This window comes from Xenopus tropicalis, chromosome 4 (assembly GCF_000004195.4).
Source record: "Xenopus tropicalis strain Nigerian chromosome 4, UCB_Xtro_10.0, whole genome shotgun sequence".
NCBI lineage: Eukaryota > Metazoa > Chordata > Amphibia > Anura > Pipidae > Xenopus > Xenopus tropicalis.
This window is the reverse complement of record NC_030680.2, coordinates 51,183,616-51,327,794: the sequence shown is the minus strand read 5'-3', so window position 1 is coordinate 51,327,794 and position 144,179 is coordinate 51,183,616. Positions and strand designations below refer to the sequence as shown.

Genomic DNA, 144,179 nt, shown 5'->3' with positions numbered 1-144,179 from the left:
TATTTATTTTATGTAGCTCAGCTATCTAAGTAATCTACCTCACCAACCCTCTTCCTAGCTCCCCCATATAACTCCATCTTTTTCTATATATATCCACTACTCTATATATTTTACCTATTGTATAATCTAATTTGTTAATATAATTGCTAGGGTCTCTGGGGAAATCCCAACCCTTGCCCTGTGGAAGGGGTAGGGTGCTCAATCTAAGGGGTTGGTGGTATAATTTAAATCCACTGCTATTTATACACTGCCCTAAGGCAGTCAGGTGTAATGGACCCCTTTTGGTTAAGCACCAAATACCCTTACATAGGACAGGGACACCAGCAATTAGTTCCTAGTTGATCCAGAGGAAGTAAAAAAACTCCACCTGAAGCCTCCCCTCAGATGGGGAAAAAAAAAATCCTTCCTAACTCCATAATGGCAATCGTACTTATCCCTGGATCAACATCTGTGTACTATGTTTATCTTATATTTATATATCCCAATCTCTCTCTATATTAATGTTTTTTTTACCTATCTACTCTACCTATATTTATCTAATAGTTTCTACCCTTTCCTCTATATCCATCCCTCTATTGCTCTATCTCCCTCCCTACCCTATGCCCTTCTATTTCTCTCTATATACATATAGCACCACTTTCTTTATGTGTATCTATATTATTAATCACATTTGTTTTATATATCTAAGAATCTATCCTCTCTCTCTCCCCCCCCCCCCATATAAATCTATCTATTTCTATGTCTATTACTCTATCTTCCCATATCTAAATCCATCTACAGGTATATGGTCTTAGCAGTTCTTCCCTTTTTTAAGATATGGAAGTGTTGAAAAGCCTTTGTGGGACTGGAGAAGATGGCCAGGTGTTAGCAGTAGATGGTGGTTATCTCCATGCAGATGGTCTATCTGTTCTAAAAACGCAGATGATCCCAGTGGATGATGCCGGATCTCAGCTCCACAGAAATGCATAATTCCTGCCAGGTGATACGCTGGAATGGAAAACCTTAAAAAGAGATGTTGTCGCCTGATGAGATGTTGCAGCTCAGGACTTTAGGAACGATAATGCGGATATATCCAAAGGATTGTAACGCTTCTTTGAAGGCTGAATTATTAAAAGAAAAATATTCTTTTACAGCTACTTTAAGTTCACTGCCTGCTTTCTTGTAATATAAATAAGAATCTGCTTATTTTGCCAACATCTGTTAAAGTTTGGCTCAATTACTATTAGAGGGTAATGCAAAAGCTGAATTTTAAGAGAGCATCAATATCCCTGTTTGTATACAGATTGGAGGAAAAAAACAAAGTTGTGTTATTACCCCACTACATGTTTCAGGCATGTACTTACTGTTTCAATCTGGAAAGGTGGTGCCACTCACTTATTTTCCAGCTCCACCCAGTTAACTGATGAAAAAGCAGGGTGCTGTCTGATGTTTCAATGAACACCCCGACGTTTGGCAGGATCCTTCTTTAGTAACTAAGGAGAAAAAATACAATTTTTATTACAATATATTAAAATAGCAGAATTATTCGTATTCTTTGGAGATGTTATAGTGACATTGTAGAGTACAGTAATAAAAAAGATAAATGCAGTTAGCATAAGTATTATGCTTTTGTGCAAACATAGAGTATGTGTGAATCTAACACAGTTCAGAGCAAATTGAATTTGCAAATTTACTGGTTGATAACGTAACTACATTACACAGTTGCTTTAAATTTTTTAATAGGTAATATATTCATTAGCTGGGAGCGACACACTACTGACCAACCTCCCAACATAGCATATTGCCAGCGGCGCAGTAAATTATTAAAATGTGTGTCCTCTGGCTCCACATGTGACATAATTCTTATACTTTCTCAAAAAAATGTTCACTACTTTTTATTCATTATGTTTCAAAATTGTCCTTATCTTAATAGTAATGTCAAGCCAAATACATTTCTAATAAGAGGTATTTTATCAAACTAAGTAAGCCATCAGATAGAGCAAGGGGGACTCAGTTACACAGCAGAGATTGGAGCTAAAGAGTTTCATTTTCTTTCAAGCTAAATTTGAAAACCATTTTGACTTGCTGCCAAGAGGTCTGCAGCGCATGTCCTGCCAGTGCTGTGGCCCAACTCCTGAGCTGCTATCAGGGCCAGAACTAGGGGTAGGCATGTGCCTAGGGTGCAATGCTGGGGGGGCGCTAGGCATGTACGTCTTTTACTCCCCTATCCCATGCCCTTGTCTCCCCACAGCCTGCTCCTTAGTGGTAATAACACAGGTGTTGTCCCTCTCCTTGCTGTCAGTGTGCTTGCCCATGCACAGGAACGAAACCCCCATTGACTGTAATCACTTACCTGATACCCCAGACTGGTTTTCTGATAACAGGAGCACTGGTCTGGGGTATCATTTAAGTGATTACAATCACTGGGTTGGTGCCTATCATTTTGGCACAACTCCAGTGATTAAACTTTTCCTTCTCCTTTAAAACGTGTCTACTACTCTGTCTTCACAAGATTAGTATGGCAGGCATATAGTATCCTATATGCCTGCCATACTAATCTATATAACAACTGCTTTATTTGCTAACCATTAAAAGGGTATCATTCACCACTAAATTGTGTAACACACTCTAGAGTGGGAAAACAATTTAACACACACAGGTCCTGCTGCCAGTAATACAGGAACATTTAATCAGTTAACAGTTCTGGTGTGAAGAATAAATTGAAATAAATTTTTTGAACATTTCTGTTGGCCGCTGTCCCAAATTAAACTTTTGTCTAAGATTTACATGCTAACAAACAAAATAAAAAAAAAAAACACCATTATTGCAGCTGTATTATATTTCTGTAATAAAAGCTTATGTAGTAGATGCTGGGCCTAAAGCTGCTTATACACACCCCAATATAATCACTACATCTTGTAGGATTTTCGCATGCGGACTCAGAAATATTGTCCCGGTAATTTTCATACCATGGTGATCAGTTGTTCAAGCAGGCTAGAACATTTTGGTTGGATAATAATAAAATCTGTGCATGTTTTGTATCTGATTATATCCTTAGGGGACCTACAATTTATTTACAGGATGTCACAATTGGTGTCTGCTAACTATTTCATGTACAGAGCATCCTCCAATTTGTTATTTTTAGGGCTTTATCCTGCAAATTCAGTCTCAAGGTGAGTTTTAGATTGTTGCAGTTAAACATATGATTGATATCCGAACATTCGTCGGAAGAAGACTAAAATTTTACAGTGTTTAGAACATTCTAACTGCTTTGTAGGCTAGTGAGTTTGATAGCACCATCAAGTGTCAAAAGGAAAACTGCAAACGTGGGCATAGAATGAGATACAGCTGGACCTGTCTGTAATAAAGAAAGTATTTCAACAAAGAAAAAATATATAGGAGCACTCACCAGTTGATTTCACACTGGCGTGCTACACATGCACTACCCCCGGATGGGCATCACCATTTAAATATCAATCCAAAGCAAAGAGCGTAGATTAAAAGTGGAAAAGTCTTTATTGTTGGAATAAAAACATCAGAGAAACATGGTTGGCTCTACCCCAAAGCATCACCCGCTTGGCTTGACACGTTTCGTGGCCCTCGTGGCATATTGCACCAAGCTACTACACCAGTGGTCGATCATCAAAGATGACAGGGTAGCAAGAAGGCCACTGCTCTCCCCCCAAAATAACTACATGTGGACAAACCAGGAGGATACTGGAAGAATGTTTTGTGGACAAATGAAGCCAAAAATATCACTTTTTGGCTTAAATGAGGAGTGTTACATTTGAAGAGAAAAAAACCCCACTGCATTCCAGTATGAGAACCTTATCTTATTCTGTGAAACACATTGGTGGGAGTGTTATGGTTTGGGCCTGGACAGCTTGCCATCATTGATCAATAGTTACCACAAATGTTTAGTTGCAGTTATTGCTGCACAAGGGGGGAGTCACACCGAATACTGAGAGCATGACTTGGTTATGTTTGTCCACGCAGATGTTATTGAATAATTTTTTTGACCAAATATAATAATTTTGGGTTCATTTGTTAACCAGGTTAACTTCATCTACTTTTAGGACTTGAAAATCAGATGATGTTTTAGGTCACATTCATATAAAAATATAGAACATTTTCAACTTTCAAGCACCACTATTTGTAGAACACAAAAGCTAGTCTTCTCTAGATGAGGCAAACCGCTAAAACTCAGGGAATATTTGCAAGCCTGGCCACACTCAATCCCCAGTAGGAAATGTAAAGCTTCTGCCTTCACCCACGGCACTCCAGAAATAATATAGAATGGGACTCTGGTATGATAAAAAACCATGGTTCCTTGTACATGCTGAATATAAAATTCTGGATTGTAAACAACTGAGCCTCTGATTGAACCATATGTCTTGTAACTTTCAATAAACCTTACCTGAACAAAAAATGTAAAAAAAATTACACAGAAGAAATATCTGAATAGATTTTCCATTTACTTGATGGATATTTGAAAAAGATCAGTAAATCATAAGCTCAAACCTAGTTGTTGTTTCTGTTTTTAAAAACCCTTTTCCATTGGTGACAGGCAGGGAACTAGCTTTCTAGAGATAATCATATTTATAAACAAATATTGAAGGCAAATTGAATTTTGGAGACATTTCTTTCATGTGCAAAGTTCCTTTTTATTGAAACAAAAAAAAACCTTAGGTCAAAGGTTCTCCACTTACCTACAGAACCAGTGTACAATTACAAGTACCACAGCCATCTCTGGGGGGGGGGCTTTCCTTATCTATACTTTAGAGCTGACAATTGCTTATAAATAACATGCTTGAGAAAGGAAAGATATACTGAAAAATTCTCTCAAAGAACTTGATAATTATGTGTTGAATTTATTATGTGAAAAAAAGACACACGTCCATCAAGTTCAACCTTTTATGCCTATATATAACCTGCCTAACTGCTATGTGATCCACATGAAAACAGAAAAAAAAAAAACCCTTCTGAAGCCTCTCCAATTTGGCGCAAAAGGGGAAAAATTCCTTTCTGACTCCAAGATGGCAATCCGACCAGTCCCTGGATCAACTTGTACTGTGAACTATCTTCCATAACATTCCATAATTTCCATTTTGGCAAGAAACAGAAGCCTAGTCCTGCTTTATAGCAAGTAGTAAAGATATGCTCTTAGGATTATAGAATGTGTTGTACAAGAAAAAGAGCAGGATCACAACTTTTACTACACTGTGTCTTAATGCTTATAGCAGACTGGAGTAGTTGGATGGGAATGCTTGGCATTAACATGAAAAGCACTGCAGTGTTAAATGAAAACACATATTGTGCCAGTAGCCTTAGCTATGAGAGTAAAAAGATATACAAGTTCTGGCTGAAATTGCAAAATGTATTAATATATGAAATCTATTTTAACTAACTATTTTTCTACTATTTTTTCAAATTTCCTTTAGATTCTGGCCAAACAGTGCATTTTGCTTACTACAAAACCTTACAATATTGCACATATCACATGGTGTTAGTAACTTTTTGTGTGTATAATTACACTGAGAATTTAATAAATCACAAAACATGTAATAACTTGCATCATTGTAATACTAGTCTTCTTACCTCTAATAAGGAAAGCAGTTTATATAAACAATTGTATAAGTATAGTTACATAAAATAAATACTAATTTTAGGTCTCCCTACAAACAAAAAGGACACTTTTTTCCTATTGTCCCAAGAATACTAGAAAATTTCCAATTTATTTGGGTTGAGCATACAATTGTTGATTTACTTTTCATAAGCTTGAAACATCAAAATCACACAGCCCAAAAAGTAGCTGGGCAAAGAGACAATGCTCTGCAGTCTCTGTACCAAAGAACTGTTCAAGTTTATTCTGAAAGTGGATATTTCTATATGTTGCATTCTGAATTCCTTCAGTCACTAGCTGCAATTTAAGGAGCATCAAGGTATGTGCCTGAGCGAAACACAGAAGAGACAATTTTCCCCACAGAATTTATTGTCGCCTCACTGTCAGAACTGGACTCAGAATCACTGCTCCCCGAGTAGGCTCCTAAGCCAGGCAAAATCCCGATGCAGACAGAAGCCGATGGACAATGCAGACCAGAGCTAGTCATGGTGCTGCCTCCAATGGAGCTAGAATGGCTCTCACCTAATCACACAAAAAGAAATGCATTAATATTTTTTGTCATATGTCTTTATACGTTTAGTTGAACCTAACGTGTATTTCTTCATAAGTGAATATGATTAAACTTTAAAAGTTATGTTAAGATTTCTAATTTAAATGGTTTACCAAAATATCGAATGCTAGAAAGGATAAGGATTGGCAGTTCAGAACAGGAACTGGCTGGGTAGCTACTTACTATTTCTCCTTGGGAAAGGGATCCTGAAACAATGGAAAGGATCTAAATCTTACAAAATGCTTTTAATTGTGAGTCATACTATGTTTCTACCCAGTGTCCACTACTGCAGAAAATAGCCAGATGGTATCATATAGCTTCTCCTAATCTTTATTCTTCACAGTAGAAACTGTGTGATATTGTACGGTGTACTAAAACACCAAAACACAGCTCTGTTCTGCAGTGAAGATTTGTGCCCCAAAAGATGCCCCCAGTAGCTCCCCATCTTCTTTTCTGCTATTTCACTGCACATGCTCTGTGCTGCAGTCAGTTACTGAGCTTATGGAATTACTCTCAACATATAGAGGCAGATTCATCAAAGTAAGAGTTCGAATCCCGAAATGGGTAAAATTCGGATTAGTACGATAATTTCTGATGATCTAAAAATGTCACAAAAATGCTTATGAAAAAATTGTAATAGTCACAATAATATCATATTGGTGATCCGAAAGTCATAAAATTTTCATATCCGAACTATCGTAAATGGCGGGAAAACCTTTCTGACTTTGATCCTTCTGTGCATGTTTTTGGAAGCCTCCCCATAGGACTCAATGGCACTCTGCAGCTCCAACTGAGCATGTAAGTGTTGCACACTTTCCAAGATGGGGAGCTACTGTGACAAGTTTGAAGTCCTGGAACTTTGCTGCTAATAAGATGCTGAAACTTTAGGCCGGTGCAGTAAATACAGTATATAAATATGGCATTTTTACCAATATTCATTTTTAGAGTTTAGTTCTCGTTTAAGTTACAGTATCACTCTAAGCACTAACCAATACAGTTGTACTTTTACTAGACAGTATAGCATTTGTATACATACCTTTTAACTTCTCATGGTCATGTTCTAACTTTGATTTCTTGGCACTAGAGCTTTCAGAATTACTGAAAATATAAAAAAGTTTAGGCTAATGGAACATAAATTATTTTATTCACTTTCGAACTGTAATATGCCTGTCCATGCAAAAATTAAAAGTGGGTGCTGTTGTCCATGCTCCATAAGCTCTTAAGCATGTTTGCCTTTCATGCAACCTATGGCCCTCCTACATTTCCTGCCTGCCCCCCAGGCATATCTGAAATACCCACAGAACACAATTTGACAAGTATACACATTCGTTACTTATTTATTATTTATTTTATAAGTATTTTTATATATTTTAACCACTGATTTTGAAACATTTGATCGCATTTATAGTTATGTATATACAGTGGCTTGAAAAGTATTCGCCCCCCTTGAACTTTTCCACATTTTGTCACATTACAGCCACAAACATGAATCAATTTTATTGGAATTCCACGTGAAAGACCAATACAAAGGGGTGTACATGTGAGAAGTGGAACGAAAATCAGACATGATTCCAAACATTTTTTACAAATAAATAACTGCAAAGTGGGGTGTGCGTAATTATTCAGCCCTCTTTGGTCTGAGTGCAGTCATTTGCCCATAGACATTGCCTGATGAGTGCTAATGATTAAATAGAGTGCACCTGTGTGTAATCTAATGTCAGTACAAATACAGCTGCTCTGTGACGGCCTCAGAGATTGTCTAAGAGAATATTGGGAGCAAAAACACCATGAAGTCCAAAGAACACACCACACAGGTCAGGGATAAAGTTATTGAGAAATTTAAAGCAGGCTTAGGCTACAAAAAGATTTCCAAAGCCTTGAACATCCCACGGAGCACTGTTCAAGCGATCATTCAGACATGGAAGGAGTATGGCACAACTGTAAACCTACCAAGACAAGGCCGTCCACCTAAACTCACAGGCCGAACAAGGAGAGCGCTGATCAGAAATGCAGCCAAGAGGCCCATGGTGACTCTGGACGAGCTGCAGAGATCTACAGCTCAGGTGGGGGAATCTGTCCATAGGACAACTATTAGTCGTGCACAAAGTTGGCCTTTATGGAAGAGTGGCAGGAAGAAAGCCATTGTTAACAGAAAACCATAAGTCCTGTTTGCAGTTTGCCACAAGCCATGTGGGGGACACAGCAAACATGTGGAAGAAGGTGCTCTGGTCAGATGAGACCAAAATGGAACTTTTTGGCCAAAATGCAAAACGCTATGAGTGGCGGAAAACTAACACTGCACATCACTCTGAACACACCATCCCCACTGTCAAATATGGTGGTGCCAGCATCATGCCCTGGGGGTACTTCTCTTCAGCAGGGACAGGGAAGCTGCTCAGAGTTGATGGGAAGATGGATGGAGCCAAATACAGGGCAATCTTGGAAGAAAACCTCTTGGAGTCTGCAAAAGACTTGAGACTGGGGCGGAGGTTCACTTTCCAGCAGGACAATGACCCTAAACATAAAGCCAGGGCAACAATGGAATGGTTTAAAACAAAACATATCCATGTGTTTGGCCCAGTCAAAGTCCAGATCTAAATCCAATCGAGAATCTGTGGCAAGATCTGAAAACTGCTGTTCACAAACACTGTCCATCTGACTGAGCTGGAGCTGTTTTGCAAAGAAGAATGGGCAAGGATTTCAGTCTCTAGATGTGCAAAGCTGGTAGAGACATACCTTAAAAGACTGGCAGCTGTAATTGCAGCAAAAGGTGGTTCTACAAAGTATTGACTCAGGGGGCTGAATAATTACACACACCCCACTTTGCAGTTATTTATTTGTAAAAAATGTTTGGAGTCATGTATGATTTTCGTTCCACTTCTCATGTGTACACCACTTTGTATTGGTCTTTCACGTGGAATTCCAATAAAATTGATTCATGTTTGTGGCTGTAATGTGACAAAATGTGGAAAAGTTCAAGGGGGCCGAATACTTTTGCAAGCCACTGTATTCTAGGGTCAACAGTCTTGGGAACATTTATCAAACACAAGCAGCTGAAAATGTGTTTTTTCGTAAAGCAGCTAAAACATCAGCCATAAACATTTGAATGCATAAGTTAAATTTTCTGCTTAGATAGGATATTTAATTGAAAACTGTTTTGAGGCCCCTCAGATTTGCAACAAATGCTGTAGAATGCAAAGTTTGTATAAAGTCCTGTATCTTGTTACAAATGAAATTACACTGAAAATTAAAAAGGGCAACCCCTTCAGAGCTGTAATGTATAATATTCATTCAGTCAATCCAACTTCAGGAAATTGTCTACATAAAATAGTACTGTATAAACCAACCTTCTGTGCCTGACTGCTCCCGCTAGTAGCTTTGACTGAGAAAACTTATTCTTGACATCAGCCACTTTTGGGATTGGCTTTTTATCGGCATCCTTCTTCTTGAGGTCTGAATTTGTAGCTGCTGTTGTAAGTGCATTGTACAATAAATGTTAAGGAGAAGAATTTAACAAAAAAAAAAAAAAAATCACAATAAAACTAAAAAATACCAAATAAGTAAAGGGGATTCCCAGAGTACCTCTGTATGGTTCATTTACAGATTACATAGAAAAAGACAGTGCTATAGCAGAAGGTAGTGCCCAATTTGCAAAACAGCAATATTCCATTTTGCTTGTCTAATACACATGTAACAGATCAGTTCTCATTCTTTTTTTTACAGTTAGCCAGAGCATAAGCATTAAAGATTTTGTGGATTTAAATCTCTCTTCCAGTTTACATGTTTTGACCTGTAAGTTCAATTGCACGTCTAGCTGTTGGTTTGTCCAACAGTCTCACTGTCTAAAAAATTGCAGAGACCTGTTATAGAGAGTTGCTACAGATAGCTTACCAAACAGAAATGCTCAAAATAAGCAAAAGCATAAAAGAACACATAGGGGCCTATTCATTAAAGCACAATTGACCACCATTGAGAAAAAATTGTATTTGTTCAAACTTATAGAACATATTGTAATATCCCTGATAATTTAGTTAAAATTTCACAACTTTTTCGTTCGTTCGTTATTCCACGAAAAAGTCATACTTTTTGCAACAACTACGAACATTTTGTTATTCATTCAAGCTTTAGTATCAAGACTATCTTTTCGCCAGGTTGGGTCTGTAGAGTGCCATTGAGTCCTATGAAAGGCTTCCAACATCATACAATTTGTTTCAAAGCCAGAAATGTTTTCGCAACTTTTACGATCATTTGGATTCAAAAGTTTCATGACTTTCGGTCGCAACCATGATTTTTTCGTACAACCAAGAAAAGAATTTTCGTAAATCAGAAATGATGGTGGTTACTTCAAATTTTTTTTCCAATTGTGCTTTTTAGTAGCGAAAATTCGTGCTTTAATGAATGGGTCCCATAATGTAAAAAAAATTGGATACTTTATATGTCCTGTGTGTAAATGTCCTCCAAAATTAGCTTTTTCTGCCCAGTGACCAGTGGAACATTTGCAAAGCATTGGTTTCTTCTCAAACAGAGCATAAGAAGCTGCTTTTATTACGGCCACCACACGGACACCAATAAGCCTGTTAATAGAGCCAGCACCAAGGTCTGGGAACCACTGTGAGAGATGGCAAAGGTAATAACTGGAGCCTAAGGATGCAAGTTAAATGCTCACCAGCATTAGGACTGGACCCTTTATAATCTGTTTTATATCTTTTTCAAGGGGTTTTAGAGTAACATTCTACTAAGCTCTAACTAAAATAAAGAAAGAGCAGAAAAAAAAACAAATCAGTAAGGATATTCTAAACTCATTCACTTCTTTCATATCTTCATCCCTCCTTTGTTTTTCTAACAATTCTTGCTTTCTTGAAACTTCATCCAGAAAGTTTGTCTCCTCCACATCCAGACCTCTCACCATATTCTCTGTATAGGAGAGAATGCTTCAAATATTTTTAGATGTACATAGATTATTTAGTTTCAGTAAAACACTAACATCTTTATATCAACATTATATTTTCTGCTTTGATTGTAATCCTTTCTAAAGTAAAAATAGGAACTGGTAATACTATTCCATAGCTAGAGAATAAAGGTCCAGTAAATGAAGCAACACAAGCTGGGAAAAGCTAGTTGCAAGGTAAATTTTGGTTAGATCATTTTTTTTTTACTAGACTGACAATAAAGGGTCATGGCATATTTATTGTCCTTGTTTTAAACGGGATGTGACCCGAGGCAACCATCAGCATTTTAATCAAAGCTATTTTCTAATAGGCAAGCTCTTATAAATCCTATACAAACTGTGGTGAACCGTCTGTTCAGCCTTTGATAAATATTGCCATGTGTGGTATGGACGCAAAGGCTGCAAGAACACAATCAAAAGGAATAGAGAATATCATCTTGCTTTTAAACCACTGGTTGGGGATCAGTGCTATAGAATAACAAATAACCTTATATATAATAATATATCAATGCAAATAATGAATCTTACTAAATTTAAACTGCTCTTCATACTCCTGTTGCTTCTTTTCCTTCTGTTCTTGAAGCCTTTCATATAGAGAACGTGGATCATAAACTTCTTCTGGGCACTCTGCAAAAGAGACATAATGTTCAGTACATAGTATATTTACCATAGTGATTTTTTTTTTATCTTAACAGTGCATTCGAAACTATCATAGCCAACTAAATTACTGAAAACTAAAAACCACACACATTTCATCAACACTAGAGTAAAACTAGAGGGTTGTTAATGCAGCCTTTAAGAAGTCCCCACAATTTATTCTAGCGGCAGAACATTGCATAAGATGAAAACTAGCACAATCTTGTTCTATAAAACTAGTCTATATAACAAAGGATGAAACAATAGTTTCTAAACAATATTCTGAGAACAGTCATGCAAAGCAAGTGAATTCTGTGTGGGAGTTTTCTGGAGAATTGTCTTTTCATCCATTTGATACAACTGAACCTATAGGCAGGGTTGTATCACCAATCTGTGCGACCCTAGGTACTGGACCCAGAAGCCAGAGCTCTGGAGTCAGAAGCAATTTTGGGTACCTGTTACATTGTCCTATTTCACAGATAATGTTCCCAATAAAGTACGTATCTGCTGTACGAATAAAGCCCAGTGTGTAGTGGTTTCACTAGTGTGAAGTCCTGTTGAGCTATTATTACTACTTATTGTTTTCATTATTTGCATGAACTTTAGGTTTAGGGAATGTTTGTTGCTTTAATAAATAAAAAACCACAATGACATAGGCTTAGTTATAGATTTAGACCAAACATGAACAGTCTCCTCATTCATTTTGGCAGCGACAGGCTTGGACGGCCTATAGGGTAGTGTGTCAGCTTCCTTGCCAGTGGCTCTTCGGTTTGTTCCCAAAATCAGACACCATCTTTATATAGAATTAAAATTGCCAAACTTTGGCAGTATTAAAATGTCTTGTATGTCGTGTTCTTTCCATAAACACAGAAAATACATTACTGTATTTAAACAGGTGTTGTCTGACAGGTGAGTCAGATGTATCGTAAACGGAGGAGTCAGGGTCGAAGAATTTATTCACCGACTTCACAGCCCAGCCAGAAGAGTTTCTTTACTGACTACAAGGTACAACCACAACCCCAAAGCTCCAACACTAAATTTGACAAAGATCTCTGGTGCTCTGGGAATGGGCCCTTAAGTGTCTATATATAAATACGGCCCTGCCTATAGGCCTCATTTGCCTTTGCCCTTGATGCAAGTGCTAGAATACTAAGGAACACAAAATTGTGCAATTAGGTGCAAGTGCGGAATATTAAAAAAAAAAAAATCAAGTGGAGGAAAGTACATTTTCCATGGACTTTACCTTCTGGATCCTCAGGTTTTCGCACTTTTTCCCATTCTTCCTGTCTTTTCTTTCTTCGCTCTTCTAATTCAGATTCTGTGACAAATCTTTTGTTTATTACCAGGTCCTCTGGGTGCCCATCCATGGTCAGATTCCTAAGTGAAAGAGAAATGGCACAACGGGGGAATAAGATCCGAATTCTCCTGTATTGTTTCTACTCATTACATAAACAAGAATACAAGTAGTTTTGTAAGGACTATGCAACAGTATAAACACAAGCACATATGGGAAATCATATCCTTTCCATTAAAATCTCCTATTAAAAGTTACAAAAGTGCAAAGATTCCAGGGGCTTCTCTTTTTCCTTCTTCTTGTGCAAATAATGAAGTAACCATCAATCAGGCTTTAATTTGCATTTCCTCTCATGTGGAAACATGCACCAGGCATTCAAAGGATCTGTGGCTTGCACCATGTCTGCAGCTTGTCCTGCTTCTTCCTGTCCCCCCCCCCCAGCGCCACCCACTTACTTCCTGCTGTGTAGTGCTCTGCCAAGACAACCCTTCCAGGACCCCCCAAGAGATCCCTGAATTCATCCTTCTATAGAAAAGGTAGGAGGCATTTATTTGCCCTATTACACTCACATACATACATATAAACATACAGCACACAATTTAGAACAGTTTGGGTTTTTTCTAAAAGCTAATTTTAAGAAAGCTTTGCAGATTTGTACTTTGGCATAGAAATACTTCTTTACCCATTTTGGATTTGTCAAAATGTGTACTTTCCAAAAATATATGGTTTTCTGGGTGTTTCTGTACAGTTACAGGATCATTACGACATAATACGCAGTCAGGGGGCTCTTTTTGCAGAAACTGCATTTCATTTGTGGTCTGTACATATCACATACTTTGGTATATCTATGCATATTAAGCATCAAACTGTTCAGTGGACCCCTGGCATTTATATTTAGGATGTTTTACTTGGTTACTTTATGACCTGTAGGAGATAAGAAGCTATAGAAATCTTTAAAGCGATTTGTTTAAAAATTCCAAAATTTTGATAAACAATAATTTTAGGAAAGCATTGCAACTTGGAAGTTTGAAGTAGACAGACAGTTTTACCTATTCTGGATTTCCCAAAATATATTCTATCCAAAAATGTATGATTTTCTGGGATAAACCTTCTTTTAGTGACATGTTTGCCTTTAAATATAAAGTATGCAATAAAAGTCCCGCCTTGACCAAATCAGCTGGCAGTGAAAAGGTTAAAAAAGTCATTATTATTATCATCACTATTACTACGATGGCACCAATGACCACTTTTTTACAGCTGGAAAGAAGCAGAAGTAAACAATTCAAAAACTTTAAGTCAAGACCATTTTAAATTTTCTAATAGTTCATCCTATAAGATACTTAAATTAAAGGCAAAATGCCCTCTTAAAAAGTAAATTTTTTGTTTACTCAAAGTTCTATATAAAATGCAGCTTTGTGCCTTTTTATGGTCACAGATCCCCTCAGTGTCTTTTAATACCCTTGGAATTTACAGTAGGGTACATTACCCCTTAGATTACAGGGTTCCCTGTATAACACAGCCTGCAGTCTCGTGCCTTTATATAGACACAGAATCCCACAGTACGGGGTACATTATCCCAAGCCTGGAAAAAAAAGCCAAACATGGCTGCCCCGTGGATCTGTCCTTGACTCTATAATAATGGTAAAGTAAATAAACTTATTGGCTGTCAGTATAGCTTTAAGATGGACAATTGAACCCCTTTTCAGCCACATCATCAGTTAACTCTTCATGTTCACATTTATGGCAAAGTTTGCCTGTTTTCCATTCATGGACACTGATCACACTGTAAAAAAAGAGACAACCATTTTCCATCAGTAGATCATTTTTTCATTCACATGTTGTTGCTGCCCACCAGAGATGGTTTTTGATTGGTGAAACCCACTGTGCAAGATCCCTACAGGCCTTCTTTTTGCTTGCAGTTGCCAATTTGTTCCCAACAGATTTTACAAAGTGCCACACTGTCATTTTGTCCATCACCGGATAAACACACTGGCTTGTTTCCCAATTCTTGAATTGTCTTTTCATTCGAATTCATAATCAATTGTGGTATCAGAGTATCCTCTTCTTCCTCTATTTCTAACTCTACTAAACTCTTATTTGATGGGTGGTATGATTCATCCAACTCTTCTTGAACAGGATCCACACCAGCCTCCAGAACTTGTGATGGATTCAGATGTAACAGCTAAAGATTGTCTCAAATGATTGTAGTGAATATTCTGGCTTTTTCGAAAATAGTAGTGGGGAATAATGAAGCAATGCTTTGTTCTGGAGGTAGAATTTTGCTAGGTGTTAAGTGCATCAAAAACCCATGGGATGATGAAGGTAATAAAGATGATTGTTCACTAGCAGTAATTAGTTCACACTGTATAAACATGGTACTTGTTATGACCTTTGACTGAATTTTTACAATTCTTGTTCCAAATTTTGGATTTGTCATAGATCCTTGATTTATACGGTTGACACAATGGTCTGGATTAATTCCAGTGTCAACAATTGGGAAATTCCTTGTTGTGTCAGTGGGCATTGACTGGACACTTGAAGTATGCAACCCAGAATCTGAAGCTTGTGCTGTAAATTATGTTCTTTGTGACCTTTTTTCTGACTCGGTTTAAAAAAAACAACATATTTTATAAGTTATTTGAAAGGAAATATTTTGTTTATAAATGGCTAAATAGAAAGGCTATCTAAAATAAGAAATGTTTTCAATATAGTCAGCAAAAAATGTAATCTATAAAACCTGGAGTGGAGTCTAAAGTTAAAGCCACATGGGACATAACTGTTCAGTTTGTTTGTTTTTCAATCTGACCTACGTTCTCACAATATAAATTAACAGTCATGTACCATGTGCCCCCACTTCAAGTCAAATTTGTGTTCTGGCTATTACATTAGAAATTGACTGACTCCAGCTATTCTATATCAAATTTTTTGGTAAATACATGTAAAACTTTTTATTTTTTACAGCCTATCTACTTACCCTCCATCAATGCTTCCTTTAACACTTAAAGATGATTAAAATGCTAATTTACCTGTACTGTGAAGATCTGAAATACTGGCAAATTATACACTAACTGATGACACCTCATTTGATTCCTGGTTGCTTTTATCCAATGACAATTCTCCTTCCTCTGTGACACTTTCTGTAGCTGTGGTCTTCTGTCGTTTTTGATTTTATTCTTGATCTTAAAACAAACTTGGTTGGTACTTGACTGGCTTGAGGACAAAAAAGTCTCAGGAAATATGAAAGGAACAGCATCCAGTTTAAGTACTCTTTTTGTTCCTAGGTAAACACAACAGTCTGGTGCAAATTGCTGAGCATATAGGATGGACATCTGTTTTTTTCCCCCCAGGAAGTATTTTTTGTGCCATCTCCAAAATCTTGTGGAATGTTCTGTATATATACAAACATATACATACAAACACACACATTCGGTATATATATATATATATATATATATATATATATATATATATATATATATATATAATTTACCAAATAAAACACAATCTTAGATTGTAAGCTCACTGCAGCAGGCACTGATGGGAATGTGATAGGGACCTTAGATTGTAAACTCACTGTAAGCTTACTGGGGCAATGGCACTTGAATCATGCACAATCTCTGCAAAGCACTATGCAGATATGTTGTTGCTATATAAATAGGAAATTGATATAAAAAAAAAATCATATTCAGTTGACAAAATTAAAATTTAGGAATTTAATTACACCATTATAAAATTTACATTAGGGAATGGGAGAAAGGAGGATGGAGCTTGTATCGGAATTTTTTTTTCACCGTAGGTATCAATTACAGCTTATCAAGTTCCTAGAAAATGTGCAAAGCCCCATGAAGAATGAAATATTGTGTAGAAATAGTAAAAAATACTGACTTCTTCTACAAATCTGCATTGTCCTGTCTAGCACTCCCTCGCTTCTTAAACAGGAACATTATAAGGAATAGGCATTCTAAAGTGCAGCAAGCATAAACTTCACTGTGAATGAATGTATGTATGTATGTGTGTGTGTGTATATATATATATGTGTGTGTGTGTGTATATCTTACAAATATGATTGTAACCCATTTCTCATGTTTCTCAGTTATGCTAATCATTTCTGTCTCTTTTGCAAACTGCTGTATAGTTACTAGGGTAAATTGGCCCTAGCAACCAGATAGTTGATGAAATTGCCTACTAGGAATCTGCTGAACAATAATTCAAAAAGAAAAAAAAAAAACTAAAACCAGTCGCAGATTTTGGCAGTTTCAATTTCAGAATCACACTAAATATTGAACTACACTTTAAATGTTTAACTTCACCTTTAAACTAAAATGTCTTGGCTGTGATCACAGTTACTGCATTTTATAAAATATGATATGCAACAAAAGCTGACTATATTTTAAAAAAACCTCACAGATTTACTTTTGATGTAGTAATTGTACACAATGATCATTCTGGGTTTGTGTAAATAATGATTATGAACTACACAAACATCAAAATATACTGCAGCTTTGATACTCCCAAACATGCAAAAAAATGATTATAGTTATGTAGAGTTAATAATTCCTGCTTATCTGAGAAGCCCACCCCATTGAGAATAACACAATACATTACCCTACCTAATGAAAAGAAGGTTGTTTAAGAGTTGTTTAATTTGTCCTGTTTGTATGATCTGCCCACCCCCCACTCCCCTGTACCATATAAAAGAAGGCATTGCTATGCCCTATGCAGGAAAGCAGCTGTATTATATAGATCTTTTGTATGTACACCCTCCTCTCTCTCCCCCAGAATTGGTAGCAGGAGACATTGCAAAGTAAAATCAGATTGTTTCCCTGAACACTGTTACAAAGAAACTGCGACTTGCTTCCCTCCCCCAACATTGGTAGCAGGAGACATTTGTCCACCTTCTCTCACTGGTACCCAAAATATGATAGATTATGTTCCCCTGAGTATGATAATATGTGTCATGCAAAGACTATGTATCTATGTATCTGAATAAGCTGTTTAAAACTTACTGTAATAGCTGCAGATCACCGAGGCATCCAGAAAGTTTTCAGGGGGTAGAAACCATTCTTCTCCCTGCAGTGTGAGTCACATAGAAGCTTGCTGACATCATCAGTAAGACTTTCCCCTTCCTATTCACTCATTGGCTAGCAGAAGAAACCTCTTCATTGGCTGTGTTCATGTTGCTTCAGATTTTTTTTTCAATAAGCTTTATTGCAATTGCATCTGGTTCATCTTAGCTTTTCTTTTATGGATTTGATGAGCATTTACAATCTTTGTGGTGCTTTAGGTAATATGTCTCTGGTTTTCCTAAAATAGCCAACGAAATAAAATGATAAAAAATTACTGTTTATATCTCTTTTTTACATGTACGCAACTTTTAAATTTTTATAAAATCTATACACTTTATCTCATGTAAATAACCCTTTTTGTCCTTTACCTAACATGTTTCTTGCTGACTTACTTCAAATTACAATTTACAGATATATATACAGGTATAGAACCCGTTATCCAGAATGCTCAGGACCAAGGGTATTCCGGATAAGGGGTCTTTCCGCAATTTGGATCTCCATACCTTAAGTCTACTAAAGAATCAATAAAACATTAATTAAACCCTATGGGATTGTTTTGCATCCAATAAGGATTATTTATATCTTAGTCGGGATCAATTACAAGGTACTGTTTTATTACTACAGAGAAAATTATTTGATTAAAATTTGATTAAAATGGAGTCTATGGGAGATGGACATTCCGTAATTTGGAGGTTCCTGGCTAACGGGTTTCCGGATAAGGGATCCCATACCTGTATATATTTTTCAATGTAACAGCACTGTACTGTATTATCCCAGTGTTAACTAGAGTGCACCAATGATGTCAGATTTCCGCATTTGTTTACCTGTTAAACAGTATATAACATATGTTTAATTTGCAATTGTTTTTTTTTTCTGTTTGTGAATTAATTTGCTTTTGTCTGTCCACTTTCCATTGTGGAATTTAAACAGAGATCTGGTTGTTTGGCGTCAGTTTACCTACCAACCAGCCAGTATTTTTAAAAATCATTTTTATTAATAATAATATTCTCACTATTACTATAATGGCACAAATGACCACTATTTTACTGCTGGAAAGAAGCAGAAGTTAGCTATTCAAAAACTGTTAACAAAGACCTACTGAATTTTTCTAATAGGGCATCCTATCCTATAAGATAGGAAAACATAATATAGTTGGTTAGGTTGAAAAAAGACGTAGGTCTATCACGTTCAACCATAATGCCGATATATAACCTGCCTAACTGCTACTTGATCCAGAGGAAGGCAAAAAAAACCCCATCTGAAGCCTCTCTAATCGAAAAAATTCCTTCCTGACTCCAAGATGGCAATCGGACCAGTCCCTGGATCAACTCGTACTAAGAGCTATCTCCCATAACCCTGTATTTCCTCACTTGTACTGAGAGCTATCTCCCATAACCCTGTATTCCCTCACTTGTACTGAGAGCTATCTCCCATAACCCTGTATTCCCTCACTTGCTAAGAAGCCATCCAACTCCTTCTTAAAGCTATATAATGTATCAGAGAGCACAATTCTCACAGTAACATAGTAACATAGTAACATAGTAACATAGTAAGTTGGGTTGAAAAAAGACATACGTCCATCAAGTTCAACCATAATGCCTATACCTAACCTGCCTAACTACAAGTTGATCCAGAGGAAGGCAAAAAACCCCATCTGAAGCCTCTCTAATTTGCCTCAGAGGGGAAAAAATTCCTTCCTGACTCTAAGATGGCAATCGGACCAGTCCCTGTATCAACTTGTACTAAGAGCTATCTCCCATAACCGTGTATTCCCTCACTTGCTAAGAATCCATCCAGCCCCTTCTTAAAGCTATATAATGTATCAGCCAGTACGACTGATTCGGGGAGGGAATTCCACAACTTCACAGCTCTCACTGTAAAAAATCCTTTCCGAATATTTAAATGGAACCTCCCTTCTTCTAAACGGAGTGGGTGCCCTCGTGTCCGTTGGAAGGACCTACTGGTAAATAAAACATTAGAGAGGTTATTATATGATCCCCTTATATATTTATACATAGTTATCATGTCACCTCTTAAGCGCCTCTTCTCCAGTGTAAACAGACCCAACTTGGCCAGTCTTTCTTCATAACTGAGACTTTCCATACCCTTTACCAGCTTAGTTGCCCTTCTCTGGACCCTCTCTAGCTCAATAATGTCCCGTTTGAGCACTGGAGACCAAAACTGAACAGCATATTCTAGATGGGGCCTTACCAGTGCTCTGTAAAGGGGAAGAATAACCCCCTCCTCCCGTGAATCTATACCCCTTTTAATACAGCTCAGAACCTTGTTTGCCCTTGCAGCTGCTGCCTGGCATTGCTTGCTACAGCCAAGTTTATTATCTACAAGGACTCCAAGATCCTTCTCCATTATGGATTTGCCTAGTGCAGTCCCATTAAGGTTATACGGGGCTTGCATATTTTTACATCCCAGGTGCATGACCTTACATTTATCCACATTAAATCTCATCTGCCACTTAGCTGCCCAGATTGCCAGTTGGTCAAGATCCTGCTGCAGGGATGTCACATCCTGGATAGAATTGACTGGTCTGCAGAGTTTTGTGTCATCTGCAAACACTGATACATTACTCATAATACCCTCCCCTAAGTCATTTATGAACAAATTAAACAAAAGTGGACCCAGTACAGAACCCTGAGGGACCCCACTGAGAACCTTACTCCAAGTAGAGAATGTGCCATTAACAACCACCCTCTGTACCCGATCCTGTAGCCAGTTTTCTATCCATGTGCAAACGACTTCACTAAGACCAATAGACCTTAGCTTAGAAAGCAGTCGTTTGTGGGGAACGGTATCAAATGCTTTGGCAAAATCCAAATAGATTATCTCTACTGCATCCCCACTGTCCAGCTTCTTACTTACCTCATCATAAAAAGCAATTAAATTGGTCTGACATGACCTGTCCTTCATAAAGCCATGCTGATTACTGCTCATAATGCCATTCTCCACTACATAATTTTGAATGTGATCCCTTAACAAGCCTTCAAATAACTTGCCCACCACGGATGTCAAACTTACAGGCCTATAATTGCCAGGCTGAGATCTTATTCCCTTTTTAAATATGGGAGTGACATTCGCCTTCTTCCAATCACTAGGTACCATACCTGATGAAAGAGAGTCTGAGAATATCAGAAACAAGGGCCACTGCAATTCTGCCCCTAGCTCTCTCAGTACCCGAGGGTGTATTCCATCTGGCCCAGGTGCCTTGTTTACATTTATCGTGTGTAACCCTTTAAGCACCATATCCTGTGCCAACCACTGTGTAGTTGGAGCTGAGGCAACAGTGAAGCTATTGGGTGAGACTTGGCCCACTGGCTCCTCTACTGTATACACAGAAGAAAAGAACTGGTTAAGCACATCTGCCTTTTCTGTATCCGCTGTAACCATATTGTTATTATAACTCAATGGGGCCACACCCTCAACCTGCATCTTTTTACTATTAATATACTTAAAAAACTTTTTGGGGTTAGTCTTGGCCTCGGCCGCGATGCGCTCCTCATTTTCTATCTTTGCCTTCCGGATTGCTGTTTTACAACACTTGTTATAGTGTTTATAATCATTAAACGCAGCTACTGTCCCCTCTGACTTATATTTCTTAAAAGCTTTCCTTTTTTTCCCTATTAACTTCTTTACCTCAGAGTTAAGCCACATGGGGTGATTCTTAACACTTCTACTTTTTCTTATTAATGGAATGAATTGAGAACAGTAATGATTTAATATCATTTTAAATGACAACCATTTCTGCTCTGTATTTTTATCAGAAAACATAATGCCCCAATCTATGCCCTGAAGCGCTGCCCTTAAGGAGCTAAAATTTGCCTTCCTAAAATTCATTGTCTTTGTTGCCCCCGTGTAAATTTGTTTCCTGCACCAAACATCAAATGAAATAACATTATGGTCACTATTACCCAGGGGTTCAACCACTTGCACATTTGCTATACGTTCTGGGTCATTAGAGATCACTAGATCTAGTATAGCATGGTTCCTGGTTGGCTCCTCAACAACCTGTGACATAAAGTTGTCGTGCAGCAAGTTTATAAACTTGTTCCCATTTACTGTCCTGGCAGTACTATTGCCCCAGTCAATATCAGGGTAATTAAAATCCCCCATTATTATCACTTGCCCCAAACTAGCAGCCTTTTCTATTTGCAACAGGAGCTGGGCCTCCTCCTCTTCGCTTACATTAGGGGGTCTATAGCATACCCCTACAATTAGCTTGGTAGATTCTTTACTATCTGTGAGAAGCTCAACCCATAAGGATTCAGCTCCCTCTGTTACCCCCATCACTTCCTCCTTAATATTTGCTTTTAAGTCGTGCTTAATGAACAGACACACTCCTCCTCCTTTTCTATTGCCCCTGTCCCTCCGAAACAATGTATACCCCCCAATATTAACTGCCCAGTCATGAGACTCATTCAACCAAGTTTCAGCAACACCAATCACATCATATTTCCGCTCCAACGCCAGTACCTCCAGCTCTCCCATTTTACCAGTCAGACTCCTTGCAGTAAAAAATCCTTTCCTAATATTTAAACGGAACCTCCCTTCTTCTAAACGGAGTGGGTGCCCTCGTGTCCGTTGGAAGGACCTACTGGTAAATAAAGCATTAGAGAGGTTATTATATGATCCCCTTATATATTTATACATAGTTATCATGTCACCTCTTAAGCGCCTCTTCTCCAGTGTAAACAGACCCAACTTGGCCCGTCTTTCTTCATAACTGAAAAAGAAAAAAAAATTGCCAGCGCTCAGTTTGCGTTTAAAAGTGAATTTTTGCAAAAGATGAGATGTTAGTACCACATTTTGGCCAAAATATGTAAGCTCACGTGCCACGTCAAGGCCCCTCATTCTACATGAGTCCTACACTGCCTATTAACATTATAAATCTGTAGTGGACAATGTGACTGAGTAGTAAGACCCTATTGCACCTACCCTTTACCTCAGGGGGTGATACAATTCAATTCAAGTCCCCCAGTGAACAATGTGACTGAGTAGTAAGTCCCCATTGCACCTACCCTTACCTCAGGGGGTGATGCAAATAAATTCAAGTCCCCCAGTGAACAATGTGACTGAGTAGTAAGACCATATTGCACCTACTTTTAACACAAAGGCTCTAGTGAGAAAGCAGGGAAAGCTCCAGTCAATATCAGGATAATTAAAATTTTCAGCAATGCCAATCACATCATATTTCCGCTCCAACGCAAGTACCTCCAGCCAGTGTCAGACTGGGACCCCAGGGGCCCACCAGAAATCTTTAGACCCTAGGCGCACTTTCCAAACTATTTTTCCTCCTTTCCTCACCTATCTCTTTATTCTCCTCATTTATTTACATGCTAGCATCTATTCGTCCATCTCTTTCTTCCCATTCAGAAATAGGGAATGACCATTAAGCAGGCCAAATGTTCAGGAGCAGGAGGGCCCACTTACACCTGGGCCCACCGGGAGTTTTCCTGGTATCCTGGTGTGCCAGTCCGACACTGCCTCCAGCTCTCCCATTTTACCAGTCAGACTCCTTGCGTCAGTAAACATACATTTAATACTGGTACCAGCGTGAGAATGTCGCGTAAACAACTTATGGGCCTCCCTGCCATTATCAGTACCCCAAAGCAAGTCTCCTCCCCCATTTTCCTTTACTATGCCCACTACCTCATCTATCCTGTCTACCACAGAATTTCCCGCTGCACCCTCCCCGCCAACCCCTAATTTAAAATCTCCTCCAACCCTCTAGCCATCTTTTCCCCCAAAGCAGCTGCACCATCATCATTGAGGTGCAGCCCATCCCTGGCAAAGAGCCTGTAGTCGATTGAGAAATCAGCCCAGTTCTCCAGAAATCCAAAGCCCTCCTCCCTGTTTTCATAACATTTCATATAGATAGATGGTAGTTTTACTAACCTGTTTCGGATCAAGAAGTTTATTGATGTAGCTAACTTCATGACAATATTCCCAGGTGGCATTCTTCCTTTCCTTGGCTGACTATCCTACAAGTGAAACTTATGTCCATTTAGACATTCTGCATCAATGCTAAGAAAATAGCCAATAGTTTTTATTTTAATTTTCTTCATTGCAGCTGGACATGTTTTTCCACCTAAACAAATAGATCCCATCAAAAGTGTGTCCAGACAGGATAAAAAAACTAAATATTATATATATATATATATATATATATATTTTTTTTTTTTAGAAATTACATTTTTGGTTTGTGAGGAAATTCAGAATCAATTATGGTATCATTTAGCGTGTCATCTTCTTCCTCCATTTCTATATCTACTAAACTCTGGTGGTATTATTCATCCAACCCTTTTTGAAAAGGATCCACACCTCTTGAGAAAATGTCATTGATTCAGTTGTAACATATAGAGATTGTCTCTAAAACAATACATTTTTTAATATTCTGGCTTTTCGGAAATAGTAGTGGAGAATAATGAAGAAATGCTTTGTTTTGGTGGTAAAGTTTTGCTAGGTGTTGAGTGAAGGTAATACAGATGATTGTTCACAAGCAGTAATTAGTTCACATTGTGTAAACATGGTACTTGTTATGACTTGACTTGAATTTTTACACTTCTTGTTCCAAATTTTGGATTTGTCATTGTTCCTCGATTAAGACGGTTTACACAATAGTCTGGGTTCGTTCCAGTGTCAACTATCTGGTTGGTAGGGCTAAAACTACCTTAGCAACCAGGCAGTTATTTTTAATGAGAATCCAGTATGTGAATAGAAGAGAATATAAAAAAAAAAACCAAGTAATAAAAATTAACAAAAACAATAAAACTGTAGCCTCACAGAACAACAGTTTTTTGGCTGTCAGTTTTTTGGAGTCAGTGAGACCCATTTGAAAGCTGAAAAAGAAGAAAAATAATTCAAATTCAATAAAAAAATAAATAATGAAGACCAATTGCAAAGTTGCTTATAATTGCCCATTCTACAACATACCAAACGTTAGCTTAAAAGTGATCCACCCCTTTAAGTTCTGTTTGCTGTTGCAAGAAGGAATTTTATATTATCGAGAAAACCACAGAGATCCATCCATACTGACTGTAATGAAAATAGAGACTAGCACTCCAGGGACACCTTAATAAAATATTGTATGGGGTGCTCATCTTTCTATGACACTAGAGTGTGTTTTATTATAAATAATAACATAAAGAAGCATATACTTGCTTGCTGCTACTACACATTGTGCGGTTTATGAAGTAAATCTGCCAGTAGCTAGGTATGCAAAATGATTCTTAGGCTACAGATGACAAGATATGTCAATCTTTATTCAGCAACAGAAATAAAAAAATGATATTTATCTCCCATTCTTTATCTGTAATACTCCTAATATAGCCGTGGCAGCATTATTATTATTCTAAGCTGACAGACTGCATTGTGCATCATACGGATATACCCAGAGAGCTGCCATTGGGTTCATAATTTGACCTCAGCATAGACAAGAGCTATTAAGTGATAAGTCTGTCCCAGGCTTCCATTTGTTGTGATTCTATGTACAGTAATTGAATTTTGTAGGAGGCTTATATGCATGCACAAAGGAGCACAAGGAAAGTATTTTTCCTGCTCCTTGAAGTTGGAGAGCACTGGCATTTCACAGCTAGCCATACATACCCAGATCTGCTCACCTGTTGCATTGTAGATTACACTATGGGGCTGATTTACTAATCCACAAATCCGAATGAGAAAAATTCGTATTGGAAAACGAACATTTTGCGACTTTTTCGTTTTTCGTAACCGGTACGACTTGCGCGAATTGTCGCGACTTTTTCATAGCCATAACAAATTTAGTGAATTGTCGCGACTTTTTCATTGCCATTATGCCTTTGGAGAATTGTCACGACTTTTTCATTGCCATTATGCCTTTGGAGAATTGTCGCGACTTTTTCATTGCCATTATAACTTTCGTGAATTGTCGCGACTTTTTCATAGCCATTACGACTTTCGCGAATTGTCGCAACTTTTGTATTGAGAGCTCGAAAAAGTCGCGACAATTTGCGGAAAAGTCGCAAAGTACCGATCATTACGAAAAAAACGTTTTTCGGACGTTCGTGGATTAGTAAATGTGCCCCTATATGTTGAAGTGTTCCAACTCCAAAAACATACAGTACATGCTAGCTGTGACAATCCTATGTGAAAATACACAGCAGTTCTTTTCTTTTGTAATGTGTTCATTATTGACATTTTGTTTATATATTTAAAGATTGTAGTTTCTGCAAATATTTACATTTTCTATTCTCTTTTGTCACACTGTCTTTCAGAAGCAGCTGGGTAACTATGCAACTGTGCTTTCCATAGGCATTTAGAGTCTGCCCTACCTGAGATCACTCCCATTGTATAAGGTTTTATATTACTGTTCCCTTTACTTTACTAACTCTATTAAAGTACCTAGCGATTAAAACCATGTGTTTAACACAGTGATTTTATACTAAAAGAAAGTTTTAGTTTATGTTTACACAAAAATATTTATTTCCATGTGATCAGTTATTTTATCTACTTACTTGCTGCCAAAAAATAAGTGTCCTGCCATGTTCTATCACTACCATTCAAGCTTACTTTGTACTTTGTAGCAAATGATGTTCACTGTTTATAGAACCTGGGGGGTTGTTTGGGCCCCTGTGTAACTGAAATACCAGGGCCTATTTTGGATCCCAGCCTGAGCCTGCTGGGGACTATTTTAATAGAGGATTGGATTGTCCACTATACTTATGTAGGCTGTACTAATATTTAACTGCATAATCTCTGTACTTACTTCTTTTGTAATGTAAATTACAAATCCTTTTAATACACTCAGGCCTATCATTAAAGCATTGATACACAAGAAAGTCTTTGTGTTTTATCTATGGGACAGCATTTGCAAGACCACTGATAAACTACCCAGAGATGCCAACTTGGTTACAAAAAAAGTGATCTTGGGTGCATCTGGACCCACACACCCACAACCATGTCCTCATTATCCCCTAAATCTATTCAAATTCACCCAGGTTACACACCCCCCTGATCGTGCTTCCTGCTCCAAGATCCTTCTGAGGATTTTGGGTTCTTTTCAACGGTGGAGTAAGCAATGGGATCATTATACCAGAAGTTGGCCAGGTAGGCCTGTTGGACTGCATTGACAACTGAAATCTGCCCATGTATGGCCACCTTTACAACAACTCAAAGACCTTTCTTTGGTATTTTTGGCAACAAGGAAACAATGTCTTTTTTAGTTCCCTGTCGCAGCTCTAAGCAGGGACAAAAATCAATTTTACTTTTAGTTAACATTGCATTATGGGAATTTAGATTCGGAAGGTCATTTGGGTTAGAAGTTTATTTATCAAGGATTCTGTGTGATTTTGAGCAAGCCAGTTAGAATAATCAAAGGACTGGGAGGGTTTTATATCCATTACAGGAGCACATTATACCAAGGCTCTGCAGTTATGGAGTACCTGTAGTACAGCAAGCCATGGGAACATAACGGGAGTTTTAGGGAGGTTGCATTTGCAGCTGGGCTCTATAAAATAAAAACATTAACTCGGTACACAGTAACTGATAAGACCTGCTCAAGTTCAGGCTAGTTTAACAATACATCCAAATCGGCAGTGGGCGCTATGGGGAAATCTGCTTACACAAAATCTATTTTTGTACAGGTTGAAAGGAAAAAAAAAAAAAAAAAAAGATGTACTGGGAGCAGAGACTCGCAGAGGCAGCTATTGGGCTATTTTAGCACCCACCAAGATAAAAAAATACAGGGAGTTATTCTGCCCCCAGGACCAGTAGATGTTCTAGTGAGCAGAGTCAACAATAGATTACTTAGTTGAGGGTAACACTGAGATCCAATGTGTCTATGAAGATTTTCATTCATCCAGGTCATGGTATATCTAGTATAAATAAATTTAAAGCAACTGGACTTGAGATCCAATGCTCTGCTCTAAAGTCTTCTGCATTTCCCGTGACAAAATAGGAGCTGCAGAAAAAATATAAACTACTGACGCCCTCAGCCTGCCGAGACCACTACAGAATATCTAGTGCGACACAACAAGACTCCCTCCCTACTCATCACATTCTCAAGGCTATGCGCAGAGTCATTGCGCATTTATACGTGCAACTATGACGCCCCAATTCTCGCGAGATGAGACTTGTGACGTCGAATTAGCTGTCAGGAAGGAACCAAGGAGCTGGCCATTAATGGCGTTGCGGGACGTTTAAGCAGCGATCCGGGACTGCTGGTTTTATTAAGAAAATCGGGACTGTTCCGCGAAAAGCGGACTGTTGGGCGGTATGTTGAAGCCCGGTTCCTAACACACCCTGCCAAGTCTGCTTCACAGCAATGAGTGTCGGTTCAGGCAGTATAAGTTATAGTTTACTGTTAGCTAGCTGCAGTCACCCATTTACCAGCATTAGCGTTCCATTGTAAATTGGTGCTGTGTTCATAATAGTCTGCTCCGGCTAATTGTGCTTTTTCACTAGCCAGCCTGGTGGCAGGGTTTAACATTATTTAGTCATGGTGAATAAACATTTCTGATTCTCTTGTTGTCGCTGCCCTCTCTTTATATGACTGTTTCTTTTGCTGGATGATTTAAAGGGGATGTAAACCCAAAAATACATTTTGACTAATGAAACACCATACAGTTCTAAGCAACTCTCCAGTGACCAAAAATGGGTTTAAAGTTAACATTTAAAAGTACCTTTCTGTCCTTCTGTTTTTTTTCCTTTTAAACACTATAGCATTTCTCTGCTTCCTCAGGGGTCTGTTAATCAGCTGGCTTATACAACAGAGTTTCTGTAGTAAAATCCAGCAATACATAGAATAGAAAGGGATAGATACTGCTTTCAGTCATAGTTCTTTTGTGAAACAACTTTATAGTGTTTGATCACGTTTAAATTAACTGTTATTTTGACATTCAGTGATATTCAGTGACAATTTTGTAGTTTTTTTTTTTTTTGGGGCTTTCCAATTATTTAGTTTATTTAGCAGTGCTACTATTTTTAATTTTTGCAGCTATCTGGTTGTTAGGGTCCTATTTACCATAGCAACCAGAGATTTGAACAAGAGACTGGAAGGTAAAAAGGAGATAGGTAATAAAAGTAACAATCAATTATAGCTTTGAAGAGCAATATATATTTGTCAGCTGGGGTCAGTGACCCCCATTTGAAATTTGGAAAGAGGAAGGCAAATAACTGAAAGTATAAATGATAAATAGGACATAACATACTAAAAGTGAACTACCTCTTTAAAGCCATTGAATATTTGTAATGTGTATTGGAAAGTTGTGTACAGTTACAATTTTTTTATTGAGTAACTATGTTTAGTTTGTTTCCTATAGTTCTTTTTATGTTAAACATTTCGTTAAATACATAAAAGGTTTAAAGAAAATTTAGCATATTTTTTCTGCAGCAGTTATGCACTTTTTTATGTGTTTAACTGGAAGCCACATAGATGTTACATTTGTATCTTGCTGTTGTATGCTTGCTCGATGCAATATATACATTTATAGTTTCTGCGTCCATAATAGGTGAACTTGATTAGTAGCTCCACGATGGATGGCATTTTGTACATTCAAGTACATTAGCTGTTATTCAAGCCCAGGAATACAAAGACAAAAAGTTTGTCAATTTTGATATTAATACAGAGCCATTAGTGCATGTGTATTGTATGGGCATGTCCAGGTTATTTTGACAGTCTCCTTTATCCAGTTTGATTAAATTTGGTCTGTTTGGACTATAAATGTTAAGGTGCCCATACATGTTTAGATTTTAGTCTTCTTCTGACGAATGTTTGGATAATGGTCGTACATTTAAATGCAACGATCTGAAACTAACATTCAGACTGAGATTGTAGGATAAAGCCATTTAAAATACAAATCAGAGGATGTACTGAACATGAAATAGTTGGCAGACACCAATCATAAAAAAGTGACTTCCACTGTCCCCCAAGGATATTGTCTGATACACAATACATGCAGAGATTTTATTTGACTGAAATGTCCTAACCTGGCTGATCAACAAAATGACCGATCGCAGTGGTATGAAAAAATTGTCAGGCCGATAATTCCGGACCCCACACAGTCTGAAAATGTATCCGTACATGTATAGCTTCTGTTCTTTTTGTTATTAGGTGCAGTATATGGAGCACTGATAGAACCAGAAGTGAGAGGGGCCAGGATGGATAAACAGATCCTTGATATTTGTCTATCTTTATAGATAGCAGATAGTGTCCTCTGGATATGGATGACTTGCACTGTAAAATAGTTTTGTTGTGCTAGCAAGGTCAAATGAAAAGCTTTTTGTTAGATTTGTTATTTTTAAAGGTTACTAAATCATTGTGTTTTTATGTTTTCCCCTTTTTCTATTTAAGGTTATTCTGTGGCATTTTAAACTTTAACATACAATACACTTCTATAACATATATCCTTGTCTGCTGCACTAGATCAGTATTTTATCCGTCTGTGAAATCATAATTGTTGTGTAAAGCTGAGCAAAGTCAAAGGTAATTAAAAATAATTATATTACTTGGTATCTTAAATTAGGGATGTCCAACAGGTGGTGCTGCATACTGCATCTGTGCCATAGTTGTTTGCCAAGCTGTGGTGTCATTTATTTTCCCCTAATTTGCTGGAACTTCTAAGGCCCTTGTTTAAAATTTTAGACTGCGGGAACTACATGTCAATTTGTCAATTTTTTTTAGAAAGGGAGATAACTTTACAACTATACAAGAATTATACTGAGAACCACTGCTGCATTGTGTATTGGTAGTGTGCCCTGATTAAGATAATAAAGTCAATCAGTAAGAGGACAATAAGTGGAAATATAGAACAGGGGAGATGGGAAAAGGATAAGGATTTGGAATACATCAGCAAGTAAGTGCAGGAAAGTGAAGAGCATTAAAAGTGGTGAAGAAAACTGCAACTGCAAATGAAAAAAAGATAAGCTCAAAAGAAGACGGGAGACAGGAGAAATCCTGCATCCGTCAGTTTTGGCATGTGCAGTAATTTATGGGGACCCTTTACTAATGGTCGGATTATTTTTTTTTTGTCGCATAGTAAATCTTGAAAAAGTCGCAACTTTTTCAAGATTCACTTTGTGACAAAACAGCTAAAAATACAAAACCTGCAATTCGCCGGCTAAAACTTGACAAGATCATGTAGAAATCAATGGCAAATGCTCCTTTCCTTCCCTAGAGGATCCTTCTTTGCTTCAAAACTGTAGAGGTTTTTGGATTTTTGACTGGTTTTGTGTGTGACAATTTGAAAAAATAGAGGGTTCGGTGCGACAATTTGAAAAAGTCACTATTTCGCAACTTTTATGTGACTTCCCACATGTAGCTTTTCAGTTCAGTCTTAGTAAATGTCAAACATTTGTGGAAATTAGTTTTTTCAAATTTGTAAAATGAAAAAATGGAGAAGTTGAGTTTAAGGGCTCTGGCACACGGGGAGATTAGTCGCCCGCGGCAAAACTCCCTGTTCACGGGCGACTAATCTCCCCGAGTTGCCTACCCCTGCCATCCCACCGGCGAACATGTAAGTCGCCGGCGGGATGGCAGACGCGGCGGGGCGATTTCGGGAAATCGCCAAAAAAGACTCGCGAGTCGCCGGCGGGATGGCAGGGGTAGGCAACTCAGGGAGATTAGTCGCCCGCGAACAGGGAGTTTTGCCGCGGGCGACTAATCTCCCCGTGTGCCAGAGCCCTTAGTAAGTCTGTCCTAAATGTTTGATATATATTCTCATACTGTACAGCACTGTAATATGTTTGCAGTTTATATGTGTTGATAATGAATGGAGAGATAAAAAGAAAGGAGAGCTGTAATACAATTTAGAGAAGGACATAGAAGAGAGGGTTGGCAGAAGAAATAAGTATAACTTTAAAAAAAAAACCAAAAACTGTATATGACTTGAAATTTAGTTAAGAGGCTAGTAGCATTTAAAATGAAAATGTTCTATATGCTCCTATAACGTATTCATAATTTGTAAATTATGTGTTTAGAATTTTTCAGAAACCACAATAGTTTGGCACCTAAGTACTGGGCCATGGTCCATATAAACAACCAGCATTCTGTTTTCCATCTTTTTTTATTCTTTATTCTTCCTGTTTTACTGCCAAGTCTCTTTATCATGACTGCATAATACCTGCCATGCTATACTGTCTTCTTGCTTCTGTTAATTTTAGCTCTTTTGTTTAAAGGACTTTACCATACTACTAGTAGGCATTTGACAATGTTGCTGAGTTATATTCTTCGGCACTGGAATACATAGTGTGCTGGCTGAGCTTTCTATGCTAGGTAAAAAAAAATAATTTGAACATCTGTATCCTAAAATCTGCTTTTGGTGTTCTTTGTGATCATGTGCCTTGCAGTTAGTACTAGACTTATACAGGACCACTGGGTCATTTGAAGTCTCTTACATTTACATGCATTGCTAGTAGGCCTTTACAGTATTATTCAGCTGAAGGCAAGAAAATGTTAAACTAATACAAATTCCTTTTAACACCCATTATGACTTGTTATACATTTCAGTTTAATGTAAATGTGACAGCTTGCAGTCTCCGAATTAGAAAACTATTAAATTATGTTGGTTTGACATTCATGAGTAGTAATTCCTGAGTACAGGTATGGGACCCATTATCCACAATGCTCAGGACCTGAGGTTTTAGACTGAATCCGATTGGTTGATTCTGAAAGCAGCCACATGCTTGATTGTTAAAGGGTGTGCATACTATTGCAACTTGGTTTTTGTATGATTTTTGCTTTTCCTTCTTTCACTAAAATGTTTCTGATTTGTTTTCAATCTCTTTTTATAAATGGCACTTTTGCAATAAAGGTGGAATAAGTTCTGACAGGATTTATCTCTCTTTTTTCATTAAACAAAAACCTGCCATTTTGTAGACTTTTTACGTGCAGTGTATGTCCTTCCTGCCTTTGCACATAATAGTGCACTAATGTATTTTTAGGTACAAAGGAATTCCCAAACGTCCCTTTAGTTTTGCATCCTGCAAAACCTCTGAAATATAGTGTTTTTGAGAATTAAACTGGCTATACAAGCACTGATAATTTTTTTGATTAATTGTATACAGTATGTAGCAGAAATAATTCTAACGCAACTGGACTTTCTGAGTTTTTTGCAGAACGTTTTACCAAGTAGCTTTTTCAGTTGAACTGAGTGGTTGGGAGTTTCCTGCATTTAAACTCTTAGGGCTCTGGCACACGGGGAGATTAGTCAAGGCAACTTCCGCGATTTCGGGGAAATTGTGGCGCTGCGTATGCCATCCCACCGGTGATTTACATTTTCGCCAGTGGGATGGCATTTCAGGGAGAATAGTCGCCCGCGACAAGGGAGATTTGTTGCGGGCAACTAATCTCTCTGTGTGCCAGAGCCTACAGTCACAAACATCCAATCACAATGGTAGCTTACTACCGTGTTTCCCCGAAAATAAGACACTGTCTTATATTTTTTTAAGCTCCAAAATATGCACTAGGTCTTATTTTCAGGGGATGTCTTATTTTTCCATGAAGAAGAATACAGTACACATTTATTCCATCGTTTGGGTGGGTGTCTTATTTTCGGGGGGTGCCTTATTTTCCGAGGGGGTGAAAAATCGGGGGGGGGGGGGCCTTACTTTTGGAGGATGTCCTATTTTCGGGAAAACAGGGTAGTTGATGTTAGCTGAAACTCGCAAATATGTGAAAGTATTATCCAGTCACAATGGTACCATGATTCTCATTGAGGCAGGTAGTATTTTTTTCTGTAAATCAAATGGCATTGTACATTGCAAGTGGGGACTTAAGCCTCGTTGTTTGTTCTGGTTTGGAATGAATAGCCTTTTTCATGCCTCATTCACACTATTTGCATTTGTGGTCCATTTATGCACTATGCTGCAGTATGAATTGCAGTTCGTAATCGCATCTCATTCTGAAAACGCTTTGGATCCCATTCAGTTATCCAACAAGTATAGGCACTCAGACAACACTAATTCCCCTAGTCCCTTACCTGTTTTCTAGTAATAATGTGGCACCTGACAGGTTTTAACAATCAAGCTTCATTAGAGCCGCCTCTATACTATATGCTGAAATCTCTTGGGGTTTGTGAGTACACACTTGCAATCAAGCAGGAGGGGTTTACCTTATTTGGTGTGTTTTCCTGTAAGGTGCAAAACCCCACTCTTTCCTAGTGATGCTGTTTTGCTTGTGGGCAGAGCCACTGGATTTGTGCAAGTTTGGTCATCCCTGTGTCCAAATTACCCTTAAGTCATTCATTTGGCTTTTTGGACTGGGTTGTTTGTGTATTTGGATTAATTAAACCAATGAAATTTTTTTTTTCTATATTGTTTCAGGCTACATTTTTTGCAGTAGTCTCTTTAGGCTGATGCCACACCAGGCGTAGGGCTGATTTTTTCGGCAAGCGGAAAAACGCTTGCCGAAAATTCAGCCCTACGCCTGCTACTTGTGCCTGCACCCGAATGAATGGGATACGCTCGGGTGAAGGCACAAGTAGCCGATATACGCATGAAAACGCGAGAGAATGCAAAGTCTCGCGTTTTCATGCGTATATCGGCTACTTGTGCCTTCACCCGAGCGTATCCCATTCATTCGGGTGCAGGCACAAGTAGCAGGCGTAGGGCTGAATTTTCGGCAAGCGTTTTTCCGCTTGCCGAAAAAATCAGCCCTACGCCTGGTGTGGCATCAGCCTAAACGGTAAGGTTTGCTCCACACATTTTGTCACCAGAATGTTTTCAACCTTTGCAGGCAGAAAGACCTTGGATAATAGCATGTCAGCACTGTGATTTCTGGGATTTTATCAAGGTGTACTTCAAAGCTGCAGCTTTATCAGTTTATTAAAAATGATTAGTGCTTTAAAAGTTATTTGTAAATGTGATTGCTATTGAAAGTAGCATTTGCTGAACTCCTGGTTGTTAATTTTTAAATAATATTGCAAGTGCCAGGCTCCTCCAGCGAGTCAGGTCTGTAAAATCTGCTGCTTTGTGTTACAATTGTTTTAACAGAGCCACCGGGGCAGAGAATAGAAAGGACAGGTATAGCAGTTATATATACAAATAACTCAAAAACCATTACAAATATGTAATGAATGTATATTGCAAAGTTGCTTAGAAGTAAGTTTTCTTAATTCTTATTTTTGGGGTTGACATGTCCTTTAACACTCCAGAGGGCCACAATAGCTCTTGATTCACATTTAATTTTGCAATTCACATTGGTGCTTAATCACATAAGGGGGTAAATGGTATTACCAGAGACAATTTCCATTGATTACAATACAAAGTTATTTTCACGAGGTTTGTCACCCATTGGTAGTTTTTCCCAAGAGCAACAATCTTTCCATGTGAGCGTTAGATAATTAGATTACCAATCAGATTAGATTAGACGCACAGATAATCACTCTGCATAGCAGATTTATGGTGATCCTGTTATCCCATTATCTGCCCCTCAAGAAAATGTAAAGAAGTTTAAATGTCCCTTTTAAGTTTAAAGAATAACAGAGACCCTACTTTTTGCCTCTTATTTAAACATTGCTTACAACTGCATTTTCTTTTATTATAAAAACAAAAAAAAACGTTTTTGGGTGGAATACCCCTTTAATGAGACCTTTTGCATGCTAAAGATTTAAGCTATTTGACTCGCCTGCAAGCTAAACTAATGACATTTAACTTGCATCCATAGGGGTGGCAAGTGTTATTATGTTGGGCGATTATGGCAGTCAATCAGATTGTATTGGAGGTTAAGAGAAGCTATTTTACATTGGAAAAATAATATATATATTCCATTTGGGCAGATGAACTGTGATCCAAAAGGATTGCAAGATGGTCTGCCACAAGTGTTCCCCAAGCTTGCCAATACAATCTGGCAGTATGGTCAAATTTAGGTATGTATTGGGTGAAAAAATATTGATTATTTTGTGATACTCTTACAAGGATGTTGCAGAATACAATTTTTGCCCTGTTTTTGCCACCCAGATGATGTGCCAAATTAGGGTAAGATATTTGGGATATAAATGTGACCCATTCATTTATGGATCTACACAGACCTCCCTATGTGATTCGTTCATTACCTGAGGCCAAACAATTGGATCACTTAGGGAGCTGGGATCTCAAACCAATTGAAAGGGACACATTCATGGCCCAGTTCATAATTTGCCTATTGGGATTTTGGGGTTTCTCTAATCAATTTATGGTGCTGATCAAATGTTTGTTGGGGAGGCTGTCATTTAGCCCCATGTATGGGCCAATAACCTGTTGACTCGGCAATAGTGTTCAAGTTGGCAGAAAATAGTTACCTCTGTGTGTCCTCTTTTTTAGCTCTCAGGTTAGAAGTGACTTGTCTGTGATTTGCCTGAAGTATTGATTGCTTTGTAGTATTATGTAGTATTAATGCTGCTTTTCAACTCTCTTCCATAGGCTGCAAAAGAACAAAACTGCTGTGTGATAAGTGAGATTTTCCTGCATAAAGACAAATATTGTGTGAAATGAAATAATGTTTGAGCAAAGATAATTTAATAAATATTAATTTTAATCTAATGGAAAAACTCTTCAGGATGTCTTTTTATTTTTCCTGTCCTTAATTTTTTTTTTGTCCCTTTTTTTTGTTGTTGTTGTTTAGATCTCTCTTGTGGCAATGGATTTTTGTCAGAGATAATGCTGGCTGCTGAATATCTCTGCATGTGTAAAACGTCTCCGTCCACAATTCAGAATGATGAAGCTGTGGAATATACAGTATTCTAGATGATTGTACTTGCATTCATTGCATTTTATGCAAGCAGAAGCCTTATACAAGGTGTTCTGTTACATTTGGTGCACCATAGGGTGTATTTAAATGAACTTTTGGGGACCACTAATATGGGGAACACGTGTGTATGCCGAGAGGAGAGTGGTGTGGAGGACAATATCGAGTCTCCAAGTCAACTGACAGAGAATCGCATCACCCCTGCAATTGAATCTAGAAACCGCCCAAGGGACCCTGTAAGACCTCCACGGAGAGCGCGAGGACCACATGAACCACGGAGGAAAAAAGCAAATGTGGACAGCCTTGTGCTGGATACTTTGGCTGTGATCAGAACTCTTGTAGACAAGTAAGCATTTATTGAATGCTTGTGCCAGTCTTCCAGTGTTATTCTCTGATATCCAGAAAAGACGGCTTGACTTAAAGGAAAAAGAAAGGTAAAGTCACTTGGGGGTGCCAAAATGTTAGGCACCCCCAAGTGACTTTAACCGCCTACCTTTTACCCCGGGCTGGTGCCGCTGTCAGGAGAAAACAGCACCAGCCCGGGGTAGCTGTCGGCACTTCCTCCTTCCGGCTTCGCTGTGCGCGCATGCGCAGTAGAGTGAAAAGCCGAACTTAAACATTTAAGTCGGCTTTTTCGCTCTACTGTGCATGCCCGGCCACCGGCAGTTTAGGAAGCTGAAGGCGGAAGGAGGAAGTGCTGCGCTCCAGGTACCCCGGGCTGGTGCTATTTTCTCCAAACAGGGGCACCAGCCCAGGGTACAAGGTAAGCGGTTAAAGTCACTTGGGGGTGCTTAACATTTTGGCACCCCCAAGTGACTTTGCCTTTCCTTCTCCTTTAATAACAGGTTTGAAAAGCACTGCCATATATTCAGTTTTACTTAGGTTTCTTTTCAGACATCAAGCTGTGTATCTTTTTTAAATCTCTTGGAAAAACCTAGTTATTTAATGTTTAGCCATGCTGCAGTTCATCATTCACTGAGGCTTTAAAGGGTTACTATGCCCTCAAATTTCCCAGCAACATTGTGCTTATTAAAGGGTGCAAAGTCCTGAACATGTTGAAGTGCCAGGTTATATATATATATATATATATATATATATATAATATATGAGAGAGAGAGAGAGACCACTATATATATATTTATTTAAAATACATAACAACTGTCGTGCATTTTAGCTGCTCTGTCTACAGACAGCCTACTGTTTAGTCAATCCCATATCATCATATACTCCTAGCAGAACACAACTTTAAACACAGAAACTGTAAAATCACTAACGCTGCTCTGTTGTGTCTACTTGATGCAGTTGCTTGCTATACCTTGTCACCTACACCTTGCAGAATCTTGCTACACATTGTCACTGCTAAATAATATAAGATTCAGGCAATTATTTTGGTTGGGGGTCTGGTATGGGGACTTTCTTTAAAGGAGAACTATGGCTGTAGTGAACATTTTATACCTGTCTCTCAAATATTTTTCATATTTTTTCTCCAGTTTTTTAAAACTTAGTAATGTATTTGAGTTTCTCAGCCTAACATTTTTACCAGCCTCAACCAAGATAATATGATTTGAGTCACTGGCATGATTTGAGCTGGTTCAGAAACTTGCAATGTGCTACTGACAAACCACTTGTTTGGCTTTTTCTTCAAATATATTAGGCTGAGGTAGCACACTCCTGAATCAAATTACAAGTAATAATTGAAAAAAATGTGAAAAAAACAATGACTTCTTACCTCCTTGTGTGCTCTATAAATGATATGTAAATAATAATCAAAAGTTCTTACTCTATTATAGTGACCAGGAGCCACCTTATTCCATGATCACCCTGCATGAGATGGCTGAAACAGGTACTTTTATGATAACAAATACAGTTATGGGACCTGTTATCCAGAATGCCGGGGACCTGGGCTTTTCTGGATAAGGGATCTTTTTATAATTTGGATCTCCATACTTGAAGTGTGCAAAATAAAGAAAATAATAATTTAAACCCAAAAGGATTGTTTTGCTCCAATAAGGATTAATTATAACTTATTTCAAGTGCAAGGTACTGTTTTATTGTTACAGAGAAAAATTATATCAATTTTAAAAATTGATTTGTTTGATTAAAATGGAATCTTTGGGAGATTAACTTTCTGGATAACGGGTTGTCAGATAACGAATCCCATACCTGTATTAGCTTTTTATTTGGGTAAAGGTTGTTTCTTGAATTTATTATCTTGCAAGATTACTTTAAGCTAGAAGGAACATTGTCACTGGATGACCAGTCAGTCTGTTCTACAGAACCTATGCATCTATACAGAACTAAGTTACAATTACCACAAAACTTTCATGCATGTCAATTATCTTTCCCCTTCCCTGCTGTCACACAGTCATGTGCAAAAGTGACTGGCACCTTCTTTCTCGATGCTGCCAATCTCTGCATCTGTCCTAAAGACTAATTTGATTTAATAAAGCATACTTTTATAATTGCCAAGAGAAAAGTTCTTATTTTGCACATTCCTACTTTACAAAGGATGAACATCCCATTTTTAAGACTGCCAACCGTTGAAGGGCAATCATCCTAAAATTAAACATTCATGCTCCAAATCCATTATTTGGGGATTTGGACGAACCCCGAATCCTCTGAAAGATTCGGGTATAGTAGCAAGGTTAAGAAAGAGGTTATAAAAGATAATAAAAATGTTAGCCTTGTTATTAGTCTGCTTTCCAGGGGTCACAGTAGTATAGTAGCCCAAAGGGGCAAAGGTGTGCAGGTGGGTTTGTTCTTAAGGGCAAAACAGTATTTTAGAAGTGCATCCTATTTTATGTGCATTTATCTTCCATTAAACAAACTTAAGTATGAAATAATTGCAATTAAGGTGTTAAATTTTTTTCCTGCATATTATTTTTTATACATATGAATGGGCATTGGCATAATGCTTGACTTGAAACTATCCCCTGGCAAAAAGAACAGCGCATATACAGTTGTTTTATGTTATTTGAGATGTTTTTTGACCAAACAAAAATTAGGAGTGATGCCAATAGGGGAAATACTGTATTATATGGGTAACTATATATTAATTTTTTCTTTTTATTCTTGTGTCCTAACAACAAAAACGTCCTGTCACTTAATACCGATGTACACAAATCATATTATTATATTATAATAAATGCATATTTCATTTATTGTTTTTTTCGCAATACAGATAATGGCTGGCTAGATGTGGTGCAGTCTTTAATTCGAGTCATTCCACTTGAAGATCCATTAGGTCCAGCTGTTATTACATTACTCCTGGATGAGTGCCCTTTACCAACAAAAGTATGTATTGGTCATGATGTGTTCTTTACAAAGAGTTAATTCCACTAATGCCTAATATGTAATTCATTGAGAAGAATATATTTTACTTGAGCAGGTGTGAAATTTGCCCTACCCTTTCCTTGCATATCACTTCTAATTCTAAGATCTTGGGCCACCTCGCATGTTTAAAGGAACAGTAACACAAAATTTTCACTTTAAAGATATCTATTCTAAAAACTTTTATTAAGCTATGTAACATTAAAAAAAAATGCAATATTGTAAATTAGTTTTTTAATAAATTACATTGCCACTGACTTACTGGACCAAGCTTAAAAGGCGATACGGCGATGGGGTAGACTTCCGGTATAATCCGGAAGTTGATTTAGTGCATTCTTCGGAGTCCTTTTTAAAGTGATTTATAGGCTTCTACTGATCTGGCACAGAGAGGGTAAGGAGAGGGATAGATGACGGACCTTTTCACCTCTTTCACTGGGTCTGTGTGTCTGTTAAAAGGAGCGCTGCCTGAGCCTGCACTGGGAAAGGGAGGGGGGTGGAGGGGGAGCAGAATGGAAGCAGGCTGCAAGACTTGGGAGAGATGTGCTGCCTCAGCTCAATAAATCAATGGTAAAGTAATTTTTTTTAAAAAACCACATATACTATTGCAATCTTTCTATGCTAGATTTGCTAATAAAAGTATGTAGAAAGGATATATTGAATGTAAAAATTTTGTGTTACTTTTCCTTTAAGACTACCTACAGATTTTTATTGTTTAAAGCAATAATGATGTGTTTCTTTGAAAATGCATAGGAACGTGTCAGTATTACTAAAGATTTGCAGCACAAAATCTTTCCAGCCAAAAGTCTTATTATGTCATCCTCAGCCCAGCAATAATTAACCCGAGCCAACGCTCCAATGTGGTTAATGGTTCTATTGCATTTGTGTCAGTCACTCTGGGCTGGAGTCAGTGCAATCCTTCCATAGGTTGGAGTACTGTTTTCAGGGCCGCCATCAGAAATCACGGGGCCCCTCACAACAAAATTTTCTGGGCCCCCCTCCTCCCACGCCCTGCCCCCAATGGCCCCTCCCATCAATACAAAGGACACACAGACATTGGTAGCCAGGGCCCCCCTAAAACATTGGTAGCCAGCATCTCCCCAGCATCCTCCAGTTACCCCCTTCCCTTGTCCTCCAGCTCCCCCCCCAGCGTCCTTCCCATCATCCTCCAGCTCCCCCCAGCGACTTCCTGTGGTTCACCCCTCTTGGTATGTGCCCCAGCATCTGCACAGCTCCCCCAGCGTCTCCAGCGACTTCCTCCAGCCCCCCCCACCAGCGACTTCCTCCAGCTCCCTCCCCACCAGCGACTTCCTGCGGTTCCCCCCTCTTGGTATGTTCCCTCAGCTCCACCCAGCATCTGCACAGCTCCCCCAGCACCCTCCAGCTCCCCCCCCAGCGACTTCCTGCAGTTCCCCCTTCTTGGTATGTGCCCCAGCTCCCCCCAGCATCTGCACAGCTCCCCCAGCATCAGTGTATCTGAGAGCAGCTTTTTCTACTCTGTCCCCCTTCCTGACATGCAGGTAGGGCTGAACTGGGGTGGCTTTGAGGGACCTTTGGCTAGAAAGATTTTGGTGTTTCAACATTTTAGGTAATGCAGTTTCTGGAACTGGGATTCAATACCAGCTCTCAATAGTGACCCACCAAACAGAGACAGTCAAGAATCAGGGATACAGTTGAGTGTCTTATTCAGACACACACCCCTTCGGTGCACTGTTGCATGCAGGTCCTGGGCCTGATGGTGGCAGCAATAGGATCGGTGTCTTTAGCTCAGTATCATCTCCGACCACTACTGTTATGCATACTGCACAGATGGAAGAAGGGTTCCCTCAACCAAATCAAATTCCTTGACAGCACAGCCAAGCAATCATTGGAGTGGTGGAAACCTAACGCAGGATAGATCCTGGGAGGAACCTCAATGGACACTGGTTATCAGAGATGCAAGTCGAACAGGATGGGGAGTGAGGCTCAAACACAAATTATTGCAGGGCATTTGGTCTCCTGTAGAGTCCCAAATACCAAGAAACATACTACAGTTTTAAGCAGTCTACCTAGTTCTCATTCAGTGGCAAGATCTGTTGGAGCATAGATACATAAAGGTGCAGTCGGACAACTGCAGTTACAGTTGCTTACCTGAACCATCAAGGGGGCATTCAGAGTACGGCCACCTGGAAAGAGATGCAAAAGGATTATGTATTGGGCAGAAATCTGTGTTGTTACAATAATGGCAATACATAACCCAGGGAATCCTTAATTGGGAGGCAGACAATCTACGACAAAATACAATAAAGGGAAACATATGCTCATAAGTAAATAATTTGTGAAAATCTTACCCGTGGTATAGATGGGCCCGGGTGCTTATGCCCTAGAGCTTAGGGGAGCCATCATGGATAAATCACAAATATAGAGAAAAGGCAGGCACTCCGGTATTGAAGTAAATAAGTAGCAGTTGTTCGTAAGAAGTTAAAGTAAAATCACAAAAAGTTTATTATACCGGTACTAACACATATTGCAGTTAGCCTTACGTGTTTCGTACCATGCGGTACTTAATCATAGGCCTATCATAAGTCACAAGTTGTACATAGCATATTTATTCATGGAGGATCTTTGTATTTGCTCCCTTTTTTATATTGAATTTCTGTTGTCAATTCCAGTAAGGTTTTATTTCGAATGTTTGTATTTTAAAGGATGCTCTCCAGAAGCTGACCGAAAAGTTACATTTAAGTGGGGCCACAGCAACCCAAGATGCTTGTAATCCTGCTAAACACCGCAATACAACTGCAGTATTAGGATGCTTGGCTGAGAAGTTGGCAGGTCAGTGTCCATAATATAGCAGTTGTCTGTTCCAGTCAGAGCAGAATACATTAATGCCTAACTCGCCATTGACAGTAATACTGTTCTGTTTCCTACAAATCTATGCGTAGGAGTACATTTACATATTTACTGGGAATCACAACGTTTTCTCCACTACCCACATATTGCTTGTTGAAAGTTTTTATTATTTGAAATCCAAATGTCATTATGTTGTATACTTTCATGCCGAATACATTATCAGCTGCATTTCAACCTGCCTAACAAGGACATTTTCCAAACGCCTTGCCTAGCTGCATCTGATACTCACGCATAAAATTGTTTATACTCTCCCCATCTGCTTATATCCTGTGCATCACTTTGCACAGCTTGTCTGGTCTGGCATATTTTCCTTTGCAGCTCTAGTAACTCTTAACTGTTACTGTCATTACCTTATACTTGTTATCTTATTCTGTGTCCTTCACCTGACTGGGAGAATAAGGCTCACATTGTAACTTTGTTTTTGCAGGTCCTGCTAGCATATCTTTACTTGGACCTGGGATTTTGGAATATTTACTAGAAAGTTTGGTGAGTAACCCCCCCCCCCAGTGATTATAATTGCTTACCTGATATTATGGGACCATATCTTTTAACAGCAAACTCCTCTGGCCTGGGGTATTTCAATAGAAACGTACCTGCTGAAAACTTTTTCATCTTCTGCCTTTTTTCTGGGCTCTGAGAGGTGCATGAGCAGTAAAGTGAAAAGCTACTGTAGCTTTTTTATTTAAGTTTGCCATTCTCTTTACTGCATATGTGCCTGACAGGACCAGAATGAAGAGGGAAGAAGCCAAAGAAGATGTGACAATAGACTTCTGCAGAAATACCCTGGCTGGTGCAGTTTTTAGCAAACCGGTGCACCAGCTTGGGGTATTTGGTTAGAGATTATAATCACTGGGAGTGCCTAACATCACTCTTGCCCAGTGTTTTATGTGTTAATGATAGTCATCCTGGTTATATATACATATATTTACATAACTGTTTGTACAATAATGCATTATAGAAACAAAAATATGTAGAAACTGTGAGGCAGTGTAGGCGGCAGGAAAAACATTAATAAACAAACACACTAAGTTAAACTGTGAGTAACACTATAAAGTAAGAAAATTATTTCCCTTTATAGGTTTGATCTGTTTGTCCCAGAACCTATTAGATGGAAAAAAGTGTGCTAAAACTGGCCCCTTAAAATGATAATAGACTGAGAAAGACTAGTTTCTCTGGCAGTTGTGAATTCAGATGCACTGCGCCATCTGCCTTACTCTCCATTTTAACAATAAATCCTTGTAGGTTGTATGGTATCTGCTAGGCAAATGTGGTGCATACTGGGCATTGAATAATCAGAATTAGCTAGTGTTTGATTCTATAATCTTAGTGCAGATACGTTTTGGCAATTCTTTTCCACTGCTCTTAGGGAGATTGCACATGAGGAGTTGGCAACAGATCTTCTAAAAATATTTGCCCATTTGGATCCATTAGAATCACTGCATGTAAAACACCTGATTAGCCAGGATTGCTCATGTAACATGTTTGTGTAAAGGTGTTATCGTGTGATTTGACTCCCCTGGTATTGATGATTTTCCATGCAGCATACAGCATACAATTGCCCTTATACAGTGCCCTTATACAAAAGTATTTGGCCCCCTTGAACTTTTTCACATTTTGTCACATTATAGCCACAAACATGAATCAATTTTATTGGAATTCCACGTGAAAGACCAATACAAAGTGCTGTACACGTGAGAAGTGGAACGAAAATCATACATGATTCCAAACATTTTTTACAAATAAATAACTGCAAAGTGGGGTGTGCGTAATTATTCAGCCCCCTGAGTCAATACTTTGTAGAACCACCTTTTGCTGCAATTGCAGCTGCCAGTCTTTTAGGGTATGTCTCTACCAGCTTTGCACATCTAGAGACTGAAATCCTTGCCCATTCTTCTTTGCAAAACAGCTCCAGCTCAGTCAGATTAGATGGACAGCGTTTGTGAACAGCAGTTTTCAGATCTTGCCACAGATTCTCGATGGGATTTAGATCTGGACTTTGACTGGGCCATTCTAACACATGGATATGTTTTGTTTTAAACCATTCCATTGTTGCCCTGGCTTTATGTTTAGGGTCGTTGTCCTGCTGGAAGGTGAACCTCCGCCCCAGTCTCAAGTCTTTTGCAGACTCCAAGAGGTTTTCTTCCAAGATTGCCCTGTATTTGGCTCCATCCATCTTCCCATCAACTCTGAGCAGCTTCCCTGTCCCTGCTGAAGAGAAGCACCCCCAGAGCATGATGCTGCCACCACCATATTTGACAGTGGGGATGGTGTGTTCAGAGTGATGTGCAGTGTTAGTTTTCCGCCACACATAGCGTTTTGCATTTTGGCCAGAAAGTTCCATTTTGGTCTCATCTGACCAGAGCACCTTCTCCCCACATGTTTGCTGTGTCCCCCACATGGTTTGTGGCAAACTGCAGATGGCATAAAGGCCAACTTTGTGCAGTGCACGACTAATAGTTGTCCTATGGACAGATTCCCCCACCTGAGCTGTAGATCTCTGCAGCTTGTCCAGAGTCATCATGGGCCTCTTGGCTGCGCTCTCCTTGTTCGGCCTGTGAATTTAGGTGGACGGCCTTGTCTTGGTAGGTTTACAGTTGTGCCATACTCCTTTCATTTCTGAATGATCTCTTGAACAGTGTTCCGTCAAGGCTTTGGAAATCTTTTTGTAGCCTAAGCCTGCTTTCAATTTCTCAATAACTTTATCCCTGACCTGTCTGGGGTGTTCTTTGGACTTCATGGTGTTGTTGCTCCCAATATTCTCTTAGACAACCTCTGAGGCCGTCACAGAGCAGCTGTATTTGTACTGACATTAGATTACACACAGGTGCACTCTATTTAGTCATTAGCACTCATCAGGCAATGTCTATGGGCAACTGACTGCACTCAGACCAAAGGGGGCTGAATAATTACGCACACCCCACTTTGCAGTTATTTATTTGTAAAAAAATGTTTGGAATCATGTATGATTTTCGTTCCACTTCTCATGTGTACACCACTTTGTATTGGTCTTTCACGTGGAATTCCAATAAAATTGATTCATGTTTGTGGCTGTAATGTGACAAAATGTGGAAAAGTTCAAGGGGGCCGAATACTTTTGCAAGCCACTGTAATTATGCTTCACCAGGTGTTTCCCCTACCAGGAGAAATACCCTAAAGAATGCATGTGGTCTGCCATTGACTGGAATGGGATGTCTCTGGCCTAAGGCCTTATTCAAAAATGTTTGCAGTTTATACATTTTTCTTACTAAAATTTACTTTAATAAAATCTATGTTGATATACCTCTAATTTAAAAAAATGTATTGTGTTTTTTTTTTCCAGAATGTCAAATTCCATCCCATGGTCATTCTTTTTGCACTTATTGCACTGGAAAAGTTTTCACAAACAAGTAAGTTTGCCTAAATATATACATTTCTTGACTGGGTGTCTGAACTAAACATTGTGGGCCTTATTTAGCAAGTTGTGGCACCATGTTGAATCTATTAAAGAAAAAGACATAAAGGAAAGATTTGCTCTTTAGCCATGTTACTTGTCACTCATTAAAACATATTGACAACTCTTGTTGTGCAAAGTTCAATGTTCTAAGCATTAGGGGGTCCCGCACTTAACACTTGCTTTGAGCACAATTTCACTTTAATCCGGCTTGCAAAATCCTTTTCCACTTCCATGTACTTGAATGGAGTTTACAGTGGGATGCAATCTTTGCACCAATCTTAAGGCTATTTCGTGGTGTATAAACACAGCAATATATCCTAATTTCTATTGTTTTCTCCTTTTAAATATACATTACCTACAAACTTGACAGCTCTCATATTTCATGGACCTTCCCTGTTAATTATTCCTGCTTTTGTTTTAGGTGAAAATAAAATTACTGTTTCTGCTTCACAAATCAGCGATCGTCTCCTCTTGCTTGAGACTTGGACAAATAATGGAGATTTTTTGAAGCGACAGGTTGGATTTTGTGCCCAATGGAGTCTAGACAACCTATGTAAGCACCTATATTTTTATTAGAAAATTTGTAACACATGCCAATATGTGGGGCCTGTTGAGAAAAGGGTTGATATTTCATGCACTGAAATGGGCATTGAAATTTGTCCTTATCAGGTTCATAATAATAATTTTTATAATTCTATCTTAACGATTGCAAGATTAACAAAATCTAAATGTAATGTATGTTTTTCAAACTCCAGTTCACTATATGCATTGCAGTCTACACCAGGATAGGCACTGCAGCATAGACTCAACATGCCATAGCTCTATATAGCTAATGGCACTCTTGGCTAAACCTAATTGCTCTCTTATTCAGTGGTTCTGTTGTTCTACCTCTATCAGTTAAGTACTCCTCCAAAGGGGCAGTATTTACCTATTTCAACATTCAACTGCTCCTTTATAAACTATAGCAAAAAGGAAAAGTTGTGCTCACCACTAAACAATTTTAAACTATTTGGTGGGGGTGCAGTGAAGCAGAAATGGAATTTTATGGGCATACACTGAACAAAGTGCTCATACCTGTGACTATGTACATACAGTGGATATAAAAAGTCTACACACCCCTTGTAAAATGTCAGGTTCATGTGCTGTACAAAAATGAGACAAAGATGAATCATTTCAGAACTTTTTACACCTTTAATGTGACCTATTAACTGTACCACTCAATTGAAAAACAAACTGAAATCTTTTACATAGTACACAGTAATATAGTAAGTTGGGTTGAAAAAAAGACATATGTCCATCACGTTCAACCATAATGACTATATATAACCTGCCTAACTGCTAGTTGATCCAGAGGAAGGCAAAAAACCCCATCTGAAGCCTCTCTAATTTGCCGCAGAGGGGAATCAGACCAGTCCCTGGATCAACTTGTACTTAGAGCTATCTCCCATAACCCTGTATTCCCTCATTTGCTAAGAAGCCATCCAGCCCCTAGGCTGGAAGGAAGAAAACCAAAAAAACTAAAATAATGTGGTTGCATTTAGTGTGCACACCCTCTTCTAACTGGGGGTGTAGCTGTGTTCAGAATTAAGCAATCACATTCAAAATCATGTTAAATAGGAGTCGGCATACCCCTGCCATCATTTAAAGTGCCTCTGATTAACCCCAAATAAAGTTCAGCTCCTCTAGTTGGTCTTTCCTGACATTTTTTTAGTCGTATCCCACAGCAAAAGCCATGGTCCCCAGAGAGCTTCCAGAGCATCAGAGGGATCTCATTGTTAAAAAATATCAGTCAGGAGAAGGGTGCAAAAGAATTTCCAAGGCATTAGATATACCATGGAACACAGTGAAGACAGTCATCATCAAGTGGAGAAAATATGGCACAACAGTGACATTACCAAGTACTGGACGTCCCTTCAAAATTGATGAAAAGTCGAGAAGAAAACTGGTCAGGGAGGCTACCAAGAGGCCTACAGCAACATTAAAGGAGCTGCAGGAATATCTGGCAAGTACTGGCTGTGTGGTACATGTGACAACAATCTCCCTTATTCTTTATATGTCTGGGCTATGGGGAAGAGTGGCAAGACGAAAGCCTTTTCTTAAGAAGAAAAACATCCAAGCCAGGCTACATTTTGCAAAAACACATCTGAAGTCTCCCAAAAGCATGTGGGAAAAGGTGTTATGGTCTGATAAAACCAAGGTTGAAGTTTTGGCCATAATTCCAAAAAAAATATGTTTGGCGCAAAAACAATACTGCACATCACCAAAAGAACACCATGCCCACAGTGAAGCATGGTGGTGGCAGCATCATGCTTTGGGGCTGTTTTTCTTCAGCTGGAACTGGGGCCTTAGTTAAGATAGAGGGAATTATGAACAGTTCCAAACACCAGTCAATATTGGCACAGAACCTTCAGGCTTCTGCTAGAAAGCTGAACATGAGGAGGAACTTCATCTTTCAGTATGACAACGACTCAAAGCATACATCCAAATCAACAAACGAATGGCTTCACCGGAAGAAGATTAAAGTTTTGGAATGGCCCAGCCAGAGCCCAGACCTGAATCCAATTGAAAATCTGTGGGGTTATCTAAAGAGGGCTGTGCGCAGGAGATGCCCTCACAATCTTACAGATTTTGAGTGTTTCTGCAAAGAAGAGTGGGCAAATCTTGCAAAGTCAAAATGTGCCATGCTGATAGACTCATACCCAAAAAGACTGAGTGCTGTAATAAAATCAAAAGGTGCTTCAACAAAGTATTAGTTTAAGGGTGTGAACACTTGAATATGCAACCACATTATATTCATTTTCCGGTTTTCTTCCCTCCACCTAAAAGATTTTTTTTTTTCAATTGAGTGGTACAGTTTATAGGTCACATTAAAGGTGGAAAAAGTTCTGAAATGATTTATCTTTTTTGTAACATTACAAAATGTATAAAAACTGGAGCAAAAAGATGTTTATACTAGTAATAATAGTACTAATGGTATGAACATGTAACCACTAATATTTTATTCCATTTTTTTCAGTTTTAAAAGAAGGCAGAAGGCTGACCTATGAGAAAGCAAATTTGTCTTCAATTAATGCCATGCTTAACAGTAATGATGTGAGCGAGTACCTTAAGATCTCTCCATATGGATTAGAAGTAAGGACTGCATTCTTCAAGTCCTTCTGTGCTTATATCAGAATATTTTGTTTTCTTTTAAACACTACAATATACCTGGTTTCTTTCAGTACAATGATTCTGGTTTAGATTTCTCTACATGGAGAATTCTGCCTTAATTTATAAACAGTACCATTTGCCCTTTAGTGATTTTCACTTCCTTTTTGTTAGGCTCGATGTGACGCTTCTTCCTTTGAGAGTGTTCGCTGCACTTTCTGTGTTGACTCTGGTGTATGGTACTATGAAGTGACTGTTATTACATCTGGAGTCATGCAGATAGGCTGGGCCACCAAAGACAGCAAATTTCTTAATCATGTAAGTGCTTCTGTGGAAATATGCTATCTTCCCTATGCCATCAGTCACTCAAGTCAGATAGTTATTGTACTGTGTTTATTTAAGTAGCTACAAAATATTACAAACACAGGGAATTAGAAGGGGACAATGAAACCTGTATATGGGTTTGATATATTCATGTTATTTAGACTGCTCAGAATTTGGGGGTTTCCAGATAAGGGACCTTTCATTAATTGGATCACCAAATAAACCCAATATGATTGTTTTGCGTATAATAAGGATTAATGATATCTTAGTTGAAATCAGGTACAAGTGACTTTTTTATTATTACAGAGAAAAAGGCAATCCATATTTGTAAATTTTTAGTTATTTGATGAATTCGTAGCTTTCTAGATAACGCGTTTCCAGATAAGCGTTCCCATACCTAAACAACAAAGTATAAAATTATTAATAAAAAAATATACAAATTCTGACACAGTCAGAAGTAGATCCCTGAAACAAAACTTAAATTTTATGGTTTGTAATTTCAGGTAATGTACTTTACCTTTACCCCTCTTCATTCATGCATTATTTTAGGAAGGATATGGTATTGGGGATGATGAGTATTCCTGCGCATATGACGGCTGCCGGCAGCTGATCTGGTACAATGCTAAAAGTAAGCCTCACCAACATCCTTGTTGGAAAGAAGGTATGAATCTGCTGGATGTTATGATCATTATGTGCTTTAAGTATACAGTATCTCTCCTCTCTCAATATTTAGGCTGATGTCCCACAGATCGGTTTAGTCGTCTGCAATAGATCTCTGCTATCTCTGGCAACTAACCGCTTCTTAATGCCTTTCCACCAGCAACAACAATAGGGGTTGACCGTGGAAAGCCCTTTGCATAACTTCGGTTTTTTGAAGTCACAGAAAGTTGACTGCAGGAGGAAGATTTGCGCGACTTTGGAATACGGAAGAGATGTAAAGGGCTTTCCAATAGATTGCTGCTATCGTAGGCGACTAACCACTCCGAAATGCCTTTCCACCGGCAGCAATAGGAGTCATCAGTGGAAAGGCCCATGATAGCACAGATCTATCGCGGGCGACTAACTGCTCTATAAGACTTAGTGATGAACTGATCACTTTGAGTTGCCAATATTTGCCTAATAATGTATTTGTTTTCTCCTTCACCAAACCAGAAATAGACAATTTCATTTCATTTTCATAAATCCCTATCTATAATACAAAGGAAAGGAGAAAAAAATGTGTGTATATTTGTAATACAATTTAAAAGCCAGACTGCACTCACTGATATTCAGTATGTGTATTAATAACAACATGTGAAATCACCATTTTCATAAACACACACATTTTTTTACTCCAACTTACTGATGTTTGTATTTTAAGTTAATAACAATTGTATTTCATCCAAAGTTATACATTTTACATAATTCTCTGATTTAAATTCCTTAATTGCATCTTAACAAGATGAACAGAAAAAAGTAATTGTGTAAACTGACTTAGAGTGGTCCTCGGAACACTTTTGCCATTTACACTAAATTTCTATTTTAAATGTTATTAGCAATTTCAGACAGTTTTATACTGCTAGACAGGGTTTTCAGCTACAGGTACAGGGTATCCATGACCTGCCTTTTCTCTGCAGGCAGAGAGAAGCCAATGCGCTTCCATCAATTCTGCCATGTCTCTGCACTGACAGACACAAAGCTGGCCCGTGTGCAGACACATGGAGCAGATATCGGCATGTCGAAGTGAGACACTGGATTTTTCACCACATTAGATTCTCTATGCTTGTGGATAAAACACAGATCTATTTACTTTCTTTGCACTGTCTATATTTAGTTAACCCATGGGTTGCTGACTCAGTTGAACCAAAATCACTCTATACATGAAAATATATCAGAAACTAATGGGCAAATTTATCAAAATGTGAGTTTAGAGGTTATTACATAAAAACTCACCCACGTTCAAATCATTCCTATGTCATTTTTAGAATCTTGTTTATCAGTGGGAGAAATTTAGAACTCCCCATTTGATAAATACACTTGCACAAATCCCATAGGAATGAACAGAACATGGGTAAGTTTTTATGTATTAAGCTATAAATGCACATTTTGATAAATCTGCCCCTGAATTGCAAAAGTGCAGAGAGAAGCACCCTGAATAAGTTTTCATAAGTTTTTTGGTGGCGTTGGTTTTATGTGTCTGAATAATTAAGAAAGGGAACAGAGTTACTTTTACCTTACTCATTTACAAACTCAAAAAAATATGCAGTTTTTGAAGGTAGCTGAAACTTTGTAAGAAACACTTTACTATTTCATGTTGGTCTTCAATAAATGTTTATTTCAGGAGACACAGTTGGCTTTTTATTAGACCTACAAAAAAAGCTCATGATTTTCTCTTTAAATGGTTACCAACTTCCTCCAGAAAAGCAAGTTTTCTCATCCGCAACGTAAGTAATTTGCATCATAAAATTATTTTATTATATAAGCTTCATTTTAACAGAGTAACAAATGCAAATACTTTCATAAAGGGAATAATATAATAACAGTATGGATATAATAAGGATATAAAAGTCACCAAGGCTTTTGATTTGTTGTTAATGGCCCCAAAATAATGATTGTCTCTGCTAAGGATCATGTAGGAAATGTGTCTTTTGAGGGTCCTGTCTGTAGTTGCAGGAGACTTACTGTATATACTCGAGTATAAGCCGATCCGAATATAAGCCGAGGTACCTAATTTTACCTAAGAAAACTGGAAAAACTTATTGACTCGAGTATAAGCCTAGGGTGGGAAATAAAGCAGCTTCTGCTAAGTTTCAATAATCAAATAATTAATAAAGGAAGCAAATTGTCCAATAAAAGCTTATCACCTACATCTAGAGGATATCCTGGGCAGTTGGCACCCATCAACAGGATCCCAACTTACTAGTTAACATACATAACAAAAATACTGTCTTTGCGTTTGATACCATTGCACTATTGTGGTCCTTGACTGACGCGTCTCCATAAGCCCAGTAGACTTGACATCTCAGCGTGGTTTGTTTTTTGGCAATCAAGCAGAGTATACCATGAATCCCATGGGTCCTTGCTTCACAGAAACACAGCTCTACAGAGCTGAATGCAGATTTCACATCCCTGAAAAATAGAACTGCTAATTCACTTTGTGCATCCCAATCAAACCATTATTGCTTCTTTATTGCATTTGCATAAGTCAGGTTTGTTTATAGGGAGTGGTTTAGTAGTCATACACTGTTGGGAAATTACACAGCTGGAGGGGAATAAAGGGACTAAATGCTCCTCGCTCGGCGCCAGCTTTTTCAGGTAGGAGAGCGGTTGGGGAATATAGGCAGCGCTCGCGAACGGCCGAGTACACACGGGGGGGGGGGGGGGGGGGGGGGTTGTGGCGTGCACGCCGAATGCCATATTCACTCGAGTATAAGCCGAGCATTAGTTTTTAAGCACATTTTTCGTGCTGAAAAACTCTGCATATACTCGAGTATATACGGTATGCTGTATGTCTCTAGGGTAGAGTAGTCATGTGGGTGGCAGGTTATAGAAAAAAAAAATTTCCCTTCAGTTTTAAAGAGGATGTACACCTTTAGTATGTTATAGAATTGGCAATTCTCAGCACCTTTCAGTTGGTCTTAATTTTTTTGAATGATTTTTTTCTGCATCCTTCCAGCCTTCAAAGTGAGTCACTAACCCTGGCAGACAAAAAAGTATTGCTATGTGAGGCTACAATTTTATCGTTACAGAAAAGTTGCCCATACGCTGTAAGATCCACTCGTTTTTCGTTCTCCCGATATGTACCTATGGGTGGGCAATATCGGGCTAATTCTACCGTTTGGGCCTAGGGCAGGAATAGACCCTGTCTGTTTAGGGACCACATCAACAAGCCGATATGGCCCCCCCATCTGATGGAAAAAAACAGACTGATTAAAATCTGGCCAAATTTCAGGCCAGATGTCTTTCGGGGAGGCCTTTTGATGGTGCCCTTTTTTTTTTTTTTTTGGCCACCTTTACTTTTTATCACTTATCTTGTATAGCTGGTACCACTAGGAGGCAGGACACAACAACAAAATGAGAAACTAGCTCCTCCTCTGCCAGCTATACCTCCAGTGCAGGCAGAGCCTAGCTCAATATTTTTGTTGTGTCCTCAAGAGGTTAGAATGTATTTTTTCCTACTACTGTTTATTATTTTCTCTGTTCATCTTAGTCAGATTTAATACTGACAACAGGGGTTGCTCAGGACTCCTACACTGAGTAGGGTGGCCATATCCTACAACCCCCACCATGGGGGTCTACTGCAACTGTGCTGACCACCCAGCTTATTATCCTTCCCTTCCTTCTCGAGGGGAAAACACTGGCTGTTAGACATACAAGAAGCAGGAGATCCATCCACTGGGTGAGTATGGGTCAGTCTTCTGCAGGTCCCCTTGTTCCCCCAACACCTGGAGATATAGGGAGATTCGCACTGGGGGCATTTTCTAACACAGAGAACGCTATTCACTACAGGTCTTTCCTTTTCAAAAGTGGATCCCTTTTTCTTTCATTTTAGGAGGACACAGGTACTGGAGGGTTAAGATTACCTTCTGGGAGGAAAGGACACTAAAAGAACAAAAGTTGTTGACCGCCCTCCCAGGGGGCCAATCTGACCATTCCCAGCAGGCTACACCCCCTCTGCGAAGCCGTCTTTCCCAGTTCTTTTAGTGTCCTAAAATCAGTCGCCTTAGGGGGGAGTTCTTTCTTCTTTTATTTTTTTTATTTTTTTTCACTTTCTGCTTTTCTTACAGGTCCCTGGGATAGACATTTTTATTCAGATCTCAGGCAGGAACTTCAGCTTAGTACCTTGTGCTGAAGGGGGGGCAAACTCTTTGGTTCCTACTGGGATCCATGGGACAGAAGAACAGGGTCTGCTGATTGGCTCCTCGCTTCTAGCCAGCCCCTCACACTCCCAGACTTGCAGGTCTATGCCTGCACTTGGTGCCATTTGAATTTGACGGCAAGTTATGCACATAGACAGGGGGAGCATGAGAGTAAGCGGCGTCTGCTTACTCTGTTCTGTCAGCGCTCCGGGAGCATCGCAGGGGGAAGGGAGCGTGTTTCATTTGTTTAACTAGGTCTTCTTCATCTACTTTTAGTACTTGATTGAAAAGCAAATTATGTTTTAGGTTACATTCATATAAAGTAGAAAATTTCAAAGGGTTCACAAACATCCGAGAACCACTCTGTCCATGGGCCTGTCCCTGGGATTCCTTAAGTCTCAGGTTTCTGCCTTTTTCAGAAGTGCTTGCCTTTCCTCCTGGACATGAGGACCTTCCTTTAGGGGGTAGCACACATAGTTTCTCAGTTCTGTGATCAAGTGCCCCTGTGGGACCTCAACCTGGTTCTAAAATGGCTGCAGAACCTGACATTTGAACCCTTGGTCTTGGTTCCACTCCTTTTGGCTCACACTGAAAACCTTTCTTCTCTTGGCTGTAGCCTAATTTAAGCGCATCTCCTACATCGCTGCCCTTTCATGTAGAGCACCCTTTCTTGTATTCCACTCTGACCAAGCTGTTTTTTGGAAGGTTCCTTTGTTCTTTCCCAAGGTGGTATCAGCCTTGGTATCAGGGGTACAAGCATGTCCTGGGCATGTCCTGGGCCTTCTGCAACCAAGCGGCAGTGGAGCAGCTATGCAAGGCAGCTACTTTGATCTCCGCCCACTCCTTCATCAAGTTTTACCAGTTTGGCGTCTTTGTAGCATCTGACACTTGCTTTACCAAAAAGGTTCTCCAAGCCATGGTGGACTCTTCCACTTGGGCCTCTTTCTCTTAGTATGTCACCACTGTTCCTGGGTCCCCCAAAGCAGACGATTGAGAAACATAGATTTTGTGTACTCACAATTAAATCTTTCTCTTTGCTTTGGGGACACAGGACTTTCCTCTCTGGAAACATGCTGATAACAACACAGGATTTTATTCTGTTCAGTACAGTTACAGTTAAAATGTTTTTCATGTTCTCCTGTTGGCTTTGGTACAAAACTGAGTTGGGCCCTGCCTGCATGGGGGTATAGCTGGCAGATGAGGAGCAAGTTTCTCTTTTGTTGTTGTGTACTGCCTCCTAGTGGTAACAGCTATACCCCACTGTTCCTGGGGTGTTTGAAATTCCAGACTGGAAAGTTGCTAAATAAAAAGCTAATTCAAAAGCTGCAAATATTAAAGAAATGAAGATCCAAGTGCAAATTGTTTTGGAATATCTTTCTCTATATCATACTAAAAGTTATGTTAAAGGTGAACAACCCCCTTTAAAAGTGTAAACCTGTTTTGTAAACAATGTAAACATTGTGCATAAACACTATCTGAACTGCCAAAGATGTATAAGTTTATTTGCAAAGACCTACATGATTCTTTAAAGTGAGAGGAATTCATAAAAGGCTGCTTTTTACTCACAGGTACCATTTACCCAACCCATTTGGCTGGCAGTGGCTTTCAACACCTCCCTCACCTTGTTCTATGTTATAATGATGAATTCTCGCCTTGAAGTCCCTAATTTCCAAAGAAACTGCACTGCCCACCATGGAAAGCAGAGGAACTTTACGTCCTTAAATTCATCACTTTAACAAAGGACTGCTAGGCAACCCTCTCCTACAGTACTGCTTACTGGATGCTGTCTAGGTTTTTAGTATTAAACTCGGTTATATCACTAAATGTGCTAGAACAAAGGAGTTGCTACATAGCTAATAGGCGAGGGAACTGAAATCAAGTAAGAAACACTGAACTTAACTGTAAACTATGATGTTGGTTTTGATATGTTTGTTCATTTACCTGCCATATTTTGCATTGATGTAAATGAGATGTAGTGTGTGCTGTTCCCTCAGAATAAAAATATTACACAGTTGTAGTCCATTATGGTGAGACTACCAACTGCCTTGTATTCAGGGGTGGAATAAGACCTTGGATGGTCCCTGTGCAAGACAGTTATAGGGCTCAACCAGAGAATAACGAGACCCAGCTTACCCCCTAATTGTTCTGAGTGTTGGACTGGCCACACACTAAATAGATCTGCCTTTGCCTATTGTGTGTCCTGCTTCCCTCCATTAAAAAATTAAATAAAACACTTTGCAACACTGGCCATTTAACATATAATTCTTTTTTCCCAGATCTGGATTTTTTGCTGCAGCAAGTTTTATGTCCTATCAGCAATGTGAGTTTAACTTTGGAGCAAAACCCTTCAAATATCCACCTGCAAGTAAATTTAGCACTTTCAATGATTATGCATTTTTGGCACCTGAAGAAAAAGTTATATTGCCCAGGTAAAAATAAACATTGTATTTATTGTATATATTTGATGCTGTTTATCACTTTTGTATAAGTCTGCTCAAACCCTTTCAGTCTTCTACCCCGTTATTTTTATTTAATTTACATATCTTTTTTCATGTAGTGCATTGTACAGACATATTAAAAAGTCATAACATCTACATCATGATTGATTGATTGGTTTTGTTAAGATCAATGATCACAGTTGTATTGTTGTAGAATTATTACACAAAGTTAAAGAAGGGACAAATACTAAAGGAAGAGCATGGGGAAAAATAGGCAAAGGGAGAAATAATAAAAAAAGAAGAGAAAAAGGTTAGGTTCTACCCTTATACCACACAGTGGTCTGAAAGCAGTTATGGCTTTAGGTATTCATTTTCAAGTACAGTGTATGTAGCAATAACTGATTCTGTATCCAGCTTTAAGAAACACAGCATTATGCTGCTATATCCAGTTAAAGGGACAGTGTTCAACATGAGCCCCTTTTAAAGGAGAAGGAAAGGCTAATAAAGAGTTAATCTCAAGCTGCAGGCATACCTTCAGTTGTCTCAATAGTGCCCTTAAGTCTCCCCATATTTCACCTGTTCAGATGATCAGAAACCTCATAGGAAGAAAAAACACTGAGCTGTGTAAAGAAAGTTCCCATAATGCCTCACTCCTGCACCGAGACCACTATGAGTCAGCTTCCTGCTGTTTGGCTCAGATCCACATTCCTAAGGGGGGGGGGGAATGAGTTCTTAGCATTCTTGAGGGAGGGGGGAGCAGGAGAGGGGAGAGAGCAGAGAGCTGCATGTCTCTGGAACATGAATTACAGGCACAAGAAATCTTTTTTTTAGAGAAGTCAGTGCAGCGTTTCTGTGAGAGCTTATGGCTGTATTTACATTACTTAGTTTTTGCCTTTTTTTCTCCTTTAACATGGGCTCAGTGATTCAGGCATGTGCTGAACATATTTTTTGACTATTAATTTAATTAAGAAGTATGTATGGTTTCTGTTATTTCTGGCACTAAGCAATAATATGAAGCCAGTTTTACTTTAGCACTTCCCGATCCTACAGAACTTTAAAGGAGCTGAAATATCCAAGCCACTGAGAAGCCCCTGTTTTAACTCTGTATGACAGGCGTTGTTATTCTAATGGTATATAGGGGGAAAAAAGAGTTGGTAGATAGGACACTGGGGAAGAGGGAGCAGAAAGATACAGAATGTTAACCCTACAGACAAGAAAAATTAACTTAAAGGAGAAGGAAAGTCAAAGTCACTTGAGGGTGCCAAAATGTTAGGCACCCCCAAGTGACCTTTTACCCCAGGCTGGTGCCCCTGTTCAGAGAGAACAGCACCAGCCCGGGGTAGCAGCGATTGATTCCTCCTTCCTGGGAACTTTAACAGAGAAGTCGGCTTTTCACTCTACTGCGCATGTGCCTGTCCCATACAAACAGCAGCAGCTCGAATAGGAAGGAGGAAGCGCTCGCTACAGGTACCCCAGGCTGGTGCTGTTCTCTCCGTACAGGGGCACCAGCCCGGGGTACGAGGTAAGTGATTAAAGTCACTTGGGGGTGCCTAACATTTTGGCACCCCCAAGTGACTTTGCCTTTCCTTCTCCTTTAATGCTTGTTGATTGTAAAGATTACGCTTGGGGGCCACTAATGCTGAATTATGAAACACTTGGGCTGCCACAGGTTTCATGTTAAAAATGCACTCAGATTGACTTTACAGTCATTTATAGCCATCCTATACAAATTGCCATCAGAAAACTTTAACAGGAAATGATTTTGTGACTTCTGCTTCTTTTCAGGCATAGAAGGCTAGCATTGTTAAAACAAGTGAGCATTAGAGAAAACTGCTGTACCCTTTGCTGTGACGAATTAGCGGACACAGAACTGAGGCCATGTGGACACAGGTGAGCGAAACATAAGTGTTTCTGTGTTAAAACTGGTCTTAACTAAGGTTTCCCATGTTTGACAAGCAAAGGGCATTTGATTGAATATATTGGGATGAGACATGCTGACACTGAAGGAAATACTGCACTTTCATAGCATAAAGGAGCACTGAGTGATTATGGGCTGCAGTGGAATGTCTGAAGAGTTTAAATTTGTGGTACACTAGGCCAGCATACACTAAGCTGCACAGCTTACTTGAACAGAACAAACGATGTACATATTGGTTATTTGAACAGAACAAACAATGTACGTATTAGTACAGTAATGACCCCATAGTCCTATATAACATGTTAAAATTTGCTTGCATTTAAATTTGCTTGCAAGGAGCATAAATTATTTAAAAGTTACTGGTGTAAACAGGAAGAAAATGAAGGCATACTTTATTCATGGCACACAAGATTCAAAACCACAGCATTAAAAGTACATTACAAATTCCACATTATGTCACCAAAATAATACAAAGCTCACCATTGAGTTAACTTTAGGTATGATATAGAGATTATGAGACAATTTACAATTGGTCTTCATTTCTTTTGTTTTTTAAATAATTTTACTTTTTGTTCAGCAATCTGGTTGCTAAGGTCCAAGGTACTTTGGACCTGGTTGCTAAGGTCCAAAGTACCTTAACAACAAAGGAGTTGCTAAGGTAGAATGGCAATGAGAGACTGGAATATGAATAGGAGAGGGTTTGACTAGAAAGATAAGTAATAAAAAGTAACAATAACAGTAAAACTGCAGACTCGCAGAGCAATCGTTTTTGGCTGCTGGGGTCAGTGACCCAATTTGAAAGCTTGAAAGAGTCAGAAGAAAAAGAAGGCAAATAACTATACAAAATAAATATTGAATACCAATTGTAAAGTTAGTATTGCCCATTCTGTAACATACTATAAGTTAACTTAAAGATATACCACCCCTTTAGGAGTAGCCTTACTGCTCTACTATCAAAGTTCCATATGTTTTTTCCCACTGGCGATTTACTTTATTGCTGTGGGAAAAGCATTTGGAGGACATTACTCGGTAGCTAAGATTTATTGTGGGTGCTTGATCTTTGGACGTTCACCTTAAGATACAATGTTTAATAAAGCTAAAAAAAATGTAATTGCTATCCATGGGGAGTAGCAAGCTGCTCCAGTTATATTTTAATTACATTAAATTACCCTTGAATTAACTCTTAGAATGTAGAAAGTGATATGCTGAGAACGTTTGTTAGCTGGGCTTCATTTTTTATTCTTTGCGGTTTTTGAAATACTATTATAGCTGCTCTCCAGTTTGGAATTTTAGCAGCTGTCAGGTTGCTAGGGTTCAGTTTACCCTAATGAGAGACTGGATGATGAATAGGAAGGGGGTCGGAACAGAAAAATTAGAAATAAAGGGTAACAACACTTGAGCCTCACAAAGCAATTGATATTTGGCTTTCAGGGTCTGTGACCCCCATTTGAAAGTTGCTTCAAAAACTATAAAAAATTAAAAATGAAGACCTATTGAAATGTTTTTGTAAATAACACATGCAAAAAATGAACTGAATTAATTTACCTAATTATAGATCTTGAAATTCTTTAATTTGGGGTGAGGATGACATTATATGCTGTAGTCCAAAACACCAGCCTAAAATGATTTGTTGTAATACATGAACAACTCTTCCTAGTAAATGCTGTTCTTCTCTTTGTCCCCCCAGTGACATCTGCATGGAATGTGCCCTGCAACTTGAAACGTGCCCATTGTGTCGCCAAGAAATAAAAACTCGGGTTCGACAGATTTCCCATATATCTTGACATTTGTGGAAGAGAGAATATTTTCCCTTTGAAAAGGACATCAGACTGATAAATTCAAATATCTGCAAATCATTTTTTTTTTTTTGCTTTATTCTACAAAATAGCCATATTTTGTAGCAGTAAGCGAATGTGAATGAATCCAGTCTGTCATTGGCATGAGGAGATTGACACGGAGCAGACAGCATACTTACAGGATACTTTGGATGATCTCATCCTTTCAGATTTAAGGGGGGGGAGGGATGTTTTGCACTAAACTTATGCATCATTGTTTTTGCAAAAAAAAAAAAAAAAAAAAACTGTAACAAATTGTATCATACTCTAAAGTGTTTATTTTTGGCAGACAAAATACAGTATTTGACCAATTTTTTTTTTATTCATATAGCCGCCGCTGGTCAGTGGTTTTCATTATTAAAAGTGGATGATGGGAGTTATTGTGGTTAGTGAGTCAAACTTTAGGGCTTAATTTATTCCAAAGAATATTGGATACATCTTCAGCAAATGAAACAGGTGTAAATGTTCAGGTTTTTCTAATCTGTTCTCACTAGTTGTTTATAAGATTTGAAAATCTTTTACAATATTTATAAATTACTTATTCCTGTTCTTTTTCCAGGCCTCTCTTGCCATTGTGACAAACCATATAACTATTTAATCATGTATTTGTACCGATGAATGTTGTTTATTGAGAGTCATTCATGCTGTAAATAAGTACATGTTAAAAAAACGATTTCTGTTGTGGTGACGTAAAAGTACATTTTCTGTCTCTACAATCAAGTTTTTTGTTTAAATAAGGTTTCAAAAGCACCTTGACTGAAGGGCAGTTTAGTGGTTTCCTATTAGTTTTAGCTATGTGTGATAGCTTCTGGGTACTTTGCCTGAAAATAAAGAGAAGATATTGCTTGATGGAGAGTGGAGTTGAAGGATAAGTAAACCCTACTTATTTATCCTTTAAAGGCTGTTGGTTGACTTCTAATTCCAGATTGTTTCAGTAAGTCCTTGAAGGTTAACTGTGAAAAGGCTTTTGAAATGTCAGCCATGGAACATTTAAATCTAGATTGTCTTTGCATGGGTACAATAATACTATGAAGTTCTGTCTATTCCATTCATTGGATATTTTAAAGGAAAACTATACCATGAATACGTAACAGATATTTTTTGTCATAATAAGTGACCTTTTTTAAAAAACAAACAAAAAAAAACCCCTTACCATATATGCATATACATGTCGGTAAATGTCTTTTACATCTTTTCCTTTGAGCCACCATTTTGTGATGGCCTGTGTGTTTCCTGACAGGAAATAATGCAGCTCTAACTAACAGGAAGAAGTGTGGGAGTAAAAGACAAAGCACTGTACATTCTTTGGTTGATGTAACACACAATGTGCCCTTGGTTTGTGTGTAAGCACAGATATGAGCCAGAGGATGGAGTTTATACTTAAAATTGCACTTTTTTTTTTATGAAAATGTTTTATTTCAATGAAGCAAGGTTTTACATATGGGCAGTTTTATGTGATATATTTTTTTATAGAGACCTGCAGTGTTTAGGGGCATTGTTTTCCATTACAAGTGTTAATTGATTTATTCTGCCATGTCCTTATCCATAGAAGCAGAAACCAGTGCCGGAAAAAAAAAAAATATGGCCTTGGTTTATTTATGTATTTTTGTGCATTGGTCTCTTGCCATACAGCACACTGAAACCATTAACACTTGAGTTGCCATATGGAAAACCTAAAGAAAGCACCAAATTACCAATGCACATTAACGTTTAGGTACAGAGCATAAAGGCAGGCAGCAAAGTTATGTGGTTACTCCCCCCACCCCGCTCATTCTGATTGGCAGCTGTTGGCAAATGCATTTATCCTTGGGACATGAGAACATTTGGGAACCTTATGCTTTTACAGATTTAAAGTAAATAAGTGGCCCAAAAATTACACTCCTTGCAAAATGGTTTAGGGCACACAGGCGGTTTTGCCTTGTTCCTCTGTGGTGGATTTCTCCTGCGTTCTACAAATCGACGGGACTAGATGAAGACCATTCTTTCCTATGCGGCTGTACTCATTCAGGAGCATGCAAGTGACAAACGCAGTGGGGAACGCAGCTATGGACTGAGACATAAAAGTTTGTTATCCAGAGTTGGACTGGGACACAGTGTTTATGTGCACTGATACTTTATCCAGTGTCCGGTTCAAAATTAGAAAGTAATGGACTTATTTATCAATTTTTGAGTTTGGTTTTCTAAATCGAATAAACTCGCATATCGAATGGTCACTTATTTATTAATAAGGAAAACTTGTTCAAATACAAACCTCGAAAAATTTGAGTTTGAGAATATGGCTTGATTTTGCCTATGCCAGCTCCCATTGACTTCTATAGAAATTCACAAGCTTTTAGATGGCAGATTTTTACATTCAAGTTTTCAGGTTTTTTGCACTTAAATACCAGACATTTGAGTTTTTAAACCATAACTTGAATATGAGTTTTTTTTAACTCTTAAAGACCACTGTTAAATCACCCCATGCATGAAAGTGGGGCTATTCCATTTGTGCCTGCTGTGCTCCTGTTGAATTTCCTTCCTTCACTATACAGTGTAGGGAACTTGCTTATCCCCTGTCCTTTTGTGGTATTAGTTAATTATTTGCATTTGTTTTCCTCACAAATCGCATACAGATGCAAAGAGGTCCTTTAGAATACAGGCGATCAAATAAGACATGCTTGGTCCTGACATGTTTTTGAGTTTCCTAACTTACGCTGGGTTTTGGGCCATAAAAGCCTGGCAATGTAAAGCCGTTGATTTGCAACAGATGATGCCTCTTCTCCTTGCACAGTTTGGCCAATTTGATTTGAGGCTGATGCCACACCAGGCGTAGGGCTGATTTTTTCCGCTTGCCGAAAATTCAGCCCTACGCCTGCTACTTGTGCCTTCACCCGAATGAATGGGATACGCTCGGGTGCAGGCACATGTAACCGATATACGCACGAAAATGCGAGAGAATGCAAAGTCTCGCGTTTTCATGCGTATATCGGCTACATGTGCCTGCACCCGAGCGTATCCCATTCATTCGGGTGCAGGCACAAGTAGCAGGCGTAGGGCTGAATTTTCGGCAAGCGTTTTTCCGCTTGCCGAAAAAATCAGCCCTACGCCTGGTGTGGCATCAGCCTGAACCTTTCTAAGACTCAGTGCAGGCATAGACCATGAATAAGGCCTACATGGAACACAGGTGATATAAGCCATAATGCTTCCTTTAACTGGATTGCTGTCTCTTATGCCTAACAAATTCTGCCTGGTAGCATACAAAAATAGCAGTTCTGTGGGTGTAACACTTGGGAGAGCATGAGACATGCACAGTTAGGGTTACCCCCTGTCCAGTTTTTTTTGTTTTTTTTTTTTGCAAGGGCTGTCCGAGTCAAAACTGCATATCCAGATTTCCAAATTAGGAAATTCGGACATTGACAGTACTCTGCACTGAATCAGCTGATTGCTATGTCATAAACTCACCGTCTGCCTGGATTTGAGTTATAGGAAAGGTAGCAACCATATGCACAGAAAAGAGGTCACATCTGACAGGATCTGTACTAATGGTAGCTGTTAGCAGCACAGCATGACTTGTCTAAAAAGTATTTTACTTTGGAAAGTCAACAACTCAAACATTGCGCATCTGCAACTGTGGTTGTGTATAAAGTATAAACCAACACCATTTATTAAAGGTACTTAATAAAGCTGCTGTATGAAGCACCCACCAGTCTGTTAGGATACATTGTGCGCAGTGCGTCTATTGATGCAGGGGAACTCTGGAGTGTGTTAGTAGCATAATGGCACCCAAGGATTAGGGGGAGAAATGAAAATTACGATATACCGACAGAAGATTTTCTTTGTAATTTTGTTTGATTTACATCAAATTGCATGTGCATTTTAGATGCTGTCATTTTCCTACCATCATGGTATGCCAGTAATTGCATTAGGAGCATTAGTTTTTATATAAGCACTATGAAAAAAATCTGTTTTTGAGCTGCTATATAATTTTAACAGTGGAGTCAAATCTGGATCAGAGGGTGCCAGTTTAGAATACCCCAAGAATGAAGCTACACCAAGATTATGTAGGATTCTACAAAATCTGATTCCCCCAATCATAAGTAGAGGGGAGTAGTACAGCAGCAGCATGCACAGAAGCTTTGCCAGGTGAGAGGATGCCATTTATCATGGTAGTGATAGGGTAATCCTCCATTATTATTAAACCCTATTCCCTGTTCTAATACACTGGACCCATCAGTACACTGATACACTATGTAACACTGTAACACAAGATCCTTCCAGAACGACAACGCCAAACCAAGATAGTTGGCTGTCTGAGCTACTGCAGACAGTTGAAGAACCAATCTGTGCCAATTAGCTGCAAAAAGCCTTGCCCTGGATCTGCCTCCACAAAATATGCTTACACTTTTCTAAAAAGAATACAGAAAGGTTAACTGAACTCTGTAGTGATGTGTGGAAAATAAAAAAGTGGCCCTGCACCTGGCCAGATGAGCTGCGTCCATTAATATGCCTCACAGAGTGGGGGGGCGGGCAAGCATCATCTATAAATAGACACTGCCGAGGCAGAAAAGGGGCACAGATATGTTGCAGGCAGGGAGGGTGGCAGGAAGAGCTGGGCTTGCCCGCAACCCACATATTGGCTGTGCGTGATGGCCCAAACCAACCCGACCCATGGGTAAACCCGCAGGTACCACGGGTTCTGGGCCAGTCAGCACATCACTAGATCTTTGATCCAAACTAAACCTAGACAGGGGCCATAGATTACATGGAGGTAGAGACTGATGTGAATCAGGTATATGTTGGCATTTAAAACTGGGCCAACCTGCACCCTTCAATCCCTGCCTGACTCTCAAAACATTGACTACACATCCTTATTCTCCCCCCCCTACTGTGCCAGTTGCTCCAACCCACCTTACCCAGCTCCTCCCCCACTGCTGCCAGTAAGCAAAGGCAGAAAAGGTACACATCAGGGGTCCCAGCACCCCTTCACTGTTGTGCCCTAGGCACGTGCTTCTTTTGCTTACCCCTAGGCCCTGCTGGCACAATATAATGGTTAATATATCAAGTATTTGTGTACTGGCAGCAAAAAAAAAAAAAAATTTAAGAGACTGCTGTCCTCTTCACTGAGTGTTAGAGGTTTTCTGTTATTGACAGGGAAGGTACTTCAAAAACAAATGGATGCCCCCTCTACCCATATTCCAGCAGATGTTCCTCCTAGGTATTGTCTAGTTAAAAATGTCACTGTAGGAGCAGAATATGATTGTCACATTCTATAAAATTCGGCCAAAAGTTTAATATATATTGCCAGTGTTGCAATGAATAGTAAGGAAAATGTAGTAATGATGAGACGGCATTGTGAATGACCATGCGTGTCTCCTATGTGGAGAGTCAGAAAATCAGTAACAATGTGGAATACTAATTTTGTAAAATATCCCTATGATGTTTTCTAGGACTAGCTCTGGTAATGGAAAAACATACCCCTTATATAATATTAACAGGATTTGCATTCACTTCTTCTTTCCGGCAACAGTAAAACATATGGACAGCTTATTCTGGAAAAAGAACCATATCCATCTGCTTATTTGTTTTTATTCATATAAACAAAAGCTGCTCAGCTAGTTTCATCAATGAGTATAAATCTCTGCTAAATCTTTTAGTGAAACAGTGCCCTCCAGTGGCCAACTTTTACTAAAAATACTTGACTTTTCTAAATCCATCAGTTTTACATATAAGCTTTTCTTTAGTGAATTTTATAAACTACACACCTGAACACTGCAGGTCTAAAAAAAGAAAAAAAAACAAAACACACATTAATATATACACACACACACAAATAAAAAAAAAAACAACAAAACTCAGTTTTGAGTACTAAAGCCCAACCTCTGGCTTGTATGAGGCATTATGTTCATGCAAACCAAGAGCATGCATAGGGCCTGGTAACATCAGCCAATAAATGAAAAGAGCCGTGTGTTTTACTCCCACATTTCTTCCTGCCAGGTGATCAGTGAGCAACACATGCAAAACATCATAAAATAGTCACTCAAGGGAAAACACAATATTTACTGATATGCAGGTGCCAATTTCATAAGATTCTTTGCAAGGTCACTTATTAGGATATAAATGTTCTTTAAATTTTAATCAGAACATATTTCTGTGTAAAAAGGGATTTCCCATTGCTGAAAATGTCAAACATTCTATTTATTGTAGACATGTAACATCATAATTTACATACCAGAAGTTATTAATCAGTTTCTTCATATACAAGTATTTTGAGGCAAATAATAAATATAACAAGACAAGTATGATGAGCTAGAATGCAACAATTGGGGTCATTTATCAACAATGGGCAATTTTGCCCATGGACAGTAACCTATGGCAATCAAATTGTTGCATTCATTGTTCTACCCCCAGCTGGCTGAAAAAAAAGCAAATCAGTGATTGGTTGCTATGGTTTACGGCTATGGGCAAATTTGCTCAGTGTTGATAAATGATCCCCAGTGAGTGATTCTAATCACAATCTCTAACCAGAAACCAACATAACACCTAGGCAAACAAGCCATACAAAAAATATTGATTCATTTGATGCCTGCATGATCGCCGTAATCACAGAGCAGGTTATTTGATCCAAAGAGATTAAGGGGAAGTAAGAATTATGTGCAACAGCCAGTAAAGAATGTCTGTATTTGGGCAAGTAATAGTATGAAGCTACAATAACTGTGGATGTTCCAGAAAAATAAAATCCAGACTAATTTGGAAAGAATAAACTAACTATTTACATAGAAAAATAGGTACAAAATTTAAATAATACAATAAAAGAATAACAGCCAATGTTCTATGATGATGAAGAGACCGAAGAGCCGATTAAAGGTGTCACCACTAAGCCACAGCTCAAGTCAACAGTCCTACCTTCTTTTTCCTGGGGTGGAAAGAAGCAAGAGATCAGTAAAGCTGTAGCTACAAGTTACATGTAACCAGATTTATGAAACCTCAGAGTGCATGGTCGAACAATGGTCAGTACAGCTGCTAGGCACAACTGGGGACCTATGTAAATAAATATATAATCTCTGTAGTGAGCTGTGTAACATGAAGGCACTATAGAAATAAAGAAGAATAATGCTGCAGCTAACTTCCTCTTATGGTTTTGCATCTACAGGCAATAGCACACTAAGCAAACTCCACAGACGCTTTTTATAGATGCAGAGGAAAGCGTTTGGAGCTATACGCAGCAAATATCAGCATGAAAATGCATAGATTTGTGTTTCAAGTATACCCTCTGTACAGCTCCACACAGGCCAACACCGTGCCTGTCAATTAAGCTACGGGGTGAGCGCATAAGAGTGTACCCACTTTCCTTCATGACTATAAAAAAGCACCTGTGGAGGAAAGTGGTCAATCTGCTTTGTGTGCCCTTGCCCTAAGGAAACCAGGCCTAAATGTACCCAGTCCTGAACCAAGCAGTCAGAACTGCCAAACCTAGTTTTGTATTTATGTTTTACACAGCTCTCAGTACTCATTAGTAAAAGTACATCAAATGTACACCAGTCCAGCACTGAACCAAAACAGAACTGGGACGCTTTCTCCTAATGTATAAGCTCAAGGCTTTATTCAGAGTACAAAATAGAAAGTACAACAGGTATCAGACCCCTTATCTGGAAACCCATTATCCAGAAAGTTCCGAATTATGGAATGGTCTTCTCACATAGACTGCATTTTAATCAAATAAATTTACAGTTTTCAAAATGACATCCTTTTTCTCTGTAATAAAACAGTAGCTTGTACTTGATCCCTTGTACTAAGATATAATTAATCCTTATTGGAGCCAAAACAATTCTATTGGTCCGAGCGTTCTGTATAATGGGCCCTATACCTGTACATATCTTGATATGCTGTTGGCTCCTGCTTTTATTAATAATGTGTGACATGCATGTCTTGAGGACTGGGCGCTGGAACACTGGGTTCTCAGGTAATATAACTACTGATGCATGGGTTACTCAGGAGGAAATTCAAAAGAGACTTGAACATGTAAAGGTAAACAACCAGCTGGTGTGTGATTTCCAGACCTCTTCACTCAATTTTTCAGTATTCATTAAGGTCTGGCATAGTGCAGAGAGACTGCAAATTGGTGGTGACGTTATTCAAAAAGGGATCCCGTTCTCAGCCTGAAAACTATAAGCTTGTTAGTCTGACATCAGTGATAGGAAAGCTTTTGGAAGGGGAAATAAGGTATAGGAATACTTGAAAATTGGTGAAATATTGGCCTAAAACATAATATTTCTTGTTGGACAGAAAACTGGCTGAAGAATAGATTACAAAGAGTGGAGGTAAATGGAACATTTTCTATTTGAGCCAGATTTGTTTGTGGAGTACCTCAGGGGTCAATCATTGGTCCTTTCCTTGTGCTCCAGTCCTTAAGAAGGATATTAATGAACTGGAGAGAGTGCAGAGACATGCAACTAAACTGGTAAAGGAGATGGAACATTTAAACCAGGGATCCCCAACCTTTTATACCCGTGAGCCATATTCAAATAGAAAAAAGTGTTGGGGAGCAACACAAGCATGGAAAAAGTTCTTGGGGTGCAGGGTGCAAGAGCTATAATTGGGTATTTGGCAGCCATTATGTGGACTGGCAGCCTATAGAAGGCTCTGTTTGGCAATATGCAAGGATTTTATGCAACCAAAACTTGCCCTTTAAGCCAGGAAATCAAAAATAAGCACCTGCTTTGAGGCCACTGGGAGCAACATCCATGTTGCTCACGAACCACTGGTTGGGGATCACTGATTTAAACTATGAGGTTAGACTTTTAAGGTTGAGGTTGTTTTCTCTGGAAAAAAAAGGTGCTTGGGAGGGGACAGGATTACTCTGTACAAGTACATTAGAGGGGAATATAGGCAGATGGGGGGGTTCTTTTTTCCCATTCAAATGATCAGCGCACCAGAGGCCACTGGTGCGTAGGTGGTTTTACATGCTGAGGGCAGTGAGGTTGTGGGTCCAAGTGATTTTGTGTTGGCAGATTCAGTTAATGGCTTTAAGAGGGGCTTGGATGATTTCTTGAACAATCATAGTATCCAAGGGTAGGGCTTTTTTCGACCCTAATTAACTCCCCATTATCTCCCCACACTGCAATTTTTGCATATAGTTAGAAAAGAACTCTAGCAAAAACACTACTTACAGCTTTGTAGTCAAGGAACATCTCTTTAAAAGCCAAGAAGTCTGTAAATGTTAGTAATATATCAAAAATATCACCAGCTATTTCCTCCCGATGGCATCTGGAACAAATAAACACAGATATTTGTAACACAAATGAGTAGTAAAGTAGATGTATTCAGAAAGGAGACCTTCCTCGCACACCCTGGCGCTCCAACGGTGAGAAGTTTGGTGCACAGTGCTGGAGGGATTGGCACCCTCCCAAGTAGCCACAAATAGTAAAGAGCAATGGCACTCAGAGCAGTTCCAAGCAGGGCAAGCCCTTGCAAATTTTATTGTGTAACATGCTTGTCAAAGGGGTTCTTCTTTCCTCCAAAACATTGCACAATAAAATTTGCAAGGGCTTGCCCTGCTTGTAACTGCTCTTAGTGCCATTGCTTTTTACTATTTGCAGTAAAGTAGTAACACAGTGTAGGCATACATACAGAACAGTGAATTATTTTAGGTTAAAAGATTTAATAAATAAAATTTTACTAAACTGATTGCAGTTCTTACATCTTGGATTCTGTTAGAACGGTCTGGCATAGTGCACATGCTCAGTGGGCTCTGAGCAGCGGTTGATAAGCTAAGCTTAGGGGTCCTTGCAAATTATTGAGCAGAAAATGAGTATAGCCTGTCATAGAATATGATGCTACAGGTTTGATCATTAAATTCTGATGGTAATTGCACTTGTTTCAAAGCTGGTATGTTATGTGAATCTGATATATTACTATATCAGCATTATACTGTTACATTTATATTCTATATATACTGTATATTGTGAGTCGGTCCCTAAGCTCAGTAACTGACAGCAGCACAGAGCATGTGATGTAAATCAGCAGAAAACATAATGTACAACATTTCTTGCCTGTTTCTTTAGTTATCCTTTAAGTGGAAACCTCAATATGACTCTGAAAAAAAAAAAACCCTCAGATTTCTCCTAAACTGATAATGACTTACTGTAATGAGGAGATGAATGCAGACATGTTAAATGCTGGGATTCGCAGAAGCAGCTGCTCTTCGATAAACTTCTCCACTAAACCAATCTAGAAACACACACTGTTAAACTGACAGGCTAAACACTTTAACAATAAATGCATTTGGCATAATGGCAGATGAATACTATACTAGTAGACTGTGTATAGTTATAGCACCGTAATTCTCTACCACCACAGGAAAACCCCATACAGGTATAGGACCCATTATCCAGAATGCTCGGGACCAAGGGTATTCTGGATAATGGGTCTTTCCGTAATTTGGATCTCAATACCTTAAGTCTACTAAAAAATCAATAAAACATTAATTAAACCCAATAGGATTGTTTTGCATCCAATAAGTATTAATTATATCTTAGTTGGAATCAATTACAAGGTACTGTTTTATTATTACAGAGAAAAAGGAAATCAGTTTTAAAATTCGGAATTATTTGATTATGGGAGACGGGCATTCCGTAATTCAGAGCTTTCTGGATAACGGGTTTCCGGATAAGGGGTCCGATACCTGTACTACCGGAATACTATATTAATAGGTAATTTTTTTATTATACACTATTCAGTGCAGCTTACCAACACTGCAAATAAAATACTACTATTTCTCAAGTATTTTTTTTGTTCTTTATTTGCAGGAGTGGAGAACGTTGTAACAAATGATTATATCTGAACTCTGGCTGCTGAACTTTAGCTACCAGTGGGCTGTTAGAGGCTGATGGGAACTGCTGGGCAACAGATTGTTATAAATTAAACATTAGTGTTCTGTAATAGATTTTTTAAGTATCCTTGGTTACTGAGAGTGAATGCTTTAGTACTGATGTTAAGTCGATAAAAGAAAAGCCTATTTTTTGAGAGAACTTGAAAGAATAGTTCAGGCTCAGGTCTGCACTGATTTTTCTGGTTTATTAAGGTTGGATAAAGCTGATTATACTAATACATGGTGATAAATTGGTGATTGTAAAGCACCAGTAATAGCATATTTATTTAAGGAGAATGCAAGTCAAAATTTAAAAAGCATACTGCCCAATAGTCCTCCTATTGTTTAGTAAAAACGCCACACTTTTGGCTCACCTAATCAAATATTTACTCAGTCACACTTACACACACACTTACTTCACATTTTCTAGAACAGGCAGCCATCTCTAAAAAGGTATTCTCCCTTCCTTTCCCTCCTTGCTTCATACTGCACATGTTTCATTCCCTCCCCTCTGCCAGATCTGCTTCTGATTGGCTGGTGGGCATGTGTAGCTCAGAACAGGAGACAGGATCAAGTTACACACATGCTCAGAGAATAGGAAGGCTGCCGCTGGCAGCCTACAGGAAGGACAGAGTGATTTCAGTGATGTCACTGTAGTCTTCACACTTGCTGTAGGCTGCCAGCACCATATCTCAGAGAAGCAAGCAGGGATCTGGGAATTTAGATATACAGTAAGTACTTAAAAAGAATGCCTTTAGACTTACTTTTAATTTATATTAACCTTTCATTGTCCTTTAATCTGACCTATTCTGTATAAACTGCTTTTCTTATCTATTATGGTCTGTGGACATTATGCCAGTCACAAAAAGTAGAAGCAAGAAGTGGGGGAAAAAAGACATTTACCAACTGTACTGCAAGGATTACATACATTTAATACATACAACTGTACTTCTAGGATTACATACATTTGTTTATTGATAAAAAAAAAAAATGAAGTGGATTACTTTATTTTCCTTAATAATTTATTGGTCCCTCTGAATATGCATGTATTAACGTTTAGGGAGTACCTTTCATCTACTTCTGTTTTGGTGAGGGTTTCTACGCATCAAGCTATCCATTACAAAGCTTATTACAGATCCTTGGGTAACATGGCAACCCTTTCATATCATGGGTCTCATCAGCCCCCCATAAACCCTAATGTACTTTGATACACAGATCATAATGCAATAATAAAAGTAATGAAATAATGAAAGTAGCACTGATAGTTACAGTTTGCAACTTACATATTCATTGAAAATTGTAGTGTATGTTAACTTGTTTTCTTCTGTGTCTTCAAATTCATGATAATACTTGTCCATAAAACCATGTTGAAGTAACTGGAATTCATCATCTGCAAAAATACAAACAAAAATCTATATTGAAATACTGTCAAAATATTTTTGATTTTGCCTATACCATTTCATTTTTCTTACTGGAAGGCAAGTTAAACTTCAGTTATTTATTTTGGCTTTAGCCACCTAAGGGTGTAGTCACTGCTTAGATTATGTAGTGGCTAGAAGCTATTTACTGACCTGGCAAATGGAAAACGTAGCCCTTTAATTTAACATTTAGAAGTTAAAAATGTATTTAGAAGTGTGTTTCAAACTCAAACAGTGCCAGAATTATTCACTGTTGCTTACTGGTGAAGAGACATGAAAGGCATGTTCTACAATCAAGCCTGCATTTTACCCCAGACTGGTGACAGAGTGCTTCAAATAGGTTTTTGTAACTTTAAATAAAGTGAAAGCACCTATACATAGAAACGTTTTTTGCCTATTTCTGCATCAAAAGGTGGGGAGCTCTGTCTCTGGTAGGAGTTCTAGGGAAAGGCAGCTAACAAAAGAGGAAGCAGGTGTAGTTTCTGTAATGCCACTTATTTAGATAGATCTTAGTACAAGTTGATCCAGGGACTGGTCTGATTGCCATCTTGGAGTCAGGAAGGAATTTTTTCCCCTCTGCGGCAAATTAGAGAGGCTTCAGATGGGGTTTTTTGCCTTCCTCTGGATCAACTAGTAGTTAAGCAGGTTATATATAGGCATTATGGTTGAACGTGATGGATGTATGTCTTTTTTCAACCCAACTTACTATGTTACAGCAGCTCTATGACTAGCCTTAGGCTGATGACCCACACAGCGAGTTAGTCACTCACGATAGATTTCTGCTACTGCGGGCAACTAGTAGAGATCTATTGTGGGTGACTAGCTGCTTCCGTGGTCCATCGGCCTAAAAGTGGTAAGCAGAACTTCATGCTGGGTTGTCCTTTAATAAAGGTATCTGTACTGTACATGCTTGTCCTTTCCTATTTTGCAGACTTAATTATCACCAGTTTATACAAAAAAATGTTATCAAAAAAATTAAGACTTGGCTATAAAAGACAAAGCAATACCTACATACTGTTAAGACAACTGTAGCAAACAGCAAAGAAAACAAGCAGTTCTTGACATTTACCCATTATGATATCTTCCATATGTCCCACCACACTGTCAAATTCAGCATCTTTAGGGGAAGAACTGGACCAGGGAAATCAAACCAAACATAAATTAAGATGATGATCAGCTGACATTTTACATGGATAGCTAAGGTAAGAAAATAATATTAAGGTTTGGCATGAAACAACAATACATTATCAGTGGTTAAGGTATACATTTCCCTAGCAACCTTCCTATTGTTTCCTTGTTAATATAAATAACTAGCCACCTTTAGTTCCTATTATATTTAAAAATGCTTTTTAACTTAAGTTAAATATTAAATTTCATTTCATATTCATACCCTGTTGCACTACCTCCTACTAGGTAGGAGGTAGTGCAACAGGGTATGCAACAGGGTATGAATTTAAAAAAAAAAGATGTTTATTTCTTTTTGGATAGGAAGCTCCATTTTACATTTCCATTTGGATTTATTAACCTAAGGAAATTTTCATCTACACTACTGATTCTATTATTCAAACAAGCCAGGACCAAAGCTATGATTCAGTTGAGGTCTAAAGATGGCCATACGCATGAAGATATTTCTCTCTCTAACGACCAATTTCAGTGCGATACAACAAATCCGTCAAATTTTCTAAAGGCTAGTGGGCACCGAACGACAGCACATCTGACGATTTTTCATCCATTGGTCAGAAAATCGATCGGGCAGGTTTTCAGGTAGTTTTCCTAGCTTCAACTAGACAATATCGCTTGCAATGGTCGTTTTCATTGATGGACAAATCATACTTTTAAACAACCATTTCAGGATAAGCTTGGTTCTACAATAACTAAAAGGTCTTTTTAAAATCTTAATGTGTACGGCCAGCTTAAGGGCAAAGACAAGTGCGACCTGGCTAAAATTTGAAGTTGAAAGGATAGATAAAATTTAGTAGGATGGTAAAGTGATCCTCATTTCAACCCTTACTTTACATAATCTAAACATTTTTAGCCATGAGAACATTTTTCCCTTTGCTATAAATGCTTTTCATTCCATAATTCACCAAACCACTTACAGCTGAGTTTGCTCCTAACTATGCTTCAACTTCCCTTACATGCCTAATGGCTATATGGTAGACATGACATTTGTTTTAGCCATAAAGCACTTGCTCTCTTCAGTGCATTCACTCTCCTAAATAGACATAGTACAAAGTCACATATTAGTAGAGAGCTGACATTTTTCCCTCATACCTAGGCTAATAAGGTGGCAACTTGGTCAAGGCCAAGTCAGTCAGTGTCATGTCAATCAGAGCCATGTAAAACAAGTTACAAGGCATATTTTCATAACTATTTGATTGGGGGAGCTCTGCTACATTTCTCAATCAGATGTCAGCAACAGCAGGAAACAACACTTTGTCTTTTATATACTAGATACATACACAGACAGAGTAAAATTTTCTTCTTCCAGATCTTCCATTTCACTTCAAGAAAATCTGATAATATAAACACAAATGTTACATTTCATGTACGAGTTTCACACTGCTGACCCTTCTGCAATCAACAACTATGAAAAGAAAAAACATTTGATTTTCTCAAGGCCCATAAACACATATCTAAAGTTATTAGTGAAGGAGGCTTTAATATTGGGAAATTTCTTCCACCTGATTTACATATTTTTTTGAAAAAACACTCAACTTGCAAGATAGTAAGGATAGCTTTGTTACTTTCAGTACAACATCCCACCAGTAGGCTAAAACATCACTTCCAAAACAAGTATCTTTTTAAGTAAAAGGGATTCTATCATGATTTTTATGGTGTACATTTTTTTTTTCTAAATTACACTATTTACATAAAAACTAAAATCACTCTACCATTTGAAATTTTACTCTTGAACCAACAAATGTATTTTTTTTAGTTGAAATATTGGTGTGTAGGCGCCATCTCAGTGCATTGTTCCCGATTCTGACATAAGAACTGCTTTCAGATAACCTATTGTTTCTCCTACTCCTGTGTACCTGGAGGAGTCCTGAGCCATACTTGGATTTCTTACTATTGAGTGCTTTCCTGATATCTACTGGGAGCTACTATCTTGCTACCTTCCCATTATTTTGCTGATTGGCTGCTGGGAGGGGGGTAATATCACTCCAACTTGTAGCTCAGTAGTAAAGTGAATGATGTGAATCATGCGTAAGTATCAGGGACACAAATCAATGACTTCCACTAAAGAGCTTGGTGATATGCATAGCACATGTTATAGATCACATGGATCCTTCCTCTGGTAAAGCAATATAATCTGAAACAAGTAGTGCTATAGTAGCTTTTCTGTAGCAAAAACACCATTTTTTTTTTGCAGAGCAACAGCACATTATATATTAATTACTTTAAAACACTTTAATTTTTTGATGTTACTGTTCCTTTAACCTATTAGCAGCAGATATATAATATTTGTGGCCATACACCGCCAATAAAAGCTTGGTCCCACCATGACACTTAGAAGCCATTTGATTGATCAAGTTGTGCTACTGGGGGCATCAGAGACACAGATTTTCTCGGCCAAACAACTATAGCGGTCTTAGACTGTTACAGAATCCCAAAACATAGGGGCACATTTACTAAGACACGAATCTGAACTGAATTGGAAAAATTCCGATTTGAAAACGTACATTTTGCGACTTTTTCGGTTTTTTTTGCGATTTTTTCGGCGTCTTTACGACTTTTCGGAAATTGTCGCGACTTTTTCGTTACCAATACGATTTGCGCGAAAAAAACGCAAGTTTTTCGTAGCCATTCCGAAAGTTGCGCAAAATCTGGCGATTTTTTCGTAGCGTTAAAACTTGCGCAAAAAGTTGCGCCTTTTTCGTAGCGTTAAAACTTAAAAGGTGCAATGTTTCGCGCAAGTTTTAACGCTACAAAAAAATCGCAACTTTTTGCGCAAGTTTTAACGCTACGAAAAATCCCCAGATTTTGCGCAACTTTCGGAATGGCTACGAAAAACTCTCGTCGCGACAATTTTCCGAAAAAATCGCAAAATACCGATCATTATGAAAAAAACGCAATCGGACGCATTCAGCCCATTCGTGGGTTAGTAAATGTGCCCCATAGTGTGCAGAGTTCTCCTCTAACTGGAATCGTTAACGTAAAGGCATTGGTCACCTTTAGATGAACTGTTAGTATGATGTAGACAGTATAATTCAGAGACAATTTGCAATTGTCAGCGTACGTCGTTGTCGTTGCAGTAAAAGGCTATATCAGCGTACGTCGTTGCAGTAAAAGGCTATATCTGCCAACGCCGTACGTCATTTGGCAGATAAGGTTACTCTCTGCAGAAGCGGCAAGTGCTGCTTCGGCAGAGAGTTTTTAGCGATGACAGCCAGGGGACGGGCAATGAGCCAGGGGGCTGTCATGTCAGCCCGGCGAAGCGATAGTAGCAGGGCCGACCCCCAAGCAGCAGACGCGATCGCATCGCGTCTACTGCTTGGTTCCACTTCCTGCTTCCCACCCAGCGCCGGCCCCCGGGATTTCTTGCTCCAGGACTGCAGCGCCAGGACCAGGCAAGCTTCAGGACAGGTAAGGCTGTTTTATTTTGCATTTATACACACTTATACAGCACACAATTTTGCAGTTTTTTTTGTTTTGTTTTCATTTTGCACACTTATCTACACCTATATACACTCATATACACACTGTCATACAACTTTTACACATTTACAAACATGTAAACCACTTTGTTTTTAGTTTCTTTTCTTTTTACTGTTTATTTTGACAGTGTGACGATTGGCTTAGATATTCTGACCACTAATTACACTGTTGTGTGTCTTATTTTGTCGTTTCACTAATTTGCACAATTTTTGTGGTTTTATTGCATTTTTATCCATGTATTAGTGTTCCTGATCTGTTTTTAGCATAGCTTTGCCATGTGTAACTTTGGAGTAGAAAAATAACTTTACCTATTTTGAATTCATTAGAATGTGTACTTTCCAAAAATATATGGTTTTGTGGGGGTCTTTGTATAGTGAGGGGGGGTTACGGCACATAATATGCTGACAGGGGGCTCTGTATGCAAAAGATGAGTTGGCAGGCGAGAAATCCATATGCGCTATTTTCATTTTGGGGTGAGTACATACTGCAGACTTTGGTATATCTATGCATACTGGGCATCAAACTGTTAAGTAGACCATTGGTGTTCCTATTTGGGGTGATTTGTCTTTGTATGCAAGAAATTGTGTGAGATAAATGCGGCAAATTGCAACATTTTTTTTGCGATTTTCTGAAATGTTATAAAAACCACAAATTTTAGGAAAGCTTTGCAGATTGGTACTTTGATGTAGAAAGGTCTCTTTACCCATGTTGGATTTGTCAGAATGTGTACTTTTTTCTGTACAGTTAGGGGGTCTTACGGCACATAATACAGTTATTGGGCTTTTTTTTGCAGAAATTGAGTTGGCAGCTGAGAAAATTCCTATGCACTATTTTCATTTGGGTGCCTCTGTACACCACATACTTTGGTAAATCTTTGCATATTGGGCATCAAAATGTTCAGTAGACCGCTGGCATTCATATTTAGGGTGATGTGTCATTATACGTAAGAAATGTTGTAAGATAAATATGGCAAATTGCAACAATTTTAGGCCTTTTTCAGTAAAGTCATAAAAACCATTAACTTTAGGAAAGCTTTCCAGATTGGTACTTTGGTGCAGAAAGTCTTCTTAACTCATGTTGGATTTGTCAGAATGTGTACTTTTCAAAAATATATGGTTTTTAGGGGTCATGCTACATTTCTGCAGCTTCTACCCCTCATAAAACTGCCATGTGTTTATGAATTAGGTTAAGGTAAGCCACAAAATTAGTGAGCACAAGGTATATTTGGGGGGTCTCTAAGTGCCATGTGCTTTGATAAAACTGTGTACAGTGGGCATCAAACTGTTCAGTAGACCTCTGGGGTTCATATTTAGGGTGTTTTAGCTTGGTACCTAATGCTATGTGGGAGATAAGATGCTGCAAAGTGGAAGCTTTGAGGGGATTTTTGGAAATTTAATCAAAATTGCCAACTTTAGGAAAGCTTTGCGGCTTAGTACTTTGGAGTAGAAAGACATGGGTACCCATTTTAAATTCGGGGGGGGGGGGGGGGGTTTTACTTTCCAAAAATATATGACTTTCTCAGGGGAATGTACTTTTTACTAGCATTATCCCACATATAATTATGTAAATGTGTTGATTTTGCAGAAGCTGAAATGACAGAAATGATAGATCATATGGGGGTATGTTCCCATTCAGGCCCCTACATGCCACATACTTAGGTAAACCTATACATATTGGGCATCAAACTGTTCAGTGGACCCCTGGCGTTCATATTTAGGGTGTTTTATCTGGTTACTTTATGACCTGTAGGAGATAAGATACTACAGACTGGAAGCTTTGAAGCGATTTTTAAAAAATTTTCACAAATTTTGATAAAAACCAATAACTTTAGGAAAACATTGCAACTTAGTAGTTTGGAGTAGACAGGCAGTTCTACCTATTCTGGATTCCCCAGAATCTGTTCTTTTTAAAAATGTATAATTTTCTGGGATAAACTTTCTGTTAGTGGAATTTTTGGCCTTGAAATCTAAAGTGTGCAGCTTTCTGGAGCAGTGCTTTGGAAATTTGGTAGTGTACTGCAGGGAGTTTTTGACCTATACAAGTGAGAAATCTCCATAATCCTATATATATTTGGCATTGGCAAGTTCAGGAGACATGGGACTTTCCAAATCAGTTGTATTTTCATGCATAAAATAATTTTTGTTTCTGGTGTATGTGTTTATATTATGGAAAATATTTTTTTTCATTTTTTAGACATTTAGAAGCCTATATCTTGTTACAGAATTGGAATTACACAAAAATTCCACCATATTTTAAAAGCTTAGGTTGTCCTGAAAAAAACATATATATATATATATATATATATCAAACCAAGGATGGCACACCGCTTCAATTCTTGTCCCGGGTGCACGGTAAAAAAATTAAATATTGCAAAAAAAGACCAGCAACACCGGATCTATTGTGAATAGTAGATTATATTAAAAAATGCATGAACAGCCAACGTTACGTTTCGATCCCCATCGGGACCTTTCTCAAGGCAACCTTGAGAAAGGTCCCGATGGGGATCGAAACGTAACGTTGGCTGTTCATGCATTTTTTAATATAATCTACTATTCACAATAGATCCGGTGTTGCTGGTCTTTTTTTGCAATATATATATATATATATATATATTGTTTTCCTGGGTAAACTAAAAGTCCCCCCGAGGAAAGGCCCCTAAAGTGAAACAGTGCAAAATGTTCAAAAACTGTCTGGCAGTAGAAGTTCCAGTTTGGTCCAAAACGGCTGGCAGTGAAAGGGTTAAAATTTCAGAAGCTATCTGGTTGCTAGGATGTTGTTTACATTAGCAACCAGGCAGTGGTTTAAATGAGAGACTGGAAAAGGAATAGGAGAAGTTCTGGATAGATAATAAAAGTAACAATAATAATAAAATTTAAGCTCACAACGCAAATCAGCACTTATGTTAGTAATGCAACCCCTGCCTGAATAATATACTATACTCTATACTCATTTCAGATGGTTAATCGTTACTCATTTAAGATGCCTTCTACAAACCATACGGAGTCAAAAAGTGTGTCCATTTCAAAGGGATAATGGTACCAATATACTAAGTGTTTAAGGAACGGTAACACATAAATATTTAAATACCTTATAAGTCACAAAACATCTCTAACATTAGATCTAGCCTTTCCCACAAACACAAAAGCTATTTCATGATATAAGGGTTTTAGTAAATTCAGTTTGAAGTGATTCTTACCTGAAAAGGGATGATGGGAATCAGAGCGGTGCAGATATCCAGGGGTAAGCCAATGTCCTAAAAAATGTACCTAAAACAGGTCAAAGGAATATTATAGAAGGTTCCTTGATGATAAGGTTACATTGATTATGCAGTTAGCAGAAGGTATTCAGTGCCCATAAGAAAATATAAATTGTAGCTAATAAGGGTAAGAGCGGGGGGGCGCCGTCTCAAGTCCAGTGTGCTCTGCGTCTTACGGGGCCCGGCTGTGTTGCACTTACTTGGATTGTGGGCCCACTACATTCAATGAGCTACAGAGTTTAGAAGGGAGGGTGGTTGCTAGGGTACCTGCAGCTTCTTTCCCCTACCCAGATTATGTACCGTATGGTTTGTCCCAGTTTTCGTCCCGGTTGAGCCGTATGAGGGATTGGCTAGGCTGGGGGGGAGTTAAAATCTCACCTTCCAAACAAGTAAATGCACAGTGCCCAACAGTCCCGCTTTTCATAAAACAACCCACAGTCGTGAATCACTACTTGCACCTTCAGCAAAGCCTCTAACTGCTTGCTTCCTTCTTTCTTTCACAAAATCCCGACTCCTGGTCTCATCACGCGAGATTTAGCGTCACGGCTACACTTAAGCACAGTGCCGCGCACATAGCCGCCTTATGGGGACTGCGTAAGAGCCTCAAAACAAATAGAAGCTGCTAATGTGTGGCGCTGGGTGCCTCACAATCTGCCTTCCCTCTGCTCGTGTCCCATACTTTCGTAAGAGAACAAAGAAGAATAAAAAGGAGACTTGTTTTGGTTGCCCACCATGATACATGCCACCTCAGTTCCCAGTATTACCGCAGAAGTAATTTGTAATTTTTGCTGAGAGCTCAAATGTGCCAGGGAATTGAAAAAATAACTTTTTAGTGGCTGCAACAGTACATGCTGACGAATTTGACAAAAAAACAAAAAGGGTCCAAGTATTTGTTTTACAGCAGTGTCACAGGTTACTAGACATTTTTTCCTTGGTCCCTACAGCATACCTCCCAACATTTGAAAAATAAAAAGAGGGACAAAAAGATTTGGCGCGTGCAGCGCGGCAATTTTTTGGCCACGCCCACTTTTGTGACCACGCCCCAATTAACACACACCATTTTTTTCTAAAAATACTCCTTTTATATTGATGAAATGGTGGGATCAGATGCAAATGTGCTATACCCTCATACTGTACTACCTAAGGAAGCCCACAGAGCCCCCCAAACACAGTGTCCTTCATACACAGAGCCCCCCCATGTACAGTACCCCCCATACACAGTACCCTTTATATACAGTACCCTTTATACACAGTGCCCCCCCATACAAAGAGGCCCCCCAAACACAGAGGCCCCCCAAACACAGAGGCCCCCCATACACAGAGGCCCCCCAAACACAGAGGCCCCCCAAACACAGAGGCCCCCCATACACAGAGGCCCCCCATACACAGTGCCACCCATACACAGAGGTCCCCCAAACACAGAGGCCCCCCAAACACAGAGCCCCCCATACACAGAGCCCCCCCATACACAGAGCCCCCCAAACACAGAGGCCCCCCATACACAGAGGCCCCCCCATACACAGAGCCCCCCAAACACAGAGCCCCCCAAACACAGAGCCCCCCAAAACACAGAGCCCCCCCAAATCACAGAGCCCCCCAAAACACATAGCCCCCAAAACACAGAGCCCCAATACGCGCTCCGACTCCTTGCGCTGCTTCTCTCCTGTGGCTCCTTCACCAGCGGTCCCTGGCCCTTTTATAAGGTTGCGCCCCGTGTGTACGTGTGACGTCATTACGCACGGGCGCAACCTTATAAAAGGACCAGGGACCGCCGGCGAAGGAGCCACAGGAGAGAAGCAGCGCAAGGAGTCGGAGCGCTCATCCCGCTGTCACGGATCCTTCTATGAATGTCCCGCATTTCCGTAATCTATTACGAAAATGCGGGACATTCAGGGAACTATCCAGGACAGCGGGACGAGCTATAGAAAGCGGGACAGTTGGGGGGTATGCCCTACAGTACCTGTCATCATGAGCCTCTTCTCCCAACTTAGCCAAAAGGTAACTAGGGCTTAGAGAAAAGGCTAACTAGGGCTTGCGAACCTGCCTGTTTTCTGCAATTGTGAATTCCAGTGCTGACGGAAATAAGTTTAAAATAATTTATATAGTGTAATTGAAGTTTATTTTGCTTGACTAACACAATAGAAAATAATTTGTAATTATTTCTTAGGGTGACAGGTCCCCTTTAAAGACAAAAGATTGGGTGAAATTGGACAAAAATGAACGTGGGGTTTTCGGCATTTTTTTTACTCTGGCATCCAAGGCTTCCAGTGTGTTTTGTGAAAAATACATCCTAAACTGGCTTTTTCTCACAACACCAGCGCCATGATGAATATCTGTACACTGGCAGCCTTATTTACACCCATACTTTCCCACCTTGCCACTGTCACTGGAGCTTCCGCTATGCAGTTTTGCGAATCACTAGGCATTATTTTTTGTGTGTTTTCTTAGAAGATATGTTATCCATGCAAAAGATTTGCCAATCTACATCGCTGAGCCCTTTTTATTTTCAGTGTGAATAATGACTGCGCTTAAGCTAATAGCAACTGACAGCCGTCACATGCTTTTTTCAATCTTAGACCAACAGTAGCCATACCCACTTGCATGGAATTGCCCCCCCCCCGACTTTAAATTAAGTGCTACGATTAACAACATTAATAAATAGTGATAAGCGAATCAGCCCCGTTTTGGCGAAAAATTCAAAAATCTTGCAAAAGATTTGCAAAATGGCAGAAATGCTGCGCTGCAGAAAAAAATCGGCATGCATGACATTTTTTGACGTGCACAACAAAAAATGGCGTGCGTTAATTTTTTCCGACATGCAGCATTTTTTTCGGATGCGTCTTTTATTTGCCACACGCAACAATTTTTTTTGACGAGCGCAATCCTGATCCTGGGTTTGACCCACAAAGTGATATTGACATGTTTGAACAAGGATGCAGGGCAGTTCCTGCCATGAGACATGGTAAAGCACCAGACACATTTGCACTATGCTTATTACAGCCAAAATGGAGCAATTGAAAGTGGAATTCTCCATTTTTAAACACAACATCCAAAAGTTGAAAGAACACTATGTCAATACACTTGACCCTCTGTAACCCTGTAACCAGTCACACAATGGCAAGCCAAAGCATACGATTGGGAGATTGGAATTGTTACGACACAACAATATTTGATTAGTGGGCTTTCCAGAATGGGTGGAGGGCTCCAACCAAGAGGCCTTCCTGGAGAAATGGATAAGAGACACGTTCCAGGTATTGAACCCCTCTAACGCGTTTATCATAGAAAGGGCCCACCACATCCTGATGAGAGCCCCAATTCCAGGTGCCCCTCCTTGAGCTTGTAATTGCTCAATGCCAAGGACAGGGATTAGTTGTTTTCAATGGGCCATGCTAAAGGCCATGCTAAAAACACTTGTTGTATCCAGACTTCTCTCTGGAAATCCAAAAACAGAGGTCCGGGTTCCAAGATGTTAAAAAGAAGCTGCGGTATAAGAAACTTGAGTATGCCATGCTTTACCAAGCCCAGTTAAGAGTTCAGGCTAATGGCACAAAACATTTCTTCACCACACCACAAGAAGCTGCGATACAACTGGTAAGGAAAGATCCAAGATGCTACGCAGATACCACTATTAGTGTTTTATGGGGTCATAGTTCAGTGCAGTATTTACAAGATTTCCTTACTTACCACATACCTGGTTTGCACTACTAAATTACTGAGCATGAGACCTATACAAATATGAGACATATACATACGCACATATTATTTAAGTCACAACTTCCTGAATAGATGGTAGAGGTCACTCCTACACCACATGGATCTCTTATAATTGTCATGGGAAGACTCATGTTCTGCAGCCACCATTTTATTAATAGTTTGTTTGTTTTTCTGTTAAGGGTTAAATTTTGCTTGTTTTGGGGTTGAGCAGAAAGGGTTGGAATGCTCTCCACTAAATGTGTGGTTTGCGTGGATCGGGTTACTTATTGTTACACTGTATTACATGTTACTTCAGGTAGTATAAAAAAGAGATACACACAGTCAATTATTCATAATGTAAAATGTCAATCTTTATGGACCAATATGAATAATGTCTAGATCACTGTCTGTCCGTGGACTTTTTATTACTGGGTTAAGACAAAATTGATCTTAGGCTATGTTAAAAAAAACAAACATCAGAAGTAATCATGCTCCAGGAAACCCACTTAGTGGGTAGCAAAATTCTAGCTCTAAAAAGACCTTGGGTAGGTTAGACTTTTCATGGCTCTTTTTCCGCTTATATGGAAGGAGTCAGTACCCTAATCAAAAAATCAGCCAACTTTGAACTACTTGCCCTCCGATCAGACCCTCAAGGTCATTTCCTCTTCATAAATTGCTACTTCAATATGAAAGAAAAGATACTTGCCAATATTTACATACCGCCACCCTACACTGATACTTGCATAACACAACTGGCAACGTATATAGCTAACTATCCCCGCGCACTTGTAATAGCGGTTGGAGATTTTGACAGTCTTAGATGAGCAGTTAGATAGACTTTGTAAACAGAACATAACTTATCAAGCTAAGCCTTTCAATCTTTCCACACATATGGCTAATTTAGGGCTACCTGAAACCTGGAGGCATACTCACCCTTCAGATAAGGACTTTTCATGCTTCTCAACCTCACATATGGCCTTATCTAGAATTGATATGGAGTTTGTATCAAAAGACTTAATTCCCAACATCAATACAGCCACATACCTTGCACAAGGTATCCCAGATCACGCACCATTACAATAAATTTGGACCCCTAGCACCTCAGCACAACAACACCATAAACCTTGGTCACTCAACCCAGTCTGGCTGAACATCATTGGCAATGATGAAGGCCTTGCATCAAGTATTAAATATTTTTTCAAATTAAGTTGGGAACAACAAATCCAAGACCTGACAATTCAAATTCAACTAAATTAAATGCCCAATCTCCACCAATCCCTAAGACAGGCAGAAACAACATATATAACCTCCTAAAACAGAAAGCTAGGCGTGGACTTCTATTTAATAAGGCAAACTTTTTTGAACATAGTGAAAGAGCAGGTAAACTATTAGCATATCTAGCCAAAACTCACAAATCTTCCCCCATAATAGCTGAACTGTATAATACTCGGGTACACATAGTCACACAAACTGACCAAATCATGGTAACTTTCCACAGTTTTTATAGCACCCTCAGTACATCTCAATTGCATAATACTACACAAGATAGTTACATTGTTACATAGGGTTGAAAAAAGACCAGTGTCCATCAACCCTTCCAAGTAAACCCAGCACACACAACCTATACTTACCAATCTATACACTCGCATATATAAACTATATATACAACCACTAATACTAACTGTAGATATTAGTATCACAATAGCCTTGCATACTATGCTTGTTCGAGAACTCATCCAGGCCCCTCGTAAAGGCATTAAAGTGATACTGACACCGCTTTCAGCGGGACAGTCCCGATATTTATGGCACTGACCGCTGTCCCGGATTCATTGTTAGATGTCCCGCTTCTCAGCATTGCCATTTAATTGATTGCTGTGCCTGCTCTGCTCTGGGAAAAAAAGCCCGCCCCCTTAACTCTTGAATCTCCCCTGCTCCCTCAAGCTCACAGGTTTACCTTGATGTTTAATTGTCCTGGGAGGAGCATTTGTGACAGGCAAGGGTCCACTATCGGCATTGGTGGCATCACTCTCCCTGCTCCTGCTCACTGGGTCAGGGGCTGAGGGTGCGCTCTGTCTTTTATCAGGCATAAGAGGCTGCTGTCTTTATTTATGTGCTGGACAGTTTCACTTTTCCACCCCTAACATATATTTCTCACTTCTGGGAATCTCTGGCAGAGCACAGCATGCACAATAGAAAACAGAGGTATCGCTGATCCGTTCATAAAATATAGCAGACATTTAAAAGGGGCCCTTATAAGTTTGGGAACCTTAGGCTGGCCTTGTTAATATGGCTAGAAATTCTAGTGGTACATTAATATTGTTTTGCTTTCAACTGATAAAGAATGGAAGGAAATAACATAGATTTATGTACCAGTGGAATTGGCCCTATTTATAACTTTGGAAAATGCACAGAACTTTTGGCATGTCTGAAGTTGATTGGTAATTTTACTGGCTTGTCTGGGGTTAATATGCCCTTTATCAATTTAATGTAGTCATACTGGCATGTTTGAAGTTAATATGTCCTTTATTCTTTTTATTTAGCGATTATACTGGCATATCTGGGGCATGTAAAGTGGGTGTGGCATGTGGGGCATGGTCACAAACCAGGCGTGGCCAAAAAAATTTCCCGCACTACACGCGTCACATATTTTTGTTCCTCTTTCTCTTGATGAAATGTTGGGAGGTATGTATTAACCTTTCCTTCTCCTTTAAACATTCTCGGAGCGATCCCATCCTAAAGACCTTGCACAAAAGCCAAGCACTTCCTATACAGAAGAGAGAGTGAATGTAAATGGGACAGGGCATATGGAGAGCCCCAGGTGACACGCCCTGTACTCAATGATATATGTATACAGCAAGGAAAGAGTACAGAGTAATCCAGAATTCTGAAACATCAAGATATGTAGGTTGGGAAACAATGCACAGACACATCAGGGTACATAACACAATGCTTAATTTCCACTGGAGAGCCTTGTAACCATATTGCACCCAATACATTGTGATGGCACAGATCTTGTACAATGCCCATTAGGGACCTTATTAAAGGAGAATGCAAGTCAAAATTTAAAAAGCATACTGCCCAATAGTCCTCCTATTGTTTAGTAAGAACGCCACATTTTTGGCTCACCTAATCAAACATTTACTCAGTCACACTTACTTCACATTTTCTAGAACAGGCAGCCATCTCTAAAAAGGTATTCTCCCTTCCTTTCCCTCCTTGCTTCATACTGCACATGTGTTTCATTCCCTCCGCCCTCCCCTCTGCCAGATCCACTTCTGATTGGCTGGTGGGCATGTGTAGCTCAGAACAGGAGACAGGATCAAGTTACACAGATGCTCTGAGAGTAGGAAGGCTGCCGCTGGCAGCCTACAGGAAGGACAGAAAGATTTCATTGATGTCACTTAAAAAGAATGCCTTTAGACTTACTTTTAATTTATATTAACCTTTCATTGTCCTTTAAAGGGGCCCTGGCCCCTTTTAAATATGAGGGGCCCTTTCATTGGTGGTCAGCAGGTAATTTGATTGGTTGCGCCCTGTGCGTACATGTGACGTCAGTATGCACGGGGAGCAACCTTTAAAAGTGAGGAAGCAGCGAGTCAGGATGATGCAAGCAGCGGATGCAGCGGAGAGCTGGAGGAGAAGCCGGAGGATGGAGCAGGGGGACGCTGGGAGAGAGCAGGATGAAGCAGGTGGACTCTCTGGGGGAGCTGGAGGATGCTGGGGGTAGAGTTTGGGGAGCTGGAGGAGGCCTGGAGGAGAGTTGAGGATGCTGGTGGAGGATGCTGGGGGGAGGTGGAGGACGCTGGGGGAGACTTGAGGGAGCTGGAGAATGCTGGGGGGGGAGTTTGGGGAGCTGGAGGAGGCCTGGGAAGAGTTGAGGGAGCTGGAGGATGCTGGGGGGAGAGTTTGGGGAACTGGAGGATACTAGGGTGGAGGAGCTGGAGGATGCTGGGGTGGGGGAGCTGGAGGATGCTTGGGGGGGAGCTGGAGGACGTAGGGTGGAGTGGGGGAGCAGGAAGGAGTAGGCCATAGTATGAGGACACTGGGGGAGGACCAGCAATGTTTTAGGGGGCCCTGGGCTGGCTACCAATGTTTTAGGGGTGTGGCCCTGCCTACCAATGTTTTTGGGGGGGGGGCCCTGGCTACCAATGTCTGTGTCCTTTGTACTGATGGGAGAGGTCAATGGGGGAAGGGGACATTGGGGGCAGGGTGTGGGAGGGGGGGGCCCAGAAAATTTTGTTGTGAGAGGCCCCATGATTTCTGATGGCGGCCCTGGATTTTACTCCCTCCTCCCTTCCCTTCAGCAGACAGTGAAGCTCATTTCTCCCCGCTGAGTTATTTTTTAAAAAAAAAAACTGTGCACGGACTTATCTACAAGAGAGGTGAACTCCTTCACAGGGGGCTGTGCTGCAATGCGATTGGACACTTTGAACCTCTGCGCTCACCGTCCTAAGGCAGACCCGCACACACAGCCCCCTGTGAAGGAGTTCTCCTCTCGTGTAGATAAGTCCGTGCACAGTTTTTTAAAAAGAAATAACTCAGTGGGGGAAGGGAAGGGAGGGGGGAGTAAAAGCTGCTGTTTGTCAATGCAATGCGGGGTCCCTTATTTGGCATTCTCATCTGAGGACTGGTTCTATTAGTGGGTAAGGACAATGGCACCCATAGCACCATTTCCACCTTAACTGCAGGAAAATGCAGGAGTAGGAATTTTCCAGTGATTATGCTATATTGCTGCTTATAGTGCTTTCTATGAGCCATTTCCCATGCTCCTTGGTTAAAAGCAGCACAATTCAGCAGGAACAGTCCTCTAAGTTTGCTCATAGCCTGTACAGAGAGATACCCTAAAACTATGGCAGCATAGGGATTCCCTTGTACTAAGCAGAATTCAGCAGGAACAGTCCCCTAAGTTTGCTCCATATGATGGCTACATGAAAGCTGGTCAGTGCTGCAGTGTTGGGTGAGTCAGGGAATGGGAGTACACTGCAGGGCAAATTGCATTCTTTCCATGGGCATGCACGCGGCAGAGCTTTTTGTCCCTATTCACATTTTTTAAATGTTGGGAGGTGTGCCTTTATTAAGCACAATTCAGCAGGAACATCCTGTAAAACTATAAAACTATGGCAGCATAGGGATTCTCCCTGTACTAAGCATAATTCACAATGTACTAAGGGGACCCCGCAAAAATGGTTCCAATTGGGCCCCGCAGTTGGTAGTGACACTACCTTCAAAAGCCCAGAGATCCTGGTTTGCAGTCTTTAAAACAGAATAGGGAGAAATGTCTCTAAGTTATGGATGCAGCCAGGACCTGAGCATGACTTCATAGAGGCTATCTGGCATGTATATTTAGGTTCTGTGTTCGTGCAATGTCTACACTCTGTACCAACTGTACTCCCCACTTTACCTAAGCAGGCAAAAGGGTTTAGCATTATTGAGAAATCAACATGTCAAGTTTCCAGGGCCAATAGGAAATTCAAAACGACATTTAAAATGACTAAATAAAGTTATTTATGGACCATGTTTGTCTTAGTCCTGTCCCTCCTAGCACACCGTTGTATTCAACGTTAAAGTTTCTGCCATTTCCTACAAAAAAAACAAAGCTCAGGTTTTGGCATATTTATTTTATTGCATATACTGTGACATACCTACAATTCATACTTTAACACAGAATTCCTTTACTTAAGGACTAAAAATAATTGCAATTGTATTGTGCAGAGTTCCACAATCAATGAAAGAAATGAAAAGAAACAATGGACTACTCAGTGTTGCCAATACTGTGTGCTGAGGGATAGTAGCAGACCACCTGACAAACACCAGAGCGGAGAATACGCGTTACTATCAGTTTGTTATACTAAAGCAACAAGTCCTTGTCTCTCCCTCAAAGCAGCTACTTGTCGCGTCACTGCACTTTGCTGTATGTAGTCATTACGTCACAACTCTCGCGAGATGAGACTTGTGGCGTCCGGATTAGCTGTCAGACTGGAGCCTAGCAGCGGGACATTAATGGCGTTACTGGACGTTTCAGCAGCGAACCGGGACTGTGGGTTGTGTTAAGAAAATCGTGAGTCTCCTGCGAAAAGCGGGACTGTTGGGCGGTATACACTGTAATCGCGCTGATCTTCCAGGCGGCAGGGTAGCATTGCTATACTATAGCTGCGGTCATATCATGTTTCTGTCATATTCCATAAATAAGGATTCAGTGCCAGATTTTAACATTGCTGTGTCCTGAGGCTGGGATCTACCCATCCAGTTTTGTTCTACCAAGGGTTGATGTTTCTGTGGTCTGACAGCTGGTGCGACTTTCAGCATCCACATACATATATTTACATCTAAAAACAATGCTTTATATGTTGAATATAGTAAATAAGTGTTTGAAAAATCATCAGTAACTTTTCGTTCCTTGGCGTTTATTAAAAAATGTTGTTACAGAGTAATAGCGTAAGTAGACTGCTGGTTTTTTTTTTTATTACCACATATGACTTCTTTTCTGCTTCCAGCACGAGCCTTACATATATTTCAGCAGCTGTTTCCCTCAGTGCAATCAACCCAGTCCGAAACGTTGGTGTTTTCTCAATCCATACGTCTGCTTTTTCTGCCTAAACATATCATTTGCTGTTCTTTTTTTCTGAGGTTTAATAGGTGTGAATTGAGCAATAGACTGATTTGTATTGATATTCTCTTTGCCCCTATGTGTGTTTCGGAAGCAGATTCTCATTTGCGCCCTTTTCTTTTTAAAGATAGTAATTGTGTTTGTATTATGTATCCCCACCATATACCTACCGGACCTCCAGTATAGGTCACCTCTTACTTTTTGCATTTGGTGAAGCATGTGCTCAAAGTGCAGTCCTGGGGTACAGGGTACCACATGTGTAAGCTCTGTGTTCTTCTCACTTTTACCCTTTCTCTATATTACCAGGCTGGGTTGCATTTGTGTTGCTGACCTTCAGACTATACATGCATTAAATGCATATAAGTGCATTTTGGATGATAACATTTGGAAAGGTTGATTCATTATTTCCACAATGGAGAATCCTGTGAAGGAGAGAAAAGTATTTATCAGGTGTGTACACAAAAGTACCTTATTTCAGTCATGTCAGGTTATACCTATGATTAAATGTCGTTTCCTGTGCTCTGTACACTGAGTTCAGGTGTGGGTATCAGAAGTTTCTTCTCTTGTTCGGACTACAATATTACTTTGGTTCCCATTAATGCTGTACATTTGACAGCAAGCTTAACTTAGAAGGCTTTACCTTTTTTAGAGGTACAGGGGAAAGAGAAGACTTTGTAATGGAGGGTTTTAATTAATTAGATATCGACTGGTGTGTCAATACTGTCAGGACAGTGGAAACAAGTTTATAAACTCATAATTGCAAACTTTTGATTATAAACTATGATTACCATATTATTGCATAACAAAATTATATTATAAACCTATAATTATAATTTATAAACAATTTTATAAACATTTAGCAGAGAACAAGGCTCCAAAACAGTACTCCGTCTAATTGCACGATGACTCCAACAGTCAAGTGGGATTCCAGTGGCAATAAAAATAAAACTTAACTTTTTTAAAAACAGTTTTAAAACCAACAGCAAGGTGTGTGCTGAGAGTATAAGAGTGAAGACAAGCTGATCTACTAGTAGCAGTTATTTTTTTTATTGCTACTAAACTTCAGAAAATCCCCTGCCCAGGGCCGGAACTAGGGGTAGGCAGAAGAGGCAGCTGCCTAGGGCGCAAACACTGGGGGGTGCCAGGCAGGAACCTCTCCTGCCTACACCTAGCTCCTTTTTCATTGCCCCCACCGCTTGTCAATACGCGGTGGGGGCAATGAACTATCGCTTAGCCACCGCCCCCTCTCCCCCAGAACTGCGCATGCGCGCTGAAACGCGAGGGGGGGCGGAAAGTGCAGGGGCGAGGTGGCCGACCCGGTTGCCTAGGGCGTCCGGTCGGCTTGGCCCGCCCCTGCCATTGGCAATACTGAGAACTGCCTCTGCTAAAACTCATAGAGACAATTATCCGTAAATGATCAGCATTGTCTGTTTTAGTAGCCTCATCAAGTAGCTGCTACTAGCTCCATGTGTCTTCACCCTAACAGTAAATGGCAAACTAAAGATTAGAGTTTAACTAATATACGTAGTATTAACACTGCGCTAAAAATGGATAATAAATAGATGAAATCAGCTGCACCACAGATAGTGGATCCAATAGTCCACTCATAAATAATAAAAGTTCACCACAGGTGCGCTTGTTCCAGACCTCCACGCCACAGCAGCACTATGTAACAATCTTCTCCCTTTCCTTCTCCTTTAAGATCTTCGTTGCTTTGACGTTTGGGCACACACAGTAGAGTGCGCATTGGTGAACAGGAATATTGTGCAACAGGTGCCTGTCTCCTCCCAGTGAAATAGATTTATATGGCGTGGAGGTCTGGAACAAGCGCACCTGTGGTGAACTTTTATTAGAGTTTAACTAAGGCAATTCAGTAAGAGACAAACAAACTAAACAAAATTGCACTTGCCTCAAATGGCCAAAAAAAAAGAATTAAATAACAACCAAGCATCAATTGGTAGGGAATTAGTAATGTACTCTACTGACTTCCCAAAATGAGACTTAGGGGCCCATTTACAAAACCTTGATTAAGTGTTTATGAGATAAAATCGTATTTTTTCTAACTTATCGAACATTTCAGAATGTTCATGACAACTTTTTCATGGTATTTGTTCCACTAAAAAGTCATATTTTCGCAAAAGCTACAAACATTTCAGAATTCATTCAAGCTTTGGTATCGTGACTATCTTTTCCCTAGGTTGGATCTGTCGAGTGCCATTGAGTCTTATGGAAGGCTTCCAAAATCATACATTACGATATTTTCGTACGACCGATAAAAGCATTTTCATGACTCCAAATTTTTTCCATATCTTGATTTTAAGCCCCCAAAATTCGGACTTTAGTGAATAGGCCGCTTAGAGTTGCATTTGCACCTAATGAAAAAAACTGTCTCACTGCAGGCAAGGTAAGGTGGAAAGGGAGCTCTGACAATATACAAGAAAATTGAACCCCATTGTGCTTATTACCCACCCATGCCCTATCTAGCTAAAGCCAAGTGGTAGAGACAAAAAAGAGGGTTAAGTGCCCTAAAAGCCAAAAGAGTTAAAGGTTAAAAGAAATTACTAAGAGCAGCACCTGACAAGTTTTTCTTTAGGTGAAGCTTTCTCAAATGCCTTTTTTTCCCCTCTTCTAATTTGTTGTTTAAGTCTTGGATATAAAGGAGATTTTACTGCCAATAGATTTGCCACATTAGTGCCACCTAGAATGCTATATTTATTCTGCAGAAAGCTTTACCATACCTGAGTAAAGAGCCCTAGAAGCTTTCTCTGTTTGTGTATGATTGCAGCTGCCATTTTAGCTTGGGCGTCATAGCTTTCTGCTTGCAGTCTAGCCCTAGCTCAGATTACAAATTCCTAAGTGTGGGCGGAGTGAGTTTTATGAATTTTTATGAGAGGGGGAACAGGAGAGACCTGTGCCCCTGGAATGAAGGATTTTTCTGAGAGAGAGTCAGATATCCTAAGAACATGTTTACAAAAAAGGAGACAAGAAATCCTGTGTTTCTTTTGAGGGCTCAAAAAGTGATAAAGCTTACTTAGTTTTTACCTTTCTCCTTTAAGGGTACTTAACCTTTTTTTGTCTCTACTGCTTGGCTTTTTTTTGCCATGGTGCAATTAAACAGAATTCTGTTTTGGAGCCCTTGCTCTCTGCTGATTATTTGTAGATTTAATTGTGGCTCAAGACTTTTTCTGATATTTTTCTGTTTAGAACTTTATAAACGTGGCTGGACTTTTTTCTCCTTTTTTTTTTTTTTTAAATTAAAGACACTACATTTTTCAGGTACAGCAACCAGTCAGCAGGTCACCTTTTTGAAACAGACATCTCATTTAAGCTTATTGCTTGCTATGGGTTACTGCATCTGGGCAAATGTGTGTCCTTTTTAAAAAGTGTATTTTATTAAATATTAGAGTTTGAGTATTTTGTATGTAATAAAAGGCTGCCAATGACAATTTTGTGTGACTTTATTGTGTTGTACTGAAGTGAGCCATGTGAACCTATTGGTACCTCCATTCAACCTGTGTCTTTTTGTTTCTTTTAGGCTACTTGGGCATTCTTCAATTTTCATGATGTATACAGTAAATTCACAGCCTCATATGTATTTTGCTGTTGTCGGTTCAAAGGATCAGTGTCCCTGAGCTCTGTCACCACCTACCTTGTCACCATGAGTGCAGCTCTCTGGGGGCAAGAGAAAAGCAGCTCTTCTTACTGGGAGGAGCGTATTTTTTACTTGCTGCTCCAAGAGGCCAGTGTGCTTGATAAACAAACCCAAAAGCAAATCAAAGTTCCCAGAGGCAGCATTGGCCAGTATGTTCAGGAACGATCGGCCGTGGCACATAGCAGGGGCATAACTTCCTCTAAAAGCAAAAAGTTGCAGATAGCACTGAAGATCCTGGATCAGTCTCATGCTCTCTTGATTATGGATGAGAAAGAAGTTTATGAAATCGGGGAAAAAATGGCTGAGTTGCTTTTAGCCATTACAAACTGTGAGGAAAGGTACAGCCTCTTCAAGAATAAGGCAAGACTTACGAAAGCCATGCAGATAGAGCCTGGCTCTGCAGTGCGGGTGTGTTTAAGGCCTGGAGAAATCTTTCCTGGAGTTGTACGTTACAGGGGACCTTTGTTACCAGATAGGTCTCCCAATGGGATATGGTTTGGAGTAGAGTTACTGGTAAGCTATGCTTATAACTGTACATGATTACTCTGTACAAGTACATTAGAGGGGAATATAGGCAGATAGGGGATGTTCTTTTTTTCTCATAAAAACAATCAACGCACCAGAGGTCACCCCTTTAGATTGGAGGAACGGAGCTTCCATTTGAAGCAGCGTAGGTGGTTTTTCACGGTGAGGGCAGTGAGGTTGTGGAATACCCTTCCTAGAGATGTGGTAATGGCAGATTCTGTTAATGCCTTAAGAGGGGCCTGGATAAGTTTTTGAACAAGCAGAATATCCAAGGCTATTGTGATACTAATATCTACAGTTAGTATTAGTGGTTGTATATATAGTTTATCTATGTGTATAGATTGGTAAGTATAGGTTGTGTGTGCTGGGTTTACTTGGATGGGTTGAACTTGATGGACTCTTTTTTTTTTTTTTTTTTCAACCCTATGTAACTGTCATGTTTTCACTTGGTAAATTATTCACATTCGAAAAATTATTGAATGGTTTTCAAAAATACAAAAAATCTGCTTAACTATTAGTGTGTACATGTTGGTTCTTAGGAATATTTCCAGAATCTGAGCTCTGTTTTGGACAGTGTGCAGATACATGCATGGGATCTATTATCCAGAATACTTTCTAGATAAGGGATCTTTGCTTAATGCAACACACTATGCTTTAGGGTTACTAAAAATATTTAAAAATAAAAACAAACCTATGTGTTTGTTTTGCCATCAACATGGATATATATATATATATACAAATATGAAAAAAAATTGTCAAAATGTAAGATCTGTTTAAACTGATTGTATATAAAAACATGGTGACAGAACAGCATCAATTATCACAAATCGCTACTTATTATAATTTATCGTACTTTGAAATTAACACAAACCTTAAAACAAACCATATTCACATACAAGCATTGTACAAATTTTGTACCATTTTCAAGGAAACAAGTGATTATTCTTTGTGCTGTGCTTCTTACTTTTACTTTTTACTGACGTTCAGGAAATTCCTCTACTCTTCTGCTCAGGCAATAGATCAGTGGCCTTGTCTGTTCATGTGTCAGACATGAGTGCTTGCATACCTTTAGATGTTGGCAAAAACTTGATTGTGTTGTGTTGTTCTTGTTTAATTGCCTAAGCAGTTTTTTTAACCAGGCACAAATTTTCTGCCCATATTGGCTAATGCATTGTATGTTGTGCTGTATACAACGTTTCCTTTTTTGTGTGTGTGAGTGTGTTTTCATTTCTGCTGAAAGACTGAGTGAAAATATTGCTGTCTAAATTGTACTACAGTTTCATTTAAGATGACCTGCCCCTTAAGGCACATATAAATAACAGTTGCCCCCTTTGCAGTATTCAGTTGTGTAGTGAGTGTAGTTTTCAGTGTTTATCTGTGCCCCTGTCCCTATATTTATCTAAAGAATGGGCCTTCTGTTGGGCACCCATTAAAGTTGTACTTGAATGCACTGCACCTTGACTGCACTTGACTTGCACACTTTTCTACGCTCTTCTGAATGTAGACTTTGTATACATATGTACTGCATTACTGGACTGGTGCCAGAAATATACATTTACTTTATTTACAAATAATACATAATTATTATGTATTATGTCATAATAAGTTTTTCAGAATGGTTAGGAAGATTTATTTTCTAAAAGTAAATAACATTTTCTAAAATAAAGCCTAAGGAAACAGAGGCATTAAAATTGCCTTGGAGAGACAGATCTGGCCCATTAGTCTCTAGACCTACACTAGACCTATCCTGTGTGCTTTCATTTAAAAAATAATTTATTCAGACATGTTTATACACTTTGTCCCAATTGTTTCAGTGTAATTTCATTCGTTCAGGTTATTTTTGCCAGGGTTTGGTAAGCAGTTGTGGTTTCTTCTGTCCCAGTTGTTTGTGCCCTACAAGTTTCTTGCTTCTAATTTAAAGTCCCCATGCAGTGTCTGCTAAGTATACTGAAATATTACCAGATCATTGGAAACTTAAAGGAAATGTAACACTAAATTTTTTTAAGTAAAAAAGCTATTCTACCCTGCACCAATAACTATCCTGCAAACCACTTAGTATTTTAAATGTTTTAATAGAAAATACCTGCTAAAACTTGGCTTCCTGTCAATTGCACTACGGCGATAAAGGAAGGAGCCACATCCACTATGCGACGATCGATTGATCAAGCCTAGCTTGACTCCTTCCTATACAGAAAGAAGGCTAGGCTCGATTAATCGATCGTCGCATAGTGATTGCTGCTCCTTCCTTCGCCATATCGCCGTATTTCAATCGACAGGAAGCTAAAAATTTTAGTGTTACTTTTCCTTTAACTTGGATACCAACTTTATATTTCTGCATGTAAAATAAATGTTAAACGTCAAATTTTGGGAAAATTACAGATTTATTATTATTTTTTTTTTAGGAAGATGGACGGGGCCAAGGTTTTACAGAGGGCTCCTACCAGGGCAAGCAACATTTCAGATGCGATGAAGAATGTGGAGTGTTTGTAGCTGTAGACAAGTTAGAGCTATGTGAGGATGACGATGAGGACATTGAGAGTGATTATGCATCTCCTGCAGACAACAGTCAGTCAGAGATCCCTCCCCTAGAGATCAATTCCAGAGTGTCTTTAAAGATTGGGGAGGGTATGGAGTTTGGAACTGTTATATTTTGTGATGTTCTGCCTGGAAAAGAAAGTCTTGGATACTTTGTTGGAGTTGACATGGTAAGACATGCATTACTTTTTATACAGGGGAAAAATGTATACTGGCATTTTCAGTACAGACTGTATAAGCATAATGCATGATTTGAAAATATGATCATTTTTTATAAGATTTGGGTCCCTAAAAAGATATTACTGTGGGATTCTCTAAATGGTTTTCATGCTACAATTTGAAAGGCTTTTTTGGCACTGCAGAGTGTAATTTAAAGGGCCAGTTACACCTTTTCAAACATTCCTGCCTATGAAGTTTAGGGCAGTGCTTCAGAGAATAGATGTGGGCATTATGTTTTCTACTAAAAACACAGAACAGAAATGGTTGTTACTTAAAATGGTATTAAATCATTACTATTCTCAATTTAATCCCTTAAGAAGTAAATATAGAAGCTTTAAGAACCACCCTATGAGGCTTAATTCAGAGGTAAAGAAGTTAGTAGGGAAAAAAAGGAAGTTGTTTAACAAATACAAGAGTCAGAGTCAGAGAGGACAGAAGCTGCATTTAATTAATATAAACACTATAACAAGTGTTGTAAAACAGCACTCCGGAAGTCAAAGATAGAAAATGAGAAGTGCATTGTGGCAGAGGCCAAAACTAACCCTAAAAAGTTTTTTAAGTATAAAGATGCCGGTTGAGAATGTGGCCCCATTGAATTATGTTAACAAATAGTTACAATGGATACAGAAAAAACAGTTCTTTTTTTATTGTATACAGTAGAGGAGCCAGAGTGCCTAGACCCACCCAATAGCTGCATTGTTGGCTTAGCTCAAACTAGTCAGTGCTTGATGCAGGAGATGGTGCATAAAGGTTTACTCAAAATGAATGTGAACAAGGCACCAGGGCCAGATGGAATACATCCTTTGGTACTGAGAGAGCTAGGATCAGTTTTACAGTGGCCTTTGTTTCTGAAATTGTCAGACTCACTTTTTTTTCTGGCATAGTACCTATGGATTGGAGGAAAGCTGATGTCATATATTTAAAAAGGGATTATATTCTCAGCCCGGCAATTATAGGCCAGTAAATTTGACATCCGTGATGGGCAAGTTGTTTGAAGGTTTGTTAAGGGATCACATACAAATTGTGTTCTGGAGAATTTGAGCAGTAATCAGCATGGCTTTATGAAGGACAGGTCATGTCAGACCAATTTGATTGCTTTCTATGATTAAGTTAGTAAGAAGCTGGACAGTGGGGATGCAGTAGATGTGATCTATTTGGATTTTGCTAAAGCATTTGATACTGTGCCCCTCAAACGTCTGCTTTTTAAACTACGGTCTGTTGGTCTTATGAAGTCGTTTGCACATGGATAGAAAACTGGCTACAGGATCGGGTACAGAGGGTGGTTGTTAATGTTACATTCTCTACTTGGAGTAAGGCTCTCAGAGGGGTTCCTCAGGGTTCTGTACTTGGGCCACTTTTGTTTAACTTGTTCATTAATGATTACAGGTATTATAAGTAATGTATCAGTGTTTGTAGATGACACAAAACCTCTGCAGCCCAGTCAATTCTATCCAGGATGTGGCATGCTTGCAGCAGGATCTTGACAAACTGGCAATCTAGGTAGCTAAGTGGCAGATGAGATTTAATGTGGATAAATGTAAGGTCATGCACCTGGGATGTAAAAATATGCAAGCCACTTATACCCTTAATGGAACCACACGTGGCAAATCCATAATGGAGAAGGACCTTGGAGTAGATAATAAACTTGGCTGTAGCAAGAAAGCAGTCAGCAGCTTCAAGGGCAAACAAAGTTCTTAACTGTATTAAAAGGATTTGCAGGAGGAGGGGGTTATTCTTCCACTTTAACAGAGCGCTGGTAAGGCCCCATCTAGTATATGCTATCACTTTTGGATCTGCTAATGCCTTACAGATAAGGATCAGATCATGATATCTGTCTTGATAGACTAGTTATATTATGGGACTACAGGATGTTTGTTCAACATATGCTTGGGTGCTTAGGTGCTTAAATAACACCAAAATGCCTAACCATATGGTTGGTATTGGCAGCTTTAGTTACCTGGTATCTGTCAAGAAAGCAATGTGCAGCTAGTATTGTACGTAACAATTTGCTGCTCTTCTAATATGTGTTTTGTACTGCAATCTGTATATTTTTAGGACAACCCTATAGGAAACTGGGATGGAAGATACAATGGAATTCAACTCTGTAGCTTTGCAAGTGTTGAGAGCACCCTTCTTCTCCATATTAATGATATAATTCCAGGTGCGAATGCTCTGCATATGTCAACTCTATGCTTTTCCTTTTAACATTGTTTTGAGGGGTATAAGGGTTTATTCTCTTATTGTAAGTTGTGGCTGCACAAAGTTTGCTGCCATTGTTGCTTAAAAATTACATTGAATAAAGGTATTTACATTCAAAGTCACTTCTTGCACTTACATATAGTGCTCGGCTATAGTAGCATTATATTGTCCATTGATGCAGGGGGACCCTGGACCAAAGTTCCCATAGCCACTTGCATCAATAAACATAGTCAAAAGAATAAGGCTCGTGTCATTTTGAGGGTGAGCACTGAAAATAATGCCATCTGGACTTCATGTATTTGATTTTGTTAATGCACAAGTGTAAAAATGTTAACACATCAGCCATAATTTTGTCAGTCATGTAACCTCCTTGAAGCCACAATGATAAAGTTTTGGGGAAAAAAAGTAAATAACATGCTTCGTAGTAGTTGAATAACATAGCAATTGCATTTGAAATGAACCATGAACTTGTAGAAAGTGAATGACCTCTATAGTGTATCCTTATTTTATTATTCAGAATGTTTGCTTCAGACATTGTCAAACAAGCACCTGTTTTTATGTACTGTCGTGTTTCTTTATCTTCGCTGATAACCCAGAAATTTGTTTAAGTAAGTGCAGTGGTATTCCAGTTTGACATTGTTTAGTTAAAGTTTGTTTTTAAATCCATTGCAGTTAAATATATTGCATTGTTGTTTAAAAATAAAAATATAAGAATGTACTGCTGCTATTAACTGTATTAAGGCATTATATATACTGTTTTTTTATTTTTTTTATTTTAACTTGGTGCTGATCCAGAGTCCATAACCCAGGACAGGAGACCTCTGAAATTAGCATATATGTCGAGATGTGGCAGCGAAAAAAACTTGTCCAGTCATAGCAAACCAAAGGTTACAGGTAACAAAATGTGAATGTTTTGTGTGCTCTTGAACATACTGAAGATCTTACACCTATTACACCTGTTATGCCCAGTGCCTTATATATGATTTATAGAAAGACACTTAAAGAAGATAAGCCTATCAGTATGTATATACAGTTAGGTCCATAAATATTTGGACAGAGACAACTCCTAATTTTGGTTCTGTACATTACCACAATGAATTTTAAATGAAACAATGAATCCTAATTAGTTGCGCGCGGCAACTTTTAACCCTTTACGATCCTAATTAGCATATCCTGATTCGGATTCGGTTTGGGATTCGGCAGAATCCATCAGGGTGGGTTCGGCAGACCCCAAAAAAGTGGGTTCGGCAGACCCCAAAAAAGTGGGTTCGGCAGACCCCAAAAAAGTGGGTTCGGCAGACCCCAAAAAAGTGGGTTCGGCAGACCCCAAAAAAGTGGGTTCAGCACTCACAGGACTCAAAGTATCACTTTGGCTAGAGTACTAGCCAAAACGTTAGTCTCCTCTTTAATAAAACAATTTGTTTATATAAGTCCTGTGAGTGCTCACCCTCCCTCAAGAGCACTTTCAACATTCTTTAGACCTGCACTCAGGCACCAGCAACTTATCTATAGGTGAGTGCCGGCATTTATATAGTCACACAAAGCAGGCACTCACGTAGAAGTCCATTGTAGTGGCCTGGGTGCAGTTCAAGGAAGAAGATACCAAAATGATTAAGGGTCCGCGCTGCTCAAGGCTTAAGGAAAAAAATTTGGAGGCTGTCGTTTTGGCCGAAACAGCGGCACATCAGCCTCCAAATAAAGCTAATTTTTTTCCATATTCCCTGAGCAGTGCGGACCCTTACTTCATTTTGAGATATTTGGTTTTTTTTTGGGGCGGGGGGGTGGGGTTAGCTTAAGTTAGCTGGTAGCACTGCTGTACACACAAAGCATTAAAGGACATGTCAACCCCACAGACAAAATTTTAATATAGTGCAAGGCAGCTTCCTACTTACCCATAGCTGTGGCTCAGGGTGCTTAATTATGGAGCATTCTCCCGCAGCATAGCCGTAAGTTGCCAGAAACCGCTGCCCATCACCCCCTCCCACTGGAAAGTGCTTTGGCGTACTGGCGTATACGCATGCGCTCTTTCGCCTGTATGTTTAGACGCATACGCAATGAGCAGAAGCCTCTTCAATGATGTGCTTGACCATGTGATGTTGGGCGCGTCATTCTTGACCCTGGAAGCCGCGCCCACTCCCCCCTTGCAGCCAATCGGAATCGCGCATCACGCGTTGCTATGGAAACACGCAAATTTTAAAACGAAGATATCTGCTCCTGTGGCCAGTGCCTGCTTAGCTCAGTCAGTGGGAGCATTTGACGGTAGCGCACCTTGTTTTCTTGGTCAAAGCTGATGTAAGCAATAACTTGTTAAACTATCTAACTAAACTTTCTACTACTGCTTTCTACTACTGCTATGTGTATGAGGGGCACTGTCTCAATTGGGGCACTGTGTATGGGGGGCACTGTCTCAATTGGGGGCACTGTGTATGGGGGGGCACTGTCTCAATTGGGAGTACTGTTTATGGGGTATATCTAGAAATTCTAGAGATTGTGGGTATTATAAACTAATAAGGTATCAGGGGAAGAGGCTGTTACTAAGGTAAAGTGAGTGTGTAGTAAAATTAGTCTGATATAAAATATCAGACTTGGATTACCCATGTGAGTGGGGTTATATGCGTTACTGGGTGTGTATGTGAGTGGGATTACCTGAATGAGTGGGATTATATGCGTGACGGGGTGTGCATGTGAGTGGGATTACATGTATGAGTGGGATTATATGCGTGACTGGGTGTGTATGTGAGTGGGATTACCTGTATGAGTGGGATTATATGCATGACTGGGTGTGTATGTGAGTGGGATTACCTGTATGAGTGGGATTATATGCGTGACGGGGTGTGCATGTGAGTGGGATTACCTGTATGAGTGGGATTATATGTGTGACAGGGTGTGCATGTGAGTGGGATTACATGTATTAGTGGGATTATTTGTTTATAATTATATATGTATATAATTGATTAATTATATTTAATTCATTTTATACATCCATATATGAAATAGCAAGATAAGAGTAAAATAGAATAGATTACAGAGGTAAGATTTAATGCAGTTTACAAGGTAAGAGAATGTACGTCAGTGATGAGGTTTGCTAATAAAGTTACACTAGAAAAAAACTTGAGAAAGGTCATCAGGTCTGGATATGCAAATGTCAGTGATGATGAAGCAGATAGAAAATGGCCACCTGGTTAAAGCAGATCTTTGAATCTGGAAAATGGGACAGTTCAGGCTAACGGAGGGAGATCAGACAGAGAAACTGATGCAGTTTGAAAGGGAAATATGTGCCCAACCTAAAGACATGGTAAAGATTTATAGGGTTTACATGTCCTTTAAACAAAGCTGCAGAGCTTTTTTGCTTTCTCTTAAGCCTTAAGTGGAAAGTGCAGAGAAAAGTGCAAAATCAAATGCAGCCTGCCAAAAACGTTGCACTTTTGCACCCTGCACCACATGCACTGGTCTTTGTAGAAGGATCAGGGGCAGAGCACAGCTATGCCCCTGATCTAGATTTAAGTGGCTTAGTGGAAGAGCACCAAGGTGCACAATTTTGGATTTGCGTCTAGGGCATTAGTATAGGACTCCTTTGGATATTATATTTCAGGGTCAATAAAACTGATACATTTTCTCCAAGAAAAGTACATTAATTCCCTAGTAAAGTTGTATATGTTTCCCTTAAATGGCAGTTACATTTATACAATGTTTATTTCTGCAGCAGGATCTACCTCGGAGTCAGGAAGCCGGACACGTTCAGAATTTTTTTATACGTTAAATGGAAGTTCGGTTGAAACGCAACACCAGTCAAAGTCAAAAAATACTTGGTACATGGATGAAGGTACAAAGTGTTGTTTCAATGTCTGTCCTGAAACTATCTGTTATGTAAAATGTATTCTGTGTTGAACTTTTGGTTATGGTTTTGGTATCTTCTCTCTTTCCCATGTCACATTCTGCTCCTACAGTCTGACCCTCTCTGACTCTGATGCAGTTACCCAGAGCAGATATTTGTTACAAGGTCCTAAGTTCCCACCTGAGCACTAACTGTATGCTGTCTGTGTGGATAATAAGACTAATCTCATAGTTTGAGAAACACTTAAAGACTTATTTATGAACACAATTTGTAAGTACTATTATGCAAGGCTCAAAATTGCATCCCATTATTTTACAGTACATTTTAAAGGTTAATTTGGAACAGAGCACAGTGCTCATAGACATGAGAGCCTTGGACAATTATTAAAAGAGTTAACTTTTAGTATATTATAGATTGGCCTATTCTTAGCAACTTTGCAATTGTTTAAAACCACTGCCGGTTGCTAGGGTAAATAAAACACTAGTAACCAGCTAGCTGCTGAAATAGCAAACCGGAGAGCTGCCAAACAAAAAGCTAATTAACTGAAAAACCATAGAAAACAAAAAATGAAGACCAACTTCAAATTAGACTTTGATCAATTTGCAAGTATACAACCTTTTTAAGGAGAGGGCTCTGGAGAGTCTAGTGTCCTATAGTGCTCCTTCCTTCCTTGAATGAATAATGCCCAAGGAAGAAGTGTGCAAGGATGCAGTTAGCAAGTGCAAACATTTTTTTTGCCATTTAGTAAATTAGACACAAATTGGGATAAAGACAAAATGGGCCTCGTATAATGCAAGTGTGGGGGGGGATGGGTTCCTACCTGCCTTTAAAGGAAAACTATACCCCCAAACATCGGTGGTCTTTTTAAAAATATATTGCATAAACAAGCTAATAAAACAAGTAAAACCCTGCTTCATCTAAAAAAAAATAATTTTTTAGCAGTATGTGCTATTGGGTTCTCCTAAATAGAAAACTGATATTTTAGGAATTAAGGGTCTCTTCTGGAATCATAGGATTCACAGTACACACACACAAACAAGCCAAGGCATGCATACATGCTAGGCCATAACAGCCAATTAATGGACAGAATTCTGCCTTTTTCTTCGACACTTCTTCCTGTTAGAACTGCATTATTTCTGGTCATGTTATCTCTGAGGAAGCACAGAGCCCATCACAAAATGGTGGATCGAGGGAAAGAATGCAAAAGGGCAATATTTACTGATGTGTGTTCCAGTTTGGCGAGAATTTGTAATAGGTCACTTAACTATCCGTTGGTTAAGTAGTCATTCTGAGGGTATAGTTTTCCTTTAAGTTATGCATGATTTATCTAGAAAATTAATGCAGGTACAGTGCACAAAAGGAGTCGTTTACTTGCACATACTGCTTTGAATAACATATTTTGCTAATAAGCCTCCCGGTATTGTTTTTTATATATTTTTATATATATATATATATATATTTTTTTTTTAATCTTTCCTTGTACCTGTGTGAAAGCTGGAGATGGTGTGCTACTGTAATATAATATATTAAGTCCTTTCAGATACAATCCCACAACCATAATATACAACTTGCCTGGGTGCAAGTATCACTGCACTCTACAGGTCACAGTGGACCACTATTTTTTTCAAATAAAGCCTTTTTGGGTGACCTGTGGAGTTTAGTGTTACATATAAAATCTGGCTGCATGGTCTAGTCTATATAGTATATAAAAGGTACATGGACAAGCACTCCATAACTGAAATATAATAAAGCTTCCTTATTCCACCATCTCACTGTGATTCCAATGTTTCTGTTGTGTATTGGTACCTTAAAGGGGAAGGAAAGGCTAAGTCACTTGGGGGTGCTAAAATGTTAAGCACCCCCAAGTGACTTGAATCGCTTACCTTGTACCCCGGGCTGGTGCCCCTATTAGGAGAAAACTGCACCAGCCCGGGGCACCTGGGGCGATTCTCTTCCTCCTTCCGCCTCCCTTTCCCCTGGACTCCGAGTCCGGCGCATGCGCAGTAGAGTGAAAAAGCCGACTTCTCTGTTAAAGTTCGGCTTTTCACTCTACTGCGCATGCGCGCGCAGCGAAGGAGGAAGCGATCGCTGCTACCCCAGGCTGGTGCTGTTTTCTCCATACAGGGGCACCAGCCCGGGGTAGAAGGTAAGCGATCTAAGTCACTTGGGGGTGCCTAACATTTTGGCACCCCCAAGTGACTTAGCCTTTCCTTCTTCTTTAATCATGGATAACACTTAAATAGTCTGTGTTTAAATAAGTGCAAGTGAAAGAAGGAGGTGCCAAAATTACATCACATAGCTCATTCTCATTATATTGTATTAGCATAAATAGCATGGACAGCAATAAAAATAGCATTTAAAGCTGAAGTGATTCCACCATTTTAAATGTCTTTATCTGAATAAATACTCATGACTGAATAAATATCCCTAGAATGTATAGACAGAATATAGATGGTGGCTTTTATCACAAACCTAAATTAAACCATTATTTTTAATTATATTTAGTGTTTTGATTATGAAGGAAAAAAACCTGTTTCCCACAAGTCTTAAGGGATCACTTTAATCCTTTTAGACCTGTAGTGGTCAAAACTATAAAATCTATGCTGTTTTGTGGTTTACTGAATGGAAATTGCAGTTATACAGTACGCTGAAGCACAGAAACTCACACCTGGCTGACAAAAACTTTTGCTTTGTGATCTCTTTTTTATCGTTTTTATTTTTCATTTTATATTTTTTTAAGAAAAATATGGAATTCCTAATCTGTATATTCACTTCCTCTACTATTCATAAACCTATGTCTCATCCAAACCACTGTCTGGTCACAAGGTAAACCAGACCCTGGCAACCAGATATCTGCTAAAATAGTCAAACTGGAAAGTTGCTGAACAAAAAGCGAAATAACTGGAAAACCTAAGAGAAATAACAAATGAAGACCAACTGGAAATTGTCTCAAAATTTTCAGTGTCTATATAATACTAAAAGTTAATTTAAAGGAGAACATCCCCTTTAACATGATTGCTGGCAGTTTGGGTTTTAAGAATGACCAATATATGGGGTTGTCTATTGATCAGATGCACTTGTATAGACAAAATAAAAATTATATTGTTTGTTTTTACATGAGCATTTTAACTATTTAATGCTTATAAGATAAGGGTATTTTGTAAACCAGTTGGTTTTAGCAAATGCATTAAAAGGCCTAACTATATTTTCTTGTTGTTACTTTTGTCTTAACTCAGCCCGTGAAAGATCCTCCAGGGGAAGTTCTGGTGTTCAGGAGAACAGCCGCTGTGAGAGTAAGTGTTTTTTTATTTTTTGACCACTGTTGTCCTACACTTTGGCTTTGCTTTTTGGGAAGGCTTCTTTCTTTGCCAGTAAAGAAATGAGAACATTTGTTTGGATTTTACTTTACTCTGCTTGCTCAATTTAAGTTCTGTACTAGCGACTTTTTTAAAGCACAGGGCCAGTTCATTTTCCCCCAAAGGAGTACTAGCCTAGGGAGAAAACTTTCCAGTGAATCCAGTTGTGAACATTTTGATGCTCCCCAGTTAATCCAGATTCCCTTGCCCTTTAAACTTTTTTTTTTTCTTTAGTTTTTCCTTCAACAGTTAGTGGAGAAGTTACCTCCACAGCAGTATCATGCGTAGGAAAAATTTACCAGAGATCCTTTCAATGCAAACATATTTAGATGTATTAAAGTAACATAGCACTACATGTTTCAGACCACACAAGGTCCTTCCTTGGGCATGTCTTACAAACAGTACAAAAAGTGACTTTCTTAAGCCCAACAATGCCCACATGGCCCATATAACTCAAGTCCTCAGCTCCATCTTGTGGCCAGAGGGAATGTTGCACAAACAAAATATATCATGATGTTAATATAGCAAATCTATCATAGATAGCACCTTAGTACAGTGATCCCCAACCAGTGTTTCGCAAGCAACATGTTGCCAACCCCTTTGGATATTGCTCAATGAAGGTGCTTATTTTTAAATTCCTGGCTAGGAGAAAAATGGTTGCAGAAAAAACAGGAATCCTAACAAACAGAACCTCCTATAGGCTGCCAGTCCACATAGGGGCCACCAATAGCCAATCACAGCCCTTTTGGCACTGATGTTGCTCCCCAACTCTTAATATTTGAATGTGGGTCACAGGTAAAAAAGGTTGGGGACCCCTGCTTTAGTACCTTGTTCAGCAGTGCTATGTACAATATGTATACTATTTGAGTTTGAAAGTACCTGTGCATTAAACCAGCTATGCTGTATAAGTGAGCCTCTAATGTTCTAATGTTATATATGTAAGTATACATATATAACCATATAAGTACCATTATTTCTCTAGTGTTACTTGTGTATGTATCACTGTACATTCAAACCGTACATACATAGATTTGACACCTTGAGCTTATTGGCATATCGGAAGTGATGCAGTTTGGGAAAACAAACGTGCAGTTGCAGTCGTGCATGAGACTTTTTGGTTTATCTACTGTGGTTTTTGAAGCATATATATACTTTATTTTAGTTGAAGAGAATATTTGATAATATTTCTCTATTCTTTTCTTTCTGCAAGCTGTTGAAGACTCTGCAAAATCGCTAACAGATTCATCCCATGCTGCGTTTGGGCATTGTTCTCCTCCTCTTCAACCTTCTGCAAGTAGCAGTTCTCCTGGTGAAAACAGATTCCACTCCTTGCCCTTCAGCCTCTCTAAAATGTCCAGTACCAATGGAACAATGGGTCATACCCCCCTCTCTTTGTCTGTGCAGTCTGTTATTGGAGAGCTTAACAATGTATCCCTTCAGGATATCCCACCTAGGTTTACTCATATATCAAACTTACATGGTCTAGAAGTGGGTTCATTGGCTGAAGTTAAGGAGAACCCTCCTTTTTATGGGGTGATCCGCTGGATTGGCCAGCCTGCAGGAGTTAATGAGATGCTAGCTGGACTAGAACTGGTAATTATTATTTAATTATTACAAAATGACAGTATTACAATTGAGTTTACTTTTTACATTAAAATTATTTGGGATTAAGTGGTAAATAATGGTGATATTTTAGGGGAATAATATCCACATAGTAAGTGTGGCAAGGTGGTCCTAGCACCATATCATAACTAAAAGAGTTAAGCCAATGAGGTGGGCTTTTTCTGTATCTCTTAAAGGGACAGTGGATGCTTTTTTGCTTATTGTTTTATTAAGAAATGTCTATGCTTTCTGTTATTTCTGGCACAAAACAAGAATATGAAACCAGTTTCACTTTAGCACTTTCTGTCGCTTCTAGCCCCAAAGAACTTCAAAGGAGCTGATTAAACAAATAAACCTCTCCTTTATCTAAGCAGCAGCCTTTGGAAAGCTTATTATCAGGGGCTTCTCAGTGAACTGGTGGTAATTAGTTTAAAGCTGGCCATACACGCACCAATAATATCGTACAAAACCTCGTTCCATATGATATTCGGGCGTGTATGGCAAGTCGGCGAGTTGACCGATATCGCAGAAAGCTGCTGATATCGGTCGACTCGCCGATCGGGCCAGTTAAAAGATTTTGATCGGGCGCCATAGAAGGCGCCTGACCAAAATCTGCCTTCAGCGCTGAATTGGCAGAAGGAGGTAGAAAAGAAATCCTATTGTTTCTACCTCCTTATCTGCCGTTTCAGCCCTGAAGGTTAGTGGCGGATCTGATGATCGTCAGATCGCCACGTGTGTCGCCACCTTAAAGGTAGATAGGGAGCACTTAGCAACATTGTTGAAGGAATGGGGAGGCGAGTTCAGTGACTATAGCACAAATTTCAAATTAGTGCTTTATAATGGCAAAAAAAGAAAATATGGATTTTTTAAGTTAATAGGCAGAATGATATTTCAACACAAGCCCTATTTATTTTATCAATTTTAGCAGTTTTTAGGTGTATACTGGACTCTTTAAGATCCCCTTGTTTGACTCATTGTTGTTTGGCCATTCGACCAGTTTCTAAATATCCAACTGATTTGTAGGATACCCTGATAATTAGTCCCCAAAACATACTTCCACGGCCCACCCAGAAGAAGACATTGGCTACGCCTTCCTACCTCTTCAATTAAAACTTATTTGGCCATTCACATGTATGGCCAGATTGAACAATATTTAGCTGATTTTAAGATTGTAAGCTCTTTTGGGCAGGGCCCCATTCACCTCTTGTATCGGTTATTGATTGCTTTATATGTTACTCTGTATGTCCAATGTATGTAACCCACTTATTGTACAGCACTGTGGAATATGTTGGCGCTTTATAAATAAATGTTAATGTAATGTATATACAGTCGCCTTCATCTTAATCTAACAGCTCCCAGAATGCTGAATCAGATGATGTTGTTTTAGTGTGTATATGGAAATGTATTATTATACATCCTTTCATTTTTTTAAAAAAAATTTATCTTTTTTTTTTTTTCCCCCAGGAGGATGAATGTGCAGGATGCACAGATGGCACTTTCAAAGGGACAAGATATTTCACTTGCGCCCCTAAAAAAGCACTTTTTGTAAAGCTAAAGAGTTGTCGGCCAGACTCTAGGTTTGCTTCGCTTCAACCAGTCTCCAACCAGATTGAACGATGTAATTCTTTAGGTAATGACAATATGCTGAGTAGCAGATCCAAAGCTTACTGATTTGTACAGATTTAAATACATTTATGGAGAAAGTGTCCAAGTATGTGTAGCAGAAACTAAATAAGGAAATTTAAATGCTTCGCCAAAGACTCTTCAGAATTAAATCAAGCAGAGAGATATTGAATTTGTTTACTAGATTTCTTTTTGTATGGAATTTCTTGTTTGAGGGACTTGTATATATGTTGTTAGAATGTTGTTGCCAAAAATATTTTCTGCTTGAAAAAAAAAATATATATTTTTCTATTAATAATCATATTACCTTATGTAGCTGTAGAAGACCTTTAGGGATATTGCCTGACAGGCAAGGGTCATACCCTGACATGGCTAGAGGTAATGACATAAAACTTCAACTTTCTAAGTTTGTTTATAGCCTGTAGAGTTACCATAAAGCTTTGTGGGTTTAGGTATTGCCTTTACTAATCCGTTTAAAAAGAAACTATAAAATATAACTCATATTCTGCAGTGGACTCGGATCTTTAAATCATTGATTTAAAGTTCCCATATTATATGTTTCCCTACATAATGCCTTATTTTTGTAGTTGTATCTTACACCAAAATTTTGTGCCAGTTTTTTCTTAGAAAAATATCCTTCTCCCTCTCTGGATGTTTTTTTTTAATATTGTTTAACTGCAGAAAAATATCTGTTTCTGACTAGTAGATGCTTTAAAATATTGTATATTTGTACATTTTTAACTTTACTGTTGCTGTTAGGCACTGAGGCTCATTTACAAACTCGGCTGTAGCAACAATTGTGTCCAATTTGTAAAGAAAAAAAAAATTGTGTGTTAATGCATTGGAGGCAGTAGTTACAAGTGCAATTTATTTTAAAAAAAAAAGCATTGATGCTGGGATTGTGGGAAAATTGCTGAATTTTGGGTAAAAAGAAAAATAATCAGTGAATTACATCTGAAATTGCACTTTGCACTTCTGTTTGTTAAGGAGCCCTACTGTTTAAAGAATGAGTGAGCCTGAACTGTTCATCACCGTAGAAAATAAACTGTTCCTGAAATTAGTCATCTGATTTTTTCTATTTAAGCTTTTGGAGGATACTTGAGTGAGGTTGTAGAAGGGAACACACCTCCAAGAACAGAAAAGGAAGGACTAGAAGTGATGATAGGGAAGAAAAAAGGGATCCAAGGACATTACAACTCTTGCTATCTTGATTCAACATTATTCTGGTGAGTGATACAAGAACAATTCTAAAAACCTGATGTTAAAAAATTGCCTCTACACAATTTATATGATCTGTCCCCGCAGCCTTTTTTCATTCAGCTCCGTATTAGACTCAGTTCTCCTGAGACCTAAAGAGAAAACAGATGTGGAGTATTACAGTGAAACTCAAGCACTTTTAAGGACAGAAATAGTGAATCCTCTGAGAATGTAAGTGGGGATATAAAGAACTTGTGTATAAATCTGGTATGTTTGTTATACAGATTAAGCCAGATTCAGCTCTCATTATCCCAGGTACACTTGGAGTACTAATAGGTAAAAAGGAGGAAAATTGCCACACTAGATACACACAAGACACATACTAATTTAGCAAATACCAACAACTGTATTATCCTCTGTTAAAAAAAGCACCAGCACAACAGTATATGATGCAAGTGGGGATAAACCCGTAATACATTGTCAGACTAATGCGGTCCTTTTGTTGCTTACCTTGTAGTGTTGCCAGTAACCTATTAACTTTTGAGGGTTCACAAATTAGTGGAAATATTACAGTAGCGGTTTTAAAACCTTTAAGGCCTATAGGATGTTAAACCTTTGGTGAGAGCCTCCTTTACCCATAACAAAGTTTTATTTGCATGAAAACATTACTATCATTCAGTCATGGCTTCAACAATGTATAGAACAGCAAATAACAAATATTTGAACTTCATGTTAAGCTATCAGGTGTGTGTAAAAGAGGATTCACCCCAAAATCTCCCTCTATTGGCCTTCAGTCTCAGCCCCCCCCCAGCTATGCTTGCAGTCCCTACCAGGAGGGCCAGTCTATGAGTTTGGGAACCACTGCATTAAAGTTAGCGTTAAGTCCATCAATTCATCATATGTAATGTGTAGGTTTTTTTTGCATAGAAATGTTTGGTCTATGGGTTCATGAAATACAATGAGGAAAGTTTTATTTATTGGATACCTGATTCCAATAACAAGGAAAGAAACGATTAAATAGTTTTACTACAAATTATCTGTGGCTTAATCTGTACAACTTTAATTGTTCCACAAGCACCTTGTAAAAAAGCTGCGTCCACTAGTTTAATTTGAACGTGGCTTTATGTTTTCCATTACAGATACGGATATGTTTGTGCAACGAAAATTATGAAATTAAGAAAAATTTTGGAAAAAGTAGAGGCGGCATCAGGATTTACATCTGAGGAAAAAGGTCAAGGAACTATAAAGAGTGAATGAATTATAATGGCATATATATAGCTTGGATTTTGCTGGCTATTAACAAATAAAATGTAAATTTGAAGTGTAAGTTTAATTAAACAACAATTATGTCATCGAGCAGGATTCTGATGTCAGGATTAAATTGCCCTTTTGGCTGAAATTACTAAAATGCTCACTGAATAGACTTGTTTAGTGTATGGACCTGGCCGCAGGGAGTTTTAGTGACTCTCTAACTTGATAAGTATTTGCTGGCTACTGTAAAGACCACAAGCCAAGCAGGCACTCTGAACTTAAACTGTTGGAACTGAGTTCCACAAGACTGTTACACAAGAAAGTGTTTAGGGGAAAAAAAAGCTAAACCATGTTTTTTAAAATGGAGTAAGGTTTGAAGAACTGTAAGATTACCTATTTTAATCTGATGATAAAGCACATTTATTATAGCTGGCAGCCCAGTGTTTATTCCAGTCATTAACAGGGCAATTCTACCAACATTTGCAATCCATCTGGCAATACCTGACTAAAATGTTTACATTATAATCTCAATACAGATCCAGAAGAATTTTTAAACATTTTGTTTCATCACATACTGAGGGTGGATCCATTGCTGAAAATAAGGTAACATTTTACTTTTGTGCTAAAGCTGTTACCAAAAACATTGAAATAGTAATCTAATTGCCTGTAATGGGAGGAGCCACAAGGCAACCATAATCACCTTCCCACAAGAATATTGAATCAAAACTTTCTGTGACAGACATTTGTGCTGGGCTTCTTTGGGTCACCCTTAACATTGAATTAGTATGTGAAGTATAGAGACTAATTGGTTTTAGATCACCGGTAGCTATGATAAAAACAACTATTTAGCCCTAGCCCTAAACAGGCCGATGTAATCAAGTTGATTTGACCAGATGACCCAGCTAAGTGCTATCTGTAATTGTATGAAAACTCTATAGATGTTTGCCATTAGTAGTCTTTTTTACTGCCTATATGTTATAATAGATCTTGATAAAGACTTGATGTTTTGTGCATACAGTAAGTTATTTTTCCATATGTTATTTTGTTAGGAAAGGCAACGTGTTCATGTACAAGTTACATTTTCCCTTAATAAACCATATTATAGTGCAGGCTTTCTATTTCATTCATCCGTACTGTATATATTTAGGTGTTTATGAGCCACCAGTGAATAAAGTCTTTTGTGTTGTACAGTTTTCTCGAACCTTTATTTATTTGTTGAATGCAAATCATCCCCCATCAGTTCATGTAATTGCTTTGTCTAGGTCAGCAGGTCAGAAGGTACAGGACTGCTACTTCTACCAGATTTTCATGGACAAGAATGAAAATGTTGGGGTCCCCACAATACAACAGCTTTTAGAGTGGTCCTTTATCAACAGCAGTTTGAAGTTTGCAGAGGTTGGTGCCATCAAAACCAGTCAGATGAAGTTCTGTGCTGTAATTTTTAAAACCCAAGCTAAGGATGAGTTGACTGAATATTCTGTATAAAAGGCTCACTTAATTAGGAAGGACTTATCTTAGCTTCATGCTGTGTGTGTGCCATCCCACCGGCGATGGCAGGTGATGGCAACTCGGGGAGATTAGTCGCCCGCGAACAGGGAGTTTTGTTGCGGGCGACTAATCTCCCCGTGTGCCAGAGCCCTAAGAGTCAAAGACACAAGAGGATGGAGGTCCCTGCCCCGTAGAGCTTAAAATCTAGATGGGAGGGTAACTTACAGACACAAATAGGCAAATATAAGGGCTGTAGGTTACAGTGGGTGACACTGCAATATAAGTGCTAGTTCCCAGATCAGGGGCTGTGCGAGTGCTCCAAGAGGAAGTCTTTAAAGCTGGCCATACACGCACCGATAATATCGTACGAAACCTCGTTTTGTACGATATTCCGTGTGTGTATGGCAAGTCGGCCGATATCGCAGGAGGCTGCTGATATCGGTCGACTCGCCGATCGGCCAGGTTAAAAGATTTTGATCGGACGCCATAGAAGGCGCCTGAGCAAAATCTGCCATCAGGGCTGAATCGGCAGAAGGAGGTAGAAATCCTATTGTTTCTACCTCCTTATCTGCCGTTTCAGCCCTGAAGGTTAGTGGCAGATTGTACGATCGCAAATCACCACGTGTGTGGCCACCTTAAGTTTAGTTTTAAAAAGACGGAAAAAAGGAGGATTCTAAAAAGGAGGATTCTCTCTGGAGGAAGTCTGGGAGGGCATTCCACATGTAAGGCGCAGCTAGGCAGAAAGGTTTTAGGCGGGATACAACAGTAGTAGTGGGGGGCGCAACCAAGCGGTTGCTCTGTGAGGAATGGAGGAGTCGGCCAGGAACGTATGGAGACACAAGACACAGATGTAGTGAGTAGCAGAGGGATGGAGAGCCTTTAAGATTAAGAGAAGAAGTTTGTAAGATATTCTTTGTTTAATGGGAAGCCACGATAAGGACTTTAGCAGGGGAAGGGCCTGAACGCTCCTGGATGAGAGGAAGAGAATTCTGGCAGCAGTATTTAATACAGACTGTAGAAATCAGACATACGTTCAGGGAGAGATTATGCTTTTACAGCAGATTATGAAGAGATTATGCTTTTATAACCTCGGTAAATTTGGCATACCTTGCAATCCAATTAGGTGCCCTTTTAACTTTAAATGGTTCTTTTAGTGGTCCCCTAAATACAATTATTTAATTCAACAAACCCCTGCCTTTGGCACTACAACTGTGGTAAAGTAGTGTTTGTTGTTGCCCTATTGTTGTGGTGGCTATTATTTAATTATAAGAATTGAGTTACTTAATGCCATAAAGACACAATTCTAATTAAAAAAAAAAGTGTATAGAAAGCAGTAATTATTTATCACCCTACACTGTCATGTTCAGTAGTGAGTTATTAAGTTCAGTGAATCTGGTTAAATTGTATTTGTTTAGTTCTTCTGTCTTCTCTTTGGTCTTCAGGCTTGGCACATTGCAACGAGTCTATCTGTCTTGTTGCTGGTTTCGACACACAGAGCTACTTAGTAGCAGCTACTTGTTACAGCTACTAAAATATCCCGTAATAGACAATACTGAGAATTGCCTCTGCTTAAACACACATAGAAACAATTATCAGTAAAAGATCAGCATTGTGTATTATACTAGTCACAACAAGTAGCTGCTACTAGTAGCTCTCTGTGTGTTCACCCTTATACCTTTCAGTTTACCATATTTTTGGTAAACAGTATATATTGTTTGCATGTTAATTCACAATTCTCAAATTTAAAATGGTGCTGCTGGTGGTTTTTGGAATATGATTCTCAGAAATCCATTCTCTTCTCTTTTTTTGTAGGCTCCCTCTTGTTTAATTGTCCAGATGCCTCGGTTTGGCAAAGACTTCAAAATGTTCAACAAAATATTCCCTTCCTTGGATTTGAACATCACAGATTTACTGGAAGACAGTAAGTAAGATTGAGCTTTTTTGTAGCCAAGTCTTATGTTATACTATTTTAAAGATCACATTAAAAGCAGTGTATCAAGCAATTAGTTATTTTAAAGGAGAATGAAAGGCTGTCACTTGGGGGTGCCAAAATGTTAGGCACCCCCAAGTGACTTAAATCGCTTACCTTATACTCTGGGCTGGAGAGAACAGCACCAGCCTTTAACAAGAAAGGCGGCTTTTCACTCTACTGCGCATGCGCCGGCCCAGGGATTTTGCTTGCAGAAGAAAGAGGAAGGAGGAAGCGATCGCTCAAGGTACCCTGGGCTGGTGCTGTTTTCTCCTAACAGGGGCACCAGCCCGGGGTACAAGGTAAGTGATTAAAGTCACTTGGGGGTGCCTAACATTTTGGCACCCCCAAGTGACTTATCCTTTCCTTCTCCTTTAAGAATGTGTAAAAGCAGTACAAACACATTCCTGTAATTTGTCAATTGGTAATATGGTCAGTATCATTAGTTATGCGGTACCGCACTATATTTAAAACTAATAATTCAGCTTCTATACAATTTACATCTATATCTGTTAAGGTGCCCAAACACTGAAAGATCCCCCCCCTTTTTTTTTTTTTTTTTTTAGCAAGGGCACCAGATGAGTGGATCCTTCCATGGTATGCCCACATTGTAGGTCTCATTGGATCACATTGACTGGTTACAAGCCACTGGGACAAGGACTGTGCTGATGCAGTACTTTGCTCTGAATTTTTAAACCTGCTCAGTCGACATCTGCCCAACTTTATCAATTGGGCAGGCCCACCTGAGGGCCCACTAACACGGGCCGATAAGCTTCTGGCCATCTGTAGCATTGATCAGTCTGTGTATGGCCACCTTTAATTAATGGTAAAAAGTAAACCAAAACTTCTACAATTAATGGCACACCTATTGTTTTATTCAATTTGATCTTCTTGGGCAAAACCTGACATACAAATAACTAGAATCACTGACCTGACTGAACGTGATACTGTAAAAAAGAAATTCACTCCTATAGCACAAAAACAAGCTTAAAAGTGCCATGTAATCTACATTTAAATCACAGCAGGAATCGCAGCTATAGGTGTGCCACAGCCTTGAAGCTAAAACTGAACTGTTGTCATGAATGCTGAATAGGACTAGTTGATTCCAGAGACCGAGAACACAGTAACTAAAGCTCCATCTACTCTGTATATGTTCATAATGCTTCCCTTGCAGGAGCTGTTTAATATAGATTAATATGTACGGTGTGCAGTTGCATTGAAACTTTATATCTATAGCTCTGTGTATTCCAACCAAAAAGGGCTTGATGCACATCCTTCTGAATAGCTTCTAAGAGTTGTTTTAAAGCTTAAAAGTTGCAGGTTTATTGCAGATTAATAGATCATTTTCTTTTTAAATGTTGTTCTTCCAGCTCCCCGTCAGTGCCGCATATGTGGAGGTCTTGCTATGTACGAATGCAGAGAGTGCTACGATGATCCAGATATTACTGCAGGGAAAATTAAGCAGTTTTGCAAAATATGCAACACCCAGGTATATAATCTGCAGTAATAATTAAGATACTTAGTCCCACTGTGGTTTATGATATAGTAGCATAGAAATTAGCAGACATACTATTTATTATTTATACATTTATAGTAAATAATATTCCCCCTATTTTAAAATATAAGGATATTATACGTCACTGAGGGGTTCAATGGTTATACATTCAGCTATTGACAGGGAGCTCAACCCATTGTGAAACACCAAAAAAGGTGTCGGGTACTAACACTGGAAGAGCCCTTCCTTGTATAGGGGTCACGAATCATATGCAAAAAAAAAAAAAATCCAGTTAAGCCCAAAACGCACAGGCCTTACCTCTATGTATATGGCCTAAATAAAACTTATTTTCACTTTCCAATAGTCAGAGTGCCAGTTTTTTTCCCCAGGTTATGCATGTCATGGAACTCCCAAGATGTCCTAATATTTTACAGTATGGGATGCTTTATTTATTATAATACACAAGTTTTAGTGAGTCATGCAACAAATGATATCACTGAGCGCTGATAACTGATCACCTTATGTAATTTACAGGATGTTCATGGCTTTTGTGTATTATATAGCGAATAATATAGTTGCCCCCTACTGTGATTTATACAGATATTAGAAGTCCTTGAAGAGTTATGTGACGTCACTCCTTAGTGACTTCTATTATCTGTACCTTCCTGTTGCTGTGGGATGGCAGATCTAAATGCACATATTACGGGTGGGAGGGGTGAGCGGGAGTTTTATGTTGGTGGAGGGCTCTTACTTTCCCGTTTGGCTGTTATTAAGGGAAAGATAGTTTCCAACATAGTTGCCTTTTTTAGAATTAATTTAGGGGAGTCTGCTACTGCTTATCTAAACCAATTATGTTAAAACACATAATTTACTTGAGGACTCAAGGCTAAAGGGTAAAATGATCTCCACATACAGTGGTGGATTTAACAAGGCTTAAATTCATTTTTTCTTTATAAATTTACATTTCTCAATTTATAAAAATAACTGTGTTTCTGTGCTTTCCACATTCTTTCAAAAATCAAAGGATTTTATAATGATTTCATGAAAAAAAAATATCACTGAATTTGAATCACCTTTAAAATTTAATATAAACATAGCTCTGTGCACAAAATTAGCAAATTATATTTAATTTAATATATTCCACAATTCTTTGGCTGTATTTGATTCTTTATCTGCCTGTTTAGGTTCATCTCCATCCTAAAAGGCAGCATCATAAATTCAACCCAGTGTCTCTTCCTAAAGAACTCCCAGACTGGGACTGGAGACATGGATGTATACCGTACCAGAAGATGGACTTGTTTGCTGTATTATGCATTGAGACCAGTCACTATGTGGCATTTGTTAAGTATGGCAGGGATGATTCTTCTTGGGTTTTCTTCGACAGTATGGCTGATCGGGATGGTAAGTATGCTACTGCTAATGTTTAAACTAGTGATTTGCTAGCACTATGGGTTTAGGACCTAAATATACTGAGCTAAACTATTCTGGTATTTAAATCTATACCAGCAGACTTGTGTTTTTGTAACTGCTGTATGCAGACTTTGTCACAGTCAGGCCTGGATTTGTTGCCAGGCCACAAAGGTAGCAAAAATCTGGGGGCAACATGCCGCCTCCTGCCTGCATTTCCACTGGGGACTGGGTGGGAGATTTTGGCAGTCATTTGAATCTTCCATTCCCCCAATCCCCAGTGGTGGTGATTGGGCCAAAGGAAGAGCAGCAGCAATGGTTAGAAGGGGAACTGAGATGGTATGCGATGGGGGCACAGGGGGAGATGGGGAAGCGAGCAGTGCATTTGTGGTCTGAGATGGAGGGGGTCTATCGGGCCATGCAGCATATGGGAGCAAATTCTTTAAATCTGGACCTGGTCATGGAACTAATTTCAACACCGACATAACTGCCTATGTCCTCACCCACTGTGTTTTACATAAAATGTCTTATTTTCTAAATACATTTGTGTTTTCTCTTGTTTCCTTATCTGAACAGTTAGGGGCCTAAAGCTGGCCATACACGTGGCGATCTGACGATGTTTTGTGCGACCATCGGTCGCACAAAACATCGTCAGATCCGCCACACACCATTCAGGGCTGAATCGGCAGGTAAGGAGGTAGAAACAATAGGATTTCTACCTCCTTCTGCCGATTCAGCGCTGAAGGGAGATTTTGGTCAGGCGCCTTCTATGGCGCCCAATCAAAATTTTAAAACTGGTCCGATCGGCGAGTCGGCCAATATCAGCAGCTTCCTGCGTGTATGGCCACCTTATGAGTACAACCAGGATGTAAACAATCATTTTCCTATACTGATACTGAGTGATACATCACTACTTTGACAGAATATTTTGTTTGAGAGATAAGATAAGGCATCATGGCACCAATTCTCCTGCCATCTAACAGAGAATTGACTTGCACATGTAAGCAAAAACTACATTCGAAATATACTACAACAAAGCAGCGGGACAGTTATCTGCATAACTGAGGGCCAGTTATTTCACCTAAAATGTAAAAGAAGTCTTTAGAGCCTCTAGGCATCTTAAAGGAACAGTAACACAAAAAAATAAAAGAGCTTTAAAGTAATAAAAATATAATGCACTGTTGCCCTGCACTGGTAAAATTGGTGTGTTTGCTACAGTAACCCTACTATAATTTATATAATAAGCTGCTGTGTAGCCATGGGGGCAGCCATTCAAGCTGGAAAAAAGGAGAAAAGGCACAGGTTACATAGCAGATAACAGATAAGCTCTGTAGAATACAATAGTGTTTTATCTGTTATCTGCCATGTGCCTGTGCCTTTTCTCCTTAGAATGGCTGCCTCCATGGCTACATAGCAGCTTATTTATATAAATTATAGTAGACTTTCTGAAGTAAACACACAATTTTTACCAGTGCAGGGCAGCAGCACATTATATTTTAGTTACTTTTATACACTTTCATTTTTTGGTGTTACTGTTCCTTTAAGATCCATAAAAATTCTTTAAAGGGGCACATCTGAAAGGGAAGCCTCTAGGTGGATATCTTGCCTCTACTCTAATAAATCAAGATGTATATTGATCTTCACTTTTACTTGCCTAAATTTTTTACTGTTACTTGACTCTTGCTAATAAACTGTATACTGTAATATAGACAGTATAATGCAGCTTTGCAGTCTTCGCTGACCTATCCATAGCTGTCTATAGCATGGATATTTGGGCAGGCACGCAATAGCTTTTATTTAATTGTGAATAATTTATTTTAAGGTCTAACTAGCGCTGTTTTATTTTGTTGGTAGGTGGCCAGAATGGGTTTAACATCCCACAAGTCACTCCGTGTCCAGAGGTTGGAGAATACCTGAAAATGTCCCTTGAAGAACTTCACGCCTTAGATTCTCGAAACATACAGGGCTGTGCAAGGCGGCTCCTGTGCGATGCCTATATGTGCATGTACCAGAGCCCTACTATGAGTTTATACAAGTAAACAGATATTTTGTTTAACACACACACAGAAATGGTTGTTTGTACTGTAAGCCCCCTTTTCTGTCAGCGTAACCTGCCAGGGCAAGCCATTTTAACACACTAAATGTGTTCTTGTGTACTGGTTAGCAACTTGGCTATTAGGCTAATTTTCATATATTTAATAAGACTTTTTTGCACTTCCAAAGAGTTTTTTGTTTTTTTAACTTTGCAGAATGTATCAGACAGGGAGTTGAGTGAGGACTAAAGCGTTAAGTTAAGTGACTCATGATGAACAAAAAATATATATTAAACAGCACAAATTGAAAGCACTGTTTTGTTTACAGCATTTATTTGCAAACGTTAGGCTGTTTTCTGTTCCACAATTTCTACAGTATTATCTTGGTTCCCATGGATTGTTGCACGTTGGCATCATGGCTGAGGAATGTAGCACAATAACTCCTATAGCCAATAATGGTTTTGCTGTTTTGCTTGCTAAGATATAAATTAAAAGCTGCAAAACAGCCTTTGTACCTACTAGAAACAGAGATGCTTTTTCTGCTTTCTCCTGTTTTTAACATCATTAACTGTTCTTGGTCCAGTCTGGTAACTTCTCAAAGTATACTAGTAGGGTTTAATGAAATTTGCAACTATGTCAACATAGTTCTAAGACATATACCCCCAGCTCTGTGTATCAAGGAGACTGACTAATAGGCCTGCACTGATTTTTATTTAATATACCAGTAACATTAAAAAGCGAAAATATTTTATTTACATTTAATGTTTGTATCTGATTATCCAGCACCTACAAATAACCTCTTTCTAGGCTACAACCATGTCAGGTTTTGAGTCTGTATATCCTGTAGAGAGCCATGAATAGCATTCGGCTTCTGTTTATCTCTCTGTGTAAGAACAAAACCCATCGTATTTTATAGCGCTTATCTGTTATCTCTTGTGTAAACAAGTGCCTTTTTGCCCTATTCCACTTGAATGGCTGGCCCTGTGGCTATACAGCAACATATTTATATAAACTGTTGTAATGTTTCTGAAGCAAACGCTATATTTAAATGCTTATAAAACATTTTCATTTTTTGGTGTTACTGTTCTTTTAATGGTAAAATGTTGTTGGTTTTCTTGCCCTAAATAAAAATCGGTACTGACTGATTTACTAAAATGTTTTTATGGATCACTTAGAGCAGTAATACCATTGGGCTTTAATTTGAAGTCTGCTGCACTGTTGGCAAAGAAGGATAATCTGTTGTTCATAAGATGACAGGTTGTAACACTGTTTTGACTTGCTAACAGGTAATAAAATGATCCTCTTAAGCAATATGTAAGCTTTTGTGGAGCTTTAAGAAATCTGTGAATTCAGGGCTCCGTTCATAATTATTCTTATCTTTTTAACCTTGTGATACTTTAGAAGGTTTTCAAATAATGCATAATGCGTTATCATTTTGTGAGAGATAATGTTAATTTCCATTCCTTGTTATTCCCACAGAACAAAACTAATATCATAAGGCATGGTGGCTATTCATACTTTCTTCAAAGAGATCAGTTAGTCTTCTAGTCATTCAGCCTAATTATTTAATTAATTGAAATATGTATATGTTCTACGTTACTTAAGCTGGCCATACACATATTAATAACATTGTAAGAAAGATTTTTGGACCATGTGCGGGCTCAGAATTATTGTCATGATAATTTTCATACCATGGCGATTAGTCGTTTAATAGATCGGCCAGGTTAGAAATATTTGGACGATATCCTTGGGGGACCTAAAATGGAAGTTACTTTCATACAATTGGATTGGTGAAAACTATTTAATGTTCAGAACATCCTGATTTGTTATTTTTAGTGCTTATCCTACAATTTCAGTCTGAATGTTGGTTTTAGATTGTTGCATTTAAACATATGACTGATATCCAAACGTTCGTCAGAAGAAGACTTCAATCTGAACGTGTATGGCCAGCTTAATTCATGTACAGGTATGGGATCTGTTATCTATAAACCTGTTATCCAGAAAAATCCGAATTAGGTAAAGGACATCTCCCAAATACTCCATTTTAATCAAACAAATAAAATTTTTAAAATGATTTGCTTTTCCTCCATAATGATAAACCGGTACCTTTCTACTTGATTCCATCTAAGCTACAATTAATGTTCAGTGGTGATAAAACAGTCCTATCGGGTTAAGCTCATGTTTAAATGATATTTTTAGTTAAAGTATGTTGGTCCAAATTATGGAAAGACCCCTTATGTGGAAAATCCCAGTGTGCCAGATATGCAGACATTTGGTGCTCTAGCCGCTACTTGTCTAAACCAGTACCCATTTGCTTTTTAATCCTTAAATTCCATCAGGCAACCTGTATTAACAGTGCAGTTTTGAGATATTTCCACCAACATCTTCATAATATACGGTGCAATTTTCTTTCACTGTGCTATACGTAGTGAGTTTTAGGAAAACACATTTATCCGGAAAAAAAACAAACACTCATATAAATAATACGTTTAAATAATGGACATGCACATCTTGCTCTTCCTTCTGTGCTCATCCCTGACCCTCAGATACAGTATATTCTGGTTTGGAACATATTTTGTATCTAAAAATACAAGTCTACCCTTCCTCTAGATAAGATAAAAGTTAGGAAATTTAACTTGGAAAAAAAGAAGAAAAATTTACCCCCCAGTGATTTTAATCGCTTACTTGAAACACCGGTGCTCCTGTTAGCAGATAACCGCACCCCGGCCAAGGCATATGTGGGCAAGCATTCTTTGAAAAGCCAGCTTTTTCATTCAACTGCACATGTGTAGCTCCGGGATTCTGAAGAAAGAATACAGAAGAAAGAGGAACGCTCGTTAGCATTTACCCCGAGTTGCTGCAGTTTTCTCCTAAAAGGAGCATTGGACAGGAGTGTCAGGTAGGTGATTACAATCATTGGTGGGTGCCTGACGCTTGGCACCCTCCACTGATTAAGCCTTTCCTTCGCCTTCAACCGAAATGTTTTATTTTCCAGTAGGGTGACCAGATCACTTGAAACTTCAGGGACATGTCTACTAACATTTATATAACTGTGAGCAGAGCTACTGCGGCTCAGGATAAAATTAAAATGTTATACTCTGGTGCCACCTACTGATAATGATTTAGGATTACAGGAGTCAATAAATGGCTGAAAACCGTGGCTAGATAATGGAATTTGCATGAAAATAACAATTTAGTTATTGATCTATAGAATCTAAAATCAATCTCCTGGAACACCAAGGCTAAACTACAAGAAAAAGGACTTCTTTTACATTACCTTAGAATACATGCTCCAAACCTTTTGCTGTTACAGGAAATCCATGTAATGGGGAGCAGGGTCCTAAGCTCTAAAAGTTCAATGTGGCTGCATGAAAAATGCCTGCGCCAACCATCCTTTTACGTAATAGTATTTATTTACTGCCCACAGCAGTTTTAGTTATTCTCTCCAAACTCCTAGCTAAAACTGAGATCTTGTGCTGCTGCTTTTAATAGGAGATCTGAATTTGATCCTTTCTCCCAAGCTTGATTGACAGTTCCCAGCCTCACTGATTGCTAGTTCACTGAGACATATCACTTCGTAGACATTTAGAGATATAAATGTCCCCATATATGAAGCCTGATCATGCTTCTCTAATTCCTGCAAATCTGCTTCAAGGATTGATATTGCCCTGCCCTCCAGCCCTCTCCTGCCAGAAGTGGCACAGCTTACCAATATACCCTGTTGATGCCAGATTAGGTTCCCCTCTCTTTTGAGTTTTTACCCTTCTATCAACCAGGGCCAGTTTTAACCTTAAGCAGTAAACTTAGGGAGTGGAAAAACCATAGCTACAAAATGGAAAAATAAAAATGTATCAGTTTTAAACAACTTTTAAAGGTGCTCCAGTGACAAGTTTTATTAAATGCAGTATATGATGGATGCCCCTGTCCTTGGTGGCTGTGGGCAATTGCTCCTTGTGCCCATTTATTTAAAGGCTCATCAGTTCCCAAATCCACCAGTGGCTCCAGGTATCAAAAGTCTGTAAACAAATGGTTAAAGAATTTGCGAGTTTAATGAAAATTTAGCCCCTACTGACTGCATGGGAGGCTTCTAAAAGCTTTATTAGTGGGGGAATGTCATAAAAAACGGGAAAAGAAATGTGCACAAATAAGTATATTGCACTTTGCAATTTAATATTAATCATTAGACTTGCAAATTTTAATTGCACGTTGAGAACTTTTTAAAGCATGCTTGAAGGTGGCATAATCTTTTGGAGCAAACTTAATTTTCCAAGAAATTTTATTACATACACTGTGCACTGTCACAAACTATACAATTCGCAAACTTTCTTCTACTATCAGAAGTGGTCGCTAAGCAGTTTGAAAAGCTCATACTAAATTTGTACAAAGGCAAATTTTTTTACAAAGGCATCCGTTTCCGAATAATTTTCCCATTTCCCCCCTTGGTATTTGTTCCATAGCACATTACATTTCCCTGTTCACACAGAACAGTCCCTCAAAGAGCTTTTTAAGGCAATAAATCAATCTTGGGTTTCAGAACTAAAGGCAAAATGGCAGCGGTTTTCTATCATTCCCATAGGTAGAACTGTTTAAATCTCTTGGGTCTATATAGAATTTAGCAATTGGAAGTGAATGTAAACCCATTAGTGCAAAAGCGGAGCATGCATTGTGAGAACTGGATGGATCTCCCTCTCATTTTTCTAGAGTGGATCTGCTAAAATGATAGTTCCCAAGCTATTTTACCTTTTCCATAAATATGCAGATGCCCACCCATCTACATTTTTATGGATAGACTCCAATAATCTTCCCTTCATATGGAACAATAAACAACAAAAGTCTAGTTTAGGTTTGGGGCCAATAAGTCCAGAGGTGGAATTCCACATCTTATACTACTTGGCCTCAGTATATATTGTGCGGTGGTTTTCCCTCTTTAGCAGCTGGCTCTGTAGAGACTCTTGGGTGCAGGTATCTGATCCAGTGGTTTGGGCAAAATATAAAATCAAATACTTAGGCCAGCTATAGGAAAAAAACAGTTTGCTCATTTGCCATTCAAAATGGGCTAGTGATACACTATCACTAATGATTTCATTCATACTTACCTTCTGTTATCAGCAACAATAACACTTTTTCACAGTATCAAGTAATCCACAGAACCTTCCTCATGCCTGTATATTGCCACTCTGTTAGTCTTTTTCCTGATAATTTGTGCTTTAAGTGTGGGAGAGCCCCATTGACAATTTTATGTATGTTCTTGTCTTGCACCAGTATTGCAGAGCAGAATTTCCTAAAGTTTGCATCCTGATATTGATGGAGAACACTGTTCCAGGTAAATATACAACTCCCTCTGCTCCTTGCAGTGGCAGGCTGCACCCCCATCCCCTCCTGGAGCTCCTAACACAGGCAGACAGCCTTCTTGCCTGTGCCCTGCTCCGAGAGACCTATACCTCTGAGAGACCCTGCTGTGTAATCCCACAGCTTTTTTATTTGCGGTTACCTACAGCTGGCCAACAGCTGTCCTACTCTCCCACCATTCACTCCAGGGAACTACATTTTTTTAGCAAAGTCTTTAACTGCCAAGCACATAGTACCAACATTCTTTGCAGTAAAGGCCTTCTCTCTGCACCTGTGGCTTTTGCCAAGGGGGCTGCCAAGACGGTCCTATGACGCGATTGTTGCAGGACCTGACTTCTAACAGCAGACGTGATCGCACTCACATCTGCTGTTAGAGCTTCCTACTCCAGCCCCCCTGAGCCTACCCACACACCTCCTGCCTGCTAGATTCTGCTATGCTGGGGCCCAGAGCACAGCCAAGGACCCTCTTGCTCACAAAAAACAGTAAGTGGCCTTTTTTACCTATATACACATTTAAACACACACACAACACACCTTTTACTAAATGTAGTTTTTTTTCCTGCTTTTTTCCTCTTTTTGCTTTTCTGACTGTGTGTATGTAAGTGTATAAATATAGAAGTGTACACACAAGCATACACAAAAACACTTCTATACTTTTTTTTTTTTTTTTTTTTAGTTCTATATTTTATCATTTTGTCTTTTGTTTTTCCACTAAAAACTATTTATTTCACACCATGACTATTGGATCAGGTATTCTGACCATTAAACACACTGTTGAATCAGTTATTTTGTTATTTCATTGATTTATGTAATAGTATTTGATTTTTGTGATTTTATTGCAGTTATGTGCTTGTATTATTGGTTGTTACTTTTTAGCGTAGCTTTGCTGTTTGGTAGTTTGGTGTAGAATGTCTTCTTTACGTATTTTGAATTTGTTAGAATATGCACCTTCAAAAAAAATGTTTTTTTGGGGGTCCCTCTACAGTTAGAGGGGCTTACAGCACATAATAGGCTGATACATACACATAATACCCTGGAAGGGGAGAAAATTCATATACAATTCATACATTTTCATTTGAGGTCCATACGTATCATACTTTGGTATATCTATGCATATTGGGCAACAAACTGTTCAGTAGACCTCTGGCACCCTAAATATGAATGCCAGAGGTTTACTCTTCAGTAGACCTCTGGCATTCATATTTAGGGTGATTTGACTTTGTATGTAAAAAACTGTGTAAGCTAAATATGGCAAATTGCAACATTTTTAGGTGGTTTTCAGAAATGGCATCAAAACTGCTAGATTTAGGAAAGCTTTGCAAATTAGTACTTTGGTGTATAAAGGCATCTTTACCCATGTTGGCTTTGTCAGAATGTGTACTTTCCAAAAATATATGGTTTTCTGGGGTCTCTGTACAGTTAGGGGGTCTTAATACATATAATATGTGGTCATGGGTCTCTTTTTGCAGAAACGTATTTGGCAGGCAAGAAAAATCCTATTTTCATTTGGAGTATATCTATGCATACTGGGCATACCTGTTGTAACAGCTGATGTACTGTAATACGCAAGAAAAGTCATGTACATACCAGTCATGTATTTTTCCAGGTAGATATTTGTACCAAAGTGGACACAACTGGCTAATTATAGTGTGGCACTAGCATAGATGGGCACAAGCAGGCAGCAGTGTATTGTGTGTGGTGTTTTTACAGGAGCATCAAGCAGTTATAAATAAGCCCTATATTGTTATAATTTTGTTTTTGGCCAAAGTGTTTTTCAAATATAAAAGGAAGCTACACCATTGAGTTTTATGTGCATTTTTCCTTTATTAGAGAAAACTAAACTATTCCAGCTTACATTGCACGGATTAATTTAAAAAAAGAAGCATGTCCATCAAGTTTAACCTCTAAGTAAAATCTGCCTAACTGCTAAGCAGAAAAATAAAAACCCATTGAGAACTCTTACATTTTCCTCAGAGGGGTGAAAAGTCCTTCCTGACTCTAAGACTAGTATCAGAACAGTGCCTGGATCAACTTTGTACTATCTTTCTGCATTAGTGGGTACAGCCTAAAATTGGTGATGTACAGTAAATATATTAGTGGCCAATATAAAAATACTCTTTGCAAAACATCACAACAGACATCAAAATTAAAGGAAAAGCCATGGGTTAGTTAAAACATGTCATGATGACCTGGAGGTGGGCATAGACAGTACTGTTTCTATTTTTGCTGATGACACAAAATTGTGCAAAACTATAAGTTCCATGCAGGATGCTGCCGCTTTGCAGAGCGATTTGACAAAATTAGATAACTGGGCAGCAAACTGGAAAATGAGGTTCAATGTTGATAAGTGCAAAGTTATGCACTTTGGTAGAAATAATATAAACGCAAACTATCTACTGAATGGTAGTGTGTTGGGGGCATCCTTAATGGAGAAGGATCTGGGGGTTTTTGTTGATAACAAGTTGTCTAATGCCAGGCAGTGTCATTCTGTGGCTACTAAAGCAAATAAAGTGCTGTCTTGTATAAAAAAGGGCATTGACTCAAGGGATGAGAACATAATTTTGCCCCTTTATAGGTCCCTGGTAAGGCCTCACCTTGAGTATGCGGTGTAGTTTTGGGCTCCAGTCCTTAAGAGGGATATTAATGAGCTGGAAAAAGTGCAGAGACGTGCAACTAAACTGGTAAAGGGGATGGAAGATTTAAACTATGAGGTGAGACTGTCGAGGTTGAGGTTGTTTTCTCTGGAAAAGAGGCGCTTGCGAGGGGACATGATTACTCTGTACAAGTACATTAGAGGGGATTATAGGCAGATGGGGGATGTTCTTTTTCCCCATAAAAACAATCAGCGCACCAGAGGTCACCCCTTTAGATTAGAGGAACGGAGCTTCCATTTGAAGCAGCGTAGGTGGTTTTTCACGGTGAGGGCAGTGAGGTTGTGGAATGCCCTTCCTAGTGATGTGGTAATGGCAGATTCTGTTAATGCCTATAAGAGGGGCCTGGATGAGTTCTTGATCAATCAGAATATCCAAGGCTATTGTGACACTAATATCTACAGTTAGTACTAGTGGTTGTATTTATAGTTTATGTATGTGAGTGTATAGATTGGTAGGTGTGGGTTAGGTGTGCTGGGTTTACTTGGATGGGTTGAACTTGATGGACACTGGTCTTTTTTCAACCCTATGTAACTATGATTAACAAGCAGATATAGAGGGGCTTGTGACAGGGTCACCTTAAAGAAGAGCTAACGACTAAGTGACCATGTATTTTTCCATGTTGGGGTTAGCCTTCATGCTGCGCAATGCAGTCTATAGTAAGCAGTAGGTCTGCTTGAAGTTATTTGTATGTTTCATGCATACACCTATTTATTGAAAATGCTGCAAAATAGGTTGGCACTATAAAAATATAACAATAATGCATTTGCTCCTTCTTTAATTTTATTAATACCTATTATACATTCAAGGATAAAACAAGATGCCTTTACAGGTAAGAAAAAAACATGATGGGAGGTTAGAATAAACACAGCTCAGACTCTAGTATTGGAAGGGAATTTGTTTCTGTTATATATCATGCCTTTTAAAGTAGTAACAAAGGACTGATGAAAGGACGTTGAGGAGAACTATGGAGTTAATACTAGGAATAGGCACATGGCCTGGATTTGTTATTGTTTGTGAGTGTAGTGTTGTAGGGTTGTTTGACAGCACAGAAAATGTGCCTTTGTGGAAGAACTCCTCCTCAATAACTTGCATAGAAGAGTGCTGAATGCAAGTTGCAGAATCTGCAAAGGGGCATAGCAGTCAATTATATTGGTTAGTAAAGAGTTAGAGTAGTTGACATGTTTGTCAGTGTTGAGGTTGCAACATGGCTGGGTAGAACAGTGACTTTTGTCTCAATGCACTGGGACAAAGCAACTGAATGCTATCAATTACATTATATTGGTACTTCCTATAGACAAGACACAAGGGATGGGGACATGAAATGCAAATGCAAGTTTTGTAGAGTAATTGGGTATAGCTCATTCAGTATACAGGTATGGGATCCATTATCTGGCAACCCATTATCCAGAAAGTTCCAAATTACGGGAAAATCATCTCCCATAGACTCCATTTTAAGCAAATAATTAAAAAATCATTTTAAAAATGATTTACTTTTTTTCTGTAATAATAACACAGTGCCTTGTACGTGATCCCAACTAAGAATATAATTAATTCTTATTGGATGCAAAAAATGCTAAATTTTTTTTAGTAGACCTAAGGTATGGAGATCCAAATTATGGAAATGTCCCTTATCCAGAAAACCCCAGGTCCTGAGCATTTTGGATAACAGGTCCCCTATCTGTAAAAAAAAATATAGCCATTGGCTAATATATCATTCAGCTACATTAGGATATTGAAATGGTGTGTGTTGGTATGTTAAAAGTTTTCTCTGTGTTTTGTCAAGTTTCACTTATATATTTACTAGAGCAAAAGACGCAGCTTCTGTTGTTGTGGCCCTCATAATCGCTGAAAACAACATCAAAGTTAACAAAAGATAAAGGGGCTAACCTGCCCAAGACCCTTAAATGTCTTAAGGTACCCCCTTCGTATGAAAACAAGAGGCAGACTTAGCATGATGTAGTAGGTGTTCTTTTTTTAAAATTCAGGCAGAGTTTATTTTGGCAAATTTATGTTACTTTACTTATTTACATTTTGAAAAGAAAACTTTTACAGCTAATTGTGGTATGCAGCATAAAGTGCGCTTATACAGTAACATAAAACATACACAAAGAGAGTGAACTGCATTACATCAATGTTTAACTGTGGATATTAATTTAACACAGCTAGTTATCTTTCAAGATTTGCATTAGGAAGGGGATGCTCCTCCAGCCACCTTCTAATTTATAAGTTACCTTCATTAGATTTTCCCAGGCCTGTAGTTCCGGAGGGATATTACTTTTACAAATTTGTGTAATAAGTTTCTTAGCTAGAAATAAAGCTTTATGGACTAATAGATGGCTTTACTGATTGGGCACAGAATTTCCAAGTAATATGCATGTAATATGCATATTCGACAGGGGTTCTGTCTAATGTAGGGGTTCTGTCTAATGTAGTTTGTATCATGGCATTTAGGATTGAGGTCCAATATAATTGGATATCCAAATATTTCCATAACATGTGTATGAATAAGCCCCTGTCACAACTGCATCTTATACATGTGTCAGGTTTGGCAGGATTATTAAGGTAACAGGGGTATAGTAGGCTTTGTGCAACACATAAAGTTGGATCACTCAGACCTTTAGCAAAATGAGACCACTGAGGAGCTTCAAGGGCTTCCTGCCGTGCCTCATCAAGAATAATACCTAGGACCTATTCCTATTTGGCCCGCAGACCTTTGAGCAAATTATATTTGTTTTCCTGTAATGCATACAATATAGATGTAAGACCCATAGTGTGAGATCTATTGAGATAGATTAACAACTTGTTGTTAGCAATGGAGATGTCTTCAGTCTTATGGACCTCATAAGTGTTTTTTTTAATTCTTATTATGTATTGAAGCCGGTAGTTCTTTTGTTTGTTGTAGTTCTCTAAATGTGTATATATTGTTCCCTGACCATACATCCCCTATGACAGGGCTGTCCAACTGGCGGCCCGCGGGCCGCATGCGGCCCTCGACCCCCCTCTGTGTGGCCCCCCCACCTGTCTGGCTGCTTTGATGGCTTACCTTTGTGTTAGCTTTAAATGGTATCAGTACTGAGATTAACTGGCCCCCTGCATGGTTATCACCTCAGATTCAGGCTGTAATCCCCCTGTATTGTTTAAAAATGTAATCCCCTGTGGTGTTCACACCTTTTTATCTCTGCATTGTTCACCCCCTGCAGTGTTCACACCTCAGGCTCAGACTGTAATCACCCACATTGTTCACCTCTTCACCTCAGACATTGTATGTACTGCCTGGCCTATGCTGCCTATACACATACACATGAGTATGGCACATAGGCAGCATAGGGCAGGGAGGGTATGGCACCCACAGGCAGCATAGGGCAGGGAGGGTATGGCACACACAGGCAGGGTAGGGCAGGCAGAGTATGGCACACACAGGCAGCATAGGGCACGGAGGGTATGGCACATAGGCAGCATAGGGCAGGGAGGGTATGGCACCCACAGGCAGCATAGGACAGGCAGAGTATGGCACACACAGGCAGCATAGGACAGGCAGAGTGCTGCCTGTGTGTGCGCCATACTCTGCCTACCCTATGCTGCCTGTGGGAGGTGAACCTGGCAGGGGTTTGTTCTGGGAGTTTGTTAGCAGTTGGAAATAGCCATTAAATGGTCCCTAAGGTGTGTAATTATATGCTGGGGGTTGCTGTGCTATCCACAGGGGAGGAGGAGGCACATCGATTTAAGCGTGTCATAATATAATTCTTTAACATATAAATGATGGTTGATATCCCTGCAGCGACCATTGTGATAAAATGGGAGTGGTTTGAAGTGGGTGTGGTTTAAAATGGGGGAGTGGCCAAAACTGGCTTCCATTAACGGCCCTCCACTATGTATGCAAGAGAAATTCCGGCCCTCGGCACCACAGAAGTTGGACAGCACTGCCCTATGATATTTATGCCTTTTTCACTCCATGCCCTCATACAGCCCACGTCCGCTAACAAGGATAGGTTACATAAGAGGTCCCCAAATTTTTTTACCTGTGAGTCACATTCAAATGTAAAAGGAGTGGGGGAGCAACAAAAGCATGAAAAATTTACCTGGGGTACCAAATAAGGGCCATGATTGGCTATTTGGTAGCCTCTATATGGGCTGGCAGCCTACAGGAGGCTCTGTTTGGCATTACTCTGGGTTTTTATGCAACTAAAACTTGCCTCCAAGCCACTAGGAGCAACATCCAAGGGATCAGTGAGCAACATGTTGCTCCCAAGCCACTGGTTGGTGATCACTGGGTGAGATTGTGCCAAAGGTGGGGGATGGGGGAACGTAGTTTGGTCTATTACTATTCTTGTAGCTGCTTTCCACACTTGGTGCATAGTATCCAGAACTAGATGTGGGGAGCAGCTATTTCTTTGGTAGGTTTCCGCAATAGCCATCCAATGGGATGATGGGAATTTTCCAGCCAAGTGACTAGATGTTATAACTGGGAAGCTAGATAATATAAACGCATAATAGAAAAGGAGACCCCAGCATTTACTTTAGAGCGCATTAATGTGTCCAGTTGAGTTAAATGACATCTTGATCCTGCCCAAATGAACTGGTTGAACATTGCTTTTAACCTGACAAAGATATTGTTTGGTCTCTGCAATAATTTCTTCTGGGAATGAAAATGAAAAGCATACAATCCAAACAATCGCGCAAACTAGCCACACACATCCTAACAGCAGCAAGATCATTACTAGCAGCCAATTGGAAGCAACCCCACATACCAGGCCTATTAACACTTACCACAAAAATAAATTGGATAAGAGCCATGGAATCAATCAGAGGCAGACTTCTGGACAGAAGCTACGAAGGGGAACTGGAGTGGTATCCGTTGGCCCAGTACCCGGAGAGCCAGCAGACCGAAAACAGTGTAAACACTGGTAATACACAATAAAAGAAATCAACATCACTTACAGAAACTATCTGAGAACCGGTAAACCCTAACCTCAACCCACCCTTCTCTCTCTTCTTTCTCTCTACCTGTTCTATCTTTCCACCTTTACTCCATCTAATATACAAATTCTGGCTGATTAAACAGAGTTCAACAGAAACGAGTAACAATTACTAAAGAAAAAGTGAATGTATACAAAGCTACAGATTCATTATGTATCAATCCCACATTTTACTTAAGATGAAAAATAGCTACTCTGTATATTGTCGAAATGTTGACGTTTTTCTTTCTATGAAATCAATAAAATTTAAATTACAAAAAAAAGGTATTGTTAGGTGATATTGGGGATTGGAACAAAATATGTAACTACTTAGGAGTGTTAATATTTTTATCAAATGGATTCTGCCCATTGGTCCTATTGGTACTGCAGACCAGGATTCAATTTTTATTGATATCCAGTCTAGTATTGGGTCTATGTTTAGTGGAATAAACTGGGTTAGTGGTAAGGCAATCTAAACTCCTAGATACTGTAGGTTAGCTGCAAAACTATTTTAAAGGGAATATTTGAAAGATTTTCTGTTGATTCAGGTGGGTCTAGTAATAATGGCATGGAGTTAGATGTGTTTGTTATTAAACCAGAATTAGCACCAAATTTTTCGTAAGACTTCCTGCACTTTCGAAATAAATTTATCCCTATCTCCTATATAAAACAAGGTATCGCCTGCATACATTTGAACACGCTCTTCATAAGGGCCAAGTTCCTATTATCCTGGGATGGGAATGAATATACTGGACAAAGGGTTCCATGAACAGGGCAAAGAGTGGGGGCTAAATAGGGCACCCCTGCCTAATACCTATTGCTAAAGGAAAAGGTTAAGTTGATTGACTGTTAACTTGTATAGAGGCATTAGGAGATTTATTTCAATAAATTTATTTCCAATCCCAAATTTTTCCAGTACTTGCCATAAGTAGGGCCACTCAACAGTGTCAAATGCTTTGGCAATATCAAGTTCTTTGTCTTGGATTACTATGAGAATTTGCGAAGTTGGATATATAATCATCTAATGTTTAAAGCTGTGGATTTGCCCGGCATAAAACCTGTCTGGTCCTCATGAACTAGGCTTAGTATTACACAGTTTAGTCTTATTGCCAAAACCTTTGCCAAAATTTTGACATCAGTAGTAAGCAGCGAAATTATTATATGCATCACAACTCCTAGGATCTTTACCTGGCTTAGCAAGGAGTACTACTGTAGCATTATAAAGAGATGGAGGCAGAGAGCCAGTTATCAATGCATTGTTAAAACATTTAGTCAGCTGTGGGACTAGTTTTTTTTATGAAATCTTTGATATATTTCTAAAGGAAGGCCATAAGAGCCTTTACATGGAGGGAAGGTGGTAATGGCTTCATATACTTCCTGCTCTGTGATATTTTGAGTCATGGTAAGATTTAACTCATGAGAAATACATGGGAGCTGGAATTCATCTAGAAACGGTATGGAGATAGATAATTGGGAGGCATATAGGGCCCTATAGAAACGGTATAGGGCAGTGCTGTCCAACTTCTGCGGTGCCGAGGGCCGGAATTTCTCTAGCATACATGGTGGAGGGCCGCTAACGGAAGCCAGTTTTGACTCCTTTGAACCACACCTACTTCAAACCACACCCATTTTATCACAATGGTGGTAGTGCAGCAAAAACCCAAATGCTTGGTCCTCATTGCGGGGATATCAGCAGTTATTCATATATGAAAGAATTATATTATGTCGTATTAAGACACACCCTTAAATCTATATGCTTCCTCCCCTGTGGATAGCACAGCAACCCCCAGCAACATAATTACACACCTTAGGGACCATTTAATGGCTGTTTCCAACTACTAACAAACTCCCAGAACAAACCCCTGCCAGGTTCACCTCTCACAGGCAGCATAGGGCAGGCAGAGTATGGCACACACAGGCAGCATAGGGCAGGCAGAGTATGGCACACACAGGCAGCACTCTGCCTCCCTTATGCTGCCTGTGTGTGCCATACTCTGCCTGCCCTATGCTGCCTGTGTGTGCCATACTCTGCCTGCCCTACCTGTGTGTGCCATACTCTGCCTGCCCTATGCTGCCTGTGTGTGCCATACTCTGCCTGCCCTACCTGTGTGTGCCATACTCTGCCTACCCTATGCTGCCTGTGTGTTCCATACCCTCCCTGCCCTATGCTGCCTATGTGCCATACTCTGCCTACCCTATGCTGCCTGTGTGTGCCATATACACAAGCAGCATAGTCCAGGCACTACATACAATGTCTGAGGTGTGAACAGGTGAACAAAGTGGGTGATTACAGTCTGAGCCTGAGGTGTGAACACTGCAGGGGGTGAACAATGCACAAACTAAAAGGTGTGAAAAACACAGGGGATTACATGTTTAAACAATACAAAGTGGGTGATTACAGCCTGAATCTGAGGTGAAAACCATGCAGGGGGCCAGAACTGATACCATTTAAAGCTTACACAAAAGTAAGCCATCAAAGCAGCCAGACAGGTGGGGGGCCACACAGAGGGGGGTCGCGGGCCACCAGTTGGACAGCACTAGGGTATCATTTTCTTGGTCCGATTGTGTGATTATCTGCTGTTGAGAGCCATATAGTTCTGTTATGATCAGGGAGATTCATGTGTTTTGGCCAAGCATGCTAGAAGTTTATCAGCACATTCACTGTGCTCAAAAGCTGGCCTTACATACATGGCATTACATAGCAACCCTTGCTTAGCTTTATGAAGCAAAATATTTTTACAAGAATCTTTATGTTTTCTCAGGGATTAAAGAGTTTGTAGGGTTGGGTTTACCAGTATTTGGGAAAATCAAAGAGTAAAGCAGGCAGGCACTCCGGATATTCAAGAAGTTGTAGAAAAAAGCAGCCAAAAAAGGGGAGTTATATTAAAAAAGTATAAATTTTATTTAATCCATATGTAAAAACAGGGAAGGCTTTCCCTGCAATTGTCGACCACTGTTGGCCACTTTGCCAATCCCTACTCTGGTAAAATTCAAATTAATGACCCTACTGTTTAAAGTGGTTCAAATTGTCGCCCAATCTTTCATGTCCAGAAAGCTTGGGACTTGGGGTTTTCCAGATAAGAAGTCTTTCCGTAATTGGGATCAACATGCTTTAAAACAATAAGATTGTTTTGCCTCCAATAAAGATATAATTCCAATAAAGGAATTCTTTTTAAAAATGTTAATTATTTGATTATAACGAAGTCTATGGGAGATGGGCTTCTAGTGATTCGGAGCTTTTGTATAATAGGTTTCCAGATAATGGGTATTCCTGTACTTCCAAAACTACTTGTTATACTGTTCTAATAATTTACTTCTGTGCTCCCTGCTCATCACCTCCCTACAAGGCTTTGCTCCAGCTGCTTAATTTCCATTGAAATTCCATTTGATCTATCTGACTTTAAATGATTTCTTTTCTTAGCTTCTTAGAGAAGCTTAACTTTATTTAGCCTAACATTCTATAAATGTACACTATATACTATGTACACTGCCACTTGCTAAGTGCAGCTCTCAGTGCCACATCTTCCTTTTTGCTTCCCATTCCCCACACCTTGTCCTTTTAAACTGGATGCTTTATTTTACCTTTGTATTATTTAGCATTTATTTGAGATTTATATGTTTGATGTATATACCCCTTTATAATACAGTGCTGTTGAATATGTTGGCACTATAAATATGTGTCAATTATATTACAATATGCACTTTATATTATTTTCTAACTTACAGGGTACATGTCTGTAGAGTTCAAAACATTTCTTTTTAACTACAACATACTAAGTATGCATAACTAATAAATGTAATAAAAGTTGCAATGTTGCATCAGGTCTAATAACCCATAGTGGGCACTTGTGGCACATTCTTTTAATGTGAGTAAGCACAGGGTTTAATGGCTTTGGGTATTATTTAATGTGCTGCTGACTGGAATATGACAGGTTCCATTTACAGAAAGACAAACACTTGCTGTGCTTCAGTGCTTGCTAAGCAGAGTGCTTCTGCTACCAAGCACCCTGTAAGCAGCAAATAACGAATACCTCTTAGAATTAAAATAAGTGTATGATAAATGGACATGCTCTAGGTTCTTTTTCCATAGAGCCCTCTGACTTACAATTTAGTCTCAAAGTCTCATTGTGTTTGTGCTTGATGCCGTTAGATTTCCGGTGTGCATTACATTGTAACAAGCACAAATGAGCCTGTAATGGCCCATCTGCTTTGATTTTATTTAGTGATCCCTCAAGGGCTGAGAAATAGAGTGAGAACAACAATACTTCAACCCATCTGCTTTTGTGGTGGGAGATGAAGTATGAATTATAACATTCTCTGAGTGGTTGGCATATGCTGTGACATAAAGCTACAGGGAAGTGTTGTCTGCCAGCTGTTGGGTAACTAATACTTTTTAGCCTGTCATTAACTTCAGCTCGATGGCCCCGGGGTAGGTAAAGATAGAGAGAAAGAGAAAACAACAAATGTTGATTTTTTTTTATCTTTAGCACAGATAGTGACATTCCTGGAAGACAGAAAGAACCCAATAGAGGCCAATTTGTACTCATTGCCAGATAAAATGAATTTAACTAGTGGAGTCAAAGGATTTCCTCTCTGCCAAACATGTGAGTCTGACTGCACAGATAAATACCTGTTGGATCTCTGTGACGCTGTGTCTGTCATAATAGCCCTCTTAAAACTGGAGAGACCGAACATACCTGGATGTTGGTTAGAAAGGAACATTTGAGAGGTATTGTATGCACAGAGCAATTTAGAAACAGTGTTTGTCACAGACAGAGATTAAGATGTAAATTAAAAAAGTGAATTACGTAACGTAAATTAAAAAGTGTATAATGAACTATGTAGATACAGAAAACTGTTCAAAGAATACATGCAATTAAATCAAATGTTACACTAATTCTAAAAACATTATACTTTATAGCAATACAAACAAAAAACACATTTGGATATAATGGATAACAAGATTTCAGCTGCCGATTCAGGTGGCTCTCCCAAAATCATCTGCTGTAACAATCATGCTTTGAGAATTGGCAATAGCACACTGACTTGGTGGACAGTCAAACTCTCAGCCTGGGAACAACACAGACCTTTACTGTGAGAAGTAGGCATGGCACAATAAATAAGTTGAACCACAGCAGACTTTATTTCAGGATTTCCACAGGTAGTATAGGGTTATCCAGGAGCCAATTTACCAACAATGTAACACTTGCGCAAATAACTCAGTGTGGAAGACTCTCTGCTTACCATGTTATCTCTCACTCTTGCTTCACACAGAATTTCTCATTGAAGCCTTCAGGACCTCTTACAGTGCCCGGGCTTCACTCTAACTGCCTCTTTGCAACTCCCAGGTCTATGCCTAAATGTTCTTGGTCTCCGATCTGGCACACAACTGCCCAAGGCATGAAAACGCAGAAGCAGGCATTTCCACGCTAACCTCCGCTTCACTGTGTGTGAGCTAAAATGGGTGGGGAACTCATCCATGCAAACACAGATTGGCTATTATAGTTCTCTGTAAGTTTGTGGAATTTATGATGTCTGTGTAAAAAAAATATGTATTTCTAGAAGTTCAGATGCCCATGTGAATAATCCATAATAGTTGACCAGTAGATGAAAGGTTACTCATTTTTTTGCTTACACAGTATTGACAAATGCTGAAAAATATGCCAGATGACCTTACTTTTCTACAAGGAGACACTGGGAGACAGCTTCATCACAATGCAATTTTTTGAAACTTTAAGCTCCAAAATCATTGCTAGTTGTAGTGATAGCACGGGTACATTCTTTAGTAAGATTTTCTTTTTGACATTCAGTTTCTGTGATGTCGCTCATTATGTACTTAATTAGTGATGAATAGGCCCTAATTAGTGTTAATGTTTTGAAAAGTTTTGGCAAGCCACAACACTACAAAAGCCAATTCTCACATTCTACAAATCCAAGTCATCTGTGTTTAATTAATATTTCCTGTGAGCTGCAGAGGAAACTGTGGAAAACCACTGCACTTGTGCAGAGAGCAGTCATAAAGGGTCAGAGCTAAATCAATATCTGTATAAACCAAGCTTTAGGTAACCCCTAGCTGCTGAGCCTCTGGGTCAATCTTTTCAGTCAAGACAAGAGCAAACATAGTATAATAAGTAAAAATAAAACATATTTTTTTGGCTATAACATTGATTGTACCAACTTTGTTTAGTCTCAAATATCCTTAATCTGTGGGGTCTGTAAATAATGCTTTTGTGTTATAAATGGAAAAAGATGTTTGCAGGTGAAACTATAGCCCTGTAAGCTTGATATAACATGGAGAAGCCAAGTGAAAGTATGCTTAACAAACATATTACAAATTAATTCGCTAATAATATCAGCTTGGTAAATTTAATTACTAATTAATATTCTTAGATATGCTTAAACCGTAAAAATTGCTTCTGTTAATTCATGGTCTTGAAATTTTCAGTTGTGTTAATCTCAATCCCCTGAGTTAAGGAACCATCAAACAGACTAGTGATGAGCAAATCTGTCACGTATTGCTTTGCCATAAAATTTGCGAAACACATCTGTCGCACAATTTTTTTCGTCACCCGTGTTTTTTTTTTACACAACCGCGCCCATTTTTGACGCGACCATGCCCAATTTGGCACAACTGAAACTTTTTTTGATGCGCGCTGCAAATTTTCACGAAACAATTCACCAATGGCAATATATGGGAATTGCTGCAAATCCATGCCTGGCAAAAAAATTAGCTCACCACTAAAGCAGACCAATGTTATCCCATTTTTGCCTTAATCCCCCATTCAAACACTGGCGTAACTATAAAGGAAGCATACCCCCAAGTAGGGACTAGGTAGGAGTTGCTGTGTGTGTCAGGCCCCTCTAAAGTTCTTTTTTCGTGGGATGGGGTTACGCCACTGCATCAAAAGCTGTGTTTATTACAATTTCATTATAAAGCCCCTCAATATCAGTGTAGGTAACATAGTAACATAGTAAGTTGGGTTGAAAAAAGACATACGTCCATCACGTTCAACCATAATGCCTATATATAACCTGCCTAACTACTAGGTGATCCAGAGGAAGGCAAAAAACCCCATCTGAAGCCTCTCTAATTTGCCGCAGAGGGGAAAAAATTCCTTCCTGACTCCAAGATGGCAATCGGACCAGTCCCTGGATCAACTTGTACTAAGAGCTATCTCCCATAACCCTGTATTCCCTCACTTGTACTGAGAGCTATCTCCCATAACCCTGTATTCCCTCACTTGTACTGAGAGCTATCTCCCATAACCCTGTATTCCCTCACTTGCTAAGAATCCATCCAGCCCCTTCTTAAAGCTATATAATGTTATAAAGCTATATGATGCCAGTACAACTGATTCGGGGAGGGAATTCCACAACTTCACAGCTCTCACTGTAAAAAATCCTTTCCGAATATTTAAATGGAACCTCCCTTCTTCTAAACGGAGTGGGTGCCCTCGTGTCCATTGGAAGGACCTACTGGTAAATAAAACATTAGAAAGGTTATTATATGATCCCCTTATATATTTATACATAGTTATCATGTCACCTCTTAAGCGCCTCTTCTCCAGTGTAAACAGACCCAACTTGGCCAGTCTTTCTTCATAACTGAGACTTTCCATAACCTTTACCAGCTTAGTTGCCCTTCTCTGGACCCTCTCTAACTCAATCATGTCCCGTTTGAGCACTGGAGACCAAAACTGAACAGCATATTCTAGATGGGGCCTTACCAGTGCTCTGTAAAGGGGAAGAATAACCCCCTCCTCCCGTGAATCTATACCCCTTTTAATACAGCTCAAAACCTTGTTTGCCCTTGCAGCTGCTGCCTGGCATTGCTTGCTACAGCCAAGTTTATTATCTACAAGGACTCCAAGGTCCTTCTCCATCATGGATTTGCCTAGTGCAGTCCCATTAAGGGTATACGGGGCTTGCATATTTTTACATCCCAGGTGCATGACCTTACATTTATCCACATTAAATCTCATCTGCCACTTAGCTGCCCAGATTGCCAGTTGGTCAAGATCCTGCTGCAGGGATGTCACATCCTGGATAGAATTGACTGGTCTGCAGAGTTTTGTGTCATCTGCAAACACTGATACATTACTCATAATACCCTCCCCCAAGTCATTTATGAACAAGTTAAACAAAAGTGGACCCAGTACAGAACCCTGAGGGACCCCACTAAGAACCTTACTCCAAGTAGAGAATGTACCATTAACAACCACCCTCTGTACCCGATCCTGTAGCCAGTTTTCAATCCATGTGCAAACGACTTCACTAAGACCAATAGGCCATGCTGATTACTGCTCATAATGGCATTCTCCACTACATAATTTTGAATGTGATCCCTTAACAAGCCTTCAAATATCTTGCCCACCACAGATGTCAAACTTACAGGCCTATAATTGCCAGGCTGAGATCTTACTCCCTTTTTAAATATAGGAATGACATTCGCCTTCTTCCAATCCCTAGGTACCATACCTGATGAAAGAGAGTCTGAGAATATCAGAAACAAGGGCCACTGCAATTCTGCCCCTAGCTCTCTCAGTACCCGAGGGTGTTTTCCATCTGGCCCAGGTGCCTTGTTTACATTTATCGTGTGTAACCCTTTAAGCACCATATCCTGTGCCAACCACTGTGTAGTTGGAGCTGAGGCAACAGTGCAGCTATTGGGTGGGACTTGGCCCACTGGCTCCTCTACTGTATACACAAAAGAAAAGAACTGGTTAAGCACATCTGCCTTTTCTGTATCCGCTGTAACCATATTGTTACTATAACTCAATGGGGCCACACCCTCAACCTGCATCTTTTTACTATTAATATACTTAAAAAACTTTTTGGGGTTAGTCTTGGCCTCGGCCGCGATGCGCTCCTCATTTTCTATCTTTGCCTTCCGGATTGCTGTTTTACAACACTTGTTATAGTGTTTATAATCATTAAACGCAGCTACTGTCCCCTCTGACTTATATTTCTTAAAAGCTTTCCTTTTTCTCCCTATTAATTTCTTTACCTCAGAGTTAAGCCACATAGGGTGATTCTTAACACTTCTACTTTTTCTTATTAATGGAATAAATTGAGAACAGTAATGATTTAATATAATTTTAAATGACAACCATTTCTGCTCTGTGTTTTTATCAGAAAACATAATGCCCCAATCTATGCCCTGAAGTGCTGCCCTTAAGGAGCTAAAATTTGCCTTCCTAAAATTCATTGTCTTTGTTGCCCCCGTGTAAATTTGTTTCCTGCACCAAACATCAAATGAAATAACATTATGGTCACTATTACCTAGGGGTTCAACCACTTGCACATTTGCTATACGTTCTGGGTCATTAGAGATCACTAGATCCAGTATAGCATGGTTCCTGGTTGGCTCCTCAACAACCTGTGACATAAAGTTGTCAT

The 144,179-nt window shown here is 39.1% G+C and overlaps 4 protein-coding genes across 10 annotated transcripts; 2 read left to right on the top strand and 2 right to left on the bottom strand.

The window, feature by feature from the left end:
• Nucleotides 1-4,844: 4,844 nt before the first annotated feature.
• On the bottom strand, nucleotides 4,845-18,110 carry psme3ip1 (proteasome activator subunit 3 interacting protein 1). The gene is given in 7 exon segments (NM_001126775.1): nucleotides 4,845-6,124; nucleotides 7,189-7,250; nucleotides 9,500-9,636; nucleotides 10,945-11,066; nucleotides 11,629-11,727; nucleotides 12,980-13,113; nucleotides 18,037-18,110. Coding segments are annotated over 6 exon segments (762 nt in total). The 5' UTR covers nucleotides 13,104-13,113; nucleotides 18,037-18,110; the 3' UTR covers nucleotides 4,845-5,906.
• A 10,110-nt stretch (nucleotides 18,111-28,220) lies between these two features.
• On the top strand, nucleotides 28,221-61,198 carry rspry1 (ring finger and SPRY domain containing 1). The gene is given in 15 exon segments (NM_001015941.2): nucleotides 28,221-28,357; nucleotides 36,683-37,151; nucleotides 38,596-38,648; nucleotides 39,987-40,099; nucleotides 42,817-42,943; nucleotides 43,449-43,507; nucleotides 46,341-46,407; nucleotides 46,876-47,007; nucleotides 49,471-49,586; nucleotides 49,776-49,919; nucleotides 50,475-50,586; nucleotides 52,246-52,348; nucleotides 57,040-57,192; nucleotides 58,987-59,091; nucleotides 60,807-61,198. Coding segments are annotated over 14 exon segments (1,728 nt in total). The 5' UTR covers nucleotides 28,221-28,357; nucleotides 36,683-36,804; the 3' UTR covers nucleotides 60,904-61,198.
• A 5,772-nt stretch (nucleotides 61,199-66,970) lies between these two features.
• On the bottom strand, nucleotides 66,971-82,036 carry arl2bp (ADP ribosylation factor like GTPase 2 binding protein). Of its 4 annotated transcripts, none has more exons than XM_012961166.3 (8): nucleotides 81,437-82,036; nucleotides 81,077-81,146; nucleotides 75,681-75,734; nucleotides 74,288-74,349; nucleotides 73,084-73,190; nucleotides 71,075-71,160; nucleotides 70,101-70,197; nucleotides 66,971-67,846 (listed from the first exon to the last, which is right to left on the bottom strand). In XM_012961166.3, exons 3-8 carry the CDS (start codon nucleotides 75,716-75,718, stop codon nucleotides 67,763-67,765), a joined length of 474 nt encoding a protein of 157 aa, XP_012816620.1. In that variant the 5' UTR covers nucleotides 75,719-75,734; nucleotides 81,077-81,146; nucleotides 81,437-82,036; the 3' UTR covers nucleotides 66,971-67,762.
• An 8,716-nt stretch (nucleotides 82,037-90,752) lies between these two features.
• On the top strand, nucleotides 90,753-122,968 carry cyld (CYLD lysine 63 deubiquitinase). Of its 4 annotated transcripts, none has more exons than XM_012960595.3 (19): nucleotides 90,753-90,887; nucleotides 91,743-91,886; nucleotides 94,972-95,601; nucleotides 98,016-98,318; nucleotides 100,423-100,528; nucleotides 101,362-101,460; nucleotides 104,273-104,389; nucleotides 107,638-107,694; nucleotides 108,968-109,350; nucleotides 110,824-110,989; nucleotides 112,067-112,208; nucleotides 112,288-112,410; nucleotides 113,319-113,410; nucleotides 113,967-114,033; nucleotides 114,693-114,825; nucleotides 116,731-116,839; nucleotides 118,258-118,376; nucleotides 119,567-119,783; nucleotides 121,644-122,968. In XM_012960595.3, the coding sequence occupies exons 3-19, from the start codon at nucleotides 95,095-95,097 to the stop codon at nucleotides 121,826-121,828; spliced, it is 2,925 nt and encodes a 974-aa protein (XP_012816049.2). In that variant the 5' UTR covers nucleotides 90,753-90,887; nucleotides 91,743-91,886; nucleotides 94,972-95,094; the 3' UTR covers nucleotides 121,829-122,968.
• Nucleotides 122,969-144,179: the final 21,211 nt, after the last annotated feature.

Coding starts and splice junctions, on each gene's coding strand:
- cyld (XM_012960593.3), top strand. CDS start 95,095: ATGAGTGCAGCTCTCTGGGGGCAAGAGAAAAGCAGCTCTTCTTACTGG. Junction 109,351..110,823: donor TGCTAGCTGGACTAGAACTG/GTAATTATTATT, acceptor TTTTTCCCCCAG/GAGGATGAATGTGCAGGATG. Junction 114,826..116,730: donor GCAGTTTGAAGTTTGCAGAG/GTTGGTGCCATC, acceptor CTTTTTTTGTAG/GCTCCCTCTTGTTTAATTGT.
- arl2bp (XM_012961166.3), bottom strand. CDS start 75,718: ATGGAAGATCTGGAAGAAGAAAATTTTACTCTGTCTGT. Junction 71,161..73,083: donor CTACAATTTTCAATGAATAT/GTAAGTTGCAAA, acceptor GTGTGTTTCTAG/ATTGGTTTAGTGGAGAAGTT. Junction 70,198..71,074: donor GCATTCATCTCCTCATTACA/GTAAGTCATTAT, acceptor TATTTGTTCCAG/ATGCCATCGGGAGGAAATAG.